This window comes from Pagrus major, chromosome 7 (assembly GCF_040436345.1).
Source record: "Pagrus major chromosome 7, Pma_NU_1.0".
Taxonomy (NCBI): Eukaryota; Metazoa; Chordata; class Actinopteri; order Spariformes; family Sparidae; genus Pagrus; species Pagrus major.
Window position 1 is genome coordinate 30,097,636 of NC_133221.1, and position 109,570 is coordinate 30,207,205.

General features: G+C 40.1%; 5 protein-coding genes across 9 annotated transcripts; 2 read left to right on the forward strand and 3 right to left on the reverse strand.

Moving 5' to 3' along the window:
• Nucleotides 1-21,638: 21,638 nt before the first annotated feature.
• LOC140999721 (atrial natriuretic peptide receptor 1-like) lies at nt 21,639-37,065 on the reverse strand. The gene is made up of 8 exons (XM_073470242.1): nt 36,923-37,065; nt 33,579-33,843; nt 31,049-31,183; nt 27,839-28,013; nt 26,508-26,606; nt 25,892-25,983; nt 25,317-25,457; nt 21,639-22,159 (listed from the first exon to the last, which is right to left on the reverse strand). The coding sequence occupies exons 1-8, from the start codon at nt 37,063-37,065 to the stop codon at nt 22,073-22,075; spliced, it is 1,137 nt and encodes a 378-aa protein (XP_073326343.1). The 3' UTR covers nt 21,639-22,072.
• A 1,083-nt stretch (nt 37,066-38,148) lies between these two features.
• LOC140999149 (polyhomeotic-like protein 2) lies at nt 38,149-49,913 on the forward strand. 3 transcript variants are annotated; one of them, XM_073469421.1, is made up of 7 exons: nt 38,149-38,363; nt 39,187-39,349; nt 41,121-41,199; nt 42,480-42,591; nt 43,277-43,403; nt 43,650-43,902; nt 47,309-49,913. In XM_073469421.1, the coding sequence occupies exons 2-7, from the start codon at nt 39,212-39,214 to the stop codon at nt 47,461-47,463; spliced, it is 864 nt and encodes a 287-aa protein (XP_073325522.1). In that variant the 5' UTR covers nt 38,149-38,363; nt 39,187-39,211; the 3' UTR covers nt 47,464-49,913. The 3 variants fall into 3 exon arrangements, with proteins under 3 accessions (XP_073325522.1, XP_073325524.1, XP_073325523.1); XM_073469423.1 differs by having other exon boundaries at nt 43,668-43,902; XM_073469422.1 differs by having other exon boundaries at nt 38,149-38,243.
• A 1,318-nt stretch (nt 49,914-51,231) lies between these two features.
• kiaa2013 (KIAA2013 ortholog) lies at nt 51,232-62,978 on the reverse strand. The gene is made up of 3 exons (XM_073471036.1): nt 61,669-62,978; nt 57,881-58,734; nt 51,232-54,601 (listed from the first exon to the last, which is right to left on the reverse strand). The coding sequence occupies exons 1-3, from the start codon at nt 62,624-62,626 to the stop codon at nt 54,551-54,553; spliced, it is 1,863 nt and encodes a 620-aa protein (XP_073327137.1). The 5' UTR covers nt 62,627-62,978; the 3' UTR covers nt 51,232-54,550.
• A 3,132-nt stretch (nt 62,979-66,110) lies between these two features.
• plod1a (procollagen-lysine, 2-oxoglutarate 5-dioxygenase 1a) lies at nt 66,111-93,964 on the forward strand. Of its 2 annotated transcripts, none has more exons than XM_073471035.1 (19): nt 66,111-66,276; nt 69,999-70,090; nt 70,320-70,453; nt 72,762-72,925; nt 75,612-75,724; nt 76,576-76,639; nt 78,135-78,232; nt 78,805-78,906; nt 79,055-79,186; nt 81,750-81,871; nt 82,054-82,158; nt 82,359-82,484; nt 83,819-83,960; nt 84,165-84,278; nt 85,432-85,497; nt 86,420-86,524; nt 86,648-86,794; nt 89,309-89,434; nt 92,099-93,964. In XM_073471035.1, exons 1-19 carry the CDS (start codon nt 66,186-66,188, stop codon nt 92,252-92,254), a joined length of 2,199 nt encoding a protein of 732 aa, XP_073327136.1. In that variant the 5' UTR covers nt 66,111-66,185; the 3' UTR covers nt 92,255-93,964. The 2 variants fall into 2 exon arrangements, with proteins under 2 accessions (XP_073327136.1, XP_073327135.1); XM_073471034.1 differs by lacking the exon at nt 89,309-89,434 and adding an exon at nt 89,666-89,791.
• A 2,703-nt stretch (nt 93,965-96,667) lies between these two features.
• tpx2 (TPX2 microtubule nucleation factor) lies at nt 96,668-105,414 on the reverse strand. Of its 2 annotated transcripts, none has more exons than XM_073469497.1 (17): nt 105,338-105,414; nt 104,731-104,872; nt 103,394-103,522; nt 103,093-103,216; nt 102,617-102,679; nt 102,273-102,389; nt 101,950-102,059; nt 101,648-101,796; nt 100,405-100,576; nt 100,170-100,308; nt 99,490-99,709; nt 99,267-99,362; nt 98,955-99,128; nt 98,722-98,868; nt 98,520-98,631; nt 97,978-98,165; nt 96,668-97,095 (listed from the first exon to the last, which is right to left on the reverse strand). In XM_073469497.1, exons 2-17 carry the CDS (start codon nt 104,840-104,842, stop codon nt 96,985-96,987), a joined length of 2,163 nt encoding a protein of 720 aa, XP_073325598.1. In that variant the 5' UTR covers nt 104,843-104,872; nt 105,338-105,414; the 3' UTR covers nt 96,668-96,984. The 2 variants fall into 2 exon arrangements, with proteins under 2 accessions (XP_073325598.1, XP_073325599.1); XM_073469498.1 differs by having other exon boundaries at nt 96,894-97,095; nt 97,978-98,144.
• Nucleotides 105,415-109,570: the final 4,156 nt, after the last annotated feature.

Sequence of the window (109,570 nt, forward strand, 5' to 3'; positions counted from 1 at the left end):
ATTAATGTCAATGTACCAAAATACTGAATAATGACAGTAAAACCTATGTGTGCCTTCTGTACATACTGTGGGCCTCTGTAGCATGCGCATCATAATAAACCCTGCTTAATCCTTCAAATGAAATGATGTCTAGGGATAATCATTGTGGAAGTTGTACTGTTGAGTGGATGCGTGGTTAGTGGAGGTTGCTGAGAATAAATGGGAAGCTTGACGATCAGGCATGACATATCAGCAGCAGTGGAATCAGGCTGTTAAAAGATGTTTTCTCGCTGTGTCTCATTTAGGGAGATTTTTCATAACAACATGCATCAATTTAGGCTTTTAATTTTCAATTTTGTAATTAGGTTTGAAATGACCATTAAATATTTCTGATTGAATATTAACATACCAAAGTAACTAAAACATTTATCTGATCTGTTTGTATTTGGTGTTGTGTTGAAGTTTGTTTCCCATTGACATGTGTGCCTTCTACTGATCTTGATCTGCACCATTGGAAAGAAAGAAAACACAGTTCTGACAGAAGAGCAACATTTGATTGGGAAACAAACCTCAAGACAACATTGGAACGTATCTAATATCACATCAATGACAGGGAATACTAACTGTATGTGTTTGCATGAGTTGTAAGAAATGAAAGTTTGAAAATGCGGGTGGATTATTAATTAGTACTGCATGGGCTTAGACCCACATTCACATAGAATTGATTCTGTTTATGAAATGGGGAAAAAAACATTTACGGAAATAAACTGTGTTGATCAGAGTTATGATTTAAAGTTGTGGTGGGCCACAGAAGATTTTCCCATCTTGACATGTCATTCTTGTTTGGAAATGGCTGACTTAGATGAATTCACTTATGAGTTTCTTTCTCTAATTAATTAATTAAAGAGAAGAAAGTACTTGCTCATTTCTGACACGGAGGAGCCGGGATTTTCTTCTTTTTTTTTGTTAAAATGTGTTTCTGCAACTTCTAGTGTGGCAGCAACTGTCAGTCCATTTCCTGGAGGGTAGACAACAGCACATATTTGCTCAGCAGGTGGACTAACACTGGTCTTGACGTATCTGATTGTTGTTAAAGACAAACACACTTCCACATGGGTGTCTATAAAAGAGGCCCTGACCAATCCTGTGTGACATTAAACATGTCTATTGACAAAGATCCCAAAGGAACCAGCAGAGGACCATATTGTCTGACTGAGCAAACATTTGTTTCCGGACTAGAGCACAAAAGTCTCATTTTCTCTATGTTGGCGAGTAATTGGTTTGTGTGTCTGTTTGTTTTTTTGTTTGTAGAGGAGACAGATCGATAGACATGATGACGCTTTAAATGGTGTGTGTGTCGTAACATGATTCCTTTCCATGGGGGGATTTGTATGTGTTTACCGACAGTGTCTGAGGTCTGGTAAAAAGCATAAATACACCTGTTAAAGTCTGACACTAGGCTTGTTCAGCAAACACCAGATCCATGCATACAGACGCTCTTAATGGCCAAAGATGCTATGAGTTTTTTTTAAATGCAGTTATTTCAAGATCAGAAGTTAACCATTATGTTATCTCAAGATAAAGATTGTTTCGTCATGATAACAGAATCATTTATCTCGTTATCTCAAGAAAACAAGCTTTATTATCCCAAGATAACAAATTAATTAACCCGTTATCACGAGAAAACAAAGAGTCTTTCCCTAGTATTAATATTTGCCATAAGATACCATTCAAAGATGGCATCTTGACAAGTGTAGCAACTAATTACAATACCACCAATGTGGGTAGTTTCTTTTCCCTTGGCTAAAAAAGAGTTTGTATCCTACTGGACACCAACACATCTGCTTTGAGTTGATCACTGTATGTAAGACTATTGTTCCACTCTGCCCTGACTCTACACAGAATGGACCATTAAAGCATTTTTAGCTGCTTACATTTTAATTATATCCCTCACAGACTTACATACATGGCATAACAAACAGTCTAGCACACAACTCACCCGCAAGTGTCTCACTCTAAAAAGAATAAGCACTACATAATTATACTATTGTTATGCCTATCGCTACAGTAGCCATAATGTAATTACCCTCGTATCAAATCAATCAGGTTCATATGGTTTGCTTTGAAACTCCCAAATTCACCTCACAGACCAATGTTTGTGTATGTAACGGTCCACTCACAACTCGTACTAAGTCAGTTTATTTCTTCTTTTTTAACCATGTATTTTTATTTTTCACACACAAAAAGAAAAATCAATCCTTGACATGGACTTAAATATAAATTATAAGCAAAAAAAAAGATAAAATAACATGACATTTAACGAGGTGACAGACAATACATCAGTTATATGGAGACATTTCCTATGGTATTCCATTGTAACTCAGTTCTTTTACCACAACCCATATTGTTAAACACCTAAATGTAATGTAACACAATTCCACCTTTGAGCGAAAAATGTCCATCTTCATTTGTAGGCTTGCAGTTACTCATTCCATTGTGTAGACCTGTTGAAGTCTCTGCATCCATTGGGTTATGTTGGTGTTTGTATGTCCTTCCAGTTAAGTTTTCATTTTCTTCTATCTCTGATCCGTGTTGCATGTCTCCTTAGGTATAGTTCCCAGCAGGAATAACAGAGGATCTAAGGGGACATTCACTTTTAATTTTTTTTCCATTTCTTCTTAAACAGTTTTCCAAAACCCTTGAATTATTGGACAATCCCAAGAGATGTGTGTGATCCCCTATATTTCCACACTTCCTCCAACACAGTGGGACAGAATGTTCTTTAACATTTAAAGAAATGATTAATATCCTTATGACTGCTGGCACATAAGTCTTACCATGTATCATCTTCAATTAAGATCTTTCTAATTCCCATGTTTCTTTGATGTCCCAGCTATTTTGGGGGATGTTGGCTGTGAGCTTAAATAAATATATATTATATATATATATATATATAAATATATATATAAATATATATATATATATATATATATAAATATATATATATATATATATATAAATATATATTATATATATAAATATATATATATATATAAATATATATAAATATATATATATATATATAATATATATATATATATATATATATAAATATATATATATATATATAAATATATATATATATATATATATATAATATATATATATATATATATATAAATATATATATATATATATATATAATATATAAATATATATATATATATATATATATATATATATATATATATATATATATATATATATATATATATATGAGAGACATGCTTTTTAATTGGAATGATTTTTTCTGCAATTCTGATCAAATATTCTATTTTATTTGGGTTTCTACTAACCCTCTCTTTATGACTTGTAATATAGTGTCTTATTTGGAAGAACCTGTACAAATCATTTGATGGGAGCATACATCTGTTCTATCAAATAATTGGTTATTGTGCTAAAACCTTTGTCGGCCCATCTTCTAAACCTGCTGTCCCATCCATTGTCTGAAACCACTTATCCTTTTCAGGGTCACAGCGGGCGCTGGAGCCAATCCCAGCTGACATTGGGTGATGGCGGGGTACACCCTGGAAAGTCGCCAGTTCATCACAGGATTGACATATAGGGACAAATAACCCATCACACTCACAATCACACCTACGGACACTTTTTCTTTAGAGTAACTGATTAACCTAACTCTTTGCATGTCTTTGGCTTGTGGGAACGCTAACTGCACGTACAGTAAATGGTAGTATAGTAGGTAAATTCATTACATGACTATACATACACAGAAATCTATGAAGTATAAGCATGTATGTCATATTGACAGAAAAAATAAATCAGGCGGATGAAAATTTAATGAAATTAAATTACAGTGGCATATAACCTACAGAAAAGGAAATTGATTATAGTTCATGCAACAATATAGAAATCATGCCCTGTAATGGCTCTTCTACTCAAACACTGTGGCTCCTTGTGATAGACCAGATAGGACTGCAGGCAGGTGGTTGACAATGTTGACAATGACAATTACTGTGTGGTTTTTAATTTGTGTAGAGAGAGGTTCTACCGAAGCCTTTCCATGTGGTGGCATCATTCTCTCGTGAACTTGTTGAACCCCTCTTATAATTCCTCAGGCAAACAAACAAAATATGTTTTGACACGCAACACTTCACCTTTCTGGTTGACATGCAGTGGCCGGTGGTTGTGGTGATGCTTCATACACTGGAGGGCAGAAGGCAAGCTACTTGCCAGCATATATCAGAACATGGTTTTGAAAGGACTCCAGAGCTGATGTTGACCTGCATAGTCCAGTTTACTTCAGCCATATGCCTGTTGCACAACCCAGTTATATAGGGGCATCATATTGATAATATTGCTATAACATTTGTATTTCCACATTCACCTATTGTAAATACTGAAAACTGACACATACTTTGTCAAAGAGTAGACAAGATAACAGTGTTTAGTCTTACCGAAAGGTCAGAAACTTCTCGACATCCTTCAGCTAGCGTCTGTTGAGAATAATCTGTGAGAGTGCCTGATGTGCTGCAGAGCGGGGGGCAACCATTCCGAAAATTTCCGAAGGCAGACCTTTTTTCAGGTTCGGAATGGCGCCCTTTTTTCAAAAATAATTAAGGGCCGGCATTCCGAAACATGAAAGTGAACGTTCAGAATGGCGGCCCTTCGGAATGCCGCCCTGGAACCCTACAGAGCATAGCTGGATGCGACAGCCCACTACGTGGCTGGCTCAGTGATTTCCCCTTCTTTTTATTTCAGCTGGGATCTCCATCCTCTTTGGTAGGTACTTTGCTTGAGCTTATTGTCAGAATATTATAATCACTGTAGGCTGTGACATCCTTTACAAAAGTAGTCCCCCTCAGTAGAGGGACGAACAACACATGCGGTATGAAACCACATGATGCATGTGGTGCACTCAATCTGAAAGGGAAACAGAAAACGGATGTCAGATTTTGGCAAACAGGTAAGCGTCACAGTCAGAAGGATGTGTACAATGAATGAAGTAGTCTAACACTGACTACACATCAATACTGTGTATCAGTACTCAAGATATTGTGACAATGTGTGCTAGATTCTGGGTTAAATCCTAGCTTGGGTCAGTCCTGTCAGTGTGGAGTCAGTGTTCCTTCCATTGCATCAGTGTCCTCGGGAAGTGCAAAGACATGCAAGTGAGTAATCTATCCAGGGTGGATCCCAATCTTCCATCTTAATGTCAGTCAACATTAAAATACACTATCTTACCCACTCATCCACATCAGCCCGAGCTCTCCTCCCCACAAGCCCAACACAGCTCCGACAGGTCATCTGTAAATACAGACAAAACAATGACGGGTATTTATGTATGTAATGTCAATACAGACACAAATGTTTCAGTATATCTGGTGGAGTAGTACATACCAGTGTTAGTTATCAGGGCCGTTGCCATTTCCAGCCTCATGTGGTTCACACCCTGCTGGTCCACGGGGTAGTCGATTGTTTCCCCCCTGCAGGATCTGCTCTGCAAGCTGAAAAGTGACTGCTCATTATCAGAAAATTGACTTATCCTGATGATGGATTGGCAAAGACATAGTCAAATTGTTACCTTGCATACGAACACACCACATGATGTGGAGTCTACCTGCTTTGGGTGGTTCACTGAGGAGCAGGCCCATCGTCCAATGGCCGGACAATGTCTACAGACCAATGCTCTACACAGACAAGACATTGATCATAGCTCATTATTTCTAACCTCAGCCCATTTAAGGTCTTCACCCATTCAATGTCCGTTAACTGATGTTAAAACAACTTCACAAGGACAAGCTCATGGTAGCTAAGTTAAACAGTGGTCACAGAGAATGATGCAATGTGTTGTGTTGCTGCAACAATATCATCCAAGGGCAAGAAATACATCATCATTAGAGTTGACACGTCACTCACCTTGTGACATCCCTGCAGTGATCAAGCTGCTCTTTTGTTGCTCCAAATGGGTCCAAATACAGAGCCCTGTTCTCCTTCAGATACATTATCTATGGAAATGCAATTGATGATTACAGCCAACCTCTTGTACACCAGATAGTCACATGATTTGTATCCACTCAGTTAACAATTACTCACAATAAGGGTCCAGTGTCCCTGGTGGCATACAGCTCCAGCTGCCACATCGTGGTTCACAAGATCCAGCTAAAAACAAGAAACACGTTTTACACACAAACATCTCAATGTATAAAATGTCACTACATAGGAAATGGTAGACATGGTACACACTCTTCTATATTCCCTTTGTGATCCCTGCCAGATATGCATTGACAATCTGTGAGTACAAGAGTGACCGACGTTACACTTAGCTGACTGAGAGAAAAATATTCGAACAACAATGAGCACTTAACTGGTCCCACTGCTTGTGATGATCAGCCACCATTTTGTTCAGGGACCTTTTAAAATGCAGAAATCACATTCATGTGCATAATAAAACTGCTGTGCCAGCAACAGCAATTCAATGTTATATTGAGAGAGCTACAACTCATTCCAGTATTGAAACAAATCATACCTCTCTATTGTTCCATTCAACTTATCCACAAGGCCGTTGGTCTGCGGATGGTATGGTGAGCAAAGGCTTCTTTTGATGCCCAGCCTCTCACACAGTTCATAGTTGACCTTCAAATGATTAGTTGGATAAAACATAACATGAGTCAGCACAACAGTAGTTGCATACTGGGGACACATAAGGCATCATTACTGTACCTTGTTACAGAACTCCGTGCCCTGCTCTGTTAGCAGTCATTTAGGTGTACCAAATTTGTAAAAGAAATCAAGAATACAATTTGTCACCTCGACTGCTGTTTTGCTCTTCGGTGGGTAGGCCTCTGCCCATTTGATGAAATAATCAACCATTTCACATATATTAACTCTTACAGGTAGAGATTAAAATAAAAAAAGATTAGATTCAATTTTATCGTCTCAACTACCTAATAGAGAAAGAGGAAGGACCTTCCAACGTGTCATGTCACTCTTTATTTGTTTAAATTAGTTTATCATGATTGACATTGAATAATTGAGTGGAATGCGGTGCGAGTATAACTAAGATATCTAAATCCCTGTCTGGACCAATGGAAAGAGACATCTTCATTTCATTGTGCAGGCCAACTCCCTGATATCATCATTGGCTCTGATTTGTTTTGATTATATTTGTATCCCGAGACCTTTCCGTATTTATGTAAATATTGCACAAGTGCTGGAATATAAGTAAGTGGGTGTTTTATAAAAAGCAAAATATCTGCATACAGAGCTGTCTTATGGATTGACCCTCCTTCATCTGCTTTTCCTTGGATCTGTATATTTTGGCGTATAGCTTCTGCTAAAGGTTCAATATTAAGCACAAAAGGATGGGTGAGAATGAATTGCCCTGCCTCACACCCCTCTCCACCTTAAAAAATTCAGAACAATGACCCTTACTTTTGATAGGGTCTTTGTAAAGCAAATTAATCCAAGTGGTAAATCTTTCTCCAAAACCCATTTCTAATAATGCTTGTTCAGGACATAACTGATCAACTCTATCGAATGCTTTCTCAGCATCTAAGCTGAGAAATCGGGGTTGTGAATTTTAGTCTAAATGTGAGTGGAATCTGTTGTGATGCAAAGGGGGCAGTAAAGCCTGGATTTCTTGGGAGCTTCTTGATGTGAATGTGACCAGGGCAACTGTAAGCCCTTGACAGCAAATGTGACAACGCCGCTCTGGGAATTTCACCCAGAGAATACCCACTTAACACACAAGTTCTGATATAGAGCAAAAGGAGCAGCGATGTGAGTTCCACTTCAAACACTTTTCACACAGACACACAGATTACTCATGCAATTATAATAAGCATTTAACACTCACTTCTATGTATAAAGGGACATGGCAAAGTTAGCATGCAATAGACCCAGAGGGGGGAACCCTCCACCCAGTGACCCCCACCTGTGCACCTGACAGCCCACCTGCACTGGCACTAAAACAACCCCCAAAATATCACTGGTTCACAAACATTTGGTCACAACCAGCCATCTTCCCAAACACAGTCCTTAAACTAAATTCCTGTAAAATAAACACAAAATAGAACAATGAGAAAAAAAAACTAAATAAACAAAGAAAACAGGTCAAAATATCAACAATTGATAGTCAGAAGATAGACAAAACCAAGCGACCAGACATATAAATACAAAAATCAATTTTAAAAAAAGGGTGGACAAAAACAGCAGTAGCCAGAGCTCCTCCTTTGCCAGTACCACAATTAGGTCATGTGGTATTCTCCATCAAATTCCCGTTCCTAGTAGGAAAGGCATGTATATTAATCCTGTTCAAGGGGGCATATAATATGCAACGTCTCCACAGCTATTGTCCATTACCCCAAACCATATAAGAACATTTAAATAAAACAAAGAAACTGCATACCTGGGAGTGGCAAGTTACACCAAACAACTTATGTGCATGGTCTGGCACTAATTGCACCACACTCCTCTCACTAGTGCCACACTGCCTGGGGGAAGGGGGGAGACGCCACCACTACCTTGGTTTGACTCTCGTGTTACCGCAAACACACCTGCAGACACCAGGGAAGTAACTCAAAGAAAAGAGCCGACAAAATGTATGTGACAGACAGGACAAAACTACATACCTTAGTTAACCATCAGCATCCCTAAAGCAATGTGGTGTCAGGACAGAGCAAGGCAAACCTGCTGCTGGCTGCTTGCAGCTACCTTTGAACAAAGAACTGAGTGATTAGGTGTCACCTGGCACTAATCACTGATTGCAAGGTGTGGTTGAAACAGGAGGGGGGAAGGGGAATGGGAACTCTACCTGTCACATGAAGGTTAGAATTTTGGCCTGTTTTTTCTCTCCGCTGAGATATAAGGAAAAAAGGAATTAAGTGCAACATGGCTGCCCTGCCCCTATTATATTTGTATTCATGTGCAGGCTATATGCCTAGTGTGTCCACAGCAGAGAGAGGAGAGAGAGGGTTTAAAAAGGAGAGATATAGCAGGAGAGAGATGAGAGGATGTCAGTGCAAAGAGGAGAAGAGAAGCTGTGAGCATGGAAAGGAAAGAGAAGTGGAAGGAGGGGAGGACAGCGAGAATGAGAAAAGGTGAAGTCCTGAGTGGTGCTGACTTGCACTGAGAACACCCCAGCCTTCCCAATGTCAGATGGAATGGTTACCTAAATCATATGCTGTAACATGTCAACAACGGAACTGACACCAAAATACCAGCAGATCTTCCAAATTGTTATGCTGCAGACTCATGCAGCCTCTTTGACTTGTCAAAGCATACCTTCAAATGGTGCCGGAGGAAGGTCTGGCTGCAGCAATTCTCATTCTGGTATAGAGGAAAAAACCCTCTGGCATGTTTGTATTTCTTTGAACCAATCACAATTGCCTTGGGCTGCAATTAACCTCTGGTGCCCCTGCAAAATAGTGTGTGTGTGTGTGTGGGGGGGGGGGGGGGGGGGGGGGAGACACTTGGTTTGCATGTTGGGAGGTGAGCCCTGGTATTAAAATGGCAAAATCCACGGAGAGGAAAAGGTAACAGCTGCTAGATCGTATATGTTTGTGTCGTTAGCAAATAGGTTAGTGTCACCCCTTGATTCCACTGGGAATGCCCCTGCATGTGCGATGTTGTTCTCAGATTATGTTTATTTCATTAATTCTCCTTGATTTTTGTGCTTCTACTGTGGTTGAGTCGGCTACATAGTTAAATCTTTTCGTTATTTGTCTGTTTTAATTGTGTTTATTGTAAATATGTTGTGCTGTAGAACTTCACAAGAAGTTTTATTTTAAAAATTGACTGGATGCATTTTGCCATTCAACTGCCTGACTGCCTGTCCGGCTCGACGTGGGAAACTGACTGACCTTCATTTTTCATGCTTCTGTGTTGGAAAGCCGCATCAGCAGTGTACGGAGTGACTGATGCCCATGCAGATAGGTTGGTGATGTCTGGACACAAAAATCTGATCCAGTCACTTGCAAATAATAGTGTGGACAGTCTGTCTTAAAGATCTGATTGAATAAACATAACAGATTTTCCAGGAGTCTGAACAAGGCTTAAGGTTTCCATTGTCTATGTTGAGATCCTGAAGCTTACATCCCTTATCATATCTGAGTCCTCTCTTTCTGATGACTTGTACTGTATCCACAACATGCTCTTGCACTTGATGTTTCTGTCTGACTTGTTCCCGTTGAGAGGCCAACTGCTTCCCCTGAGCAGGCTTCTAATTTCAGCGTTTGAGGCGTTCAACAAATATGCTTCGGCGTAGGTCTGATTATCCACACTTGTTTCATGTTCATGTGTGCTGGTGGATGCGTCTCCAATCTTTCATGCCACTGATGATTGCCAAGCCTTCACTGGGCTGCCAAACAGCATGCAAATTAAACAATGTAGTGTGTGACACATTGTTGTGTGCTTCAGTCTTTTCTATTGTCCCTTTTCTCTCTCCTCTGTTAATACATTCTCTTCACACCTCTCAAACATTCTCTTTCCCATTCTTCTCTTATTCTCCTCTGTCCTCTCTCCTCTGCCCTCTTTGCTCTCACATCCTTCCATCTTTCTTCTGCTATATTTTTCCTCAAACCCCCTCTCTTCTCTCTGCTGGTGACACACAGGGCATAGCTGCACATGAATACAAACAGAGCTGCACATGAATACAAACAGAGCTGCACATGAATACAAACAGAGCTGTACATGAATACACATATCAGATGCAGAATGTCAGATTACTTTGTGAATATCAGGGTCAACAATGCCACAGCAAACTGAACAAATATTGCCTCGAGGTGTGTGAACAATACACTAATGCACAAAAATTAAGGATGAGGTCTTTATGGGTTAAGGTTAGTATTATTTTATCTCAGCATAATTAGAAAAAGTTACTGATTCAACGCAGCACCCAAGGGTGCGACTGACAGCTGCACGCTGGGTTTGGCGAAATACTAAAATGCTCATGGTGGAACTGCCAGCTGTGATTTCTACATTTGCTACATTGCTGAGGAGAACTTTTACCTTCCTGGAGTTGTGTGAAGCCTTTCTGCTCTTTTTGATTTTTGTCACAGCTGTGACAGCAGAGCCTCTGTCAGCTCAAATGTTTAATGACTTTGAGGAAGCAGAAATTGAAGGAGCGGCTGAGAGGACTGGTCAGAGGGAGACAAAGACAAGTGGACGGATTATAAAATGAACTGAGAACGGTCAGGCAAGAAGTTCAACCTAGAGCGGACTGTTGATGACTTCTTGGTGCGCAAGGCTAACAGAACAACATTCAGGCAGGTGCGACGGCTCATCCACTAAGTCCTTGTGTGCATTGTCATCAAGGCTGAGAGTGGTGGCCATGGCCCTCAACACAGAGAGAGGCTTGACTGTTATTATTCTGTGAATATTCTTTAGTGCTTGTTCAAGGCTCCTATTTTTACCTTGCAAACCAGGCACACCCCAATTAAGTAACAATTTCACAATCGTGCTGTATTACCATGTAATAACAATATTTGCAGCTTTAATATCCAGAATACTCTGACCAATTGAGTATGGGGGAAAAAATCTGCATTCAAACACACAACTTACATCAAATATGTTGATTTATTAACAATTTTCATCACAAATGTAGTATTGACAGAGTTTTGTCGTTTAAATCTGGGTGCGTCACTCCTTGGACCACTGCAGCTGCTCCTGTCAATCATATCAGACCAGTATGCGGTCCGACCTGTCAATCACAGGATGATCTGTGCCATTAGAGCAAGCAGCATACGCAAAAAATATATTCAATCTTTCAAGTTCTAAACGATATCCAACACAAACTATCAAGAAAAGTTGTCACAGAGTTTTGTCAGCTACTGTAAATCCATTTGCGTCGCACCTGGGTCCACAACTTTTTGATAGTCTCTTCTTCAGCTGAAAACATGCAAAAAACTCAACAAAATTGCATTAAAACACACAACCTACATTCAACCTGTCAGGTTCTAAATAATATCCAACACAAACAAGAAAACTCAGTTTTCACCAAGTTTTGTCATCTAAATCCAAGTCACTCACACCTGGGACCTAAACGGGTATGGTGGTATTTAAGTCGAGTTTGATACAATAAACAACACAAAGTAACAAGGAAACAGGGTTCAATTTCTCCTGGTAAAGATGGAAAAACATCCAGGAAGGTTCAGTAAAGTCCTCCACTTTGTGCTGTCTGATGTCCCTCTTCTCCTCTCGTCGCTTCCGCTGCACACGCCGTGACAGGCAAGATATCCAATCAGATAAGAGAAAAATGTAATTCTTAGAACAGTAGCAGGAGAGGATGAAACTGTTAATGTTGCCTCTAGACCAATGAAAAACAATGATTCCTTCTGTTATTCTGTTTTTAACATTAAAGAACACATATGATGAACAGTGGAACTATACACACTGACACCGAGAATATCAGACTCAGGATTGTTGACCTAAACATCCTATGTCACGATCAGCCCATTCTCAGGATGCAGGAGTTACACATGCTTTGAGGCTTTTTGTGAACTTTTGTGTCCATGACCACAGCCACAGGACACACGGCTAGTGTTGGTCATGTTACATGATAATGTATCAGCCTTACTAATGATTGATTTGTGCTTATATATTGATTTTCTCTGTGAACTCTGTGAAGGCATATGAACTGAACATTGTGCTCTTCACTTGTCAGCAGCTGCAGGTCTTCACACATACAGAACCATCCCATATCCTTTTGTTCACACAGCAGATACAATGTAAGTCTGGTGTGACCATTAAGATAAATTGTTGCCATGTAAGCACTAGAGGAAGGTTGATGTAGGTCATACTCATCTAAATCAGTTTGTACTCTGCCGAGGAACAACAAACCAAGAAATGTACAGATAACCAACAACACCATGTCACGAAGTCAGCAGACGGCATGTATAAAAACTCATTCTTCTCCTTGAGAATCCTCACAGTATATGCATATGTCTGCCTCTGGGAACCAGAATAAATCTTTCGAAAGTCAGGACGCTGATGAATCTGCAAGGTCAAAAGATGATTAAATATATTCCTGTCCAGTACTTAATTCTTTCACATCTTTAGGCATTTATCTCAGGAGGTGAAACGTCTGGTCAGTCCTCTGAGTGTCTGTGGAGTAGCATTACTTTGATTACTCTATGATTGTATAAATTCATGCACATTGCATTAAGAGGCTGTTGGTCAGCTGGTCCCAGGTCAGATGGAGCGCTGTTATTCTACCACCGCCACACACACTGTTCAAAGCAGCATAATGACAGAATCTGCAGCAGGAGGATGGCTTTTAAATCACACTGACCGCTAATATTTCATATCTACAGACGAATTACCAGCACACAGTGCAGCAGGCTGCAGCTGTGAAGTCATCAGAGAACCCTGGGTCATACTGGGTCATCTATACTGGATTCATCAAAGTTTAAGGACCCTGTTGAATGTTGACTCTCTTTATATATATATTTTTTTTTTTTCAGACAAGACAGACATGATCTATTATGCACATACACACAATTTGCTCATTTATTTTTCCAGATCACAATATAATCCAGAAGACAACAAGCGAACAATCTAATTTTAGCTTGATAAAGAATAATAATGATGTAATATGTGTTCACACTTGAGAGATACAAACTGTGTATATGTGGCATTTGGTCTGATCAGGAGATGATGATTCGTCATTTCATCACAAATAAATACAGACGTCTGCTCACCTCTTTACCTGAAGAAGAACATCTGTGTTTGAAATAATCAGATCAGTCAGATCCACATCAAATAAAGACAGTAGTGTGCTTGGTGTTTTTTATTTTCTATTTGAGAAGTTACTCATGACTCAAGTCACTTTCATACAATACTTTAAGTAGTTATTTTGATCACTACCTTTACTTCTTGTTTTTCAAAGTAACAGTACTTATACTTGAGTACAGTTTTTGGCTACCCTCCCCCAGCTGTCTCTCCATATTAAACTGACAGCTCTCAGTAAGACAGCTAACTGTGTGGGAGAGACTGAATGTATAACAGAGATGAGGAGAAACCTGACTGTGGATTTGTTTCACTGAAGAATTAAACAACAGAGTCTTAACAGGTACAGTATCAACAGATAACGGCTCCATTAAAAATTCTGGACCTCACTAATTTCTAAACCCTGGCTACAGCCCTGCGCCTACAGTCCACTTGACAGGTTCAGAAAACCGTCCAGAGGCACACTGCACTGAGCATTTACCCTTCAGGACCTAAAGCGTGCGGTCGACTCACTTGACATGGAGCTGCTGCTGTCACTCACTGTGTATCTGTTCTGTCGAGTGGTTAAATCATTTTCGTGATGTGTTATATCACAGTTTGAGAGTCTGTCAGCAGGAAACACTTCTCACACCATCTATCGTGGTTTCCATTCGGTCGACTTGAGAGGATGACAATTCCTTTCATATTCTGCGTTATCAAGCAGCGCTCTTCACATTCACAATATCAATGAAAACAGATGTGAATGATGAATAAGTGCCGCTGAGCAGGACACTGTACATTATATAAATACAGGATGCATCTTGTTATTCATGTGCAGGTGTGTGTTAAACAGTTAACAGCTGACAGAGAGAAAACACTGCAGCTCTGTGAACAGTCTGCACTTCACTTCTCTCTCTCTCCTTGTGTGGTTTCCTTGTGTCTCTCCTTCCTGCAGGATGCTGAGAGAGAGCTTGTTTCTATTGACTGTGTGTTGTGCACTCCCACCTACATGATGGTGTAAACATTGTCATTTGTGATATTACTGATTTTTTATGAATGAGTATCTTACTAACATTAAAATAAGCTCCTTATTTAATGTGCACTGAGTAGATGCTCATCTTCACATACAAACAGAGGGTCTGACACATCTGTTGAAAACATTCAGTTGTGTTTCATAGAGATCCAGCTCCCAGAGGACACTGGGAAGCTCCTACGCTCTTATCCTGCTAACACAACTCTGAGGCCAGTTGTCCAACACAGGGTCAAACCAGACATCAGAGCTCTCCACGTCCCCTCTGTGGGAGTGTGGAAGTTAGACTGATGGCTCCCAAAACTCCTATTTATGATATCTTTCAGTCTCTGTTGGAACAAATCCCCTGAGCGTAAATGAGTGGTGTCCTCTTCTGTGACATAAGCCCCAGACTCATTAAAAGTTACCACTAAAAACTGAAATGAAATGATCCAATAATCCAACCAGGTTCAGATGGATGAATAATGATACATATTGCTGACAGCAGCAGGTGGAGTTTAAAGAGCCAAGATTTCAGAGGAAAACAGCTCAACCAAAGACAAAAACAAGCTGCTCCCTAAATGTTAGTGTATAGCACCCCCTATATGAATGTAAAGCACAGCACATTTATTATACACCATCCTAAATATGTCATTTTGTTTCAGGATGCCCTGGAAACCCGGTCAGCTCAGGCAATGTGCACATAATAAAATAGTGCATATTAACACATATTAATACCTACTTATAACAAAATGTGGGTGATGTTGACAAAGATCAAGTCTTAATAAATATAAGACTTTTTTTATATTAGCATGTTGTTACCAAAAATAATAGTAGCTATTATTTACCAAATAATTCAAAATCACACAGTTCCAGCAAACGAAAATCAAAATACACTAAATCATTATTTACACAATATTTATTTCACTTGAATTATACATGAAAGATTATAATTTTGTTGGACAATTTAAAGAAATATTTAGAAAGTTTGTCTTATAGTTATCGTATTGTACCATTCAGGAGATGCAGAGCATACATACTCTATACACAGTACACAGTAACAGACTGTATTTAACATGACACAGACCTGTCGTTCAAATCAAAGCTTTACATTTTGTCGGAGTGCGTACAGCCTGCTTCTCCCTGCTCCACCCTGTCCATAGCGAACCTCTACACCTCTCCCACTCTCCTTACATGTCAGTTCAGTGTATCAGAGTGGGGACTGGTATAAGAATGGAGTTCCTGCCACCCAATGTGTCATTTGGCTTTCGCACTGAGGAACAAGAAAGCCAGAAGCTGCTCTGACAGACTCAGAAGAACACGTTTAAAACATCACTTTCTACTGAAACTGAGAGGTCGTTTATTTGAAGCGCTACTAGCTATCAGGCTACTGTCTTCTATTCCCAACTAATTCTGTCAAAACAGTCGAGCTGATGATACTTTGATGTTTAATTTGTCATTAGAGCAAAGCCTGTCTGTGTGGAAGCATGTAGCAGTGTACATCCTCACACAAACCACAGCACCTTTAGCCCCAGATCCTCAGTGTGAGGAGAAGTGCCTCAGTGTCTGTGTTTGATGAAGAGTGACTGTAACTGTAAAATGTTGTCAGCGTGTGTGTGGATCACATTAATGAACTGGAGTTGACTGAACAAAGTGTGTTTTTAAATTAGTATAAGCTTTGAATGCCATCATAAATCAAACTGACTTGAGACCTTATAAGCAGCATTGTTTTGTTCATAGAATATTAAAAGTGACGAAAAAATACATTCATCTTATTTCACTGGTCTCATCATCAAACAGATTTCAGAGGAAAACAGCTCATCCAAAGACAAAAACAAGCTGCTCCTTAAATGTTAGTGTATAGCGCCCCCTATATGAATATAAAGCACAGCGCATATATTATGGGATGTAGTGATGAGTGAGCACAAACCTCTACAGACAGCCTGAGTGAGGACAGTCAGAGCTGGACATTTCCTCATAGTTACATATGGACCTGGTCTCAGCTCTTTTACAGGCTGATCAGATGAGTTTAAATGCCAGAGTATTTAAACTCATCTGATCAGCGGTAGGTATCAACACTCGTACCGATGCATCAGCTGTGTGAAGACAAGTGTTTCATAAAAGTCTTTCATAAATAAAACTACATATAAACAGTTGAGATTAAGGTTAAAAATTGTATTTTGTGGGAAATCTTAGATCCAGAACAAAGTGAAAGAGGTCAAAATCAACATGAATTGTGGAGAGGGCTGTGTGTGTGTGTGTGTGTGTGTGTGTGTGTGTGTGTGTGTGTGTGTGTGTGTGTGTGTGTGTGTGTGTGTGTGTGTGTGTGTGTGTGTGTGTGTGAGCGGCTCCAGTAAAAACAAAAGTTTGTAACAAATGAGTCTGAAATGTTGTTTCTATGTCAAAATAAAAGCCTGCATGGATGAAGTCCCCTCATAAGAAGCCGCTCAATGATTATTGGCAACAAATCTTACTGTCTGTTCACTCCTCTTCAATCTGTGCAAGGCACAGCCTCCTGCAGTGTAAAGTTGTGCACAAGGTTCACTACACTAATTTGAGGCTATCTCGTATTTACCCCAATGTAACTGACTTATGTAATAGGTGCAAACAATCTCCAGCCAACCATTCCCATATGTTCTGGTTCTGTCCCAGGCTTGCCACATTCTGGTCCAAAATCTTAAAAACCATTAGCACAGCATGTAATATCACTCCTGAACCTCTCTTGGCCTTTTTTGGTGCCCCCTTGTAGCCTATTACCACTAAAGTCATGCAGACTGTTCTTGCCTTTACCACCCTGCTGGCCAGGCGACTCATACTCCTTAATTGGAAACATGCTCAACCTCCATCTCACAACAGGTGGGTGAAAGAGCTGTTATTGTCCATTAGACTTGAAAAGCTTAGATTTTCCCTCAATGGCTCCTTAAACTCATTTTAAGGGACTTGGAGACCTCTCTTAACTCATATTGAATCTTTGACATCTCTGCCTGAATGTGATGACTGAGCCCCCCCCCCACCCCCACCTTTTATTTTACTTATTTATTTATTTATTTATTTTTTATTATTATTTATTTATTTGCTTACTTATTTGTCCTTACTTATGTATTTGTTGTATGTATTCTGTATTGTTAATGCGACATTAAGGGATATACAATGTGGGAGGGATAAAAAGATAAGGGAAAAATGGTCAGAATGGAAGTCGTCTCTGTCACATTGTGCTGTTGTGTTTTTGCCTGTGAAATTGATTCCAATAAAGAAAGTTAATATAAGCCATTCAGTTAACGACTTGAACCAAACTTCTATCAGACATTATGAGTGAGGACGCAGTCAGAACTGGACATTTCTTCATGGTTACATATTGACTTCATCTTTTGCAGGTTGATTGGATGAAAATTTTAATCCAGAGGTGAGATGAGACTGTGAAACACCTGTGCACAAAATGGCCGTTCAGGATTCCATGGTTGCTGTGTTTGTCTGCAGGTGAATCATTTCTATCAGATCCTCATTTAAAAACAGAGTCAGAGATTTCACACATTTCACTCGATGATTTCACTTCTACTGAAGATTTTTTCACTCCTGACAAGAACTAAAGACCCACTGAGACTGAACAACGAGACACAACTGACTTCCAAAATGTCAGATTTGAACACTTTGAAAGTCTCTGATATGAACACTGTGCATAAAAGTGCTCAATTCAAAAAAATGTCCAACTCTTACTGAAATTTATATAACTATATTATTATTACTGAAGTAGGCCTGTTGATTAGCAAGACTGTAATGTTATTTGTTGAAGTGGGGCTCATTTTGAGCTATTCTATGAAGGACCTTAAGCAATGATTGTTTCATTAAAGACTAATCTTCTGATTATTTTCCTCAGTCATCAATTTGATTGATGGTTTCATTAAAATCTCAGGAAGTAGAGACACTTTCACAATGTTTGTTTTGTCCAACCAATAGTCCAAACTTCAAAATAAAAGCAAAAAATTAATTTGTACTATGAAAACAAAAATGGGGAACAGCAGTAAGTCCTCAGATTTTTGAAGCTGCTTCCATAAATGTTTTTGCCGGAAAAATGACTGAAATGATGAACAAAACAGTTGAGCTGCTGGTTCTGGAAAGGAAGCTTGACATTAATGACAATATAGTCAGATAAAATATTGTAGTATTCTGAATATAAGTGTTTTAGTGTACCATAAAAATGGCAATATCAGTGTAAAAATATTGAATTCTGAATGTTTTTTTACAGCCCAAAGGATTAAGAACAGTGTCTGTAAAGTTAAGTGTTTTTTCTTATAGGAACTCAAATACATACCAGAAACTGAGTTGATTGTAACCAGATGTCGAAGCACAATCAATCCACCGTATGTGGGAAGTAATGACATAATAAATTTGGGGGGAGAAAAGGAGCAATTTTGTCCAAGTTGTGCACACCCCCCGTTCTGCAGTTTCACCTCCAGAGTTGCAAGCGGCAGTCCTAACTTGAGTTCCCAGTAGAATGAAGATGGTTAACTAAGTGCGAGCTAAAATTCCTAAATCTTTCCAGCAGCAGGTTATAAATCCTCCCGGGGAGTTTGAAAGAAGACAGCCAGTCTTAGGATCAGGCATGTAGTGGTTAGGGTTGGGGTAGGATCCAGGACATGAATGTAAGGATATGAATTGTCTCCCAAGTGGTGAAAACAAGGATTGGTGTGTGTTGTGCATGTTAGTAAAAATCCCTGCCAAGACAGAGAAAAAGTCCCTGAACCTTTGAACCAAACTGAACTTTGTTAATTATATAGCTGTAGGGCCACATTGTGAATAAGATCTTTGGTTCCCCTTGATTAAATGAAGGTTCTCTGGTTGCTGATGCTGCCACTTCAGTCTCATCCTGCCATATATTTGTCTGATACTGCCATCTGGTGGTCTCATAATGGTATTACTCACCACAAACCACCAGAGGGCAGCATGTGTCCACAGACTTCTTCCAAAACAAGTGGAGTTCTTTGTGTTCCCTCAGTGGCCGGCACACCTCTCCCTCTCTGTTTCTCTGTTGATCCCACCAATCGACCTGAAGGGAGGTTACCATTGTCACAGACAACTGACTGCCTTTTACTTTTTACTTTTAAAGCCCTTCATGGCCTGGCCCCAGAATATACACCGATCAGCCACAACATTGAAACCACTGACAGGTGACGTGAATAACATTGATCATCTCATCACAATGCGATGTTCTGCTGGGAAACCTTGGGTGCTGGCATTCATGTGAATGCCACTTGACACGCACCACCCATCCAAACACTGTTGTGGACCAAGTACACCCCCTCATCACAACAACACTACCTGATGGCAGTGGCCCCCCAGCAGGACAATGTGCCCTGACACACCACAAACACTGCTCAGGAACAGCTCGAGGAACACAATAAAGGGCCCAAGGTGTTGACCGGGCCTCCAAATTCCCCAGATCCCAATCTGATCGAGCATCTGTAAGACGTGCTGGAGCAGGTCTGATCCATGGAGGCCCCACCCCCCAACATACAGGACCCAGAGGATCCACTATAAAACGCCCTGGCGCCAGACACCACAGGACACCCTCAGAGGTCTTAAGTCCATGTCTTGACAGGTCAGAGCTGTTTTGGCTGCAAAAGGGGAACCTTCACAATATTAGGCAGGTGGTCATAATGTTATGCCTGATCGGTGTATATCATATATATGTATACGTATGAATAAAATATATCAGTACTGCTGTCCCCTTACCAACCAGTGTGCAGCCGAAGATCCTCAGGAACTGAGAGGGGACCACTACCTGCTGTTAGAGCTCCTGTTAGGGAACAACCTGCCTGAGGAACTACAGCTGAATGCATCAGTCTCTTCCTGTAAATCACTTTTAAAGACTTTTTTTTATCAGAAGGCTTTTCTAAGATGTTTTTTCAGGATTATTTTATCCTTTTAAATACACTGGACTTTATTCTTGACATCTTGGCTCTTATTACTATGTATTTTGTTTGTTGTGAGGCACTTTGTAAGGCTGGTTTTGATAAGTGCTATACAAATAAACATATGATCATTATGATTATTATTATTATAAAATGTTTGAAATGAATACCAGGACTCAAGGTTTCCCAGCAGAGCACTTGAGATGATCAATGTTATTAACTTCACCTGTCAGTGGTTTTAATGTGGCTTATCGGTGTACATGTATGTTTCATTTGTGTCAAATAAAGACTTATATTAATATTAGTTCATCCAGAGGAGAGCTGCACATCTCACAGTAACAGAAGACCTAACAGCATCAGACTGTGGTGGGTTTTCTCTGCTCTGTTTTATAAGAAATATTTCATCGTTTAAAATCACAAATGTTCTGTACCATCAACTTTCATATTGTACTGATGGTCTTAGCTTTAATACAAGGCATGCAACGAGAGCTTGTTTACTCATAGTTTACCATCAGACATCGCACATCTGAACAGCAAAACTGTTTGAAAAGAAGAGTTTGAAAACAGAACACCAGCCCCTCTCCAAACAGGACAGGTTCTGATCCATAATATCTGACTATATGATCAAAACAATTTCACTGTGCTTTCCAAACTTTATCAAATGTTTTAATGACTACAGACATAATGTGGGTGCTGCTGTCACTGTTGTTGTCATTAGTAGCTTTACTGTTGTGAATTAATACTTTTATAGTTTATAGTTTGTTTTGTTCCCTTGTGCTTTTTAATTGTTTTATATTATGACGTAATATTTTTACTTGCGTGGACCCCAGAAGGACTAGCCTCTACCTCGGTAGTGGCTAATGGGGATCTGAATAAATAAATAAATAAATGTAGAGACTGTATAGGTCCTGCATTAAGCTGTAAAATAAGAACAATTGCAACATTCAAGATAAGTCACAATATATCAAATAAGGAACAAGGAGTAAGGTAGTGAACTTTATTTGTTAGGAATTTTTAAGACACAGTGCTTCACAACGACGAAAAGGAAACAAAAATATACATACATACATAAATACATACACACCACAGAAAAAAACACTACAACTGTAAAATAAAAGTGAAGGTATTGGATCGACTTTCTTTTTTAAAACTAACTCAAAGGTTTCACAATTCAGAAAGCAAATAAGCACATGAGCTGGTCTATTTCTTTAATGGGACAAGTTATTACACTATCTACTACAAACGAGCCTCTGGTGTTCCCATGGTAACTGAAGCCCTGAGCCGATTACATGTGGTGGCTGGAGCCAGGCAGCAGGTCATTTTTGTGGCCACCGCCTCTGCTATGCATGCTGGGTAGAGGCCTCTCATCTCCTCCATGCAGCTGCCCAATCACAGCTGCCGTAGGGCTCCATGTGACCTGCCACACCTAGGACAGGCTGTCTGACGGAGTTCACTGTGGGGTTTGGTTCAACACTGAGGAGGGCAGGGAGACTGGGGTGGTGGCGTTCTCACTGAGGCTCTGGACCGTCACTGATGACTAGCACAGAGAACACATGTGTGAGGTACATTCATGATATATAGATATAGATAACTTTAACTTTTTCACACTTTCATATAATAAGTCTATTGAAACACAAAAATTGAAGGTGCACATGTTAAATTTTGCTGTTGGGAAATGTTGTTAAAGGCTGGGCGGAGGGCAGGATGTGTCAGTGGGTGGAGCCATCCAACCACATCTAACCACAGTCGTTCAGAACGCAAGTTAACTTATGGCTCCTACAGACTGTGAGATTCAGCAGTTTATTGCAAGTCACACTGCGCAACATTGACCCAGTGAACTCGGGTACAACTTTAAATTGATGTAGGTAGACTGTATGATGATAACACCTACTGAATCATAAGCCATGACACAAGCCAAGAATAAAATGCCATCAGCGTGCACTCACCATCCATCTGCAACGCACTAGCAGTGAACAATACGGAAGCCCTAAAGGGCCATGCATTCATACATTTTATTTCATCCATTTTCCCGTGATAACAAGTTAATTTCATTTGTTTTCTCGAGATCTTGAGTTATTATCTCGAAATAACAACTGCCGTTTTCCCGAGATAACGAGATAATTTTCTCGAGATCTCGAGATAACGAAACTTTGTTTTCCCGAGATAACGAGATTATTTTTCTAGAGATCTCGAGATAACGAAACTTTGTTTTCCCGAGATAACGAGATCATTTTCTCGAGATCTCGAGATAACGAGATCATTTTCTCGAGATCTCGAGATAACGAAACCTTGTTTTCCCGAGATAACGATATCACAATTAATTCGAGATCTCCTCATTAACTACATAGCTGGTCAGCTATGCAGTTAATGACGACATCAGGCTCACTTGATTGCTCCGCCGATATAGCTGAAGCCTTGCTAACCGTCTTTTTAGATTATGCACACTAATGTGTATATTGTCTGTAATAGCAAGGCATAATGCTATTTCAGCCTGTGTCAGGCCTTGATTGAAAACATATGTGACGTGGTGATCGATATGCTCCTGCTCCTCTGACATTCCTACACTGAATGATGTTTCCTGCAATGATTTAATATGCTACACTATGGTTTCGTTATCTCAAGATCTCGAGAAAATTATCCCGTTATCTCGGGAAAACGGCAGTTGTTATTTCGAGATAATAACTCGAGATCTCGAGAAAACAAATGAAATTAACTCGTTATCACGGGAAAACGGAGGACATAAAATGTATGAATGCATGGCCCTTTAGGGCTTCCGTAGAACAGTGAAGCTAATGCTGCATTCCTATTGGTTGGTTATTATATGTTGCACTTCACATTGTGAGATGGTCGTCCAAAATTTCTGATAGTGTCAGTGTCAGGCTATATTTCGTCACAAGACCATGACCATTTTTTAACCTTTCTCACAGTGTGATGTAAGATCATTGTTTGGGAGCCCTGACTGAAGAGATCATCACACTTCTTTAACACTGGTCATTGCAGTGTATACTGGTCTTGAGAGGCAAAATTGAAAATTGAAGTAATAAAAATAATTTTGGCACAAATTCTTAGAGCATCTTATGGCCATAAGCTAGTAAACAAGCTTACTTGACAGCTAAGTCTTTCCATCACCTCAACTTGCAATCACTGCTGTGGTGGCATTAAAAGCCCTGAGACACGGGGCCAAATGGTGTCAGTGCTATCACCAGCCGTCAATGAGCATCTGTGGCTTTAATTGAGCTGTGTGCCAAGCACCGTTGGCACTGGACGGCCCTTTGTCTGTGACTTTTTGGCCGACTGAGCATGTAGAATTGACGGCGGCTCATCAAATTGATTGGCTGTTCATTTTGCTCTGCAGTTAAGTGGATTAGTGCTCCAGAAGAGAAACAGAAAGTCACTGTAGTATCTGTGATTTCACCCATTTAGCGTTGTCTCTCCTTTATTTTTCACCTCTGCCTTTTCACCAGTGGTATTCGCAAATTTTATCAGATGTATTCTCCATTCTCCATCAGCTATGTTACCAAGAGTGGTGTCAAAAAATGCTGCTTTATCATAATAACAGTTTGTATATTGGCAGAGAGGTATTTCCTTCCACACAGGCGCAGAACGTACAAGCTCGTTGGCCGCCAGCTGTAGTCTTGGCAGTGTGTTTAGGTGCAGCCTTTTGGCCAAGACCCAGGAGACATTAGGCAACAGTTGGCCTTTGTCGCAGCTAGTTCTTTAATGTCAGTTTAGTTTGTCATGCCCTTAGGGTACATTCAGATGAATTCCAATGGTGTGGGATTGTCACGCCATGGTCCGTGACTGTGACCTGTTGGGAACCCCTGCTGATCAGTTTGCCGAAAGTGATTCTTTAGTGATCGTTAGTGCTCATTGACAGATTGAGTACATACAGTAAACAACAAGGACACAAGCAGATCATTACAGTGTGTTTTAAACTGGAGCACAAGACCAAACCAAGTGATCACAAGTGAAACATCGCGCCACACAGAGAAATGTCCGTTGAGTTCCCTCTGTAGCATTTAGCCATGCTAAATAACATGCCCTGCTACTGACCCATTCTGCTCTGTTTATGATCTGCTGTCATGTCTCTGCCACAGTAGGTTAAGCATGCCGGTCCTGCAGTGAACGTCAGCATCCACAGGTGGGTTTTAAAGTAGTGTACAAAACCAAACTGAGTGAATACACATGACACACTAGGTTACAATCCACTGTGGTTTCAGTCATTCATGCTGTGAGTCTGATCTCCAGCTAATGCGAGAGGCCAACGTGACATCGAAATTCCCATCTCATCTAAAACATTGTTGTTTGTTCTGCATAATAATAATGATTTAAACATATAATATTTCTACAAATCCAGCAGACAACGCATGTAGAAACTATGAAAATTGAGAATTTACATAGTTACATGGATGTGTCAAGCCAAATAATTACAAGGATATCTGTAGTGAAACAGCAAAGGCACAGTGGACCAAAGTCTTCACATGAAAGTACAGTACAAAAGTACAACCCTGATTCCAAATAAGTTGGAATGCTGTGTGAAACGTAAAGAAAATCACAATGCATGAGTTGCAAATAACTGTGTTTACAGACAAACAAACAAAAGCCAGAACTCTAAAATATGGAGGATAATACAGGACAGGGGCAAACAGGCAATAGATCCCCTCGAATGGAAAAACTAAACCAGTTCAACTCACATTGCCCACAGAGACTTCACTGCCCACAGCCGTCTTCTTCTTTCTGGCCATGTTGGGATTCCAGTGGCAAACCAGACTGTCATTCTGCACGCTGTAGTTCTTATGGCCAACCAGCCAGTATGTGTTCATTTTGCCTTTGCCCTGGCAGGAGAAGGAAAGACTTGAGGAAAAGTGACACTTACCAAACCTTCAGGGTGATTAATTGTTAATGGGAACTTACAGGCTCTTTTCACCAAAATTACAATTTTTGCTGCACTACTTTTGTAGGTACAGCTAAATGACAATAAAGCTTTGATTGATTGATTGATTGATTGATTGATTGATTGATTGATTGATTGATTGATTGATGGATGGATGCTTGAGTGTATTATTGCATAGCTGTATATTTTCATCCAGCTGTTGAGCTTATTTTAATTAAACATTTATATAAAACAAAAAGGTGTATAAAAGGTGCCTATCAAACTTTAAAATGACATTCAAATAGTAAACGGCCTGCACAATGTGACAACAAATCTAAAGGTAAGATTTACTCACTACTACACAGAAAATGAATTTTCACAGCGTGGCTTGTTTACCTTCACCTCAATCTCTCCACGAAGCTGCAGCTCATAGGCGTTGTCTCTGATCAGAGCCAAGTAGGTTTCTGAACTGGCATGGATTTTCTGTGCTAACACACAAAGAAAAACACTCACTGTAAAACAGGTTTGGCCAAACTCAAGCTAGGCGTGGATGTCAGTAGCATCCCTGTTTTCTCACCCTTTCTCAGAATACCACTTTGTATCTAAAGAGGCGATAGTCTGACAGAGCAGCTCTGACCTCCGGAGGTGGGCGATGATTGATGTCCAGCCTCTCGTGCTCCATGCCTCTCCTGTCCCCACCTTAACCTGCCTCATTTTTCTGGTTCCCAGAGTCGGAGTCCTGGTCTAAGCCATTGTCGACCGCTAGTTGCATGGCTAACTAAGCCAACTAGCTAATTGTATTTACAGTTAGGTGTTAATCTGGTGATATGTGCTTGCTGAACAAAAGGTGGTTGGATTGTGTGCCTTCCCAAAGGGCAAATGCCAAAGTATGTATGTAGGTGGTCAATTCTTACATATTGTACCTTTGTATATCTAGATTCCACTATAACTGTCTTTCTGTGTGGTCTGTAGATGTGTGTGTTGAGTATCGTGTGTGTGTATTTATACATACGCAGGCTGGTGGACTCCATTCTGGAGGCCGTGTTGACAGTATCTCCAAACAGACAGTATCTTGGCATCTTGTAGCCCACGATTCCTGCCACACATGGACCTATAGAGCAAGGAGATCAAACGTTCAGTACATTCCACAATGCAACAGGGCTGCAGAAAAAGAACAGCATACGGTCATTTTGATAGTAAAGGATTCAAATAGATATTGAATTTAAAAGACCCACAGAGCTGCAACTGTAGACAGCTGACAACATGACAATGCTAACATGCTGCTGTTTAGCATTTAGGTAATGTTTATCATTGTTGCCATCTTACTTTAACATGTTAGCATTGATTTTGATTTGATGTTCTGGAGACTGGAGTGGGGACCTAAGGCGGTTCTTAAGTTAGAGTTAGAATAGTCTGTAACTAAAGTAACTAAAGTCGGTCTGTAAAGATGGACTAGTGAGTAGATGAGTCTGTGTTCGCTGTGATGACGTTTACTGTCCCCGACAACCTCTGTAGTCTCATTTAGACACTTATCTGCAACCACCATTTTTAAAGGCATGTAAGTGCTTCATAATTAAATTGTGGGACAGTTAATGACGTATCTTATGTTGTAGAACAAAACATGTAAATATCTTAAGCCTGTGTTAACCACGGATCTTATTTCAGAAAACCAAATCAGAAAGCTCATAGACTTTGAGACGGAGAAACCAGATGTGCAAAAATGCAATGAGGCAGAAGCTGCTGAAATACAGTAGAATTCTGACTTAAATAGATGGATGCTATAATTATATAAACTGCTTCACCAAATGATTTCTTTATTATTTCTTTCCATCATCATTGTACTTAATTGTTTAAACTCCACACCGTCTGCCTCTGGCTGCAGATTCATGATGCTGTGTGTTCACATCATGCTGCTCTGTATCATTTCTGAGAAGCATCTTTCCATTTGTTGAGCTGCTGTCTTCATGTGTAGCCTTGATTGGCTGAGCTGTTTCAAAGCTATGAGACCAGTGATGTGATTGGCCGAGAATGTATTTACTAACCATCACTAACTCTGATCTATATCCAGTATGTATGTGTAGCCCTGTGCTGCTGCACATACATGAACCAAAATATCAGGTGGCTCGGAAACAACAACACAGTCTGTGTTCACTTGTGTTTTTAAAAGTTGGGCCGATGGTGCCCAATGGATTATGTGATATGTGGCAAATTTTATCATAATTTATGCTGCAGTGGAACAAGATGAAAGCTCACTGAGTATGCAGAATTTAAATAAACCTCTAATATCCATCACAAATTTAATGTAAATCTAGAGGTTAGTTTGCTAGTTTTGGCTCCTCTCACCTGTGTGGATGCCGGCACGGAGCTGCAGCCTCTGGTTGGGCATATGAGGGATGGAGACCTGTCTGACGGCTGCCACCAGATCCAGAGCCATCTTGGCGATCTCGTCAGCATGTCTGTCCCCGTTCCTCTCAGGCAGGCCGCTCACTACCATGTAGGCATCCCCAATCGTCTCCACCTGGTTTGACAGTGTGGTAACAATTTGTTAAAAAGAAATTCAATTCTGACATCTGAATCATTCCATGAAGATACATGGAGCAATCAGGGAATGACTTTCATGATGGCATGACCGGTGAAAAACTATTAAAATTAATAGTGTTTTTATATAGCCGATTTGATGTTTTTAAAGTTTAAAGAGAAAACCAGAAAGGGTTAACATTGTTGAGTGAAGATAAATGTCAATATTCTATATAGCACTTCTATATAAGCATCTTACTGGAAGCTAATTCAAGCTAATTAGTCTCAAGCTAATTCATACAGGGCACTCCTACATTGTGATGTTTCACCACGTGCAGCTGGGTAAAAAGTCAAACTAATTTGCCTCAGGGGTAATAATTCCTTGGACAAATGTTATTGCTTTCTTTCAGCATGTTCATTATTTTGGAGCGAGTACCCTTTAAAAATTGTTATTCAAGCAAAGTATTGTAATAAATGTACAGGTACTCTGCAAAGAAATACATTTGTATAATGAGAAGAAGAAATGGCTAATTCAGCTGCTAAGAGTGCACTTTCATTATTGGCAAGTATAATTTGTAGCACTAGAGTAAAGTTTGGACTTCTCACTGAAAGAAGTACAGTGGTTAGACCTCACAGAAAAAAGGTTCTGGGTTCCAACCCGCTGGACCATTTTCTGAATCTTTCAGGTACTCCTGCTCCCTCCATCAGTCCAAAGACAGGCAACCTGTCCAGGGCGTACCACACTTCTCACCTAATGTCAGCTGGGATCGGTTCCAGCTCCCCCACGACCCACTAAAAGATAAGCAGGTATGATGGATGGATTGAAAAGCACAGGTATAACTAAAGCTTTGCTCTTTATTTGTTAATTGGATCCTGATTAGCTTCTACAAAGTGGCTGCTCGTCTTCCTTCACACACAAAAACAAGCAACCGTTTCAAATCACACAGTGTCAGACCAAATACACACTTTCACATTGGTGTCATTGTGTTCTTTGATAAAACTGCACGTTCTAGTGTGGCCTTTAATTGTGACCAGTCCAACACACACCTGTGCACTAATCATGCTCTTTAATCAGCATCTTGATAGGCCACACCTGTCAGGTGGATGGATTATCTTGGCAAATGAGACATGCTCTCTAACACTGATTTTAACAAATTTATGTGAATTCTTTTGTGTGCATAAAAAAATTCTTCAATCTTTGACTTGTGAGAAATTACGAGCAAAAACAAAAGTGTTGCATTTACTTTTCTGTTGACTGAATGAAGATCAGAAATAAGTGAAATGACAGACTGGCTGTGAGCAGCACATGTGCGTAGCATAATGACTGGCTTTGGCGTCCATGTTTGAGCAATCACACTGGCTGCAGTGGCGGGTCATCTACATAGATTTATATTTCTACCACAACACGCCAGAAAGACCAGAAAACAATCTACCAACAGTCATAGACATCACACCAGCATTTCACTTCACTTTTAATGTATGTGTAGAATATGTCACAGACATGAAGAGAATACACACCACAGATGAAGTGCACTTTTTTCCTTCCCTCTTTCGTTCAATGGGGGTTAAGGAAAATCATGTTTTCACATTTATTGATAATTATCAAAGACAAACTCAATGTAAACAGATAGGAGCCAATGTGCAGCAGCAACGCTCCCTATGTGAACACAAACATGCTCAGCAACGTAGCCGCCACGCACTGCAAGCAGCCAGTAAGTATGGATAGATAAACCAACAGGGCTTATGTCTCAGCTGCATGTCTCACCCAACAAACTGAACCATTTTCTTTCCTCTGACAATGACCAGATACTTCAGGCTGCAGAAAACCCTCAACACATTTAACAGACTGCCAGTTATGTTAATGTGTACTGAATGGAACAATCAATGTAGTTCTTCACTGTGGCAGAGAGCTGTGATTTCAGAGCTGACTGCAGGTGCAGAACCAGAGAGGCTCAGCTGCATCTTATCAGACCAATCAGCAGTCTCAGAGACAGGCTGGTCACATGCTCTGTCTCTGCTGCACTGATACTGAAGGGACACATACAGCAACTAAAACATAGTTTACCATGGGACTGAGCAGGACATTATTTCTGCTTGGTTTACCCTTGAATAAAAAATGTGTGTGCGCTACCCAACTACTGTATATACTGCTCTTAATCTGATCACAGCACATTTTGTGTTACACTTAAACCAGAGGTATTCAAAGTGGAGGGCGAGCACCCAGGGTGGCTCCAACAGTTTCAGGGGAGGCTAGGTGATTGCAAGTGAAAACCATATTTCATTAGTTATCAAAAGGAGATCGTAAAACAGAATAGAGCAGCTCCTTTCTTTTTCACTCTGTTTATCCTCGGTGCTGTGACTGATGTTTTGATGGATTTGCCCTGGAGAGACTTCCTTCCCTGGCCGGCTGGCCTTTGCCTGCCTTCCTCTAACCCCCTCCCTCTTCATCTCTTACCTATGGATTTTTGTAACCCTATATTACACAGAGCAATACTATTGTATGTTTCTTTTTTTTCCTGGAACAATATATTTTATTTCCCCCGGTGACCTTTAGTTCAAGATTGTTTGTTTGATTTATATGTTCTGTTTGTCTTTGTAAAACTTTAAAATTTTACATTTAAAAATTAAGTTTAAAAAAAAAAAAAGGAGATTGCATAGAATAGCCTAATTGTGTGAGATTTTGTTGAGTGATTTTCAGTGAATTGAGATAGTTTACAGTAGTTTTGGGGAGTTTACTGTTTCCCACGCTTCAACAGTTACCAACTTATAAACACCTGGTTCTGTACAATGTTCAAGAACACACCAACCATCACCTAAAAATCAGGGGGTTATGTGTTAGAACTATTTATTGAACAACTGTGAAAAGCTGCTGTCACAGTGAGGTCGCCAGGGAAAGAAAGCAATTTCCAAAATGTCAAAGAAGAGTTGACTGTTAAAGTGAAACTTGTTTTTTTTTTTTAAATATGGATGCAAATGCAGTGTGAGTGTGCGTGTGTGTGTGTGTGCGTGTGTGTGTGTGTTTCATTTTAGTGTTACCTTGTAGACGTCATAGGAGTCGATGCGTGTGTCAAAACACATGTAGAGGTTGTTGAGCATCTCCACCACTTGCAGAGGAGTACAGGATGCAGAGATGGAGGTGAAGCCCACGATGTCCGAGAAAAAAATGGTCACCTGGAACCAAACTGATTATGGTAAGTGATTGGTTGGACTAGAGAAAACTGGGCAAACATACACCCTGTATCCAGTTTAACTATCTTAATCAAAACGAAGTTCCTTCAACCAGAATGGAACTCTGTAGAGTGCATACCTCCACCAGGGCCCAACAGTCCCCTTTTATTCAGTCAATCCTAATCCAATATCCAATTTGTTTCCATTTAGCGGCTGAAAAAACTACCCTATGAAACAAGTTTAAATCTGCTTGATCCAGATTTTCATTTGGATCCATGTCAAACTGTACTCACTTATAGATACCAGCCACCTCAATAGGCCTGCTTTTCTTTTATCAAGATCCATGTATTACACCCTGAGAAATTAACCAAAATGTTTAAAAAAAAAATTTAAAAAACGCCCAATCTCTCAATAGTGTTTCTATTATTATGTCCACGCAATTATAACTATGAGGGTAGACTTCATAACAAAAATACCTTTCTATGTAACGCAATACAATTCCACAGCACTACAAAGTACATCAACATTATAACTTTCATGAAGGGAGGATTTATTGTGGCTTTTATTGGACTGCATTAGCTTTAGCTAGGTGGTCATACTACCCTGGAGTGTAAATACTGCTGAGAAAGGAATTTAATGTTCTATTGAATTTATATTTAATTACAAGCAACTAGAAGTAAAGGGACAAAAGCGTCAATAGAAGAAACAAACAGTTACATTTGCTGCTGCAGACCAGCAGTATCACTGAGGTCTTTACTAGACAGCATCCTTCAGGATTTAGTAAGTCATGTTTTACTTTTCCATTCAGTTTGGGGGAAGAAGAAGACAACGAAGAAGAAGAAGAAGATTCTGTGGCAAAATGAGTGTAAAAATGATCCAGGGTCCTATTCAGTGCTCCCCTCCCCCCTCCCCCCTGTGCTTTTGGTACAGCTGCTTCAACCCTCTTCAATAAGCCAGACGCAATTTTCACTCGTATAACTTGTTTTATCTCCTGATGAATATGGAACAGGGCAATTATAGGCAATTATGACGACAATAGCAACAAAGGTAGCAAACACACAAATTCATTCATTATGTTTGCAGATCTTGCAGAGGCAGCCTTCTCGCAGCAGCACCCCACAACATTATATGCTCTGAATTTGTTTGGGTAAATATTAAAAGTGAACAGGGAGGAGTGTAGTGAGGAAGCTTTATTGTCTCATCTGTCTTCACAGTGTTGTCTGTTTCTACCTGTCAAACCTCAGACCTTGTACTTGTATTGAATGTGTGCTGCAGTTGTTTTTTTGTTGTGCCTTGTTGCAGGAGTTTCTCTCATGGCCATTAAAGCAAAATACTACAAGCCGCTGTTGCAGTCTTCTTTTTTTTTAATTTGCAATGACTTTAACACAACAACAGTTCCATCAATACCTTTATACCCTTTGGTTTCCATTGCCTTGTTAGTCATGGAAAATTTTAATTTCTTGGGTATGAAATCCAGAGTTAAACTTTATATTGAAAACATTTTTATGTAGACAATTTTTTTTTTAATAATACATCTACAGGGCATGTAGAAAGGTGCACAATAGAAGTATCTCTTTTCCTTAAAAACATTATTATGATTGTGAATCAATAATTTAAAAAAAATTGTCGGTCCAAAATGATTGCTTTGTTACATCTGTGTAAGAATGCTGATGATTGGTTTCAGCTTCTACCAAAGTTTGTGAGCCAAAAGTATAATGCTGTTGGTGACACATGGTATCCCTGTCTGTGTCCATCAACAGCATTCATAGTTGCTGGTTTGTGGAAAAAACACAAGACTGGCTGAGTTCTTCATTATGTGCCCAGCATACTGTACTGGCCTAATGTTAATTTGTTAACATTAGCAACGTTAATGTAAGCTAGCATTAACAATGCTAACATTTGCCAGCTAACATTAGCAACAGCTATCATTTGCAACCTTTACTAGAGCACAAACTGGCAACCACTTAAGGGGGCAGATGACTCGAAAAACAGCGGTGTTGTGACGTGACTGAACTGGTAAAAGGGCGATGGAAGGACATGTTTAATGGATGAATGCTATCAGTAACAATAACAAGTACCAATTCAAAACCAAGAAGTCCCTAGTCAGTAGTGACAGGTCCAGGTCAAGTCCCAAAGTCAACACCTACAAGTCCTAGGTGATGTTTCAAAGTCAAGACCACCAATCCCCAAGTCCAGACCAATGAGTCTCAAGTCATGTCCCAAAGTCCAGACAACTGAGCCCCAAGTTCATACAAATAAGTCCTAGGTGAAGGTTCAAAGTCAGGACCGCCAAGGACCCTTTAAAAAGTGTTTGAGCGTATACCGTATAACCTGTCCTAGCTAAACACCTACTTGAGCCATACTTAACCACAATGTGATAAGCATAAATTACACTAACCTTTTCGTAGCTCTCGGCCTCGACATGTTTTTGCTTGCGGAGCTGCTTGGCAACTGACTTGGGCAGCATTTGGTGCAGCAGATCCTCAGCCAGCTGCCTCTGGCGCTTCAGGTCCTCCGTCTTCTCCTTCAGGGTCAGGGCATAGTTTTGTATCCACTCAGTCATCTGCTTGAAAGAGAACATCACCACCGGGTAGATGAGGCAGGCCAAGGCCAGCAGGCAAACCCTCATGCTGAGCCCCGAAGACACGGATCGAGACGCCAACCTGAGAGCCGGAACCGCACGATCAAACAAGCACTGCTGAGTGTTTGTCAGAGCTTGAACTCCAGTGTGAGACCCAGACAGAAGCTCTGTTCCTGCTCCAGAGATCTGCCACAGACTTGTGTCAAAAATATAAGAATGTTTGACATGCTGGCTTGAGTTTAACTTGAGATCTACATTCTCGAACCAGCAGTCATTTAGTCGTTCTGTCATAACCCTGGCAAACCCGAGGTAGCTTAGTATATAGGTCCACTTGTGCTGGAAGTCAGTCAGAGTTGCCATGTGGTCTAAGTCCATCAACTGGTGGTTGAGCTCTATGAATGTAACCAGAAGTCTCGCAGACAGTACATCTCTCCAGTAAAAATTATTTTTAACTTTGACAAGAGTATCTTCTACTGTTCCCCAGATGTCAAGAAGTCTTCCGATGGCCAGGGAGTGAGCACAGGTAACATTTTCACTGCTACTTGTATTCAGTGAAGCATTTAGAAATCCTTGAACACTCCGCCTCATCTCCTGGCAAAATCCAGCCAACTCAATACTGCAAGGAACCCCATGGCCGTTACTGTGACCCACCATTTCGCCACAGAGATGACCGAACACAGGAAACACAACTTCTGAAAGACTTGCATCCAATGTCTCATTGCCCATGTCTTTGGAAATTAAACGCCTCATCTTTTGAAGCTTACTGACAAGTTTCAGGATTGCTATCGTCTTGCATGAAGTCAATTCACCGTAAGCGGCCTCTGTAGTGTGCAACAAATCAAAGTTGGAGCTGAGGTCAATAGATACAGAGCCAAGCAGGGCCAGGAAAGACAAGAGGCAGGCTGTCAGAATCCGACGAACGGTGCGACTACTGCCAGATAGGAGAAATATGGAACACCTGGAAAAACAGGAATACAACTGGTGAATTATTGAACTAGGTTTAAGGTAAGCTTCAAACAAACTACCTCGTACAAAGTGTTGTCCAAACATATCTAAGGGCAAAACTGCATACTTTCTCACCTTCACATCTGGCAAATTGCGCACATCAGATTCTGCTCTGACGAGGAGCAGTTTACCCACAGGAGACACCCACAGATTATTTTTTTAACTTTTTGAATTAAGGACTGGATTTGTCTTCACTCCTGTTTATCAACCTGACTGCAGCAGTGATCCACGGAGGTGACCTCCATTGTCGGGTGTTTATGTTCTGTGATGTTGACTGCTGACTGGAGCTGGAGGGGAAATGTACTTTACTTTATGAACGTAACGTTACAGAGAGGAGAGGGGGAAAGTGGAGAGAGAACCGGAGTGTCCTGAATTCAAACACACAGAAACGCACCCTCTTGGTGCATGCCGTTGCTTGTTAGCTTACAGTTAACATACGGTAAAGTAATCTGGCTGTTTGGGGTGAATAACACAATGATCCTGCGGTCAAACTCACCCATCACAAGGCGATAATTCCCTTTGCTGGTGAACACCATTAAACAGCCACCATTGCTGATGAAAATCTATCTGACTTGATTCAGGCACAAATGTTTTAAAGTTTCATTCAAGTTACGTTTAGTGTCATTCCTAGACTTCCTTCCTCACTCTCTGACTCTCTCCTGGAAGTTATAGCGACAGGCAACCAAATGAAATGCTCCGTTAACTTGAGTAAACGTGTGGATTTCTCTGAGTTTGAACATTGGTGGAAACATTTGGGATAATGTAAGGACACAACTCAACAAATATATAACAAAGGTCTAGTTGTTTTTAGATGTTTAATGTTGAAATGTTACATATTATGTCTTTAAGTGGTCATATCACTGCATTGCTGGTTTTGGAAAGTTACAATAAATGAATAAATAAATAAATGTAACCTTTTGATGGATAAATTATGTACTTTTTACATTTACTTTTTTTCTCAGTCGCTATTTTGCTGAATATTTACTCTCATTAGTCTCAGTTACCTTAAAAATGAAGGTATTTATTAAAGTCCTGGCCAGGAAGCAAGACTCTCCACAACAATGTTACAGAAGTTTTTGCTCGACAAACAATCATCTAACAGTCTGGTTATGCCCAAGACAACAAAGTCATAAAGAATCAAGTGCAAAGCTCTTCTGAGCTATCTTGTCTTGACCAAAGTCACATCATCATTTTTCTATCTGGACAGTCTGAATGAAGTGAAGAGTCATAGACTGAATGAAGGTTGCAGTTATCCTTTTGAATTATTCATAAGGCCATGTACAAATGCATATTCAGTCATGTTCTACCACAAAGGTTATATGAATGAATACAGAGTCATCAGTTTAGAGTCAGATATACAACTTCAATTACATCAGTTTCCCTCAGGATCAATAAAGTAACTGTCTATCTAACAAAAACGGACACAGACACAGACAGTAGAGATGCTTCTATGTCTGCAAAGCGGGACAAACCTGTACACGTGGGTTATCGGTTTCTGTTACTACGGGAACAGGACATTGTTGCTTTCAGCAAAATAACAATGTAGTTACACACTGACGATATAAGTTATCATCAAGGGCTAAACATGAAAATGATAAGAGCTGTAATGATTATTTTATCAGATGACTGGTGATCAGTAAACATACAAATTGAGAAATATGTATTTTTTCCATAACTGAATAAGACTAGAACACTGTTTGAAGCTAGAAAGGTGGCAGGGTCCGCCACATATAAACAAAGTACAGGATGAAACAGGATGAAAATGTGTTGTCCTTTAAGGTCAGCTTGTTTATTCAGTTTATTCAGTCATGAAAACAAAGAGAGTTGTTTATGCATAAATATCAGTCAATGAAGGTCTATTTCTTCTCATTTAAATTTCTTCTCCAAAATTACATAGTGCACCTTTTAAAGAGCATAATTCCCCAAATGAAAAAAAATAGATTTGCCGTGAATCAAACTGTAGCTATATATGTTATATTTCCCCAGATATATTTGAGACAGTTTTCACTCCTGAACATGCCATCAAAAAGTCCTATCAGTGAAAGAGGATGTCCTCATCCTGACATGAGGAGCGTGTCTGTGTGAAATACACCTTCACACTAACACAAATCAAAGTTTCCTGCAGCCAGGTCAAACCCTCTGTGTGTGTGTCTCACCTGCACAGCTGACAGTCGCTGCCCGCATCCTGCTGCGCCCTCGGAGCGACCCTCCTCTTCTTAATGAATCTTCTCTTGAGAGAGGCCGAGGACAGGGTCCCAGATGCGAAACACTCTTTTTTCATCAAGTCCAGCGATGACATGAGACTCGAGCTGAAGTTCGTCTATTACCTCACACCGTGGCTCACAGGACGGAGGGAGGACCGCACTGTGCACAGGTCCCGTTAGTGGAAGTCAGTGGAGGTACCAAGGCAGCAGCAGCGACTACTCCACTTCCGGCTACATACTTCAAAATAAAAGTATTAATGTTATTTATTAAAAAATAAAATATTAAAGGGTAACTCCAACTATTGTACACATTAACTGTGTTTACAGGTCTTGGGGAGCACTTCTGAATATGTGAAATAAGTATGAAGCCTATTTGTGGCTCTGCATGTAATCTGATAAAACAGCATTGTGCAAGTTGCATTGTGGGTAACTTAGGCACCAAGGGTTCTTTTAAAGGTGGAAGATTGTGTGAATTGAAAAGGCACATATCTTTTGTTCTGTTGTATCGATCATTTGTTTTTAAACTGTCCACAATGAGTCCAACAGTGTTACAGGACTGGAACATTGGACCGGTGGACTGTTTTACAAAACCTGGGAACTTTCCTAAAAGGTCATTTTTAGAGCTTTTACAGAGCCTTTTAAAACATTCCCATGCATTTTTAAGTGAAAGGCATTAAGTGACCGTGCTGCTTCAAGCACCTTAGGACCACAGTGGCCTTCATCTCTTTAATCTGGTTTAATTTAGTAACTTTCATTCATTGCCACTGTATCAGAGACGTGTTATCCAAGTGGACAGCAAGTGGACAGTATTAAACAGTGTTTTCTCAGCTTAAAGATATTTGCATATGTTGGTCGAGGTTGTTTTACTTGGAAACTAACTAAATGAACATCTCCCTCAGTCTGGATTTCTGCCTATGTTTCTCACATAGTAGGATGGCACCACCATTGTGTGTGTGTGTGTGTGTGTGTGTGTGTGTGTGTCTTTAATTTTTACGGTTGTTGCCGGAAGTCCTTGATGTGAAACTCTCGACATTGATCATAGCACACGCGCGCGCGCACACACACACACACACACCGAGAGGTTTGCCGTGTGTGCAGCTCGAGTAGGCAGAAAGTGCAGACATAGTGAGGATATGAATCAGTCGCTAACTTTGCGGGTCCTCGTGTAACTTGCTGGCTCCGTCCGCGCCTCGCCTCGCCTCGCCTCGCCCAGCTGCCCCACCATCAGTCGGTCAGAGGCGGACTGGCTCCTCGCCGTTGAGGCGGAGGGAGTGTGAGTAAATGAAAGCGTTGTTTGGAGCCGTTGAACAAAGAGCTTTTCTTCCCTCTACCATTGTTACTGAGCGGAGCGCCTGCTTTCTAACTCACTCAGAGGTGGTTTCGGACTGTTAAAGTAAGTTAAGCCAGCTTCTCTGGGTTTAAAAAGTGGCGCTTTTTAAAGCTGTGTACTTTCATTCATTCACATGTTGAAGTAGTAAATCCCTGTAAGCACTGGGCTGAGTGATGTGTTACTGGGCTAGCGATAACATTACGCAACAGTGGTAGTGGCAGATAACTAATGTGTAAGTGCTCGGTGTGTCCATACACTCCAGTAAATGTGTTTAAGTTAGCTTGACGGAAACAAGGAAAGTGGTAAAGGCTTTCTTCTCGTCAGCTAGTTTGAATTCAACCCGTTTGTTAACGCTCTTTAAGTAATAAGTCTTTTAAAAACTAAGCTGTGTTTCCCACAGTCATAACGGCACCAGATAAAGTAGTAACGGCTCAGTTATTATCAGAGCTCGGGGTTTAATAATCAGAGCTTTGTGTTCAGTCCAAGGGTTTGCACAACAACAATACACACAAGTCCTCGTTAGCCTAACGGACTGATGCTGTGTGAGGCGCTTGTCACGCCAGACTGCATTCTGAAATCTGGCAATTCAAGCTATTTTTGCTTATCGCAACAAATACACAAGTCATAAAATACGACTCGAAACGGAATGGGACACATTATGACCCACTCTTTACATCGGCACAAAACTCCTTGTAGAACTGAACCCCCATGTGTACAACTAACTGCAGGAAGACTGCTAACTTTGGCCAAAACACTGGGCGACATTAAACTGCCATGTTCAGATAATGTGACCACTGCTTTGTGTGTTTACTTGAACAGCAGCCATTGTGGACCAGGTCCAAGTGGTCAGCGCTTGTTGAGTTTGCCTTGCTGCTTGTGTTGACAGGTGAGGGGCGGCCATTGCTCCAGTCATGACCTCAGGGAATGGGAACACTAATAGCAGCCAGCACAATGGAGAGAGCAAACCAGCCCAGGCCTTAGTCAAGTCCCACATCCTCACACATCTGATAGAAGGCTTCGTCATCCAGGAGGGTGCTGAGCCTTTCCCTGTGAGTACTGGAGCTCTGCATCTGTGGAGTCATTAGACACAGACACAAAATATGATCAACTCATCAGGACACTGTCCTTATTGACTGGCTGATTACAGATCTGATCAGTGGACTGCTCATGTTTCTTTACCCGCTCATAGTGATGTCTCTCACTGAATTCTCACATCTGAACTACTAACTTGTTGAGTGCAGTGTTATTATCACAAATGGAAATGATGGCCAAAGCTTTGAAAGTAAAGTCATGATAAACAAAGAGCATCCTTTTTAAAGTAGATATCTAAATTAGATAAGTAGATAAGATTTAAATATATTTTACCTGCAAATACCTCAGTTCTGTGTGACCTTTTGAAGTATTTCCACTGCATCTGAAGAAACATGAACATTTAACAATTCAGTCTGATAATGGCTCAAAAAATTTAAGATTCCATTTTCACACACATAGAAACAACATAGAGTCATTCTGTTTTTCATTGTACTTATTGTTACTCTGATGTGATCAGTGAGGTCAGTGAAGTCAAGCTGAGGTGGAGGTGTTTGTGTAGGACAGCAACAAACGATCAGTTTCATTGTCAACTGATCAATTATTTTTACACTGAATCGTTTAGTTTATAAAATGTCAAAAATTGTGGGAAAATGAGTTAATCAACTCATTTGCACAGGTCTTATTTTTAGTACTTAGAACTTAAGCAACTTACTTGAAACCAGTTAAAATCCTGGTTTTTATTTCCTTTTTTTCTGAAAACATGTACATGTTACAACAGGCTAACTATACTGATGATGGATTAAACAGACATTTTGGACACAAAACAAAACAGTCATCCTGTCGTTTTGTATGTACTGTGGTGAACTCTGACGTTGGAGTAGATTAAGGGAAACATAATATGCTCACTTTCAAGTTCATCAGTTTATTTTGGGTTACTGCTGAAAAAGGGTTACATGCTTTAATGCTCAAACACATTAGTTTTCTCATACTGTCAAAACCTTACCCTTAAACCTACAGGGGAGAATGTTTGTCTCTCCCTTTTTGCATTAAAAGTAATTACAATAAACACCCTTAATTTGCTCATGACTCATAGCTCATAAGCTATGAGCACTGGAAGTCACCTCAGACACCAGATTTAAAAAACCTGTTATACTGTGAAACACAGAGGAACATATATGGAGGTGATAGACTTCATCAGCATTACATGAACAAAGCCCTCAAGGGCTAACTCGAAAAGCTATTGAAATGACCATTCAATTTTGATCATTAAAATCAAAGGCCGGATCTGCTCCCCCAGAATGAGTTTCGTTCACTACATACGCACCTACTTGCATGCATCTGAAGAAAAAAACCCCTTCAAAGACATCACAGCTAGCTACCGTTAGCCTGCAGCTGTAATTCCAGACACTTATCCTTTGTGCACAAAGATGATCAGCTGACTGGTGCCAAAGTTACAGTCAGTTGATCTACTTCTGTGTGAACAAACAGGATCAAACAGAACGTTAGAGGGTCTTGGCCACCTATGAAAGAAGCATTTGTTGTTAATATTTCTGGGTGCACTCACCTCCTCCTCTTTACTTCCATATGTCCTGACATTCTCCACTGACAGCTATCAGAAAATAAAAACCACCTCTCTAACCAGCTGTCCATTATCCATTTACAATTATACAATTGAAGCACAGGACCAGATTATATATTTTCACATGTTCTTCTAGTAGTCAGTGATTATTTTCAGTCTTTTGTAGCGGTATCAGCTGCAGTAATGAAGTCTGTCTGTTCTATCTGCAGGTTGAACGTCCATCTTTCTCAATTGAGAGCCTCAGGAGACACACGGGAGACACTAAGATGGACAGCCTCTCATCAAAGGGTAAACTTCTTCATATTCTAAGTTTTTAGAACAGTATTACAGCTTAATTATATCTGCACTGGAGGCGCACATTTCTCTTGTTCATCTACGAATGTAATATTGTGCAAAACACTTTGTTCTCACAGGGCTGCACCTCCTACATGTATTGGCATATTTCTGGTTGATTTATCACAGAATTAAAAGAAGAAGAAAAACAGCGGAAAGAGAAGTTCAAAGCCGATTTACTTTGACACCCTTCTAAACCTGTCCAATCACTGAAGAATGACTGAAGGTGTCTGCCCCGACATGCTGTCAGACAGTTTGAGAAGCACTTTGTTTGCAGCATATTGAGGCCTAAAGGCTGATCCCACACAGCCTGAGAATTCTGGCCTCTTGTCTCATTTGTGAGACCATGAAAGTGTGACAGACAGACTGGATGACTGTGTGCCACATCTTGCACTACATAGTCCTTGTCCCTACACAGATGTGTTTTCTGTGGATGTTGTTACAATGTGGCGTCCTGCAGAAAGGACGCAGTAAACTAACTACAGCAGCACACAGGGCACGCACCGTATTTGTTCCCCGATAATGCTACATTGTGAAAAATAACTCTGCATTGAAATTGTAAAAAAAAACAACAAAAGGAAATTCTCAGTAAAGAAACATTTTCTTGCCAGACATTTCCAACCATCTGCACACTGTGTGCACATAGTCTCAGTTAATCTCCACACTAAACTTCTTTATCAGCCAACATCAGTGTGTCTTACCTGCAGCCTCAGACTTGCGTTTTAACACCTTTCTTCATCATCTGTGATGTGAAAACATCAGATTTCTACACAGTCAGAAAGTAAAAGTGATCATAGTGCAGTAATAAAATGGCAGTGCAGCACAGGGTGTCTCTCCTGCTGGCTGCTGATAGAGCTGTCAGAGCGGGGCTGGCTCGCCCTAGGCGATGTCAGGATCTGTTGCCCTTAAGTTTTAAAGTTATAAAGCTCCTGCGTTGCTCTGTGTACAGTGACACAGCTAACAGAAAGAGCTGAAACTTGTTTGCCATCTGTTAACCAACCAGCCATTTTGTCAGTTGAATCTTTTCTAGTAAGTGCGCCAGATAATATGAAAATATACTTATGGTTCCCCAGAATTATATCCACATAACATCAAACACAAGTTTAACTGGGTCTGGGTCCTGGGGAGTCACTACATGGAAAACCTCCCACCAGCTTCACTGGTTGTTTGTGGCTTTCCTGTGTGTTGCTGTTTGCCTGCATCCAGCTGACTGTGTGTTGACTGTGTTCCCTCAGAGTTAAAGGCCCAGCAGGAGCCCATGCTGACCTGTGAGCTGTGTGGCAGAGTTGACTTCGCCTATATCTTCAAGAGGTCCAAGAGGTTCTGTTCTACAGTGTGTGCCAAACGGTAAGGCCAGGCAGGGAACACATTACGGTCTCCTCATTTTCTTGATTTCCATAATTTACCCTGGGGTGGAAAATAGGAAGATCCTGAGCAAGTTTTTGGCCCCGATCCGAATCCTTACCTTCTTTATCGATTACCTTTTTTTTTTAACACAGTTGGCTATGCCATTGGTAGACTCACATCTAGATTCAAAGAGATCAACAGATCAGCTTGACTTCTATGACTATTGACTATCCTAAAGACCTTTTGCAAGTCCCAAACTAATCAATAAAGGATTTCTTAAAGAGATGCTGTTGGAGGTAGCTCTGGTACAAGTCAATCTAGGTAAGCTAGCTGTGTCGTCCCATAAGTGTTGTTTGTGTTTTTTTCCTTTGGAGGGACACCAGAAGGTGGAGGTGGGGAGAAAGGAAATGCTGCAAGAATCACAGATCCTGCTTTTGATTTTGATGATTGAAATTGAATGCCCCCTCTGATCAACTGTCATTTTAGAATCTGAATTGTAACTCCCCTAATTCTTGTATGAGTTGCAAAGCAGCAGCCTGACTATGTGATGGAGAGTTGTGGAGTACAGAATGAGGCAGGTCAAAAAAGTCTCAACACAGACTGGTGGTAAAAAGAAAGCATAACTAAAATGACCCAGCTCAGATTCATTATCAGGCTCAGCTGACCATGTTAACTTTCTTTGTAGCTACAATGTGGGATGCACAAAGAGGATGGGTCTCTTCCCAAACCGCAAAACCAGCCTGGAGAACGTGAAGAAACAAAGAGCATTGAACGGAAACCACAAAAACTACAGTTTAGACTCTAAAAAGAAGGTGAGACTGCAGCCAACTTTCCACTTTTAATGTGAGTTATTTTATGAAAGGATTCCTTACCTTGGTGAGAGTGAAGGAGGACTGCCGTCTGTGTGTGATAGAACAAAGACTTGCGTCTTTGAAATCAGTCTAGTGCATCCTTATCTGTATTATAACATTCTACATTTGATCCAATCATGATGTGAGAGGCACATATCATCATATTTTCTCCTCTTGGCTCAGTGTTGTGTTTATCTCTTGTGACAGACTGCTCCCTCTGTGCAGAAGCCTGCTGCTACTGCTCTGTCCCCCAGTCACTCAGTCCACCCTGCGCAGGGAGAGTCCAGCCAATGTTCAGACTTGTCTGGCTACAAAAGAACCCCGCCCCCCCTGTTGACCACCCAGCGGGTGCCTGTGGTGCAAGGCTCTGAGCTGCCCCTGTTACCCTACAGCTTCCTGCCCAGTGACCCCGGCCAGTGGAACATTGAGGACGTCTACGAGTTCATCTCCTCTCTACCAGGTGCGTGCTGCCTCAACTGTTACAGTGTCATTTCTGTTTACTTTCAAATGTCGTGCTGAGTCTTGTTGCCACCTTGGCCATTGATAGTGATAATGGACAGGTGACAGGAAATGATGGAAAAGAGAGCAGACATGCAACCAAGACTTGAACCCGGTACCCTGATAGCACTGATCAGTGATGTGTGAGGATTGTCATTGTGCTCTTTGCCAAGAGAGGGCAGTTCTAATGAATTCAAAAACTGTTCCATTGTTTGTTCACTAGCTTTGTCTGGGATATTAATATGTGTCAAATGATTTCTCAATACCTTCGAATGGGTTTGTTATTTTGTTTGTAAAAGGCTCACTAATGAATCTCCTCACTGAATCTGATCAGTTTACTGCTCAACAGATCTCATTGGAGCTTTGCATCTGTTCCATATCCCAAAGTTGATCTTGTGGATCAAGCAGTTTTTTTTTCCTTTGGACTTTTAACAGTTTTAAGAGAGCACTCTGAGCTATCATTTGTCTTCAAATGACAGCTTTGGCTGCATCCCATAAAACTTCCAGGATTGGAGGATTCATTCCTCATTATCAACGTGCTACATACGCCTTTAATTCCTCTGCCAAGCAAGTTCTTAATGTGGCACTATTTCAACCTGGACCCCTTTTTTCCTGTTTTTGTGTCTAAGTGACTAATGGGGACAACAATTGTTTTGACTGCAACAGTCAATAACAGCATAACGGGCTGTAATGTAATCTCTGCCAACAATTAGTATGTGTATGTTCACACTAGCAGCCCAAATCTGTTTTTTGGCACATTCAGATTGTATCTACCGTAGATTGATTTTAGGAAGTCTGGACAGCAAAAAAAACACATGAACTGTGATTTTTTTTTTGCAAATCAGATCCAAGCCACATTTTGGAGGTGGTATGAAATGCGATTCAAATCGGATTTCTACAGATGTGCCTCAGTCGCTCTGGTCGCTCATATGTGAAAAGTGTCTTTTGTGTCACTCGCATTACATCACACAATGGTGACATCAGATCCAGAGAAAAGGAAGAGCGTCAGGCAAGACAACACAGAGAACAACAGTCTGGAGTAATGCTGAAATAAACTGTCTGCTCCACAACTTGACTAGTGATTGTTTGGAGAGCGAGATGATTGATCATCAATCAATAGTTACAAGCGTATGTAGTTACTGATGCCCATGTAGTTACCACAGCAACCCATGCAGATACTGTACGTTGACGATGTCTGGACACAAAAATCCAACCTGATATCAATGCAATCTCTCAGTTTTTTCAGAGACGAATGAGATTTTCCTGCTGTCTGAACATACTGACAGTCTCAGATTCTTATTCTAGGTGTCCAACAATATATGAAAGGATCCCTACTAGAAACTTTTGTTAAAGACTAAGATATTTTTTCTTTAACTAGAAACAGCTGCTATCACTCTATTCCATCTTCCTCCATTTGCAGAAACAATAATTTTATCATAAAACACACTTTCATTCAAACAGGGAAAAAATGAAACTCACCAAACCATTTTGGTTCGTCAGTCCACTGTTTCAACAATAAGCATCTCTGGTTTGGTTGAAATAAATCCTTAATTCACTGCGTTAAGGTGTGAACATATCAGAAGAGGAGCCAGAGTGAGGGCGGAGGGTGTGTAGAGCCAGGACATTTTTACATCTTATGCAGTGAATTACGGGGTTGGTGATTGTTAAAACAGTGTAAAGATAGTAAGTAGATAGTAGAATAGTCCATTCTCGTGTCTGATGGATATGCAGAGACCTCTTTTTACTCCTGTCAATACAGAAATACATCAGAAATACAACCAAATTACAAATACATTTAGAAAAAAGAAAAGAGAAACATTGACATAGTTTTGCCCGCAGAAAGCAGAGGATAAATTTTGTAATTTCACCTGCACTTGCATACAGAAACAGATTATTCTAGTACCAACTAGAGGTGTGTCTCTTCACTGGCATCAAGATTTAGCTGTCAACTATTCGAATGCAGAACGATTCTCGATGCATCTCAGCGTATGGCATCCTCAGTGATCTATATTACTGCACGTGGCTACTTTTTCATCATTTAAATTCCCCTTTTATTCAGAAAGTCCTTCCAACAATCAGACTACAGCAGTCGACAAAATAAAAGCTGCATCTTTTCAATATCTGCACCTCAGTACATAAACATTACAAAAACAAAACATCTATCCATCTGCAGTGCCTTACACGTTTGTTGTAATAATGTTGTTTTCACATGGCAGCTTTAAGGCAAGGCATCTATTGACTCTGCTGCACACACCTCTCTGAGAGTTAGACAGCAAAGTAGACAGCGCCTCCTCAGATCTTGGCTGATTAGCTGGGCTTGCTGTAACTGTTATTATTCATGGCTGCAGACGTTAGCTTCAGGTGAAAATGGCTAATGTGATTAGTAATTGTTGTGAGGCAGAACTCAGGCTCAGCATGGGTCTCGTCCAGTTTGTACTTCCCAGCAAGTTCATAAGGTCCGACATGAGCCCTGAGATGTCTGTTAAAAAAAAAAACTCTGAGCTTTTTATTATCACTCGCAGATGATCTCTGCCTCCCTCCGACATACCTCCTACATAAGTAATGTTAGCCTAATGTCCGCCCACAATTCAAAGCATGGGAGCAACATCGTGACATAACCAGCTGAGGCCGGACAATCAACATAAGCAGCAGACTCTCGATTATGCTCTGTCTCTGCATCAATGCAGAATCTTCCACGTCCACATTGCGATACATCTCATAATCGAGAAATTTCCACAGCTCTAGTACCGACCATGTAAATAAAATTTGGATGACAAATGAATATGGTTATGGTGCGTTCTGTTGGAAGTTGGAAGTTGGAATTTCCGAGTCGTCGGTATTCTCGACTTCCAATCTAGAAGAGTCTCACTGCATCTGCTCGGAAAAACATAGATGCTCGCTGCAAAGGGGTGTTTGAATGGAAAGTCTGCCAACTTCACAAGCAACTACAGCAGCAGATTGAACTGTTATGGGCACTTTCAAAAAAGACAGGAGGAGGAGGCTCCGCTGGCATACTCTCAGAGACTTCTGTTCAGCACAGATGAACTGAATGAAAGTGGAAATGACAACTGCAAAGTTACTTACTGCATGTTTTATAAAACAAACACTTTAAAGTAAAAAAAAGGTAAAAGGTAATTGTTCACTATGTGTGCCTCCATACTGTTGTGATGTCATGTGTGTTTATGTCGGGCTATGTGGATCTTGTCTGAGTTTACTCACTCTTCAATTGCACCTTTCTGTCAGATGTCGTTTTTCCCCGTGTTCTGAGTGCAATTGAACGCAGCCATTATGATTATGATGAGCCAATGTTCTGTGCAGTGCTGTGGTTCAGCTGACTGTTGGTGGCGTGTGTGTTTGTGTGGTTACAGGTTGTCTGGAGATTGCTGAGGAGTTCCGTTCTCAGGAGATCGATGGACAGGCCCTGCTGCTACTGAAAGAGGACCATCTCATGGGAACCATGAACATCAAACTGGGCCCTGCGCTCAAGATCTTTGCCCAGATTAGCATGCTCAAAGACTCGTAGCCCTGCTCACCCCTGACACACACACACAAACACACACACACACACACACACACACACACACACACACACACACACACACACACACACACACAAACACAAACACAAACGCATACACTGCTCTCAAAAGCTGTGACTGGACAAACACAATGTGCTCAGGATCGCACTTAATAACTGACTGTGAATAGAGTGCAGGTACCGGGCCAGAAGTGTTTGATGGATGTTTTGTCGTGGCCTGCTGAACACGAGGACATCAGCTGGGACTGTTCGACTCACCTTTACACTGATAACTTCACTGTGACACTACTTCAGGAAAACTTCACCCCTTAGTTTGATAAGAATGTTGTGTTCGGTAGGCTGTGTTGAGTGTTTCATTGAGAGCGTATCGTTTTCATAATGTAGTTCTGCACCTTCCCTAGGTTCCTGCAGGAGAGGTTTAAGGTTAGCAGTTGATTTGTTCTAGCATTTCTCACAGGAAAATGCCTGTGAAAATTTCAGATGTGCATTTGCCAGTTCAGCCCAACATTTTGGAAAAACAACCCTGTTTGGTGAGGACATCAGTGTCATCTCTGAGCAGAGCTACAGTTAGTCTTAATCCAGGACTTTTTATTACCTATTCAGGTCCTGCACCAATTTCTTTGTAAACTCTGGATGGATATTTTTGTCACTGAGCAACTCATAAAATTCTTCAAAGTGCTGGTCGATATGAACATAAAATAACACTGGACAATATACTGTATTTTTTAGCAAATTAAAATGTGTCAAATCAAGCAGGAGCAGAGTAACAAAACATGACCGTGCTCTGACCAAGAAAGGTCCCTTCCATTGACAATACAAACCATGACAAATCAAAGATGCCTAATGAAAGTGAAGGAAGGAATGTAAAGCAACAAAGTGACCATTTAATACAGCTGTATTGCTGCAATATTCCTGCCAGCCACCAGGGGCAGCAGAGCTCACATCTGTCCAGTTAATGAGTGAAAAAGATTTGAGTGTTTACCTCAGTGGAAGTTTTTCTTGTGAAGTTTTCATTTAGTGTTAAAATTCTTGGCCGCGTGTGTGTGTGTGTCTGTCTGTCTGTCTCTGTCTGTCTGTCTGTCTGTCTGTCTGTGTGTGTGTGAAAGAGAGAGAGAGTGACTCAGGCCAATTTTAGGGAGGCAGACAATTGTAAAGCAGCTTATTTTTGGGTCGGTGGTTTAGGCTGGGGTTATAGTTGGGGTAAGAAACCAGAAAACTAATGTAAGTCTGTGTAGTGACCAAAGTAAGTTTGCATGCATGTGTGTGTGTGCATTTTATGAGGCGCTCAGTGACTGAAATATTGCAGGATATATATTCCAGGAGATGGCAACACAGGACCATGGTGCGCAGTATACTAGTCCTGTATCAGGGGTAAGATACAGCAAGTCCAGAATCAGTGTTAGACTGGGACTGGAGGACTCCATCAACTGTGTGGAGTAAAGCCATCCAACAACTCAGAAAGACTTTTTGACCTGAGATGGACCAGGCTTCATGTAGCTCTGCTTCCAGTCTTTGTGCTGTGCTAAAGATGTCCTGAGACAGTCTCTGCTGGCATGACGTTGATTAACTCCTGATTTTGGCACAGCACAAAAGCCTATCTCCCTAAATGTCCCACTTTAGAAAACACCTTGATTGAATGGCCAGTTGCTAAATTGTTATAATTTAAAAACGCTTGGACTGAAAACAGACTTTTTTTACAAGATTTTGGGCGCAATGGCAATCAGTACCATCACACCTACTTCATAAACTTCTAGAAGCAGAAAAACTGTTGTTTCCATGTCAAGGCTGATTTATACTTCTGTGTCAGTGTCTCTGTACAGGGGCTGGACATAACCATGTGAACACACCTAAAATATAATGTGGCCAGGGACTGGTGATATGCTGCCCCCTATTTGTTTAATGTATAAATCCCCCAAGAGGCCATTTCATACATATTGCACCTTTAAGAGGCTGGGGGGATGTTGTCCTACAGTTTATTAGGTGATTCAGTTCAGATTGATTCATGTAAATTGGCTCAGGCTACTTGTGTTCACTCCTTCATGTGTCTGGTGCTTGTTCATTGTGGACAAATAGCTTTTTTTCATGTAAAAAAACATTTTAATGCACCGTTGACTCCCACTGATACAACTCTGTGTGAATGAGATTGAACGTTACACAATACCTGATGACTGTACTCTCACAGGAGCAGTGGAGTCCGTGCACATGGGGAATGGCTGCCATAAGTGCCTATTGTGACATTTTGACGCAGATGTATAATTCAGGCTTGACAAATCAAAAAGTGTGAAAGCTGTGGATAGTTTGTCATTTCATTCTACTTCTACCAAAGTCAAGTGAGTGTCTCTGCTGTCACAAGAAACATGTTAAAGCTGAGCAACAGTAATGATGTTCTGTTGTTTTTTTTATTACAGATGCCATAAAAATGTTTGAAAAGTTGTGTTCCAAAGTATAGTCTTCTATTTTTTTAAAGGCCACATGTACAATTCATAAACATCATGAAAACTGAAGTGCCCATTTCACGATACCCCTTCAGATTTTTGAGTAATTGTATTTTCAAAAATGGCTGGGACCTGTTTGTTGAAAGGTAAAGCTCACTGTAATTTACCGGTCAGCATTCAAACACAGTTAAACATCTGCTTTACAATCCCTTTGTGAGCAAGGCTGTCATTTGTTGACAGTGTGTTCTGTTGGAAGAAAACTGGTTTCTTTAGTTGCAGTTGAAATTTGATGGCTGTGACATCACAAACGTTTACAAGGTGCCAAAAAAATCCTGAAAAGCATCTGTGTTATAGAAATGACTGCTAGTGTCACTGTATTTAAAAAAAAACACAACTTTGCAGGCCAAAAATGTTTAGAAGCCAGAGATTTTTAAACCCAATAATAAAATCATTAGATGAATTATATTGACTGCAGATGATCATTTTCAAACAGCTATACTACATTTGTTATCATTCAGGGGCCTCATTTATAAAGTGGATTAATAAGAATCAGTTTTAATCTTAAGTCTGATTTAAGATGAAAAGATCTGATCTCTAAGCAAAGTTACCTCCATATACATATTGCGACAGTACTGTAGGGATGACTATTGGTACTTTCACAAAATATCGAGACAATGAGATTTTGATTATAATCATCAGTGTGGATATAATGACTAATGCTCAGGCTACATTGAACATGTATGTGGACAGTTCCTGGAGATGATGTACAGTGGGATATATTTTTTTCACTGGCTACACCTGCACGTCCAGTGTAGAGGTTGTGAGTCACAGACAAAACAAGACGGTGTGCTCTTGTTTTTTGGGATTGTGTCTTCAGTTTTTGGACCCGGCACAGCGCTGGGAAACTTTCAACTCTCCATGCTGAGAGGGACTGCAGAGTCTCTGTGGGTGTGTCATTATAAGTGACCGTCACAGTACACATGTTAATATAAATACGACTGCATCTCAAAAATGAAATATTTTTTAAATTGATTAAAATGAGACATTATAACAGTCTATAAATATTCCAGTGGTACACTCAAGACTAGACTCCATGCTTAAAGAAGCACTATGAAGTGTTAAAGAAGATATTCAATCTTACAATTTTAATATTTACAATATTAATGAGGTAATAATACAAACTTAGACAGGTTTATTTTTTCCATAAGTGAATAAACAAGCTGTTCTCAGAGGAAAATAAGGTCCCAGAACACTGTTTGAAGCAAGAAAGGTGGCAGGGTCCGCCACATATAAACAAAGTAAAACAGTATAAACTGTGTTGTCCTTTAAGGTCAGTTTGTTTATTTAGTTGATTCAGTCATGAAAACAAAGAGAGTTTGTTTATTTAGTTTGTTGTTGTAGGCAGAAAAAAAAATCAGCCAATGAAGATCTTTCTCTTCTCATTAAAATTCATTTCCCAAAACTACAGAGTGCACCTTTAAAATGTTAAAAACATTACTGTGGTTCAAAACATATAAATAAAATATATGGAATAAATTATCAGACAATTTTTTTTTCACAATAAATCAGTGATTTATTCCCCCAACGTAAAACATAATTTAAGAAAAATGTTTTACTACAATTTTACATGATTTTAAACCATTCAAGTACAATCCAATCCAATAATGTTTATAGCCATAAGCTCAATAAATTAACTTTTTCTTCATTAAGGCACACAGTAGTTTACATGAAATAAAAAGATTCAAATAAATCCCACCAACAGAAAATGAAAAAGATGAACAATCCTCAAATATGCTGAATCAGAAAGAACATGTTATCACATACACTGTATTATATTAATTTACCTTACATATAAATTAAGATGAGCTCACAGTGGACAGTGTTCAGTTTAGTAAAAGCTTTTTATGAGACACAGTTGTGTTTTAAAGGTACACTGGGCCTCCAGCCTGAGTCCCCACTGAAAAAGTGTATCTTTAAAAGTACATGTCGCAAATAAGCATGTCACAACTTAAGAGTTCAAACTATTCAGCATGTTGTAGTCCTGCCCCCGCCCCAGTCAGCAGGTTTTTTCAATACGCTGCCGAGAGCTAAATACCCAGTGTGACATCTGATGGGACTGATTAGGGTGTGTCCACAGGTGCAACATGCTCCTGCAGAGCAGAGCAGTTTTACTTCATGACTTGATTTTCACAACTCACCCAGCTGCAGTCTGTTCACTCTGCTGCCGTCTGACAACAGATACACAAGTATCCACTGCCATAGCACCAGACTATGGAGCAGCTTCTTTCCTCAGGCAGTTAGACTCCTGATGTGACTTGATTATTATTTATTAATCAGAATTATTATATATCTTATCTTGTATCATGACAAATTAATCTTGAATCTTGCGTTGGGAACTCTGGCCATCAGCACTATCTGTTATAACATTCTCATAGTTCTCATAAAAATAGTTCCAATGGTGAAAGAAACACGAGCAGTCAGACGCTTTAAAGGGGCACTCTGTCGTTTTAGAGAAGAAATTAAAACTCAGAATTTTAATATTTACAATATTAATGTGGTAATAACACAAACTCAGATATATTAATTCTTTTTAACAAGTGAATAAACAAGCTGTTCTCAGAGGAAACCAAAACTACAGAGTGCACCTTTAAAATAAACCAACAGATTAGTACATTTTTTGTTTGGAGGTGAAAATAATAAAAGTGAACACACTCAAAATGGAACTCATTGCAAAGCACACCTGCATTTATGATCAAAGTAGAAGCAAGAAGTAAACAGTGAACTGATGGATGTTTAAAACATAGGGTTTGGTCAAAAATGTATTGTTTGTCTTTGTTTTCTCTTTGGATTAAGTTCTGGTTTGTTTCATGATCATCTGACTGCTCTCGTGTGACTGCTGTCTCGGTACAAACAAACAACCATGGAAGTCACCCTTTCCAGGAAGCCTTGAGCCCTGGCATTCATGTGGATGTGGATCATGTGGATCACCCACCCAAACACCAATGCAGACCAAGTTTACCACATCATGGTAACTGCACTCCGCAATGGCAGTGCCCCCCACCAGCAGGACAATGCGCCCCGTCACATCGCAAAAACTACTCAAGAATGGCCAAAAGAGCATGACAAAAAGCTCAAGGTGCAGGGTAGATGCCTTAAGCCACAGCCCACAGCCACATTAAGCTGGAACAAGTCCAATCCATGGAGGCCCCACCATGGATCGGACTTGGCCCTTACCCATGGAGGCATGGACACATCTGGGGATGTCCTGCGGTGTCTGGCACCAAGGGGTTGGCGGTGGAACCATTCTGTCCTGTGGGTTACCAGGTGGGGCATCCATAGATCTGAAATGTTCTGTTACATTCCACAGGTGGAGACCAGGTCAACGCCTTCAGCTCGTCAGGTTCCTCGGGGAAGTCCTGAGCAGTTTTTTGCATCATGTCAGGGAGCACTGTCCTGTTGTAAGTGTTGTCTCAACACACTGTCACAGGTCAGTCCAACACTTTGGTCCAGGCTTAAATATCTGTACAATAAAACCATGAAATATTGTACAGATATTCACTGACTTTCGCTGCACTAAATTAGCAAATGTGATCATACAAGCATGCTGCACTAGATGGTCAGCACGGTAAACATTACCTGCTAAATATCATCATGTTAATGCCATCACTGTTGGCAGCCTTACAAAGTTCCTCCCATGGCTGTAGACTGTTAGTCTTGCTGGGTGCAACAGATCCTGCCAACTTTATTTGAATACTACGAATTTCTACTTTTCACACTAAAACTAAACAGTTGCTGTCACACCTGTTTAGTTTTAGGTTTTGGCACAGTTTTAGGTAGTTGGAGTTAGATTGAAGTGTTTTGTTTGGAGATACAACACAATCAGGCTGTGTATCTGTAACATCATTTTGGGCAATGTTGTACAGCTCGTCTGGCATAATTTTGTTTTACAGCAAAAACTCAAAAATACACTTTTAGCTTAGCAGCTGCAGGTACGATTCTGTCTTTAAAAAAGTGAAATAATGTCTTTTCAGATCAATTTGGGATGTCTGAGCTCTATGAAGCCATTTCATGTTTTTCCTTGGTTGTTTTTTTCAATTTTAAATCAAGTCCCCATTTACCTTAGTCATGTAGAAGAATGCTGCAACGCTATTCTGCTGTGATGCTCCAGAAATGTTTCATGGACTACAGAACTTTTCATCAGCATGCGGGAGAGTATATAATGACCGAATGTTCCTTTTTCGGGTGAACTGTTCCTTTAAATTGCTGGTGAAATCTTTTATAGTCTTTTAATTTTTTATGTACATTCTTTTTCAAAAATGCAACTGGTACATTCACTCATTCTAGTTTTGGACTGTTGGTCAGACAAAACTTGACATTTAAACATGTAAACTTTGGAAACTGTCACGGCCATTCTGACATTTTAATTAGTCAAGGATGACAACAATCATTCATTCCAGATCTCTTTGGTTTTAAAGTGACGTAGATGTCCAGTTTTTACCTACATGACGCTACATCTTCTCACAGCAGATCTGTGGGTGATGTCATTCAGCACCAGCACACCCATGTTAATATCTCTCATGCTGCCAAAGCTCAAGCAGAACCACTACGTGTTGAATGTGCGCATGGCATTGTAGCGTTCAAGCAGCATTCCCGGTGTCACAGCAGCGCTCCTCACTTTTCGCAGCAACCTAGTGAAGTCAGAGGGGAGGATTAGAACGGTTGGGAAACTGACTGCCACCACCCAACCCATCCACACAGACTCCAGGGAGAAATGGAAAGATAGAGACAGATACAGATCTCTGATGAGGATGGGAGATTTGTGATTGAGGCCCAGCAAGGTTTGACAGGTCAGTAGTAAAGAGCCAAAGCCAACCCATAGATTTCTTGTTAATTTAATTGAGTAATTCAATATAAAACATCATCAAAACGCAGGAAAAAAAGGAATAGCAGAAAAGACTTCTGGCAAAGTGAGCACACCGTCCATGCTGATCAGAGACGAAACATGTATCCTGCAGCACAATCTTCTCTGAGAGTCCAGCAGTCCACATCTCTTTTTGTAAACAAGTGGCCGTTTTACATGACAACATGATGGACTTACAGCACCAGCTTACTATACTGAGTTCTAATTTAGGCTTCTGTCATTCGCAGGAGAATTTAGCTTTAGGTTGATCCTTGACAATCATTTTACTTAAAGGAACTGTATGATTTATTCCAACTTGGGTTTTATCTTTCATAGCTCTAGACACAACAAAAAAACGTGAGGAGACAGCCGATCTACTGTTCACTGTCTGCCTTTGTTTTTCATCCAGGTTTCAACAATTAACTCGGTGAGCACAATGTTATTATAACTGATATTACAGATGATGACCAGAACTATGAAAATTAAATTCAAGCTGTAATAAAGTTTATCTTTCAAGAATCTTTTTAAAGAGTCACACCAATGTATGGATCATTTACAGATCCCGTTCATATGACTTTTAGGTTTAAGGGTTCTGGATTTTGTTTTTCGTACCCCTAAGAGAGTCGATGGTTTCCAATATTTCTGTTACAATATAAAACTCTGCTCACTAAAAACTTGTTTGAGTTCGGTCATAAATCTCAGTGTGCCTTAAAGCCGCTCTTATTTTAATCAAAGTTAAAGGCAGCCTGTGGAAGTTTCTTGTTAACAAGAAAAGTTCTGTTCACATTATATGTATCTTTGAGGTCTAACCAGTATGTTTAAACCACTGCATTTCTTATAACACATCGCAAAACCAATTGTTTTCAATACGTAGAGATCCAGAGTCCAGTTGTTTATATCCATGTTTGTCTGTGTCTAAATGGCCAACAGTCTCTTTTCTACTTGCCTTTGTGACAATATTACTGTGGTTTTTGGTGCATCACCACCACCTACTTTCAATCAGTGGAGCAGCGAGAAACCACAAGCAGCAGGGATGTGTTGTATCACCCACCTCTTAATGTGAGCACTAGATTAAAACACATCAGGGAGCCACTGTAGGAACACTGCTCCATAGCGCTACTAGTGGTCAAAAACTCCACAGGGTACCTTTAAATGTGGAGAGAGCGGTTTGTGACTGGACGGTCTCACAGTTTACTAAACAACAATAACGTAAGCTTTACAAAATAAAAGCAGACATGATGTTCAATATAACTGACTGACCCAACTCAAACAAGTCTCTGTAAACAGAAATGTTCCTTCACTAAAAAAAAGGTATTTGTGATTTATTTGAAATGCAAAAACACTGGTACAGTCCCCTTAAGGAAAAGTTCAGCCAAAAATTAAAACTCAGTCGATTTAATTGCCCCCATGCCAATGTTAAGTCGGGTGAAGTTTTGTTGTTCAGTTTTTTTTTTTTGTTTTTTTTTACATTTTAAAAACAGGCACCCCATATACTTCAGTTGTCTAGGAGAAAGCTGCAGTGAAGCTCCAGAAATGTTTTGTGGACCACCAAACTTCATCCAACTTTCCATCAGCATGAGGTTGAGTAGATAATGACTGAATTTCCCTTTTGGGTGAATTGTTCCTTTAAGAATGCTTACAGTGGAAATACATAGGGCACAGACGCAATGCTCAAGTAGGCGGTGCAGAGTGGATTTTTTTTTTTACCTGTTACACGGATTCTGTCTTTGTAGCATGTGGCTTCACTGTGTGCATAGTGAGTTTTGCCAAGTGATAATGAAGCTGGTAATGCAGAGTTTGGAAGCATAGGCTAAATTTACTGATCCTAAAATGAATTACCTAGATTTTAACAACAGGATCATGGATTAACATTAATCTGATTGATTGGTTTTGATGTGCCATTGTTACACCCACAAAGTGGCTCTGCTGTGTCACATCGCCTCTGGTACAATCACATTTTTATCTGAATCATTTTTAAACAGATTGTACTTGGTTTTTTAAAACACAAAAATAGACAAGCTGTGTAAAATAGAGATGAGCAACACAATGCCTGCACACAGCTTTCATGGCTGGTGACGCATTCTTTGGGGGCATGCTGCGGCACACATACTGCGCTGCGTCCGTGCCCAATGCATTTCAGCCACAAGTCAGAACAATGAAAGTGGTGTATACACTAGGGATGTCACGATGCCTTAGATTTAGATTTTTTTTTAGAAGGTCACAGTTTGATTCGATTCATTTTTTTTTTTCAGCACTGTCGGCTTTGATATTGTTGACAAACTGTCACATCTAGATTTACAAAGATCAGCAGATCATTGGTTTTATATACTGACAACTGTCATTTACATTTTTTCAATATTTTTTTTTTTAAAGATAGGGGTATTCTTAAACAACAGCTTGACTTTATCCTGGCGACTTTTTCAGTTTGTTACAAAGTTCCATTTCTCAAATCTGTCCCAAGTAAACCCCATTCCCATTACTTTTGAATTTGATGATTGAAAGTGAAAGCTAATTTCAAATTGATTTTCATTTTAGAATCGAAATCGTGACACCCCTACTAAATACAACAAAACAATAACCTCCTACTTTGAGAGAAAAGAATATCTCTTGTGCTTGTTTTTCTTCCATTGTGATCAACAAATTCTTTACATTCCACAACAGATTAAGTACTAAAATGTTGCCATAGACCAAATGGTTAATTGTGACCCCAAGGCTACTATTGTAATGTTGCTTTGAAGTGAGATCAGATTTTTCATTGCTCAGGGTCTCTTCCATGCAACAGCTGCAGTGAAACCATTACTGACTCCTTCCACACAGATTAAAAACTGAGGATTCAACTTTTGTGAGAGGGGAAAGGGGAGCTGTGCAAGGCTATTAAGCCAACCCACTCCAGAAATGTACCACGTGAAGTTCGCTCACAGAGAAGGTGAAAGTCAAAATTGAGAAACCAACCCACAGAGAGAGCATCGATAGAGAGGAAATCTTTGCCACCACACACACAAGTAAAAAAAAAACAGAGCAGAGCAGATCAGTTTGTAGTTTTTTTGCCTCCAGTTGTGTTTTATACCTTGCTCCTGAAGAGGGGCTTAGCACCCGGGCCACAGTACTCGTTGTATATTAGCTTGAAGAGGAAAAGGTGGAAGAGCGTGATGAGTGAGGCCACGCTGAACCAGAACAGGAAAGGCAGGCCTGGGTAGCGGTTGGCCATGTGCTCCTCATGAGCAAGGATGGCCTTGAGGTGCAGGGTGTGGCGCAGGTCCTGCAGGTGGCGCAGGTCTGTGGAGATGTACAGCAGCGGTGTGATGGGCTGCGTCACCATCACAGGGAAGGTGTGACCTTTGATCTCTGATGTCAGCTCCACTGGCTCGTTGAGGCAGCCAGCCTCGCAGGCGTACAGCTTCACCGGCTTCTCCTGCTGCTTCACTGACACGTGGAGAAAAGGCTTCCCCTCCACGTCCAGCAGCACTGCCAGATTTATGAGATCCTGGTTGTAGTGGATCCCTCTCAGAGCGTAGCTGTTGTGCAGAACGTCCGGATCAGCCTGGAACTGCAGGTGGTTCTCTGTGAACTGGAGGCCGCCGAAGCTGAGCACCATCCCCTGCATGGCTCCATGGGCTCCGGCTGCCACCAACACTTTGCAGCCTCTCTTTTGTAGAGTCAAAGTCCACAGCGTGAACAGCTGCAGGATCTGAGCGGTGCTGCTCACCCGCTCAGGCCACAGGTTCTCTGCGTGCATGGTGGCGTGGCCACTGAAGCAGTGGTCGGCGTAGTTGAGGCTGGACTCGAGGTGATCACGCTCCTCGCTGCTCAGCCTTCGATCCAACAGGGGAGCCGTGGAGGAGGACAGGATGTAGTAGAGGGTGGTGTTCACCGTCTGGCTCGATGGTGTGTGGGAGTCAGTTATCTTCCTCATTTCAACACCTGAACAACGAAATAGAAGCACAACTTCACAAAAACTGTCCTGTATAGTATTAGCAAAGATTGATTACTTTCAAATCAAATGTTATTCTTAACCATGTTTTAAAAACAATGTTATTTACACCCTTTGCATGCAGTTGAGCTCGTGCACCCACTTCAGCCAGGGTGTGCGCTAATGTTTTTAGCTTAACAGCTACAATAAAAATATCGGCTTTAAAAAAAGGTGTAAATGACATATTTTCAAATCAGTTTGGGATCTTGGGGCATCTGGAGTATTGGATTATGCCGAACGAGCTGTCTGGAGCCATTTTAGGCTTTTTTTCAGTTGGTTTTTTAACATTTTAAAACAAGTGTAAGTTGTTTAGGAGAATGCTGCAACACTGTTTTACTGTGAAGCTCCAGAAATGTTCTGTGAATTACAAAACTTCAGCCGACTTTTCATCAGCGTGGGGATGAGAAGATAATGACTTATAGATAATGAGAGAATTTTGATCTTTGGGTGAATTTACCCTTTAACCTAAAGTCCACTTACAAGTTTTTCCAGAGCTTTACACTGTGATTACTTTATCACACACACTGTCCCGACTGTGCTTAACGTTCCTTTCAGTTTATTATTTTCATGAGAAAGGAAAATGCACTGCATGTTTGAAACCAGGTTTGAATTAGAATGCAACAGGGACCCAGTTCGTGCAAAGGTCAGTTTGAAGTGAATTTCTACAGAATGAGTAGGAACTTCAGCTGCTTGAAGTCATTTTGGCACTGAAAAACCAAAGAGACACGGTGCATTCACAGGGTAGACAACTTAATCAGAGTTCAGGGTTAGGATAGACGTTATCTAATAAATACTACATCAAGTAGCATTCTGTCAAATATATCACAAAGTCAATGGCTAACTATGAGGCATGAAGTAATGCTGAAGTTGCATGTTTCTGCTTTAATTCGCTTGAGTTCAAACTCCACAGCTCGTATAATCTCACAGCACATAACATATTGTTCATTCAAAATTGCTGTAATTAACACTACAGAGGTTTAGTGGTTCATGTACCTTCAGATTTTTGAAACAGGCTTTTTATCTTTTCAGAGGGTGAAAGACGAGATGAGGAGAGAGGAGACAGAAGGGACAAAGGGAAATTGCAGTAGTGGAGACATGGTGAAAAAAGAAGGCACAGGTGATTCAAAATTTAAAGAAAAAGACTGAGGGGTAAAAAGAGACTAAGGCTGAATCAAAGCAGTTCACAAGTCAGCCGAGGTAAAGAATACTGTTAGTTCTGATCAATGAATTACTGCACTTAATTGTTTTTAAACGCAATCTGTAATCCAAAGGTAAACAAAGGGGCAGCCACACTAGAGCTGGATGATATGACGTTTACATTATATTGGGATATTTTTAGGCTGTAATTTGCAAGACACAATATATATCTTGATATTTTGAAATCACCTCTAAAGGGCTTCATAAATGCTAGGACTGGGTGCAAAAATCATACATCACAATATGTTGGACTTTCACAAAATCATCAGTAATATGGATATAATGACTGAGTGGGTAAAGGCAAGTATTAGAACAATATTACCATATTATCATTCTGGTAATGACATCACTTTACTGTAATGCAGCCTTTAAAACCAGGAAAAGGCCACACTTATGTCATAATAATATAATATCAATATATCGCCCAGCCCAACTGTATTTAAATGACTCTGTATATGTGTTGTTTACATCTGTCACATTTGTAAACAGAGCTGTAATGCTGTCAGATAATCTAGAAAGAAAATATCATCTTTAATCTCTAATGATTTGTGTATGTGAAATGCAAAAGTCTGAAAACAAAATTCATTTGACATTAGTCAGTTTTGTTGTTCTTACGTTCCAAACATGGATCTATAATAGAAAGTAATACAGATTGTGTGTGATTTGAGATTGTTTTTTCTGGGTTTTTTCCAAACTAGCTTTTTCCAACTTTTTTCTCTGGTTGCACTGGTGTGCCTTAAATTGTCACTGAGGTACACCAGCACATAATTTAGGTGCACCCAATAATACTTTTTAACTTAATTTCTTAACACATTATGTAAATAATTGTTAACAGGCGTAAGGTGCAGATTCTGTAAATGTTTTTCTTCTTTTGAATCACAGCACACATAACAAGAAATAACAGTAACAATAATCTCAAATGTTTATAAGGATTGGGCATATTTGGACTGAGGACAGGTGGGACGGTTACCTCTGCTGATATAAACAGACATGCAATGCAAAATCCTGTTACACAAGAACCAAATAATCTATAGAAAATATGATCATCTGTTCAAAGGCAACTTGTCATCAGACATGCTGAATAAAAAGCGCACTGGTGCCACCAATGAAACTGCTTAATTGCACACTGGAGCTAATGAATAGATTATTAATGAATAGAATTAAAACTGAATTAAAAATAATTTTATTAGAGCAATGGTCCTATAAGGCTGACTGTTCACATTGGAGAATTCCCCTTCTTTTATTACAAGAAAATGTCAGCTGACAATTGTTCAGTGAGTATGTCATCCCTTGGAAAAGCAGAAATAAAGGTTTTGTATGTGTTATCCAGATACACATGTGTCTATTTTTGCTCTATTTAGCTCCTAACAGAGGATATGCACATTTCCAGACTGCAAGACATTGAGGCAGGAACATGGTCTACCATATATTCCTTCAGAGTTTATATCTACAGTGGTCAAGTTTAGCCAGTATGAAAATTTACCTCTTACTATTTCCTTCGAAGCTCATGCTATGTTTTAGTCAGTTTAATAAACCACTTTCTAGGGTGTGCTGAACTGTTTCTTCTTCTCTAGATTCTCTAGATTTCTCAATGTTTTCCACACATCAGTCAGTCATGTATAGGTAGCAGTAGGTGGATTCAAATTTCTTCAAACCCAGAGCCAGTTGCTGCTACAACCTCAGCTCACCTGAAATGAAGAGGTCCATCCAGGCCTGCTGGTGATCCACAACCAGTTCGTCCACATCGGCCCTCAGCAGCTCCACCAGCTCCTTTTTGGCTCCATCTCGGAGGATGCTGAAGGTCTCATCCAGCTTGGAGGACTCAATGGGCTCTGAGGTCCACACCACTGACAGGATGTTGTCTGAATACTCAGATTTAGCAGGGACCTGGATCCTGCTGCTCAGCTTCTTGGTGACCACCACCACCAGCACCATCCGGTTATTCTCGACTGGTACTCTGCCAGAGGAGAGCACGATCTCTCTGTCCTCCAGTTTCTCCACACTGGTGGAGAACTTGCTACCAAAGGAGGGATTGTCAGAGGAAACATCCATGGATGCGGCCCTGTCAGACGGGTTGTTGATATGGACTCTCTGGAGATAGACGTTAGGTCTGCTTCTGTGTGCTATGAACTCCTCTCTGACGGTGACACAGTCCCGAGGTGACTGCAGGCCGGCTGGTGAGGCACAGCGGACCGACAGAACGGCTCCTTTCCGGAACCACAGCATGGTAGCCTGAGTCTCGGCCCGCTTCCCCTCCAGATGGACGCCGACCCTCGGTGAATATTCAGTCTGGTGGACCGGAGCCGAGCCGGGTTGTAAAGACGACGCTACCCACAGTTTATTAGAGTCAATGTCAATCAGAATATGGCCGTTACCTGATACAAAGGGTGTATCTAGTTGTTCCTGAGGTGTGCTGTATATCCCCTCTCCCCGCTCCACCAGAGAGTTCCACCTGTGGATTTCAGCCAGTAGGCACTGTCCTGCCGCCCCTCCGGGCATGGCCGGGCCGCCGAAGAACCTCAGTCTGCGCTCTGCTCCCAGGTACCAGTAAAAGATGAGGAAGAGCAGCAGTCCTATGAGGAGTCTTCTCGCCCAGCTGCTTGACAACAAGCCCGGTAGCCCCTTTAGTCTTTGCTGTAGCCACATTGTGCGTTTAAATAATGGAAGCCCAGCTATGAGTCGGCGTCTGAAGACTGCACCCAGGGTGCTAATGTTGAATGTACAAGAATCTCACATGGAATTTGCTCGCACTCAAAACATGTTCCCCAGGTCGAAAGCTGACAAACTGGCTTCGCTAGCTTCCGACTAAGATAGCTTAGCTAGATAGCTAGCGTTGTGAACGAAAGCTGTCTAAAATATATTGTTGTTTCTCGCATCGTGGTTATCGTCGTGTCCTTCAGCAGGTGTGTATGACAGTCGTAAAGTTGTCGTATCTCAGGCCATTTCGTTTTCTGCTTGTCTTCAGGTGAAAAACATCACCTGTGTTTCCAAACAACTCTGCAGCCAGCGGTTGACACTTCTGGTTTGTCACAACTGTCGTAAAGCAAAACGATAAAGCAGCAACCGGAAATGTCGCAAAATCAGTGACGTATGTAAAATATATGCGGAGATGGAAAGGGGAAAGGGAGAGATGAAAACATAGCAATAATAAACAGATGAATAATGTGTGTGTGTGGGTATATATATATATATATATATATATATATATATATATATATATATATATATATATATATATATATATATATATATACACACACACACAATATATATAGTAATATATATGTAGGTGTGGGTGTGTGTGTATATATATACACACAATATATATATATACACACAATATATATATAGTAATATATATGTGGGTGTGGGTGTGTGTGTGTATATATATATACACAACATATATATATATATATATATATATATATATATATATATATACACACAATATATATATAGTAATATATATGTGGGTGTGGGTGTGGGTGTGTGTGTATATATATATATACACCCACACACCCACATATATTACTCTATTACCTTAAATTATTACCTAATTATTACCTAATACCTTCACACACACACACACACACACACACACACACACACACACACATTACTATATTGCTATATTAGTATATTAAGTAGTGGGAGTACCCGTATTACTGCAAGTAGCAATGTTACAAACTACACAACTATATCACAGAATTCATTAACTGATTTCAAATACAAAGACTTGTTGTTACATCCAGCCCCACTAGCAGGGTAAGTTGTAACATAACCTGGGGTAAACTATAACAGTAAGAGTGAAGAATTAAAAAAAATGAGACCACACCCCAAAATATGGATCTGAAGAAGTTCCCCTTCTCATGAAGCCTGGGAACCAATCAGGACCTGCCATGTCATTATCATCCCATGACTGGTGCTTCATGTTGTACTTAGCTGTAAGTTGATATGCAAAATTCCTGACCTAGAAAAAGATAAAAACCTGAATACAAACACATAAAAGAATGATGCATACACCGGTAACCACTTCCTATTTAGGTCAGCTTGCTTGCCTTACCTGTCAGATGCTTAGAACTTGAGTCCAAAATAGAAGTCTGCTGCCTCAGTCAAATAACCAGTCGAGACATCCTCTTGCTGCACATTGAAGACTTTTGGATCCAGGAATATCAGCTTCAAAATCATGTTGATGGTACAGTGTTTCTTGTAACAGGGTGAATGGTGTCTCTGTCTCTGTCACTTGTTTCTGCACTATGTAACTTCAGTGAGAGGGTAGGATCACAGCGTTACATACATGTTTACTTCAAGATACAAGTTTTCAACACATAACATTGTTATGGTGTGATGAGTATGTGTCGTCCTGCCAGTCGAGAAGAGTCAATCCCCGAGTGCTACGAAACATGGAGGAGAGTAAAGGTGGAAAGCTCCTAGAGCGTCGCACTCATGGATCGACTCTTCTCGATTGGCAGGACGGCGACGAGCGGAGCAAGCTACTGCTAGCGTGAGTTGTTCAAAAACCTTCTTTTTAGTAAACTCTGTGTACACAAACAATGTTCTCAATGCTCGTGTTCATGTGTAGAGACCCTGGTGATACTACAAGCAAACTTTCATCTTGTGTCGAGTCTTCTTAGCGTTTTAAAAATAGCGATTTTGATGCTACCATAATGTTGCCCCTAGCACGCAATTGAAAATGATTTTGACCTGAAAACGAAAGTACGGTAAATCTTAAAATTGGCTTTTTTGTTGTGATTATGCTTTTACACGAAGGTTTGACTCGGGTTCCTTCACAAAAAAAGCCTAGGTTGCATTTTGGCGAGAGTTTCACTTTAAATCTGACTTATTATTACAGAGCTGGGATTTATATTTACAACAGTGGTGTTGCACTCAACAACCAACCACATAAACTGTGGAGCTCGATGTCACATGGAAGTGTATTCTTTTATGACATACCACTGTGTTTCCCCACCTCACCTTATCTGATGCAGATTTTAGTGCATGCACACCACTGTCAGTTTTCACCCACTGATCTGGTGTGCTGGTAAAAGGAGCATAATAGAGAAAAAGTGTTTAGTTGTCATTATGGTGTTAGTTATCCATCCCCACCCATCAGCCATTGTTTAGCTACCTGTAGCAGCACGGTGGTTTCAAATTAGCACAGATGAATGCCTGGCACGTAACATAAGAGAGGACTGTGTAATGAAATTGGGATCTTACATGAATCCACCTTTAACAGTAGGCTATCCACTCTCATGAAGATATATCATGTTTCCAAAAAAAACAAACTTTCTTACCTTAAAATCAGTGTTTTGCACTGCATACTTATTCACACAGCTATGAAATTTGATATGAAGGCCAGGGTGGAAGTGGTCACACATCAAATTATTCAAGTGGCTCTCGGGTCATCCCCTTGGGCCATCCGTTCTTGGTGAAAGTATTGCCGTTACAACCATCCCTGGTCCCCCTACACTTGCAGAACGATTGCAGTCTTCAGAAAGGTTCAAATGTCGTTTTGGAGGAAACATTTTGTGCTGGTGTTGAATTGTATTTCCTTAGACAATATTCCTGATATTTAGTCTGCCTTTAGTAATATGAATGAGGCTCAACATAATATTCTCTTTTCATGTTACAGTGTTGCTCCCAGAAGGTTTCTACTGTGATAAGAATCTGAATTTTGACGTTACAGCTGATGAATTTTCACATTTCCAATGAATTTAATACAAGCAGAGGTTCTGTTGTGTGGGGAGTGCAGGCTACGTGCAAGTGCTCATGTTCACCCAACAGCTGGGTCATCGTTTCCAAACAGCTTTTTTTTTCCCATTTTGGAAGTGGGCGTTGCGGATTGAATGAAGTTTCAACAGGAGACAAATCAGAGCCTGAAACCTGAGTGACAAAAAGCATTACACGGAACACTTCAATATTTAGTTTTACTACTGCTTTACTACTCTTATTTATTCTCCTGCAGCTGTGTAAACTACAGTTTGTTGAATGGGAAGAGAGAGAGAGACTGAGGGGGGAGAGAGGAAGAGAGAGGGAGAGAGACATAGGCAGACACAGAGAGAGAGAGCGAGAGAGGGAGGTGGGGGCAGCAGGCGGTGCTGGCAGAGTTAATACTGTCCTGCTAAGTTCGCTCCTCGGCTGGGAAAGTTTACAGTTCGTTTTACACCGGGACTCGTGAAAGGACTGCAACTTTATCTGGGCAAAAATGAGACTTTCGTTCTTGCTGTTGCTCTCAGGGGTTTTTGTCTGTGTACTTTTCCCTCTGACAATATGCGAAGAGCAGCAAATCCCTAAAGGTAAGTCAGGAATGTGTCTGTTATGTCTGCTCCCGCCACACCGTGTTATCTACACATTTAGTCTGATAACAGTGCAGTTTAGGGCACCACGCATGGTGGCGTCTGAACTGAGGGGGTCTCCTCAGCTCCTCATGCGGTCCCGACTCCCCGGTGAAGGAAACCCGGCCTCTCGATAAAAATGTCTGGTAGAACATTCCAGCAGAAGTTGGTAGTAAATAACTGTTTCACAGAGGAACCGCTAACTGACCGCAGGGTGCTGGAGCCTGTCTCCACTGTGTACTTTGTGTTAGCTGTAGCAGCAGGCTAAAGTTAAGCCAGCGGTCAGTTACAGTTAGACGAGCTCATCCTGTTGATGTATGTGGATTGTGTTGTGTTGTGGCGCTGGATGAACGAGTTCATCTACAGTTCGCAAAAAATCTACGCCATTTTGCAACTTATCTCGAGCTTGTGTTCGATTAAAAATACTTTTTTTAAACAAAGTACAGTGAGTGTTAGACAGCGTGCCCCTCTGTACATGAGAGAAACGGCTGCACGCAGTTAAGGTTAGCGCTAGGTGTTGAGGAGGACCTCCATGTCGCTGACGTGGACGGGCAGCTATAAGCGCGGCCGGTGGGCTGTCTATTAATACAATAACGTTATAACACAGAGCTGTGCGACTGTAGACAGGATGTTCAGTCAAGTCTGTGCTGGAAGTATATTTAACTGAAATTAGATTTTTAGTTTATTTTTTAGTTTGGATAGCATATTCTACTAAGCACTCCTAAACAGTCCCTGGTAACTGTAGTCTTATACATTTATCTTGAGTATTGAATTATTTTCTTCTTCTTCTTCAGATTTAATGCATAATGGTAGTTGTCTTTAGTTCAGTCACCCTCAGGGGATATTTAGAAATGACACTTACCAGTGACAAGGTCTTATCTATTGAAATATAGTGAAACTATATAGCTAATGGAGACTTCAGGACTAATTGAATGGGTGAAGTGAAGATGAGTTTTTCATGTGCCATGTCATTCAGCTGTGCTTCCTTCTTAAAAGTCTTTAATCATAAAGGCAGTCTGACCACAGTGTCAGCAGGAACAGGTTGTCAGTGTTTATGGGGTTCGCTCACACTAGCGGTTGGACTCAGTAGACTACCCTTAGACTAAGGAAGATGCTGTCTATAACTTGTGATCTGATCTGGCAGTTTAATCATTGATTGGAAAAATTAAGAAAGAAATACATTGACAAAAAAGATCTAAAACCATATAAAAACTAGAGCCCGACCGATATATCAGCTGGCCGATATTATCGGCCGATATTAGGCATTTTCCAAACTATCGGTATCGGCATTTATAATGGCCGATAAATGAATATTTAAAAAATAAAATAAAAACGGACAAAACACCCTTCAACCATGTTATGAGTGTTGGCGTTGCATAGTTTGTCCACCAGAGGACACTCAACAACATCCCTGTTGGTAACACTCGTGTTTAGAATGCCACAAACCGACAACCAGCTGATCCAGCCAGTCGGGCAGAGCGAACCAGTTATCCACGACTGAGCTCATCGTTGAAGTGTGCTCATGGTAAGTTGGCAACTGTCACGAGAAATAAATTGCTTGAATAACAATTAAAAGAACATCCCAACAGTTCTCTTAACTCAAATAAGCATGACAAAATTTGTGACTACCATGTCCAGTTTTGCTGCTGTTACGTGTAAGCCGAGCGTGAAACGGACTTAGCTAGTAATTTTGATGTTCCTCTGTTCTGTTGTGACAATAAAACAAACAAGTTTATTTTTAAACTGCATTATCATATTATTTCAGTGAGGACTCATAAATAACTACAAATAACTAATGTTACGGAAATCTGTTTATGTTTTGTTACACGTTTCTGGATTTATTTTTTTATATATATATATACATCGGCCTATATATTCCGATATATCGGCCGATATATATATATATAAAAAAATCGATATTAAATATTACATATTAAATATTAAATCACCAAATATTTGTATCGTATCGGCCTTAAAAATCCTTTATCGGTCGGGCTCTAATAAAAACCAGTGTTCCCTCTAAGATGATAAGTGGTGACCTGTCACAAATAGGGTGGCAACAGTATGAGATTTTCAGGGTGTGATAACCATCTTCTATAAAATCATGGTATACATTATTACAGAATTATTATTATTATTATTCTTATTATTATTATTATTAACAGTTGTGACCCTTAATGGAATGAAAACAAGGGTTTTATGCTTGAGCCACACTTTATTATAATTTCACTGAATATCATATCCTGACAACTTGATATAAACTTAGGTATTTGGAAAATAATGGTTTCTTTATGTGGACAGAGTTTTGCTTCCTTTTGATCAGTTATGTCAGAGATATCAAATCCCTAAAAAACACTTCTTTAAATATTTGCAGTTAAAAAGCTACATGTCATCAAAATATGAACAGATTATATGTCTACATCCTTGAAATAATATTTGCAAAAAGAAGGGAAGGGCCATGTATCTTAATATTACAGCATAGTGTTTGCATAAAGTACTCAATCAACACTTGATAAATGAAAATGGAAAATGGATGTACAAGAAGATATTGACGTGATAGATTGCAATGATGCTTGTTCAAAAATTAGGATAAACGTGAGGTTGAAATTACTTAAAGTTAAGTGGTTTTAATGAGAATGTACATAACTCCTGTAAAGATAAATATAGGTCTGCTTATATTTCTGATGTTTGTACTAAATGTTTGGATAAGATTTGTCTTTGGGAATATCCAAAGATCTATAACTTATGGAAGGATGTTATAAAATGTTTGTATATATTCGGAACACACATAGTTTGGAATTAGGGGGGCTTTGGTATTAAACATCTCTGACAAACATTTAAGATGTTTAATACCAAAGCCCCCTTAATCGCACTATGTTTGAGGAGTACGGATGCTCTATCATTAATGTCGAGGATAAGGGGATAAGGGACTACACAAAAAATAACCCATTAGAACAAGCAAATAAAAAATAACATAAAATAAAATGCTGTCAGTTATCACCAGGGCTGGTATTTCTGGGTCCCTAAACAAAATCTCCATACGTAAAAAACTGAGCAGAGAACATTTTTAATTGACTCTTTTGGGCCCTTGTAGCCTTCGCGGCCTGAAGCAAGAGATCCACATGGTAACAATGGCCATTTTATGTGTTTGTTACATAGCAATGGTGTAGAGATGGCGGGACACACGAGATTGAGATGAGAAGGTTACTCAGCCAGATCCAAATAGAGAAATCCACTGCCCAGTATGATAAGTTAATGATGTCATCAACAAATATTTTTTTAACATATGTCATTAAAGCATAATGAATATTTGATTAATATTGAATTTCTTGGGGGATTTGTTCCTGTAATGTACTCCACAATATCAACGAAGGTGAACCCTGCATTAATATTTAATCTTGTTTCTCTTTCCTTTAGTGCATGCCTGTGTTAAAGTGTAGTTTTCTGATCGGGAGAGGGATAGATGGTTATAGATCAATAGATGCTGTATAGATAAAGCTTAACGTTTTTGTTTCTGTTAGTTACTATATGTCAGACTCCCCCCCTGCACAATCAAGACACACAGTATATTATATTACAGAAACTGTCAGTTGTAGCAGTACCACTGGGTTGCTTCATGCTTGAGGCAAAAGAAAAAAAGACTCATTGTTCTTCTGATTTTTCCTTAATGTTGTGTCTTCCAGACAACCTTTTAGTCTTGACAGTTGCAACCAAAGAGACTGATGGCTTCAGGCGTTTCTTGAGGTCGGCTAAACACTTTAACTACACCGTCAAGGTAGGAGCCCTGGAGCAAGTTCCTTTGCTACTCTCTAGCCATGAAAGCCTCTCTGTCATATGCTTTAAAATAAAACAAATTCATGTTTATTGTGAGTCATAGTTTTGACTCTTATGTAACAATTGTTTTTACATTTAAGACTTTTCAGTGCATTTGGGTCACAGAAGTAAGCCACCATTTTTGTCAAAAAGAAGTAAAACTTTGATTTTTTTATTGTGGTATCTGTAAGGTTCTGGGACGAGGTCAGAAATGGAAGGGAGGCGACTACATGACAGCTCCAGGAGGAGGCCAGAAAGTACGACTCCTGAAAACAGCTCTGGAGGAGATGAAGAAACAGGACAAAATCATCCTATTTATTGAAAGGTACAGTGTCTTCACTGCAGGTGTTGTGGAATTTCGGCTCTCTTGACCATTCAGGATAGATGAAGAACACTCAGAGACACCGATGACTTAAGTTGAAGTAGATTATACAAATTTGCAAGGAGGAACAAAATAACAGCACATCTGTCTGCACAGAGTGATGCCATGATAATCCTGACAAGTCTTCCCCAATGTTCAGATTATATCTACAGCTCAGGAAGCATCCCTCCCATACATGGTTATCTGTTTAACAACAAGGAAGGTGAAGTTATCGCTGAGCATCTCACCTCTGGCCAAGTGAGGAATAGGAGTACCATAGATAGATCGAGGCCACCTTACGAGTTTCACACAAACAATCAGCCTTGCTTTGGCTTGGTGTGTCGGACATCTGTGCTGTAGACATCTCTGCAGTAGCTTCGAATCACTAAGTTGCAGAGACCATGAGATATAAACTCATAGAGCAGACATCACTATGCCTTTATCCAGACCTTAACATTTACACAGGATACGTATGACGTCCTATCGTATGAAGACAGAATGTCCTGGGAGAATCATATTTTTCTCCCACAGCAGGCACAGTTTCACATTTGACTGCACCTGTCAGAAGTGATGGCCAGACTAATACCTTGGTACAGAAGGAGTTTTGGATGAACACTTTCCAAATCACATCAGATGTGTCTCCTAGTCTTCTAGGCCACCATTGTTTTCCATTCACTGCATTTTAGATGAACTGATTTTTTTTTTTGGGATTGATAAAGTGATTGGGATTGTCTGCAGTTATATATGCCGAATAAGTCAATCAGTCTTCTTCTGCATTACCAGACAGTATAGTAAGGATTTTTTGATTCAAGTGTAGGAAGAATACTCACACACAGCATTGAGTGACTGTGATTAAATATGTGATATCTCTTCATAAAGTTGGTTGTTTTCCTCGTCACATTGACTGTTAGGCTGTGTGTCTGTTTTGTAGTCTGTAGTCTGTAGTTCATTTAAAATCAATTTTGGGAAATATGCATATACAGTATGTTCAGATAGATCTCAATCTCATGTGTCTGTGTAAAGGGACAGTTAACCCCAATTTTAAAAACACATATTTTTCCTTTTACCTGTTGTGCTCTTTATCCAATATTGGCTGTAGACATGTCTGCCTTCCGTCGAATATAATGGAACTTTTCAAAAACTTAACACTGATGTCTCTTTCCAGAAAATCATGACCCGGTTATTTAAGATAATCCCTAGACCTTGTAGTGAGCAATTTAATGTAGGAGCGGTTTTCTTTCTACTATTTTACAGCGCAGAACGAAGTGTGCATCTGTTCCTGAACAAGATTCTTGTGCACGTGACATTGTGGGATTTAAACACTAATGGCATCCTCTTAGGCCAAGCTGTAATGTTAGCTAGCTTAGTTAGCCTAGTTAGCTAGCCCCTCGATGCACTCTTTTCTCCTTGCGGTGATACGGTTGGCGGGTGTAGTTCGGTGGAAAGAAAATAGTTCCATTGTATTCAAGAGAAGGTTTAGCAACTCACACCAAAGCAATTTAGATCAATAAAAAGCACAAAATGTAAGAGGAAAAATAGACATCAGGATATGGTTAGCCTAGCTTAGCATAAAGACTCGAATCAGGGGGAAACAGCTAACCTGACTCTGTTCAAAATTCAACTGCCAACAGCTCCAAAGCTCATGGATAAGCATGTTTAATATGTACACAATGGGAAATGTCAAAAGGATAATATGTTGTTTTAGGCAAATTATGCACTGGAACTATTTCTTGACGAACAATAGTGTTCATTTACCCTGGCTTTTTCATTAGCATGCTACCAAACCTGACAACCTCACTGTGAAGGCAGTCCCTGAATTGTTGTTTGCCAAGCGACTGATGTGGTCAGTGATAATGTGATTCAGTATCAGCTCAGTTTGAAGATTCTCTGTTACATTGGTAGATGGATGAAATGGACAGGGAAAAAAAATATATTACCCAAATTGTTGAACTATATCTTTGATGCAGCCCTAAAATTACTGTGATAAAAGTCAGATATGGGAGTTTCTGTGAAAAGGCTTAAACATGGGAAACCCACTGATTCCATTCTTAAACACACACATGCTTTTATCAAGAGAGATTGGATGTGTTTTTTCAGTTCCTTTTATGCCAGTAAACACAACCTCTGGCAACTTAACTCTCCAAATAAAGAATGCTGGCATCTCATAAAGTCAACCCCCTCATTTGTTTTAACTATGCCACTGGCTTCACACACCACTGAGCCACACAGTGCAATAAACTTTCTGTCTATTTATACTCCCTCTTTGACACAGCTACGACGTGGTTTTTGCCTCGGGTCCTAAAGAGCTGTTGAAGAAGTTCCAGCAGACCAGACACAAGGTGGTGTTCTCCTCCGAGAGCCTCATCTGGCCCGACAGACACCTGGAGGACAAACACCCCCATGTCAGGGAAGGCAACAGGTTCCTGGGCTCAGGGGGTACGTCCAGCAGTGCTGTCAGTCACACAGCTGGGGCAGCCCACATGGCTTCATCTTTTCACATGATGTCACTTTTTCCCCTGAATTTGTTTTTTTCAGGAGGTGCTTACTCTGTCTGTCTGTGCAGTACTCCTATAAATCAAATAATTTGTTCAAGGTTTTAGGCAGAGATCAACTGAATACAACAAACCAAAGGTACTCATCCAGTTTAAAGTTTCCATGAAGGCAAAATTAATGTTTAAGTGCTTTTTGTATGTTTTCACATACTGTTTACTGTGTCCTGATCTCGTCTCACCTATACGCTGGTATAAGGCCCAACAATGGCAAAAAAAGGGTAATTTTGTAGGGACTCTTGCATTTTAGAGTTCGAAACTTTCTGGAAAATGATTTTTAAAAAAATGTTGACTAGTCATCCTGCACTTGGGGTGTATATCAGTGTTCAGTCCAAAAACACCTTTTTATGTTGTGTCATGAATATATAAAAGGACGCCACAGATGCAGCTTTGTTGTTAAAGTAACTGATGCTAATGCAGCTGCCATTAGGTGCAGCTAGCAGTCCAATTTGCTGACTCAGTCCCAGGATGCCAGGAGCCAAACCCAATAAAAAAACACCTTGGTGCCATATTTCGTGTTGTCAAAATGGCCACAGTCTTGTCAGAGGCCGTGTTATATAGTCCTGGTCTGGCTGTGTTCACTGTGAGCTGCCAGTCTATAGAATCTGTGGCAGGGGGGCGTAACTCATATTTAGCTCTACTGACTACTTGAAACATAAATCACTATCTGCGACAAGTCCCTCTACAGCTGCCTGTTCTTACAGGAAACACATAACTATGCCAAAGGAAACAGAACTCCAATTGCTGTTCCATGGAAACGACTAAGGCACCCTGTGGAGATTTCACCACCAGTTGCACTACAGAACAATGTCTTGAGTGGGTCCTTATTTGTTGATGTGGTTATAATGTTTGACCACAGGGGTGATGAGACACAGTCCTGGCAATGGTTGTGTACTATTCCACTGATCTTCAGATGGATGTAATGTGCCAGTAAACACAACACAAGCTGCAGTTAGCTGAACAATATTTCATCAATCACCATCATCCCCATTGAAATGATTCTGACTGGATTCCAAACTAAACTGTCAACAAAGACGCCCCAAAAGCTTTACAACACAATATAGCTTTCTGACATGTACAGAGTGGTTCCGCCTGCTGTAAAGCACCTTATCCGCCTGAAACATGACAGCAATTCATTGAGCACACAGTTCGCTTAAATTCAGCCTGTGTCTTATTGACAATGTGACAATTATTTAAATGACATTTCACACTTAGTAGTAAGCAGTTTACCTGTTAGAGCCTCTCAAAGGAAACAACAACAGACAAACTGATTATAAAAGCTGGTTATTGATCACTGAACTTGTGTATAACTTTAGGTGATTGTTCAAGACCTTATAGTGGTATTGTTACATTATACATCCACCATGTTTTTGTCCCTCCCAGAAACTTTTTCACATCACCTAATGTAACCCCCACGACGGGGCAACCATGTGCATCTCTTTATCGTATTCTTTACCTTTGCACACCACATATGATAAAATCTTCACTTGCCCTTAAGACCTTTCTGCTTACACCACTCTAACATAAATATCACTATCTGATAGAGAGTGGCAGGGATGACACACCTGGAAGTTTGCCCTGATTACCTCCACAAAAAGGACTTTTAAACTGGATTTTGGATTCTTGCAGAAAATAAGATCTGTGGTAAACACAAGTTTATGATGCCTGTATGTTTTGATAAGCAAGATAATGTTCCCAGATGAACACTTGCTTACTTGACTATGATTTTTGAAGCGCACAGTTTCTGAGTGCAACACCCTGTTGTAAATACAAATCCCAGGTCAGTGACAGTTTGTCAGATGTAACGAAGGTGCTAACCACGAACAAAACTCATTACGTCATAACAATGTTATGTGTTGAAAACTTGTATGTTGAAGTAAACATGTATGTAACACTGTGATCCTACCCTCTCACTGAAGTTACATAGTGCAGAAACAAGTGATAGAGACAGAGACACCATTCACCCTGTTACAAGACGCTGTACCATCAACATGATTTTGAAGCTGATATTTTAAGGTAGAAAAGTTACATAAAGTTGCTTTAAAAACCCGTTCACACTTTTCAATTCAAACATTAGGTATTTACTAACCTATATTATGTTGTAGAATAAGACGTGACGATATCTGAAGCTTGTGTTAACCACAGACCTCATTTCAGTCATTTAACAGAAAAGTCATTTAAAAACCACTGACTTTGAGACCAGGGATCCAGAAGCTCAAAAATGCTAATTTATTACAGTGTTTTCACTCTATACTACCTGTACATCGCTTAACACTGTTATGTTCATGTACACAGCAGGTGCGGCTGTAGATTTTAGTCTTGTCTTAATGACATGCTTGATGTTTGAAGAAAGGACCGTGGCCTGTTGTTTTTATAGCAGAGAAACAGCAGGTCTGTAGTCAGCCGTCACTGCTGGGCCGAGCCCATTCAAACCCTGCTGCAGTCATTAGTCAAGGCAATTTGAAACAGAGCACGTTTATTTGAGTTCATCTTTAAGATTATGGAAATGAAAATAGGTTTGACTTGCATTCTCACTTCCTGTCTGTTTCCTCTGGGTTTGTTTCTATCCTCAGGTTTCATTGGCTACCTTCCCAACATCAAAGAAATGGTTGCTGATTGGACAGGAAAAGACAACGACAGTGACCAGCTGTTCTTCACCAAGATTTACATTGATCCAGTCAAAAGAGTGAGATTTATACATCATCTGCTGTGTTGACAGCTGTACTTTGATTTATTTCATTTCATTAAATACTTAGTACTAGAGCTACTAATAACAGTAATGGTAGCAATTCATTTTTAACATTGTTATATAATTCCTCTGGGATATTTTATTATGTGCCATTAATTTATCAAATATTGACCTCAGTTCTACAGAGAACCGGGCCTTTATTTTTAATTATATGTCATCATATTTGAGTAACAAGTCTTCCCATTTTTTTATTTGTTGCTTTTAATGCAAACTCAACACTTCCTCCATGTCTACCTGTTGTATTGTATTGTTGTGTTCAGTATAACGATTATTTCTAAAGAACTGATTTTAACAGAAATTCTGCTTACACAATACAAGTTAATTATTTCCTCCTGTCAATGAGACTCAGCACTTTCTGCACAGATGTTTCAGATTAAAAGCCAGTAGCTTAGTGGGCTTAATCCCTCCTGTTTCTGGTCAAAGGAAGTGTTGAGTTTTATTGAAGGTAGTTAAACGGTAAAAGAAAAAATCAACAGTTTAGAAGTGACTGGAATGAACTTGTGAATGAAAACAGTATTAGAGAGAGAAAGTTAGAGCAGCAGGGTGGAGAGTATTACATGACTGTTGTTGTACTGATGGAAATGGTGCTGTGAAAATGGACATTATACTGAATTTACCATGTTAGCTGAATGCAGGTTATTTCATCCAACCTCAATATTCTTGACCCAGCCTTCTTTATTTTTGGGCTCAGTTTGACACTCACTAGTTCAATACTGCTTTTATTTGTGAATTAACTACTAATATGAATGCAGCATATCACGCGTAAATAATGCATTTCCATGTTTCAGAAATCCATAAATATCACATTGGACAGCAAATGCAGAATGTTCCAGAACCTTCATGGAGCCCTGGGTGAGTACCTGCGATTAAGTTTCTTAGTCTGGTAGTGAAATGTATGAAACAAAGACATGCCTCTGAGACACACCGTCTATTTTACTGGCTCCAGAGGTCTGTGCTACAATGTTAGAAATGTTATGTGCACCTTTCCAATTACACCTTTTAAGAAATTGTATGTTTCTTATCACCTAGAAGGCAGCTGTGCTTCATGCAGTCTACCACATGTGACACTAACCAGCATTCTGTCTTGTAAAGCCAGATACTCGATTTTTGGGGCTGATGCAGATTTATCATGTACACACATCTTTTGTCAGTGATCCCTTAAATGTATGCATTATCCTTAAACAATTGCAGCAGATGGGGACTTGATTTAAAACTTTAAAAATGAAAATATATATATGTATATATTTATATTAAAAATGGCTCCATAGCTCGTCCGACATAATTCAAGTCTCTGGAAGCCCCAAGATCTCAAATTGATTTCAAAAGAAGTTATTTAAATCCTTTTTTAAAGGAAAATCTCCACTGTAGCTGCTAAAACGTTAGCATGTGCCCCTCTGAAGCTACAGTTAAGATTTTGGGGGGATTTTGGGGATTGCAGGGTTTTTGCAGGGACTTGGATTATGATAGATCATTTATACTGATTTTATTTATTTATTTATTTTTATTTTTTACTTCAGTTGTTTAGGAGAATGCTGCAACTCTGTTTTGCTGTGAAGCTCCAAAATGTTTTGTGGACTACAAAAATTCACCCGACTTTTCATTGGGATGGGGATGTTGACGGATGTTTATAACAGCTGAATTTTAATATTTGGGAGAAAAGTTCATTTAAGATTTTTTCCTCAGTAGTAACTCTATCCTCAGAGGTTTCACAGCTGAAGGGTTTGCAGTTGCTCTAATTTAGATGGAGCTGCACGTTTAGACTTGAGCTGAACTCTCAACAGTCTGCAGCATTTTTTCCCTCTGAGGAGGTGGAAGGAATTTGTGAGTTCCATGTGAGATGGATGTGTTAGACAACATGAGTTTACAGAGTCTGTCTGTAAACTCTTTCATCATCTCCTTTTCCCTGTAAAAAGGTATTTCACAATAGTTTTAACAGTATATTTTTAGTTGTTGTTGTCAGTTGTGTGTTGAAAACTTGCATCTGTTGGTCTTGGAAGCTGTGTTCAGTCCCACTCTGGTGTCCTGCCGTGTTCATTGGGAGGCAGCTGAGCCCTGTTGGCCAAGGTGCCTCCGCTTGTAAACCAGGCAGACTTCAGTCAGCTAAGGGGCCACTTAGCACCAAGTCTAACGGTAGCTAGCTACAGTTAAGGTTAGCTAGCAAAGAGCAGCAGTCGTTGGTTACTCTGGTGATATGCTGCCCTCATATTTTTGGAGTTACCTTGGAATTCTGACAAATTACACCTTAAATCAAATTACCAAATTCCAGGTGATATGAATATCTGTAGTTTCCAAAACTACAGGAAGTGAACATGTGAAGGCTAAATTTGATGTGTGTGTGTATTTCCAGACGAGGTGGTGCTGAAGTTTGAGGACAGACGGGTACGAGCCAGAAATTTGCTGTATGATACCCTGCCTGTCATCATCCATGGAAACGGACCAACCAAGGTATTGACCTATCGATCCGTACTGACCAATCACATGTTACACACAGCAGGCTGATAGAGCAAACCATCAGTAACTGTTGCCGAGATGCAGCAGGTGGTGCAGATGTTTAGAAGAGTGAGCTCCAAGCCTGTTCACAATGTGTAGTCACTTGTTTCAAATGTGAAGTATAAAACCGATACGACACTGCACGATTCCAGCTTGCAAAATGTGTGTTGTCAAGACATCTTCCAGCAATGAGCAGCTAAATCAGGCATTTCTCGGACTGTGGACAACAAATTCATGAGTGGAAGGAATGATGAATTAACAGCCTTTAACAATGCAAGCAGACAGTCAGTGTGGTTCTCCTTAGTCTCTCTGTGAAATATGTTTCAATAGCAACCCCTCTATATTACTGCTGTCCTGTGAACATTGTAACTTCCTACAAAACAAAAGGCAGATCTGCTGCATGTCCTCTTTGTTCCTTTAAGAAAAACTCAGTATCCAAGACATGGCATATTTTCAGATGTGTATTCTCTATACTAGACATTAGACTGAGATGTGATAACCTGCAAAAACACACGTTTGTTTTCCAGCTCCAGATCAACTACTTGGGTAACTACATCCCCAACACGTGGACATTTGAGAATGGATGCACAGTGTGTCACGAGGACCTCCGCCCACTCAAAGCTCTTAAGGTCTATTCACAGGCAGTTGACTACACTATTGAGAATTATAATAACTGGGTGCATTTTCCATAAACATTTCTCCAAATAGGTGCCAAATCTATCAGCTAACCTTTCCCTTTGAACTTGAATATGATGCTTGTTTTCTTTTTGCCAACAGGAGAGTGAATACCCACTGGTGGTGATTGGCATCTTCATTCAGCAGCCCACCCCCTTTGTCGCAGTGTTCTTTGAACGTCTGCTGAAGCTTCAGTATCCCAAGAACAGGCTCAAACTGTTGATTTTCAACCAGGTAACAGGAGAACATGTAATTCATTAACTTTTTCCTTACATCCCCAAAGGCAAGTGTATTTCTCTGAACTGTTACAGCAACAAAATAACTTCACCTGAAAATCAAGCTTATATAAAACAGGTAGACAGGTAGAGATGTGCTGATAACATTTTTTCCTTCTCAATAACGATTCTGATACATGAACTTGCGTATCGGCTGATATTGAATACCGATCTGATACCAGTGTGTTTTTAAAAAATGCATAACATTATTATTATTATTATTATTATTATTAACAGCTGTAAACTGTCCTGTATGGATGTGACATGATTGCTGTTATTGTTGTACAGCCTGGCTCACCCCTTTTTTTAAAAGATGAACACATACATATGTTGAACGATGCTATAGAACTATCTATTATTATCTAGTTTGACAGTCATTACTTAAAAAGAACACAAATATTAACTAATGTAAGTTTGCTGACCTGTGTTTGAAGTCCCTCTTTTAGGGCTGATAAATTACGTGGTATCAGAATCCTGAAACATTCCTATAAGAGGTAGAGTATTTTTTATTAGACGAAGAAATCAAAATGTATACATATAAAAATAGAAAACTAACTACCAAGACAAACAATAATGTTTTGGGTTTTATGTTTCATTGATGTCACTCATTTAAGCCCCTTTCACACATGCACTGTAACTCTGGATTTTATTCAGAGTTTACTCGGAGGAGCTGTATGTGTGAACACAAATGTCTGCATTATTTGACTTTACCTTGCCAGGTCACAAATCCGAGTGAGCAGAGCGTGAATAGAGCGAGTGGGTGTGTCGACGACTTGTCTTACCCCGTGTTAGGTGCCGGTTTAATCAGCTGTAACACATACTCAAACATACACCAGGACATGCGAAAATAGCGTTATACTTCTGCAAAACATCTTGCCTGAATGTTTCTGCGCTCATTCTCTTGCACTTCCATATGGTTCCTTTACGCTGCTGCTGGACACAGAATAATTATTTATTATGCTACAGCTTTTTTTCTACGCTGGAATTTTCAATGCACGGAGTGTAGCTGCTCTGCTTGCCTGTATATTACATTCCCACTCCTTCATTGATAATGTGAATATGTCCAAATAAATGCAGTATTGATACCAACGGAAAAACAGCCATTGCAGAGAAGTCTGTAGCCTCCTAGGTGCCGCCCCCCACCCATACATAATATTTCCAACATGTGTGAACACGTCTGACACGGACATTCTCCTGTTGTGTGCTGCATGTGTGGACAAGCAAATGTGGACAATATCCTGATCTAAGGTATGAATATAAAAACAGACTTGGAAAAAATAATGAACCCCTCTGAACCCAAATGATGAAACCTTTGTCAAAACCTGAACACACATGCAGCATACACACTGCTGAGATCTGTCACTCACTTTTCCCAGTGAATTGGTTTCAGTGCAAACAGGAACTGATGTCTTCTTTTTTTAGGAACTGTTAACTTGCTAGCAGCTTATGTAGTATGATGATGGTGCAGATTCACCAAAATGCCAAAGCATGATGGGAATTGTTGCACCAACACTCAGAAGCTTTGTCCCGATAGGAATGAATTAGAATACAAGCTCTAGGAGTAGGGCTGGGTTTAAAAAATGAATTTTCAGATTTTCAACCCAATCTTCATTTGAATGAACCGATATTGATTCATAAAATCCCCAAATCAATCCTTTAGTATTTGCCTTTTCCTGCAGATACCTGTCAGGGTCTGAAATTAGCACCCGCTAAGCACCACATGCAGGTAGATTTTCTGTTTGGAAAAGTAAGTAAGTCCTTAAATGCTATTGCCGCACTGACAGATAAATGCTTGTACCAAAACAGTCATGTAATTAGAAGCTATATAGAGTCTAGAGAGAGTCTGAGAGTCTGCCTAGTTTTGGTGTACAATACAAATACAAACTGTTTGTATTGGAGTTTCACACTCAGCACAGGGACTTCATGTGGCATTCCGGTGCACTTTTACTATTTTTTGACCAAGGCGGGTTCAGGTGCTGGTTTGGAGCCAGTGCCTACTCTGAGACCAGTTCTTTGCATTTCATCAGCCATAGAACTGACTCCGGCCCAGGGAAACTGGAAACTCTGGTCGAAAAGGGATATTTGTAAACTCAGAAACATTTGCTTGAATGGCCACCATGGTTGTTTAAAATGGGATTCTTTTTTTTCTTATCCTGAAAATAATGTACAGTACATAGCATGTCTTGCTAAGACTATGTAGTGAGGGACTGTGCCATAAGCCTGTAAAAAAAGGCAAGTGTTTAACAGATTGATGCTCAAAAGTGGATAAACCTCTTTGCTTTTTAATGCCTCCATTTTGCCACATTATAACACTCAAGCTTGTCATCAAAATAAAAGCCCTGCTATTCCACCCCTTGAAAAGCAAACAGAGTTGACTTTCATCTATAGAAAAAGCTACTGGCTGTGCAAACATGCACAATAATAACAAGTTTGATCGTTAATCCAATCTCAGTAAGGGCCTGCCTTTTGCTCTATGCGTCAGTAGTAACTCAGACTCTCTGTTATTTGTTCTTCCCCCGCAGGAAGTTCATCACGAGCGCCATGTCAGCTCTTTCCTGCGTGATCATGGAAACCTTTATCAGGGTGTCAAGTTCATTGGGCCTGAAGAGGGGATGGATGGACCTGCATCCCGCAACCTGGCCTTGTGAGTTCCCAGTAACCAGTGGATGACTGGATGACATATCTTGAGTTAGAAATATTTATATTTAATAAGAAACTGAGCTAACAAATATGTGTGTTGACATTCATACTGTTTATGCAGAGCATGTGCCAGGACTGGTCTTGGATTTTGTTTAACATTCATCTTGTGTCTTTCCTTCCTCTCAGTGATATGTGCCGGAAGGACAAGGACTGTGAATATTTCTTCAGCATTGACATTGAAGTGGTCTTAAAGGAGGAGAACACACTCAAAATTCTAATTGAACAAAACCTGCAAGTATATTTATCAGTATTGAAGTATTAATAATAATCTTGTGCTAGCGGATGCCTTGGCGCTGCTGAAGTCAGGAATCATACATTGAAAATCTCGGCATTTCTATTTGACTAATCTATTTGCATGAGTTTTGGTTTTACTAACTGTATTTGGCTGGTTATAGAAGGAATATAGTAACACTGCTTTCATTGCTCTTTAGTCCTATTGTGGCCCCGATGATAACTCGAGTTGGTCGACTGTGGAGCAACTTCTGGGGAGCCCTCAGTGCAGATGGCTACTACGCCAGGTCCGAGGACTATGTGGACATAGTTCAAGGCCGCAGAGTGTAAGTTGTTCTCTAACGACTTCACAGGGTCTTTTACCACGAAAGACTTTATATCATTGACAGACGAGACTGATGAGCCACTGAATGAACTATTCAGACAGAAGACTGCAGAAATGCACCACATGCTCCGTAGAATTACTGACTACAAACTGCATGTGATTACAAGTCATGAGTCTTTTATGTATTAGAAAAATCCTTAACAACATTATTCCACAATCGTAACGTGGTTCTTTTCAGGGCCTTAGTAAAAGATACATTCTGTTGAACTCATAACCTACCATCAATTCTTAGATAAAAGCCTGTGTTCATAAAGCCAAACAAATAAGGGCCAGGTAAGAAGACGGAGGGGGGTGAAATTACCCATCACTCACATGGTAAATTAAGCAAAATCAGTATAACAGAGTCATGGCAAACTCACCATTCTGCTGTTGTTACTGTCTTTATTTAACAGAACAGTCTTAATTTTGTCAGCTAGTTTTTCATGTAGTCTTTGCTATTTGAGCTAATCTAGTCCACCTCTTCCTGCTTGTTGTAGTCAACTGAAAAGTCATTTTAGTCTTCAAAGAAAACAGTGACAATTTTAGTCTGGTTTTAGTTGATGAAAACTGTTGATATCTCAGTCTTAATAAATCATCAGATTGTATTCAGTCAGATTGTATCAATCTAGTCTTGGCCAAACCAAACATTTTGTCAGTTCAGACAATTGGACAGCTTATTTGTGTGTTGTAATATACTCACAGAGTAAGTACTTTATGTAGTTTATGCTGGCACATTAACTGCAAACAGTTTTTGAGGTATGTTTTTGTCTGTAATTAGTTTTAATAATATATTCAAATTCATTTTGATGGTAATGTGGAGGACAAATTAACCCAGCATTTAAGTAAAAGTCACAATATACATGCTAAAATACATCAGTTAGTAAGTTAGCTGCTCAGGTGTTCAGTGCATACTGGGCTGGTGTTTTTGATTGCAAGGCATACGGCTTTTAGCCAGTTAGCTCGCTAGCACGCTTTAGACCGTAGCTCCTACTGCTGCTTTAAATAAACGTGCAGTCTAAAGGGCACTGAACTTAGTCCAGGGCCAAAAGCATTCTTAAAACCTCCCTAGCCCTAGGCGAGGAAGTGTTCACACAAGCTTCTCACTAACATACAATGAAATATTCTTCTAAAGCAGGAAATTAAGCCTGTCTCTAATACAGACCTGGTTCTGTCTCGCTATATGAGAATTTACAGAACTACTTTACTTTAACTAGATATTTTTTTAACTAGATCTTTTCCTTATATATAGATCCTAGGGTCTGTATGTAGATTTTCTAACACTGTCTTGTTTTTTAGGGGTGTGTGGAACATCCCATATGTGTCCAGTGTGTACCTGGTGAAGGGCAGCCTCCTTCGGTCAGAGCTCACAGAGTCCAAGCTCTTTAACTCACACATCTTAGACCCTGACATGGCATACTGCCACAACATTCGCAACAAGGTCAGTGAGAGAAAAGAAGGCTTCCATGTTGACTCAGTAGACTAACTACAGCACCTAAACGACTCAGTCATTTTTTGCTCCTTCTGATACTTTTTGTCATAAGAGGTCTATTTGGTGTAAGTCCTAATGAAACGTAAATGTTTATAACTGTAAATGTAATATTCTCCATTATAATACTTGACCTGTTGTGAATCTTTCTCTCAGGGAATCTTCATGTATGTAAACAACATGCACACTTTCGGTCGCATCCTGTCAACAGAAAACTATCAGACCGTCCATCTTCATAATGATTTGTGGCAGATCTTTGAAAACCCAGTGGTGAGAAAACATCTACTTTGCACTGTTATTAGGACTATCTGTCTTAGTATTGGTGATAGGGTCAGTGTGTGGTGCTCACGCTGATTGTTTTTTATTGCAGTGGCAGTTAATAAGGTCATTGGAGATTAGCTGAGGTGGTGTGTATCAAACCTTTTGGAATGGTCCAAAGCTCTGACCTAACGCAGGACTGAGGAGCTTTGTATTAAGAAGCTACAAAAGAGCTTTGATTAAAGTCTACAATTATTATTGTTATTATAATTTGGGCTTTTATACATTAAGTTCTTTCTTTGTGTAAAATCACATTGTGTCTGTTTGTCTACATGTACATGTTTATTTGCATACAGAGCAGAGTAGTGAGATCTGATTACAAGTGGTCACTTGAATCTCATGTTAATGCAGGTGTGAACTGACGGACTCAGAGCTGTCCACTTGTGATCAGGTCACTCGGGACAGATGTTAGGACCAGGTCTGAACAGCCATTAAGTGTAATTCTTCAGTGTTGACTGTTGTAACCTAAAAAACTACAGTTATGTATTCCCACAATGCCCTCCCTCAGGCACTGAATCAGCCAATAGCTTGCCTCTAAAAATGACATGTCAGAGCTGCATCACATGGTTGTGATGTTAGATGCAGTTAGAAAGAAATACACTGTGCGATTGTGCTCATTTTCAATTCTTCCCCTTGTCATGATTCAGATTATTTCATTTTTTCTTGTCTCTGTGATGTAACTGAACAAGGCCAGGAGATCTTTGAGATTTCTGAAATCCTTTAGAAGCTAAGACCAAATCTTACCACTGTTTATGCACAGCTTTTTTTCTTAGTTCTACTTAATTACTCTTATAATAACACCTACCAGCCTTAGATCATCATTTCAACAACAGCTGCAGTAATAGTAGCAGTTGTAGTGGCAGGGTTGTCAGCAGTAGGTTTAACAATAACATAAAAAGAAGCAGAGCAACAGCAGCAAAAATAGTCATAATTGTGGTCGTTGTAAAAGTGGTAGTACTGCTGGTGGAGGTAGTATAGTAGTAGCATTGTCTGTCAGTGTAATTAAAATCTATGAAGGTCTTACATGCAGCATATTAAATACATGAACTGTGTAATAAGGAGACATTGTAAACATGCTCTGTATTTGTGTGCTTTGTTTTTTCAGGACTGGCAGGAGCGTTACATTCATGAGAACTACACTTACATCATGAAAGACAAGCTGATTGAAACTGTAAGTTGTAATACCAGTTGACCTACAGACAGACAGATGACATGAGTTGTTTGCATTGATATATAGTTAAAATGTAGGCTGGTGTTTTTCAATAGAAAGAACGCAACTCATTTAAACTCCTGTGTCACTGCAGCGGACTGCTGAGTACAAAGTACAAAGGTTACAAGGTTAATTGTCATTTTTTAAATCACAAGGGTTCAAAAAACAAAACAATGTTTGAGTCCTTTGTGCTACATCTATAAACGCATAATAGTGCAGTTTTTGTGGAATATTTAATGTCAACAAGAATCATCAAACAATACTTGACTTAGAATCTATTATATATTATACTAACAGTTACACTTTATTATACAATGCCATACCCATACAGTACCTTATATCTGATATTCTATTCAGGTGTACTCTGTGTTATATTGGCGTACTATTGAGTGCAGCAGGGATGACACATTTTTTTCGGCTAAGCATCGCCCTGGTTCCTTTGACAAAAGGCCTATAGGATCTTCAAATGGAGTTTGGTTTATTGCACAAAAAAAGCTCTGTGGCAAACACAAGTTTATGAGACTTATATGTTTTGTCCGGCAAGACACATTTTGTTCATTCACAGATGGACACCACTTTTATGATTTTTGAAGCGTAGATTAAATTGGCTAAAGTAAAAGCAAATGGTAGGCTATAAACCAACACACTTGGCTACATATTGATTAATCTACAAATTGTAAAGTGGGATAAGCAAGTAGATGAGTATCTGTATTTGGCATGATGAAGTCAAATGTCCCCGACAACTTCTGTTGTTCATTTAGCCACTTGTTAGCAACCGCGTTTTTTTATGACAAGTAAATGCTTTAAAAATGCTCCTATATTTTATCTTATCTTATCTTATGTCTCACTGTGGCTTAATTGTGCCATGTCTCCTGCCCCCCAGCCTTGTCCTGATGTGTACTGGTTCCCAATCTTCTCTGATGTTGCTTGTGACCACATTGTTGAAGAAATGGAAAACTTTGGTGATTGGTCAGGAGGACGCAATACGGTTTGTTATCATATTATTAGTATTTATTTGTTTGTTTGGGTATTTTGCTGGCAGAATTAGGAGGGTTTGATGTTTAATCACTTGGGATTTATTTCCAAACTGACTCATTTTCTTGTTTGTCAGGACCCCAGAATCCAAGGTGGCTATGAGAATGTTCCCACAGTCGATATCCACATGAATCAAATCAACTTTGAAAAGAATTGGCACAAATTCTTACTGGAGTACATAGCTCCAATAACAGAGAAAATGTATCCTGGTTACTATACCAAGGTAAGACTTGTGAACACAGGGGTGGGACCATCATTGTCACACATTCTTATGAGATGGAAAATTCAAATAATCCCTCTTCTTAAACTGATCCCCTAGGTTGAACATGATTAAGAGGTTTTACTTCCAAAAGTGATGTTTGCCATGAAATGACTGTCCTCATTTATCCTACTCACTCCAGCTTTGTTACAGAGTGGACATTGCTGTAGTGCTTGTACTGCCCAGAAGTGCACCTGAAATATGGGAAGGGTTACTAGTCAGTGTATCATCTGCAGTAGATGACTGTCAGCTCTTCCCCTGTGTGGAGAATCAGCATGGAGCACCGACAGGGAAGCAGAGCATTGTACTGCTAAATGTTACCAACAGGAAAACTTTAGTATTTTAGCCACCTGAAAGGTGAGGAAGGAAAGAAAAGGAAGGCAATTCCCTGATGTACGAACACACTGTGGTAGCACCAGCAGTGATGTATTTTGGTGCTTTACATTGCCCTCAGACAGCCCTTTCCTTTGGCATAATACAGTGTGCAGCAGCAAAACTGGCTGACGGTAATGTAAAGTGCCAAAATGTATCACTGCCGGTGCTACCACAGTGTTGTTTGTACATCAGGGAATTGCCTTCCTCAGTCTTCAGCAGTAACTTCTGCTGGTAAGTGTGAGACATTCATGTTGCTCATGTCTGCATCTTAACAACCAGTTACAAGTGAGTTTGGTGTCACGCATGTATTGCTCAATGTTTTGCACAGGGAAGGCAACTACAATGAATGGTCAAACTTGTGTAAAAATTGCTCTGATATGACAAAATTGCAAGGTTGCGCAGAATTCACAGGGAATAGCTGATTGATCTAGTAGGAAAATGCCAAACATTTGTAAGATAAAGCCAGCAGTTCAAAGACAATGTTAACATGTAATGCATTACAGTTAGGAATGGGATCGAAAGATTTTATCGCAGATCGCGATCAAAACCACTCATAGTAAGTTGATTGTGGTGAATTTTTGTTATCGGGATGATCATGAATCGAGATGATGCTGAATATCGTCACAAGTGACTTGAAAAAGCTGTCCAGCCCGGTGACGTACAGTCCTTTGTTGGTTTCTTAATTCATTTGGAGTTGCCTAAGCCTGTCACCATGGCTGAAGGCATGGTTTGCACATTGTATCCCTCACAAAAACGAGTTAAATCAGATGTGTGTAAATCAGATGTATTTCATTTTATTTATTTATTTGTTTACTAAACAGGGACAGTGCACAGCCTCTTAGCTCTACTAGAGTTAGCTTTAAACTAATTTATATCTGCAGTCCCTGGGCAGGAGACAAGAAAAGACAGAATAAGAAAATAGACATTACAGTGTAAACAGTTACAAGACAGCACATATTCACTGTACAAAAACATCATTATGGTGAAAATACAACAGATTCCTAAACGAAACTAAAAAGCAGGAGACGTATTTAAGATTCAATCAAATCAATCAAAACTTTATTTATAGAGCACTTTTCATGCAGGGACATGCAACACAAAGTGCTTTACACATGAAAGAAAAAACAATTACAAGGAAAGCCCCACCCTCCATACTACACACACACACACACCTGCACACTCTCACTACTGACAATAGGGAGACATGGCAATAGGGAGACATGGCATGGCACTGAGGATTGAGAAGCGCCACCTGTTGGGCCGTCCACACTGGGAGGAGTCGCAGGCTGTGCCACAGGGGGCGCCAGCGCCCAGGCCCCCCGGCCCCGACAGACAACAACCGGCCGGGCCGAAGGGACCCAAGGACAGCACCCCCAGCAGCAGCCCAGACACAGCTCCCAGTGTGGAGGACCCCCCCTGAGGAAACACTGGAGTTAAACCTAAAAACTAAAAACATGAGATAGGATAAAAACCCTGACAAAAGATAAGTAAATAGAGTGAACAGTTAAAGGGATAAAAATACATAAGATAATAAATAAAATAGTACCAATGATAAATAAAACAAATGAAATTATATAAGATTAATATCGTCTTAAAAAACAAGACAAAAGCAACAACATAAAATAAGATAGAACCACATAAGAACGTAAGAAGAATTTAAAATATTAGTTAAAAGCCTGATTGAAAAGGTGTGTCTTTAACCTTCCTAACCTAACCTAACCTTTAAGATTGTATGATTGATTCTTTCTAAATAAAAAAAGAGTTTCCTATCTGTGAGGCAATAGATATACTTAATAAACTACTTAATAAAGTGTTTCTAGATTGTTTTAGTGCAATTTCAAGAGTTTGAAGAACATTTTTGGATGATTATGAGGATATTATCATGAATCCCAGTTATGTTAGATAGCATAATCTTGAGATGACATTTTCATATCGTCCAATGCCTTATTACACATATACTTGATATTCTATAGACTAACTGTATAATCATTTGATGTGTTGACTTATTGAAAATGACAGTAACCATCAGTTGCAGGCTTCTCATTGGCTCCTGTGCTGCTGCTGTCTGTGTACTCTGCTGATCAACATGTCTTCTCTCATCAGTGTGACACTCCCTTGAACTTTGTGGTGAGGTACAAACCTGACGAGCAGCCCCTGCTCGTCCCTCACCATGACGCCTCCACATTCACTATTAACATAGCTCTCAACAGCAAAGGCATTGACTATCAGGTAAATGAGGAGGAGCTGGCAGGTAATAGAAGCTACAGGACATGATGATGCAGGTGATCTGCACTTTCTCTGCTTCTCTGCTCCATCTCTTATCATCGCTGAATGCTGGACAGGGAACCGAGCTGAGGCTTTTCTTTTTTCAGCAGGAGCTGCGAGGGGCGTGCACACACTCCAGATGAGCAGTGTCTATGCGAATGCTTGCATGACTCCTTTCTGTCTGTGTGTTTGCAGGCTCAGTTTGACTTGGCCTTTGTAGTTAGATATAAACCAGATGAGCAGCCCTCTTTGAGACCACACCATGACGCCTCCACATTCACTATTAACATTGCACTCAATCAGCTGGGCCCTGATTATCAGGTGAGTGTGTTCAGAGGTCGGTAGAAATGTGACTTGTTCAACTTATAGTTCATGGTCACTACAGAGCTTACCAGTTGAATTATGTCTTTATTGTGGACTTCTTACCAAGAAAGTTAAAGGAACTTTTTGTTTTTTTAGGAATTTACAGAATTAGTATATAAAACATTGAATGTTTTGATAAACATTTTTAGAGCTTCGATCATGTCTGTCAGGAAACACCTGTTTGGCTTTAAGCATCATTGTTCCCAGAATGCTGCATACGTCAACTAATTATTATTAACATATGAGTTTTTGAATATACTGAGAGTAGCTCAAACAACAGCATAGCACAAAGCATGGTGCTGAAATCAGAATCATGTAACTGAAAATGGATGCCATCATATTTCTGGCATGTACATCTACATCCCTGGTGTTTCAAACTTTCCATTTGCGTCATGTCTGTGTTTGTGAGTCTGTCTTCTTTGCATGGCACATGGAGCTGAAGCAACGAGCCTTGTTTTTATTGTTGCATCCATGTTGTTTCCCTGCATCTCCAATAAACTGGATTAAACAACCAGCCATTAGGCCACACTATCAGAGATTTACATATAATTGACGAAGAATACTATTTCTATCGTCTGTGAAGCTATTGCAATGATGTGATATGCAGTGTGTAATTAGTCGTGCACGGTTTTCGGAGGGTTAAAGCTAACTTTTCTGAATATTTACATTGTTTAGGTATAATAAATGTATAATATTTGATTAATATTTAAATTCTAAAGCCAGCACCAGTGGTTGTACCTGCAGTATCACAATTAATCACTTAAATTCTCAAATTAAAGCCAGTATTGTGGAGCAGCTCAATTGATTTGAAGAAGGAAAAATTGAGTATTTGGATCAATATAATGATATAATGATAATATATGTTATTTGAGCTTATCTGCTCAGGTGGATACATTCAAAAACGTAATTTGCCTTAAACGTTGACTTTTAGTACATAAGTTTACTGTAAAGTGTCACATTTAATGTTTTAAACCTTTTCTATCATGTTGAGTCATTGTCTATATATCAAATAACTTAGTCTGATTAAATTCAACTAATGTAGACTTATCCATAGAGCAAAATGTGTTCATTAAATGATTACATGTTATCATCTACATCTACATAACTGTAAGTGTTTATTATTCAAGTATTAGACATAAAAGAAATGCACTTATTAAAATAATAATGATAAATAAATCACACATCTTGATTTGTAATTTATACACATGGACTCAACATGATAGAAAAAATAAATGTGACCCATTACATTGAACTTCTGTAATGGAATTTAGATGGAAAATTAAGTAGCTGTTTTAGGCTAATTGTTAGTTTTTTGAAGGCAGATAAAAAAGAATGTAGGGAACTATTGATTTACACTACACACTTTACACATTTTTGTAGTCTCCAAATAATTTCTGGAGCTTCACAGTAAAAAAAGCATTCTGACTAAAAAACTGAAGTAGATGGGGACTTGTTTTAAAATGGAAAACAAAAAAAAATCAGGAAACAACCAAAACAAACAAACAAACAAAAAAAGGGCTCCATACAGCCAACAGACGTTATTTAAACCCTTGTTGTGTGGTCGAGCTCATGCACCCGCTTCAGACTTTACTGAAGTGGGTGACTGAAGCCTTTAATCTAGCACCCACAGTGATTTCCGTTTAAAAGGGAGTAAACAACATCTTCTTAAAATCAATTTGGGATCTCTGGGCTTCATGAGGATCTGGACGAGCTGTATGGAGCCATTTTGTGTTTTTTTTATGTTTTAAAACAAGTCCCCATCTACTTCAGGTGTGTAGGAAAATGCTGCAGTGCTGTTTTACTGTGAAGCTCCAGAAATGTTTTGTGGGAACTTCACCCAACTAGATAATGATGGTTTTATTTCTGGGTAAACCTGTCCTCTAACATGGAAATAGTAGTTTGATAAAATGATCTTGACTCATGGTCCACTTACTCACTTTTTCCTGGACTTTCATTCAGCTCTCATGGTCTTTAAAATATTTTATTTATGTAGCACCCTTCACACATAAAATGTGTACTTGGTGTAAATGCTGCTCCACACAACAAAGCACATGGAGAGCAGAGGAAACAAGCAGAACTATTAATAATCTGGGATCTGGGAAGTTTTTAAAAACTCATTGTGCCTGTGAAATATGTCCACCCATGGATTAAAAGTTGTTTGAAACACTTTAAATATTTGATTATTTGATTGTTTGAAACACTTTAAAAATGGGGGATGATTCCAGCAGGAATTAAACTCATGCCTGCCTCATGTTGTGACTGCAGGGTGGCGGATGCAAGTTCCTCCGCTACGACTGCTCCATCAATGCCCCTCGCAAAGGCTGGGCCCTCATGCACCCGGGCCGCCTCACTCACTACCACGAGGGCCTACCTACCACCGCTGGTGTCCGCTACATCGCAGTGTCCTTCGTGGATCCCTGAACACCCAAAGATTGCACACATCACCGGCTAGTCCAGACCAAACACCAGACCATCTCTCTATGCATTACTTTTGCTTTAATGATGTGGTATCTTCCTCGTTTAAAGAACTCTGTGCAGTTTGTGACTCTGATCCACCTTTATTAGCAGTGCTCTATAATATAATGAACATAAAAAGAAATCCCCTCGTTAGTGCAGAACTGGGCTAAAAGTAACACTCCATTCAAACCCTCTCACATGAGATCTTTTTAAGTAGAAAATGTTTGTGACAAGCAGCCTGCATATATCTTAGGTCAGCTACAGCTGTTCTTTGAGACCTACTAAGCATAATGAGTATAAGTTACATGTGAGCAGAACTAGTGTTTTTGGTGTAGTCAGGACTGGATTATCAACAGGCAAAGCTGACAATGGCCCAGACGTCCAAGTGTTTGACAGGCCTAGATCAACTGTGTGCCAGTGAGTTTATCATACTTTGTGCTGACTGGTTTGGGAATGTGCACCACTCCATCACAATATTAACTGAAATGATAAAGGTCCTCTGAAGCAGTGAGTAGTACATCATTTTGAGGCACTTTGTTGTGAAGGAGAGTCCAAATGTAGTTTAAAGACTTATTTCAGCTGAAGGTGCAATATGTAAGAAATGGCCAGAATGTTTGGTTAAAACATTCAGAAATTTAACGAACATTACAGACAGAATGAGGAAATATTTGATCATTTTGAATTGGCATTTTAATTTTGATAAATCCAACATTGTGCCTTGGATTGTTTTTGAGGGAAACAGAGTTTTGGAGAAGAAATTCAAACTTAGAATTTTAATATTTACAATATTAATGAGGTAATAATAGTAACTCAGAATTCTTTTTTCCATAAGTGAATAAACAAGCTGTTCTCAGAGGAAATAAGGTCCCAGAACACTGTTTGAAGCTAGAATGGTGGCAGGGTCCGCCACATATAACTAAGTAAAACAGTATAAATTGTGTTGTCCTTTAAGGTCAGTTTGTTTATTCAGTCATGAAAACAAAGAGAGTTTGTTTATTTAGTTTGTGTAGGCAGAAGAAATGTCTAAAAATGATTCAAATGTCTTCCTGCAAAACTACATAGTGCACCTTTAATTTCACATATATATTTTATATCAAGACTATATTTCACTCATGCATTGAGCCCTTCACATGATTGCTACAAACTCCCCATCAGTTACCACATCATCACATCTTACTGTATAGAGCAGCTCTGACGCCACTGTTTGGTCTGGAGTGTGTGTGTGGTGTGGATCAGTAATCCAGTTGATCCCGTTGTGCCTTGAGCTGGACTTCTCTCAGGAAGTCACCACAAGTCCAGCTTAGATTTTTTTTTTTCCAAATATTTTTTGGAAAATCTTTATTGTTGAATTTGACTAACATTCTTTTCTCTATCCAAAGCAGTTATTTTTCAATAGCATCTTGAACTGAGACACTCCAAAGCCTGTTACACCTCTTATTTATTTTTTCTATTTTTGATGAAAACAACACTCCCATGTTTTTTTTTTAGCATTTTCAATATTAACCACTTTATGTGGGATTTCATATTAGAACCAGAGCTCACTTTTGTTCTGCTCTCACTGATCTTGCTTAGCTGAGTTCATAAATGTGTAACGTACTCACACAGTTGTCATTTCTTACTGCTGAAAACCATCGCTGTGCTTTGAACACAACTTGAATAAAACAGTGAACCCAACTGAAGTGTGTCTGAGCTGTGATTAAACTACAGTCACTCTGACATGTCACATGAGGGTCAAACTAATGAACTCCATTATTTATTAGAAATAAAACTCACAGGTTTGGAAACAATTACTGAAATACTTCTTATAGGGGAGTGAATCCCTCTTCGTGAAAAGCTCAATACTTGAACTCTGGAACTTCTGTGTTGTGCTGAATGCTGGTCACTAGTTTATGTTAGCGGACTCCATTTCTAAACTACTGTTAGCTACTGTTGCTCTCTGTTAGCAAAGCGAAAGAGGCGCTGACACAAGACACTCAAGAACGTGCATGAATTCACATCCTTCGGGCTGTTGGGGAAAATCCGACATGAGTCCTTCAACAAGAAATCCACACAGCATTAAAAGGGTACTATGTAGTTTTGGAGAAGAAATTCAAAATCAGAATTTTAATTTTTTCAATATTAATGAGGTAATAATACAAACTCAGAAATGTTTGTTCCACAAGTTAATAAACAAGCTGTTCTCAGAGGAAAATAAGGTCCACAGGACACTGTTTGAAGCTAAAAAGGTGGCAGGGTCCGCCACATATATAGGTACTGCAAATTCAGATGCAAACTCAAAAGTATCCAATATTCAAAAATCTATATTAAATGATTCACAGTCAAAAAACTAAATTCAAGTCTCTGCTCAAATAAAATTCAAGTAAAATTCAAGATTGAAATTCAGACCTGAACATCAGAACACCTGAGCAACACCGTCTGTCCAGGCTGTAAAAAGTTTGAATAGAAACAGAGTGAAGAGGAGCTCCATTTAGGCTCAACAGCTCATCCAAAAGTTCACGACACAGCAAACTTACCTACAGGTGATGAAGGCTGACTGTTGCGCCTCAAACTGCCCGAGTCTCATCCAGAAGCTGCACTTGAACACACTGCAAAGAGGACTGACGGCCAACAAAGACCGAGGCAATACCTTTCTATACCGCCACCACGTGGCATTAATGGGCTGCCCTACGGATTCTACCTGCTCAATCAGGCAAAAAACAACCACCAATAAGGGTCGACTAGTACCAGTGGTGCAGGACACACCGCAAAAGTGAGGGCCACAGTCGCAAACAGACAGCCCCTATACTGCCTGATGGCCGTGAAGGCCCAGACACACGTCAGCCTAAAACTGTAGGCAATCAGCTGCAGTCTTTGTGGTGTGTTCAACTGCAGCTTTTAGGCCAAGACACAGGCGACGCAACAGTCAGGCTTTGACGCCGCCAGTTCTTTGATGTCACTTTGGCCCTTAGCGTTCGAATTTGACCAAGCCAATTTCAACCACCAAGTGTTTCTTTTTTTTTTGTATTTAAAATGTTATTAATAAGTCAGTCATTCTACATGAAATCATAGGACTTATGCTGATCAACCAAAACATTAAAACCACTAATAGACCAAGTAAATAACACTGATCATGTAGTACAAAGCGATGCTCTGCTGGCTGCTGACCTTGGGTCCTGGCCTTTGTGTGGATGACACTTGACACACACCATCCACAGATGTGAATCAAGTAAAAACAACCTCACAGCAACCACACTCAACAGCAGCTGGTTTTAATGTTGTGGATGATGGATGGATGTTTTATGTTATCAATATTCTAAACAAACATTTTCCTTGAGTAGGTGTAAAATTGATCTTATGGAATTTGAGCATTTTAAGTAGTTCTAGCTTGAATTTTCTTCCTGAATTAATTAATACGAAAAATATAAAAATAAAGGATACTGAAATTAATTTGTTTTGAAATTTTGTAATTTAAAATTGACTATTGAAATCCTCAATATTTTGCTTGTAAAACCATTTATCTGAGTTCATGTGGTCTGAATTCCCTTGTTTTAAAGTGCAATGACTGATCAGTAACCTTTTTGGTGGGCAGCAGAAGCAAGCTGTGAAGCACTATTTAAGTTGATATGGTAAACTTTAACATTCATTTATAGTTTGTGCCCAGCATATGTCCAATATTCACTTTCTTGTGGCAGTTTTTGGTCTCTTCAAACTCCTGAGGGAAATATCTGGCACTTGAACGGCAACACGTGATGTTGTTTGTGGTCAGCGCACCATCAAGACACGAAATCTTTGCGTTTGTAACTCCAACAAGAGAAAGTACAATGGAACAACCATTCAAAGTCAGAATTCCTACTTGTAAACTCAGGGCAGGTCCACCCACCCTGACTTCATGAAGAAGTCGTCTGATGTCACACTAGCAGAGTGGGAGGATGTACAGTATTTGAGAATGACAGTTATTTGCAGTAGGCTAAAGACTGGAATATTTAGATACTATTCGAAGTATAAAAAAAAGGTGCCATATAATAAAATGTATAATAGCATCTAGTTTGTTCATATATTCAATGAGGCTGCACTTCTGTGTACACTTGCCAAAAAGACATCTTTTTACAGTCACAAGTTTTTTGTTTACATTAAGCGTCTTGCACCTGGAAGGCTTGGAGGTCGGAAAAAAGGAAATTTCAATGGATTGCAACACAACAAACCTGCTGAAAGGTACAGTGCGATACAAAAACGATGAGTCTCTCATCTTAGTGAATGTGATTTAGTGCAGATGCCAACTGGAACTCCAATTCTGTTTTGCATGGCACTGATTTTAAGTTCAGTTGGAGTGTGTTTTACTGCCATCACATATTACTGCCTAGTTAGTTCTTCCAGCACTTCAAAATAAAATGTCCATAGTTACTGGTAATATTATAGCCTTTATTTAAAAGAGTTAATATAGCAAAAACAGTGAGGGACAGAAAATAATATACAATGAAAAAGGTTAAAATCTAAAGCTCAACGTGGAAAAGACAGAAAAAAAACTGAGCTTCAGTCCTTTGTGAATAGAGCTACAATTCAAATTTCATAGCCAGTATTCTGACTAACAATCTGAAATAGATGCAACATTTAATTTCAAGGGCTTCTGCCCAAAAAAAGAAAAATAATAAAAGTACAAAATAAAAACCTAGTTGGAACCTGGTCATTTTACTACCGAGTGGAATGAGGCGAGCTGCTCACAGGCGGAAGCGGTCAGAGAAGTTTGGTGACTGGGGAACTGTGAGTGGAACTTCACTCTTCTTCAGTGCAACAGGTTTGTAGTGTCTGATGGGCTGAGCCTTGTGAACCTGCAGAGGAGGAAGACAAAGTCTATCAGACAAACTGCACTTTATACATCAGGCTAGCTGCATACACTGACATGCAGTTTTCACAAGGTCTGATCACACACTCACCATTTTACCAAGTTAGAGTCCAATATAATTTACCATAAATCAATGTGATCCATAGTTGAGATTAAGGCTAGTAAAGAACATATGTTAATTACTGCCATATGTAATGGCTAGTTAAGAACATAAATTCATGTGGTGGTTACATGGATAAGTATTATGCGTCAATGTCCCATGTGTGGGTAGAGTTTTTGGATTTTTACTTTAAGACAGAATTTTTTTCCCCCAGGGAATTAAAAAGGGATATTTCCCATTTTCAGGTTCTGGAAAAGATGGATTAGAATATCAAGTGAACATTCGCTTTTGATTTCATGCAGGACATGAGCAGAGGTAAATGTATTCCGCTACACTAGACATTCAGATCTGATCAAAAGTAATATTATCTCACAACAGCACCATAAAAAGCAGGCTACTGTGTACTGGTTCTCCCCCAGACAGACACAAGGCTCTTTTAGTGGAGCAGCTATCCCAGCTACAATACAGACAACAGTTCTTAAAAACTGCATCCTTGTTCCCTCTCACTTGCTCTGAAATTTGTTTTCAGAGAAATGTGACATTGAGGGAAAAGCCAGAGCCAGACAGCAGCTGCTCATGGCTGGCTGCCTCTCAGAACCATGCAAGTCACCATTAATGATTCAATGAGCTGTCAGTGTGCTGTCACACACTACATAGCTGTAAGGCCAGTCCTCTCAAAAAGGTCTTCGAGACAGTGAGAGCCCCCGATGCATTGTAATTTGGGACTATATAAATATAACTGACTTGAATCTACGTAAGTGAACTAACCTGTTCTTGTCGCATCCTGGAAATCTCCTCTTTCTTTCTCTGCTCCTCCTCTCGTCTCTGCTCCTCCTCCATGAACGTCCTGAGAGCCTCCTTCTCACTGGCCAGTCGCTCATACTCCTGCCGCTCCCGGGCCCGCCGCTCTGTAGACAGCTCGAAGGCCTCCACAACTGTAGAAGAATGGAGGAGTTCTGAAGAGTGCCGCGACAGAGGGTGGTGAAAGTGACAGGAACATAGTGAGTTACACAACAATGAAGAACATTTCACCTTCACAGCAGGAAGCTGAAACACACTTCAAGGTTTGAATAATATCACAGACAGCTGGGTCAGGTCAGGGACAACAAGTCTAACGTGGTTGTATTAGCAGGGAGAAAGTGCATAACTCGCTAACCTGCATCAACATATTACCATTGTGTCTTACTGCACATAACTACCCAAGGAAAGGGCAGCAGGACAAATAAATCACAGACAAGTAAAAAAGCAGCCAAAGAAAAGATCCAGGAATGTGTTTGGGTCAGTGGTGCAGCTCTGCATGTTAGTCTTACCTACTGTAGCCCGGCTCTCCTTTCTGGGCTGGAAAGGTTCTTTAAGAGTGACCGTGTTGGGCCTGGCTTTGAATACTGTCGCTTCCTCCTGTTGTTTCTGCTCTTCTTTTACCTACAAGGCACAGAGGTTAGGTTTGAATTCCAAGGACTGTCACTGAGAATAAATCTGTTCCTGTGTGCTCGGTGGAAAATCGTGTCGCACCATCTGCTCCCAGCGACTGCTCCTCACAGCGCCACGTTCATCTATGAGCAGTCTGAAGGGCTCTGGCTTTGTGGGCTCCAGCTTCTTCTTCTCGGGGAGGTTCACAGTGTCGAAGTCTGGAAGTGGCTGTGCTTTGAACTGAGGTACCTGGAAAAGTTGGAAACGAGATGTGATTTAGCAAGTTGTCCTTATTCTGGGGTCTAAGGACACAGATTCAGGACGAGTGACTCCACCTCCTCATTTCGCTTGTCCTCCAGCCTCTTCTCTTTCAACGCCCTCCTCTCTCGTTCCCTCTCCTCAAAGGAGAAAGGACAGACCTCCACGTGGTGGTGCTCTGGGAGGCGGGGCTGGAAGGGGAGACCAAAGTGAGGCACTGGGGGGGCCTTGACTGGTGAGGGCTGTTTGACCTGACAAAAAGAAAAGCCCAAGCAGGTTTAAGGCTGTTAACATGGGGATGGCTGAGGTGGATCTGTATGTTCAGTGAGTGAAGGGGAAGAGAACTGAGCAGTTTTCAAATTCAAGACAAGCAAAAAAGTGTTCCTTACTTCCACAACCCTGGGCTCCCTATGGACCCTGTTCTTGAGAGCAAAAGCTGGAGATTCTGGCACAGTTGCAGGCAGAACCTTCCTCTCTGGCAAACCCTGTTGATGGGAAGTATTTTTTACTACAGTCATGATAACAACCTTATTATATTCTCAATAAAAAAAAAGTGTAGTTAGTGTAAACCCTTGTATTCAACCCTGAACTGGTCACAGGGTTTAAACTCACCACTACTCCTTCCAGGATCTTTTTGGATAGAGGCTGGGATTTAAACGTGTGCAGCTTCTCTTCTCCTTCCTGAGGCTTGGTGGCCTGTCTCTCCTGGAGCCTTTTTTCAATCTGCAGCTCGAATCCTTCAGGTACAGTGGGTTCCTTCACTGCAGGCTTCTTTAGGCCCTCTACGCCCTCTAATATTTTCCTGTTCAGCTCCAGGGCCTTGAATTTAAACCTGTGATTGAAACACAACATTAGCTAAAGGCCCTTAGAATATCAACATGTGTTGCTCCGACAGGTAGGCACTGTAAGTTACAGTGTAAATTCCTGGCAGGGGGTCGACTGCACAAGCCTTCCTAAAAAGTCAGTCCAGACAGTTCAGTGTGTTGGAGCTCTCGTGGCTCTGAAGACTACACTTCCAATTGATTATAACAGCTGCCCCCTCAATAAGATGGAATAATTATAAATTATATAAAAAAGGAACCCTTTCAAGTCTCTGAAAGTGGACACAACACCTCTGAGCCATCATTCATCAGTAAACATGATGCTTATTTAAAATGCATTTACAGGTGCGTCTTCACATTTCACACCTATGCACATTTGGTCGATTGCTGCAGAAAATGGGCTTGACCGCTAGTTTGAGGAAGTGACATAGCAGGTGACAAACAAGAAGGGGTAAAGCAAAATGGTCTTACTTGTTAAGTTTTTCCACCTCTTCAGCCTCCAGCTCAGCACTGCTCTTCACAGCAGGTGGCCGGCTTCTCTGGTTGGTTATCAGGTGTGGAGTGTGAGGGTGGGTGAGCTTAAGGTGGTCGCCCTTCACTGGGGATGGTCCTAACAGACAGTTATAACCCATGTCATTCATTTGTACACTTACACCTAAAATGTGTCACTGAATGTTGTAAAAAAAATAAAGACAGACATACACACCTCTCTCTTGACTCTTGCGACTGCGCAAATGGTAGCGGTCAGGGGTTCGTTTCTGAAACTGCTGTATCTGCTGAGCCATGGGCACATAGGCAGATGGCTCCTCCACCTTTCTCTTGTTACCCTTTGACAGGTTGAAGGGTTTGGGCACTGTGGCACCTTTCATAGCCTTTGCCTGGAAAAACAAACAAATAAATTACAGCTATAAAAAGGTTAAGGAAAAGGTTTCTTCAAGTGGTCAACATGTTGTAAGATGTCTTGGATCACTTTCCTCCTTGCTCACGGTTGACATTTCAAGATATCTGCTGTATCTTACACTTAAGTTTCCTCTTTAGCTCTTTTGGGAGTTAAAGGGAGGTAAATTATTGCTGGTGAAAACCTAACATTTTACAGATTTTGCTCTTAAAATAACTAAATAACAGAGGACTTTTATTGTGAAGAATGCATAGGAAATGAAATGTTTATAAACTTATTAGCGGAGCTTTGTGGGCAGCCATTCCTCAATAGTACTAAAGGGGAAGAGTGTATTTCCAGCAACTCCCTTGATCAATATTAAAGACAAGTGCATCATCAGTTTAAAGAAAAGGGCACTCCTTCAAGCAGGTAGCCCTGTTGTCGTGCAATAGCGAACTGGGCAGCACTTGGCTGACATGAGTCAAACCAGGTCAACCTGAGCCAGCACAACAATGGGAAAAACCCCATTAGTTGGTGGAGCCGACCACATTACTGTTGTTTGGTCCTGTAACGTTGCTTTGTGGGTTGAAGTGTGGGTCATTTATTTTGTTTGATGAGTGAAGGATCTGTTTAGCTGTCAGACTGAACACCATCCGACCGACACACCCGCCCAGGCGCTGCCGGCAATTCCATTCACACAGACGCTGTCTCGCCTCTGTTTCCGCTCAGTTACTACTCCGCTGGCAGATCAGAGGTGGAATGAAACTGTCCCCGCAATATCGGCGCAAGACTTCCACCTTAAAAGGGCAGTTTGAAAGGGGCTTGTGTTTACAGCCGTCCTGTCACCTTTACACAATATTAACAACTTTAATATCAATCAGGGAGTTTCAGTTGCAGGTTATGTGCATTGTGATTTTGTTGGAGAGCCAGTCTGTGGGAATGTTTTGGGATCCTAGTTGCCTGAATTGCAATTTAACACAGTCCAGGGGAACCATTAAGGATCTAGGTTTAACGCTTTAGTCCCACAGACTGCAGTATAGCTTGAAGGTGATTGCATTCATGAAGTACTCACTGGTGAGGAGGGTTTGCGGAGCTGAGTAATGAAGTCCACTTCCTTGTGAGCAGTGTTGGATGAAGTGGTTGCCTTAGAGCGGGTGTTTGTGTTGAAATGGAATTCTTTAGGAACTGTTGCCGATAGGACCATCTTCTTTGGTAGTGGATCTAAAACAGTAAACATTGTTTTCAAGTTGTGAGACCAATCTAAACCCCAAATGTGACAGTACAGCTTGTAGCCAGGACATGTATTAAAAAAACAACACACACCCAGAGCATTTACTGAGGGTTACAGGTGCACATAAAGTAATATCTACTCACTGCCAGCCAGAGCAGCTTTGTAGCTGGCCTCATTCTTCTTGCGATGCAGAGCCACTTCCTTCTGGAGGTTCCTGATGCGCTCCAGCTCCTGTTCTTCAGAGCTACTTGGCCTATTTGGACACAACCATCAAAAAATTGTAATCAACTGTACCTCGTTTATCCACCTCAGTGTCTGATTATCCGAAAATATCCTATTTAAGTCTTGCAGAGCTCCACTTTCAATAAAGGGTATTGAAATACTGAAGTTTTGTTCTCGAGTACTCCTTGCCCATCAACCAAGTCTAAGAGAATGACATGGGTTTCAACATCAATTGTAGACTCACTCAGTGTTTGTAGTAGTGGAAGCTTCTGCACGGGTCTTGGGTGCAGCCCTGGAATTTAGCTGCCCAGTCCTGCGCGAGACACTGCTGCGTTTTGGGGCTGGTCGAGCAACCGGACTCCTTGAACAAAACAGTTAGAATTGAAATCTTGGGGTGGGAAAGGTAACACAAAAGGTGGGATTTTGTCTGGGTCTTTTACACAACATTTTTCTATAAAAAAAAAAAATGTAAAGAGGAACCAGTCTGTGTTGGTAATGGATTTTTACAGTCTACACAGTGTCCAAAGGACTTGCTGTAAAGGGCAGGAGATCAGTTTAAGAAAGATTCGACAGGACAGTCAAACTTACTTTTTGTGTTTCTTTGATGGTGGTGCAGCTGGACCGCTGGTTAGCTCTTTACGTTTGGAAACCCTAAAAATAAACCAAAGAGAAAATTAAAGTCAGAATGAAATTGAATCCAATACAATATACTTTATTGTCCCCTTGGGGAAATTTTTCTTGGGCTCAGTGCTGCACTGACAGTTATCAAATTGATTACATCTACATAAAAGCTGCAAAGATAGGTTGCTCTTTAATAGCTCACTGTTCCAACTTACCCAACAGATAGATATAGAGGAATTGGATCAGTTGATTGGTCACATGCTACGTTTTCCTTTGAGTTTTTAATTGCTTGGGTTTAGGATTAATGCCACAGTATATTTACATGATGTGCCAGAAACATCGGACATGTACAAATTGTACATGCTTCATTTGATATAATGTGAAGCCTACACCTCTGCCACAGAGTGAAACTGTTAAGAGAATTGCCATTGCAAAATCTGTACCTGCATGGTTGGGCAGGGGGTTGATTAGCAGTACTCCTCTTTGGTCGGGCATCAGTCCGAGCAGGACTTCCAGCACCCCAGGTTGTGACGATGTTGGGAGGTGGAGCCATGGATGTGCTAGGAACTGGAATATTGAGCAGTCCATATGGGTTAACAAGAACCAATTAATGAGGATTATTTAGTGGATAACAGAAGACCACATACTAAACTAGAACCACATATGAGTTCAGCCTTGAATAGTTAGTGTATTAATGATGGATCTAATTCAAAACAAACAAACAAACAAACAAAGGCTACTAACCAGAGTCCACATCTTTGACTTGTGGGGTTACGATGGCTCGTGGCAGGCTGTGCCTATCACCTCTCTGAAAGGGTCGGTCAAGTCTCAAAGGTGTTATAAGGTGACCATCTGCTCCCGTGGCCTGTTCGTCTGCATATAAGAGATAGTTTAAAATTAGAAAGCTGTGGACTCCTTTGCAGATTCTTTGATGGATATTTTAACCTACGTATTGGGTGTGTTCAAAGTCTTTTCACAGCATTTGTAATAACACTTTATTGCACAATCAAAACATTTCAAAATGACCCATTATGCCCCATACAGAATTCACAACCTGCTGAAAGCCAAACAGCCAAATACAAACACCTATTGTATTGTTATGATGTACAAATGGTACCAAGATCACAAATTTGCTTAATTCTTTGCAATCCTGCACAAAGTGTCACTCATGTCCATTGAAGTATTAAGCAACGCCAAAACATCTAGTAAGTTGGATGTGAGCATTCTAAAAACAACATCTGTACAGATGTGAAGCCCTGACAGCTCAATAATAAAGCTATTGTCTTGTATTTCTTTCCTCCATGTTTGATTATTGATGTTTAACTTATGTGGTTTAAGAGGGAGAGGACTGCTCCGCCGATTTATATAGACAGCAGCAATCTGATGTGATGCTGAGAAGTCATGTAAAAAATGTTGGTTGAACAGAAATCATGGATTGTATGCGTAGCATTTTAATAGGCTACCCTGTCGTAATTAAATGAATTGGAGAGTGTGTACAAACTGATGTGTGCCTGATAAGATTTTAATAAATCAGATCCAACAGGATGTGCGTGTTCCTGTGACATCCTATGCAGAAAACTGTACAACTTGACTGCAGCTTTACCCCCTCTGCCTACTCCTGCTGCCACCTGATCTCATCTGTTTTCCAGGCCAGGCGGAGTTGAGCTCCATCCTAATAGTTAGGGATCCTAAATATTCAAAGAGCATCTAAACTCACGGACATATAAATAGCAAAACAAGCGCTGATTTACACACTGTTTACATTTATATCTCAGGAAAGTTGGAGGGGTGGGGCTGCACCAATGACACTCACTTCCTGTGTGTTAACAGACTTCTCCTAACAAAAACACTCAGAGAATGCGTTTGTTTTTTTGTCCACCTACACCAACTTATATGCAGTGAAGCCAACAGAGAGACAGAAGCTGGTGACTGTATAAGTGGAGCAGCTCGTCTAAACCAGTTTACCCACATGTGATACAAAATAGAGGATGCAGACAGAATCAGCAAATGCTTGTTGTGGTCTCACCAATACCTGACTAAACGTATTGTCAGTCAGCTGTAAACGTATAATGGAGACTCACCAAACCACTTGTCGTCGCTTTCAGCATTTTCCAGTTCTTTCAGGTCGACTACTTGGGATGGGGCATCAAATTCGTAGCGTTCAGAGACATCACCGCAGTCGCTTTCGGCCATTATCTCAAGCTGTGTTTGTCGACAACTCACCTAAACAAACCAGCAAACACGACAAATTTATATTTGAAAAAGGGTAATCGGAGTAGAGCCTGCGTCGAGTTAATCGTTAAAGCTAGCGATTTAAGATTGGCCTAAATGTAACGAACGCCAGCTAGATTAGCGTTAACATCTGATTGTTGTACTTTTCAAGGGAAATGCCTGGTCGAATTACGTTAACAGACTGCAAAATACATTCACAAGACATGAGTACTTTCTGTATGAGCTGTACTTTCATGTAACGACACCGAGGACAAAACAACAGACTCGCTCGCGTTAACGCAACATTAGAACACAACAAGTCTTCATTAGCAAACGTTAATAGATAGCATAGCATCACATTAATCAAACTATCAGCTAATTCTAATAAACACGTTTAGTATTGCTACATTCATGTGGCTATTCTATTAAATATGAAGGTTTCTGCGGTAAATAAGTGAGAATTGTTTGAAACCTTACCGCAGCCGTCTGCTCTCGCACTCACACGGTTGAAACTGCAGACCGTTAGCGCTCAAAATGCTTACCTTTTGAATCAGCCAATGGCTAACGTCATGTACGTCAGCACGCCGCTTATTGGCTAGTATAAGCCAACTTTCTGGCATGACCACGTGATCAAAATACAACTTTTTAAAAAAAACTTTATTTAAGAAAGAACAATTTACAAAGAGTTCAGATAAATCAAACAGTACATACAATCACATTGATTAATTATTAGTTATTTTAATATAAATTTGGAAAGCGATCTGGAGAATTTCTGTTTGTGTATAAAGAATTTAGCATATAGTATGATGAAATTGATCACATACTCAAGATTGCTAATATCTGGATTATTATATTAACAAACAATATCTTTAAGCTTAAGCGAGTAGACAATGTTAGTAGGTTTTTTAAAAAATGGGACTCTAGGTTTATTAAATATTTCACAATCAAAAAAGAGGTGAGCGATTGCTTTTAGTTTGTTTACAAAATGTACAAGACATAATAATATCTGTAAATTTAGCAACAACACAGTTAACAGCACAGGTTCAATGTGTATGAACTGAAAAGAATGTCTTACTTCAAACCACTAAAGATAAACAGACATTGAAATGGATTGGTGACGGCAGAGTTCAGATAATCAACTGGTCAGAGCAGTATGTAAAAGTGTTTCTTTCATCTGAGCCCTTATGTCCCCACCACTTTTTCAAACACAACACTGAGAATACCGAGCTACCTTCTTCTTAACTGGGGACCCAGGGAGAGCTGCCGGTGTGGGAGCTCCTATCTTTGTAATGATTTCTGGATTGATTTTGTTATATTAAAGTGAGCTAACTAAGTGATTGGGCGAGTGTGTACTTGCTTATACTATATTTAATATTTTTTCCTATTTGACTTTGTCCTGTACGATTCCTATAGGATAGTCTGATATGACTTTATCCTCTAGGATTGTAGGATTTATCCTAGGACTTTATCCTTCAGGAACATATGGGATTGCTTCCAAAATAAAGTAGACTTTTCAATTGGAAATTGTCATTAGAAGGCTTTTTGACTGGGGAGGTGAAAAGTTGACCCCATGAAACATGTTGATTTGCTTAAAGAAACACATATGGAAAAAGAAATAAACGCAGAAAAATAAATACAAATACAGAAATTTGAAAATGGATAACTAAATAAAATGAAAAATTAAATGAGAACATAGGTAGATAGATAGATTGATGTGTGTCAGCTACAATGTCCATCCATGCTATTTTTACTGTATGTAGGGACAACAAAAAGAAAACTGAAAGAGAGAATTGCTGAACACAAACATGCCATCCAGACCTGAGATAAACTGGAAAAACTGTAACAAAGAGAAACATGTTGGATCTTTAAGTTAAGGACCATTACAAGTCCAGGCCTGAATGAAGAGCTGAACTATGCTCCATATCTGAGAAGACAAGTTTCTCCACGGGGACAATAAAGTATATCGTATTGTATCTGTAATTATATTTGTTGTGATGCGATGACCTCCTTCACCACTCCTCTTCCCTTTAGTCCCTGTACACTCCCCCTAGTGTCTCCTCATTGCAGAACCAAACATGATAAGACAGAAAAGGTGATGGAAGGAGAAGGAAATGACAGTATCTGAGAAGTTAGGTGAGACTTAATAATATCATGTCAGTTGCATACATGTCATGAACATGCTGTTGAACATGTTTTGAACCTAATCCTTTTATTTGTTAACCCTGTTAATGCAGTGACTGTAAAGAGTAGAACAATACTCAATTTATATATATTCTTTAACCTTAATTTATTTTGGGGGAGTTTCACTGAAAGCAATGCTCTCTTTTTCAGGAACGCCCTGATCACATTCACAAAGTTACCCATTCACACTTGAAAGCTCCTTGGTACAACCACCTTGCTCAAGGGCACCTCAATGGTGGTAGAGAGGGAGGGGCAAGTGCTGCCGGTCCGGGGATTAGGCTACCACAGCCACCCAATATGACTTCAGCAACCTGCGTGTGGCAGGTGTGTGGTTAAGGGGTGCGGGGGCTACTCCTGAAGCCCAATGTCACCTCCACAGTCTTGAGCAGGTTCAGCTCCAGATGGTTCTGACCACAACAGAGGGCCAGCTGTTCCACCTCCTGTCTGTATGCAGACTCATCACCGTCCCAGATGAGACCGATGACTGTGATGTCGTCTGCAAACTTCAGGAGTTCCACAGAAGGGTCCCCTGAAATGCAGTCATTTGTGTAGAGGGAGAGGAGCAGTGGAGAGACACACCCCTGGGCACAGAGAGCTGGGTGAGCTTCTGTTGGAGGATCTCAGGATCCTTGTGTTGTTCCCTGGGGAGTCGAGGATATATAGGATGTATTGCAGTCCCATGTTAACTGCATCATCCACCGACCTGTTTGTCCGGTAGGCAAGCTGCAGGGGGTCCAGCAGGGGGCCCAGCAGGGGGGTTGTGATGTCCTTCAGGTGGCTCAATACCAGTCTCTCGAAGTTTTTCAGTTCTGCCATTGTTTTTTTGGCAGAATTCTCCACTCTGCACCCTGTTGACCATTCAAGAACACCTCAAATCAGGACACATGTCTCTAATTCCTCCGGTCACTCTCTAGACCTGAGCAACGTAATCAAGGGTCCGGGATGTTAGACACACCTACTGGGCTCAAAACCTCATGCTCCTTGGCCCACGATGCTTGACATGAACATGGTCAAATTTGTTGAAACTATAGGCTGTAATAGTGTATTATTATTATATAGTAAAAGTAGTATAGTAAAGTAAACTTGATTATCTGCCTCAATCAATTTTCTAACCTGTAATCTCTCTCTGTCTCTCAAGATGTAAGGACAGCCTGACGAGACAATAGGTCAGACCACTAAAAGCAACATTATGTAGAAAACCCCCACAGTTTCTGAGTGGAACATAACTGCCATAAATACAAATCACAGGTGTGTATATAACTGGTCAGATGTAATGTAGGTGCTAACTACAATCAAAACTCATCACATCATAACAATGTTATGTGTTGAAAACTTTTATCTTTAAGTAAACATGTATGTAACGCTGTGATCCTACTCTCTCACTGAACATACACAGTGCAGAAAGAAGTGATGGAGGGGCGGAGTGACTGTGACAGACACCACCCAATACAAGACACTGTGCCATCAACATGGTTTTGAAGCTGTTATATTAAGTTAAAAAAGAGGAGGAAGGCTCTATAACAGTCTACACAAAGCCAGGGTCAGCAGGCTTCATTTAGTTTTATATTTTATGTTTAGAATAATTATATAAAACCTTCTAGAGCCGAAATCAAAAAGCTTTAGCGCCCATAATGCTGCGTTCCGGAAGCCTGTATTTCTGAGGTGGTATTCTCGACTTCCAATCTAAATGCGTCCCAGTGTACATGCCAGGGATATAAAGGGATGTTTGTATGGAAAGTTTGTGAACTTCACAAGCAACTACAGCAGCTGAATTAACAGATTAGGGCACTTAAAAAGAGACAGGAGGAGTAGGCTCCCTCCTCATGCTTGCAAAGACTTCTATCAAACATAAAATAAATGGAGTGGAAGTAAAAATGACAACTACAAAGTTGTATTTACTGCACATTTCACAAAACAAAAACTATAGACAGTATGTAAAGTAAGAAGTGATGAAAAGGTAAAAGGTAATTGTTCACTATGAACGCCGCCATACCGTTGTGATGTCATGTGTGTTTATGTTGGCATACTCAGGCTATGTTGAGGTTTCCGACTTGGAATTCCAACTTGGATGACCGTTCCATTGCACTTTTCTGTGTTGGAGGTCATTTTTTTCCTAGTTTCAAGTGCAATGGAACACACCACTAATCCTGGTGGCTCTATCAGATTGCATTATGGGAAGACTAGGAACCAGTTACTTTCAAGCATGACCTATTCAAAGACCTTCAGTCTGAATATGCTTTGATTTGAACAATTCCTTTATAATTCTCTCTCCTGCAAGTCTCCAGACTTGTGGGAGTGCAGTATGAAATTGATGGCATTCTGTTTTAAGTAAATCCCTTCAAAGCTCAGATCTCTTCACAACCACTGGATACACATTCATGCTTTCTTTCTTTTTGCAAAATGGAGATAAAATTAAGGTAGCGTGTCTTCAACTATAATGATTCCTAAATGTGTTGTCAATTGCTGTGTATAAGCAAACCTTGTTGAGATATTCGTCACATTAATTTGAATTTGAGGAAAACTGAGTGG

Bases quoted from the DNA above. Each gene is read 5' to 3' on its own strand.
- LOC140999721 (XM_073470242.1), bottom strand. From the start codon at position 37,065: ATGTCATCGCTGGACTTGATGAAAAAAGAGTGTTTCGCATCTGGGACC. The intron at 33,844-36,922 runs GTGAGACACACA...TCCGGCTCTCAG, and splicing joins AGCGACTGTCAGCTGTGCAG to GTTGGCGTCTCGATCCGTGT. The intron at 31,184-33,578 runs GTTAGTGTAATT...GTTTGGTTCCAG, and splicing joins AGGCCGAGAGCTACGAAAAG to GTGACCATTTTTTTCTCGGA.
- LOC140999149 (XM_073469421.1), top strand. From the start codon at position 39,212: ATGACCTCAGGGAATGGGAACACTAATAGCAGCCAGCACAATGGAGAG. The intron at 43,404-43,649 runs GTGAGACTGCAG...CTCTTGTGACAG, and splicing joins GTTTAGACTCTAAAAAGAAG to ACTGCTCCCTCTGTGCAGAA. The intron at 43,903-47,308 runs GTGCGTGCTGCC...GTGTGGTTACAG, and splicing joins GTTCATCTCCTCTCTACCAG to GTTGTCTGGAGATTGCTGAG.
- kiaa2013 (XM_073471036.1), bottom strand. From the start codon at position 62,626: ATGTGGCTACAGCAAAGACTAAAGGGGCTACCGGGCTTGTTGTCAAGC. The intron at 58,735-61,668 runs GTGAGCTGAGGT...TTCGTTGTTCAG, and splicing joins GATGGACCTCTTCATTTCAG to GTGTTGAAATGAGGAAGATA. The intron at 54,602-57,880 runs GTATAAAACACA...TGACTTCACTAG, and splicing joins AGCCCCTCTTCAGGAGCAAG to GTTGCTGCGAAAAGTGAGGA.
- plod1a (XM_073471035.1), top strand. From the start codon at position 66,186: ATGAGACTTTCGTTCTTGCTGTTGCTCTCAGGGGTTTTTGTCTGTGTA. The intron at 70,091-70,319 runs GTAGGAGCCCTG...GGTATCTGTAAG, and splicing joins ACTTTAACTACACCGTCAAG to GTTCTGGGACGAGGTCAGAA. The intron at 72,926-75,611 runs GTACGTCCAGCA...TTCTATCCTCAG, and splicing joins CAGGTTCCTGGGCTCAGGGG to GTTTCATTGGCTACCTTCCC.
- tpx2 (XM_073469497.1), bottom strand. From the start codon at position 104,842: ATGGCCGAAAGCGACTGCGGTGATGTCTCTGAACGCTACGAATTTGAT. The intron at 103,217-103,393 runs GTTAGTAGCCTT...TCAATATTCCAG, and splicing joins AGTCAAAGATGTGGACTCTG to TTCCTAGCACATCCATGGCT. The intron at 98,632-98,721 runs GTGCGACACGAT...TGTGCCTTGTAG, and splicing joins GCAGTCGCTGGGAGCAGATG to GTAAAAGAAGAGCAGAAACA.